At 39.5% G+C, this 144,179-nt stretch overlaps 17 protein-coding genes across 17 annotated transcripts; 13 read left to right on the top strand and 4 right to left on the bottom strand.

Moving 5' to 3' along the window:
• Nucleotides 1–9,954: 9,954 nt before the first annotated feature.
• On the top strand, nt 9,955–12,416 carry LOC129773194 (DNA replication ATP-dependent helicase/nuclease DNA2-like). Its single transcript, XM_055776783.1, is given in 2 exon segments — nt 9,955–11,742; nt 11,744–12,416. Coding segments are annotated over 2 exon segments (2,307 nt in total). The 5' UTR covers nt 9,955–10,108.
• Nucleotides 12,417–26,929: 14,513 nt separating this feature from the next.
• On the top strand, nt 26,930–27,699 carry LOC129778793 (adult cuticle protein 1-like). The gene is made up of 2 exons (XM_055785903.1): nt 26,930–27,071; nt 27,143–27,699. The coding sequence occupies exons 1-2, from the start codon at nt 27,066–27,068 to the stop codon at nt 27,491–27,493; spliced, it is 357 nt and encodes a 118-aa protein (XP_055641878.1). The 5' UTR covers nt 26,930–27,065; the 3' UTR covers nt 27,494–27,699.
• A 10,787-nt stretch (nt 27,700–38,486) lies between these two features.
• LOC129778548 (adult cuticle protein 1-like) lies at nt 38,487–39,272 on the top strand. Its single transcript, XM_055785515.1, has 2 exons — nt 38,487–38,641; nt 38,712–39,272. Exons 1-2 carry the CDS (start codon nt 38,636–38,638, stop codon nt 39,063–39,065), a joined length of 360 nt encoding a protein of 119 aa, XP_055641490.1. The 5' UTR covers nt 38,487–38,635; the 3' UTR covers nt 39,066–39,272.
• A 6,775-nt stretch (nt 39,273–46,047) lies between these two features.
• Nucleotides 46,048–46,826, top strand: LOC129778347 (adult cuticle protein 1-like). The gene is made up of 2 exons (XM_055785210.1): nt 46,048–46,198; nt 46,269–46,826. Exons 1-2 carry the CDS (start codon nt 46,193–46,195, stop codon nt 46,620–46,622), a joined length of 360 nt encoding a protein of 119 aa, XP_055641185.1. The 5' UTR covers nt 46,048–46,192; the 3' UTR covers nt 46,623–46,826.
• A 9,374-nt stretch (nt 46,827–56,200) lies between these two features.
• On the top strand, nt 56,201–56,987 carry LOC129778376 (adult cuticle protein 1-like). Its single transcript, XM_055785246.1, has 2 exons — nt 56,201–56,344; nt 56,414–56,987. Exons 1-2 carry the CDS (start codon nt 56,339–56,341, stop codon nt 56,780–56,782), a joined length of 375 nt encoding a protein of 124 aa, XP_055641221.1. The 5' UTR covers nt 56,201–56,338; the 3' UTR covers nt 56,783–56,987.
• Nucleotides 56,988–67,090: 10,103 nt separating this feature from the next.
• On the top strand, nt 67,091–67,701 carry LOC129779983 (adult cuticle protein 1-like). Its single transcript, XM_055787804.1, has 2 exons — nt 67,091–67,140; nt 67,203–67,701. The coding sequence occupies exons 1-2, from the start codon at nt 67,135–67,137 to the stop codon at nt 67,566–67,568; spliced, it is 372 nt and encodes a 123-aa protein (XP_055643779.1). The 5' UTR covers nt 67,091–67,134; the 3' UTR covers nt 67,569–67,701.
• A 7,227-nt stretch (nt 67,702–74,928) lies between these two features.
• LOC129774803 (adult cuticle protein 1-like) lies at nt 74,929–75,493 on the top strand. The gene is made up of 2 exons (XM_055778767.1): nt 74,929–74,981; nt 75,048–75,493. The coding sequence occupies exons 1-2, from the start codon at nt 74,976–74,978 to the stop codon at nt 75,429–75,431; spliced, it is 390 nt and encodes a 129-aa protein (XP_055634742.1). The 5' UTR covers nt 74,929–74,975; the 3' UTR covers nt 75,432–75,493.
• Nucleotides 75,494–79,209: 3,716 nt separating this feature from the next.
• Nucleotides 79,210–79,774, bottom strand: LOC129774677 (adult cuticle protein 1-like). The gene is made up of 2 exons (XM_055778517.1): nt 79,722–79,774; nt 79,210–79,655 (listed from the first exon to the last, which is right to left on the bottom strand). The coding sequence occupies exons 1-2, from the start codon at nt 79,725–79,727 to the stop codon at nt 79,272–79,274; spliced, it is 390 nt and encodes a 129-aa protein (XP_055634492.1). The 5' UTR covers nt 79,728–79,774; the 3' UTR covers nt 79,210–79,271.
• Nucleotides 79,775–80,157: 383 nt separating this feature from the next.
• On the top strand, nt 80,158–80,676 carry LOC129775126 (uncharacterized). The gene is made up of 2 exons (XM_055779424.1): nt 80,158–80,203; nt 80,269–80,676. The coding sequence occupies exons 1-2, from the start codon at nt 80,198–80,200 to the stop codon at nt 80,659–80,661; spliced, it is 399 nt and encodes a 132-aa protein (XP_055635399.1). The 5' UTR covers nt 80,158–80,197; the 3' UTR covers nt 80,662–80,676.
• A 4,244-nt stretch (nt 80,677–84,920) lies between these two features.
• Nucleotides 84,921–85,408, bottom strand: LOC129773191 (uncharacterized). The gene is made up of 2 exons (XM_055776769.1): nt 85,378–85,408; nt 84,921–85,316 (listed from the first exon to the last, which is right to left on the bottom strand). The coding sequence occupies exons 1-2, from the start codon at nt 85,381–85,383 to the stop codon at nt 84,921–84,923; spliced, it is 402 nt and encodes a 133-aa protein (XP_055632744.1). The 5' UTR covers nt 85,384–85,408.
• Nucleotides 85,409–85,772: 364 nt separating this feature from the next.
• Nucleotides 85,773–86,310, top strand: LOC129772904 (adult cuticle protein 1-like). The gene is made up of 2 exons (XM_055776434.1): nt 85,773–85,827; nt 85,895–86,310. The coding sequence occupies exons 1-2, from the start codon at nt 85,822–85,824 to the stop codon at nt 86,276–86,278; spliced, it is 390 nt and encodes a 129-aa protein (XP_055632409.1). The 5' UTR covers nt 85,773–85,821; the 3' UTR covers nt 86,279–86,310.
• A 5,264-nt stretch (nt 86,311–91,574) lies between these two features.
• Nucleotides 91,575–92,072, top strand: LOC129773190 (uncharacterized). The gene is made up of 2 exons (XM_055776768.1): nt 91,575–91,617; nt 91,680–92,072. Exons 1-2 carry the CDS (start codon nt 91,612–91,614, stop codon nt 92,070–92,072), a joined length of 399 nt encoding a protein of 132 aa, XP_055632743.1. The 5' UTR covers nt 91,575–91,611.
• A 15,713-nt stretch (nt 92,073–107,785) lies between these two features.
• Nucleotides 107,786–108,362, top strand: LOC129774797 (uncharacterized). The gene is made up of 2 exons (XM_055778758.1): nt 107,786–107,850; nt 107,907–108,362. The coding sequence occupies exons 1-2, from the start codon at nt 107,845–107,847 to the stop codon at nt 108,309–108,311; spliced, it is 411 nt and encodes a 136-aa protein (XP_055634733.1). The 5' UTR covers nt 107,786–107,844; the 3' UTR covers nt 108,312–108,362.
• A 7,930-nt stretch (nt 108,363–116,292) lies between these two features.
• On the bottom strand, nt 116,293–117,072 carry LOC129779638 (adult cuticle protein 1-like). The gene is made up of 2 exons (XM_055787223.1): nt 116,931–117,072; nt 116,293–116,859 (listed from the first exon to the last, which is right to left on the bottom strand). Exons 1-2 carry the CDS (start codon nt 116,934–116,936, stop codon nt 116,503–116,505), a joined length of 363 nt encoding a protein of 120 aa, XP_055643198.1. The 5' UTR covers nt 116,937–117,072; the 3' UTR covers nt 116,293–116,502.
• A 6,547-nt stretch (nt 117,073–123,619) lies between these two features.
• LOC129774805 (adult cuticle protein 1-like) lies at nt 123,620–124,102 on the top strand. Its single transcript, XM_055778769.1, has 2 exons — nt 123,620–123,665; nt 123,734–124,102. Exons 1-2 carry the CDS (start codon nt 123,660–123,662, stop codon nt 124,100–124,102), a joined length of 375 nt encoding a protein of 124 aa, XP_055634744.1. The 5' UTR covers nt 123,620–123,659.
• An 11,386-nt stretch (nt 124,103–135,488) lies between these two features.
• Nucleotides 135,489–136,034, bottom strand: LOC129780597 (adult cuticle protein 1-like). Its single transcript, XM_055789031.1, has 2 exons — nt 135,987–136,034; nt 135,489–135,929 (listed from the first exon to the last, which is right to left on the bottom strand). Exons 1-2 carry the CDS (start codon nt 135,990–135,992, stop codon nt 135,564–135,566), a joined length of 372 nt encoding a protein of 123 aa, XP_055645006.1. The 5' UTR covers nt 135,993–136,034; the 3' UTR covers nt 135,489–135,563.
• Nucleotides 136,035–137,045: 1,011 nt separating this feature from the next.
• LOC129780090 (adult cuticle protein 1-like) lies at nt 137,046–137,602 on the top strand. The gene is made up of 2 exons (XM_055788007.1): nt 137,046–137,107; nt 137,164–137,602. Exons 1-2 carry the CDS (start codon nt 137,102–137,104, stop codon nt 137,542–137,544), a joined length of 387 nt encoding a protein of 128 aa, XP_055643982.1. The 5' UTR covers nt 137,046–137,101; the 3' UTR covers nt 137,545–137,602.
• Nucleotides 137,603–144,179: the final 6,577 nt, after the last annotated feature.

Genomic DNA, 144,179 nt, shown 5'->3' with positions numbered 1-144,179 from the left:
GGGGAAGGCCTCCCGGGTCATGGAGGCCTTGCATACCCGCTGTCTCCCGGGCAAAGGAGATACACCCAGAAAATGGAGCTACGTTCACGAAGAATACTTAGAATGCGATCGCCCGAGGAGGGTCCTCGAACTGGAGCTGGTCCTGGAACGGGCGTAAGAGCGAGCGGCCAGCGGCTGGAGGGCGATGTGCAAGAGCGGGCCACCAGCCGGGTTCAACCCGAAGAGCTACCGCCACACGGAAACAGCAGCCATCGACATCACCCAAGAAACGCTGCGCCTACGAGACGTGTTGCGACTGCCAGACGACAGTCGTCCACACTTGTGGGTACAACTAGGCGCCGGATCATGTGGACACACGAAATGAACGAATTCGTGATCCGCGCCTATTACATCTGCACTGCTTTGGAGACGGACATGAGCGGTCGCCCTCGAATACTAACAATGTTCGAGGAAGCGTATCCAGAGTTCGTCGGGAGGCTTGATCAGAACGCGATGAACGCGAGGCGTAGAGCGATAGTACGCAACAACATGCTCTCCCAAACGCAAATCGACGAGATCAAGCAGCAGGTGCAGAGAGAAATAAGCTCCAGGAACAACAGAGCAAGCGATGTGTCGAGACGAAGTTCAGTACGGCTGAGCAATTCATTCGCGAGTGGGGCACGCGAATCAGCACCAGTGGAGGCCACAGTACTACAACCCCCTGAGCCGGAAGACCCACAGCCAGATCAACAACTACTACGCGATCTGGTCTTCCACTACGACGAGGCGATCTCACAGTTCCGCGACACAGACCCATTGTCGCGCCCCAGGATCCCGAAGTTGCAGCATTCCCGCAGGCTGACAAGTGCAGTAAAGCTCATGAACGAGCACGTTCTTCCGCTGCACTTGGTTGATGCTGAGAACATGGAGGAGCTGCAACTGAAAGTTTACTGTGCTGCTGTGGCGACCGCCAAAAGTTTAGGATACCGTATTAGGCCAAGAGGCGGACTGCTCCAACATCTCCGTGAAAGGCGTGAGCCTCCATGGCGAAGGAGATTGGAGCAACGGATCCTAAACAAGCGCGCCGCAATTGGAAGACTGATGGCGTACAAAAGAGGCAGCAGATCGGCGAAATTATGTCGCCAAGTTGCTGTGATCGTGCGGCCTACTGAACTTCGCCAGCTGGGAGCTCACCAGCTGACGGAAAAACTCGACACACTGGTACAGCAATTGAGCGTCCTAACTAAACGGCTGAAACGTTACTCTGACTCTGCAAAGCGCCAGGAACAAAATCGGATGTTCAGAGATAACGAAAAAGCGTTCTACGACCACATTAGCGACGAGAAGCCCGACTACCGCGAAGGTTTGCCAGATATTAGCGATGTGACGAACTTCTGGGCTGGTATTTGGGAGACCCCAGTACAACATCGCGACGGGCAAATGTGGTTAAGACGGGAGGAGGAGAGTTGTGGTGAAATTGGAGAGATGCCAGCTATCATCGTCGAAGAGAACGATGTCCGCGAAGCCTCGCGGTACCTGAGGAACTGGGCAGCACCGGGCCCCGATGGTGTCCAGAACTTTTGGCACAAGAAGCTGACCGTCGCACATCCAAAGATAGCTGAGTGCTTCAACAAGGTGCTACGTGACCCACACAACCTTCCTGAATTCGCCACCCGTGGCGTCACCTTCCTCCTCCCGAAAGACAGCAACACATTGAACCCATCAAAGTACAGACCGATAACGTGCCTATCGAGTCTGTACAAAATACTGAGCAGCATAATTACCGCCAAAGTTTCTGCTCACTGCGAACAGCATCACATCATCGCAGAAGAGCAGAAAGGATGCAGGAAAAATACGCATGGCTGCAAAGACCAGGCCATCATCGACGCAGCCATAGTCGGCCAGGCGGTATATAACCAGCGGAACCTAAGTATGGCCTACATCGATTACAGGAAGGCTTATGACTCCATACCTCACTCGTTTCTCGTCCGGGTATTGGAGCTCTACAAAATTGATCCCGTCGTCGTTAGGTTCCTGCAGCATGCGATGAGGCAGTGGAGCACGTCTCTGCACCTTAGTGATGGGGAAAATGTGTTGCAGTCTAGAACGCTGCAGATAAAGAGGGGGATATTCCAAGGCGACTCTTTCAGCCCGCTTTGGTTTTGTCTGGCACTGAACCCCCTCAGTAGGACGCTCAATAGAAACGGTCATGGCTATAAAATAAGGTATGGCGACGGCGCCCACGAAGAAGTGACCCATACCTTTTACATGGACGATCTCAAGGTCTACGCTGATTCACGTCAGCGTCTAGGTGTAGCTATCCGGGTTGTCGAAGACATAAGCAGGGACATCTGTATGGAGTTCGGCCTCGACAAGTGTCGCTGTGTCCACCTGCTGAAAGGACAACTTACCGAATCCGGAGGCTACGAGGTCTATGACGGCGAGTTTATAAGAGACATGGTTCGTGGCGAATCCTATAAATATCTTGGATTCCGACAGCTCACCGGGATTCGCCACTCCGACATCAAGACGGAGCTGCGAGACAAGTTCTTGAGTCGAGTGAACTGTGTCCTGAGGACTTTCCTCAACGCGGGGAACAAGGTACGCGCGATCAACACATTCGCGGTTCCCCTGCTGACCTTCAGTTTTGGTGTAGTCAAATGGAGCAAAACTGACCTAGAGGACCTTGAGAGGAGGATGAGGAAAGCATTCAAAGAGGCCGGAATGCACCATCCTCAATCGGCACTGGAGAGAGTTTCACTACCACGCAAAGAAGGGGGACTTGGAATCGTCGATATTTCTGCACTGTGTGTTGCCCAGGTACGACAACTGCGCGAATACTTCGCAGAACGCGCCAACCAAAACGCGCTATACCGGGCTGTCTGCGCCGCTGACAGAGGATACAGCGCTCTGCACTTGGCGCAAGCGGAGTACCAACTAAATTGCAATCTGCAGACAGTGGAGGAGAAGATTGCAGCTTGGAAGCAGAAGGCAGTGCATGGTGCCCACCCCCATCAACTGGACCGGCCACACGTCGACAAGGCCGCATCTAATCTGTGGCTAACGCGTGGTGAACTCTCTTCAGTAGTAGAAGCCGACATGATAGCCATCCAGGACAGGATAATGCCGACGAGAAACTGCAGGCGGTACGTCTGGCATCAAGACGTTGATGACATTTGCCGGATGTGCCATCAACCAGGTGAAAACATAGAACACATTATGGGAGGCTGTCCCGTTTTGGCCAACGCAGCCTACACCGAGCGCCACAACAACGTGGCCCGTATTGTTCATCGACAACTGGCGCTCCAATGTGCTCTACTGGAAGACAACGTACCAAACTACCGGTACCTGCCTGCACCTGTCCTGGAAAATGACCGTTTCAAGCTGTACTGGGATCGCACTGTTCTGACCGACCTCTCGATCCACCACAACCGCCCAGATATAATGGTTTACGACAAGAGCGACCGCAAAGTCACCATCATCGATGTCGCTATTCCACTGAACCAGAATCTGGAGGAGACCCACGGTCGCAAAATCTGCAAGTACCGACCATTGGCCGTGGAGCTCAAGGAACTGTGGGGGCTAAGGGAGGTCCCAAGAATTGTTCCAGTCGTTCTCTCTGGAACTGGAATTATCCCGAAGACACTTCTGGAAGCGCTAAAGGTGTTGAACATCGAGAAGGAATTGGCCGGCATCCAAAAGTCGGTCATCCTTAGCACCTGCGCGATTGTCCGACAATTCCTCGGTCAGGACTAAAACAGCACGAGCATGCAGATACGTGCATTCCGCAGAGCCTAGTCCCCCTTTGGCATTCAGAAGCCCGGGGGCAGGTGAAAATTCTGGCTAGGTTCGCCTAGTTAAGAAGTGAGATAAGTCTGCCAAAAAAAAACAAACATACAAACATACAAACATACAAACATACAAACATACAAACATACAAACATACAAACATACAAACATACAAACATACAAACATACAAACATACAAACATACAAACATACAAACATACAAACATACAAACATACAAACATACAAACATACAAACATACAAACATACAAACATACAAACATACAAACATACAAACATACAAACATACAAACATACAAACATACAAACATACAAACATACAAACATACAAACATACAAACATACAAACATACAAACATACAAACATACAAACATACAAACATACAAACATACAAACATACAAACATACAAACATACAAACATACAAACATACAAACATACAAACATACAAACATACAAACATACAAACATACAAACATACAAACATACAAACATACAAACATACAAACATACAAACATACAAACATACAAACATACAAACATACAAACATACAAACATACAAACATACAAACATACAAACATACAAACATACAAACATACAAACATACAAACATACAAACATACAAACATACAAACATACAAACATACAAACATACAAACATACAAACATACAAACATACAAACATACAAACATACAAACATACAAACATACAAACATACAAACATACAAACATACAAACATACAAACATACAAACATACAAACATACAAACATACAAACATACAAACATACAAACATACAAACATACAAACATACAAACATACAAACATACAAACATACAAACATACAAACATACAAACATACAAACATACAAACATACAAACATACAAACATACAAACATACAAACATACAAACATACAAACATACAAACATACAAACATACAAACATACAAACATACAAACATACAAACATACAAACATACAAACATACAAACATACAAACATACAAACATACAAACATACAAACATACAAACATACAAACATACAAACATACAAACTTACAAACTTACAAACATACAAATGCAAGCTAAATAAAACCGTGTAATAAGCTCGTTCTACGGACAATATTGAGAGAAAATATTGCAGTTTAAGCTCAACCCGTTTTAATTTTTTTGTACAAAGGGTACAAAAAAATTAAAACAGGTTGTATGATAAAATTTGGACAAACTTAATTTCGATATTTGTTTTGCACTTGGAAAACCTGGACATTCATCATTTTGTAGATGTGTGTGTGTATGTAGAATAATTTGATGATTTCTCTTTTGTGATTTTGGCATTTGCTCTTTAGTTCTTGATTAATTTTTTATTTTTTATGTATTGAAGTTATTTTCATAAGAATGTTAGGAGTGAGAATTGAACTCGTGACCCTTAGCGTGAAAGGTACGGATATCTCCTAAGTCTAACCGTATGCGGAACGACGCTAACAATGAATTGGAATTCAATCCTATTTAAGGCGTTTTCAATATTTTTTTTATATGTACATCGCTTTGCCCAAATAGTTATGTAATGTAATAGTAATGTATTGAAAGTACATCAATTTTAGGAATGCCATATCTTTATTTTTGTGAGTCCTACACGGCACCATGAAGTTTCGGTAAATTTCAGCAGTATTCTAATACAAACTTTGAAAACATTTTAGGAATCAGAAAAATAATTCTACTAACTATTATCATTAAAGATATAAAAATTTTTAAAAATGAATTTCATTTTTGATCAAGTTATTTTCAACAAAATAATATTGTTTTTCATTATCATTTCGTAATATTGATTTCTCGCTTGTTTGGTAGGATATTTGGGATTCGGGAATTCCTTGAGGAGTGAGTATGAAAAAAAACCCTTTTATACATAAAATGGAAACTCAATCTTTGCAGGATTATCGATCATATACAGTAGGCTGGTTTCATGTAGGGGAACCGCGGGTAAGACGGACAGTGGGGGTATGATGGACAGGTGGTTGATTCGTATAGCTGCATTATGAATTTCAAATTTCTGTTGATGGGAACCCCTTTTACATGCTATTTTAGAATATTTAAACCATTCTATGACCATGAATACTGATCAAAAGTGAATTAGGGAAACAAAAACCGAAAAAATATGATTCTGCGCGTGGATGTGATTTTTGCGGCTTCGATATGTTGAGTTGTTTAATTGCAAAATTGAATTCGCTTATGGTTATATTTCGGTTTGTGAGTTGACAGAGAAGCGATATTAGGTATGTACGTAAAAGTAAATTAATTCGTAAGTGGGAATTTAAAATTATTGAAATAATTGCACTGGTGGGTGAAATGGACTGTGAAATGTTGAGATCACATCCAATGCATGGTAGAAAGTGAAGGAAGTGAAGTAAGAAAGGATTCATTTCCTTCTCAAATTGATATTTTCCGCATCAGCTTACCATCGGGCAGTATGGCATACCCTCGATCGGGGTAATTTGCTCGCTTTCGGCCGTAAACATTCTCACGAGAGAAATAGCTTGTATGTGAGGGATGCCAGATGATTTTTTCGAATATCTTTGCATGGCACGAATAAATGTCTTCGAATGTAATCATAATGAACAAAAATGAGCAAACCATCACGATATTTCTAAATCATGTTCGATAAATCACACAAGCAATTGTTCTCACATACTTTGAAATGACCTCAGTATGTTTTCACAAAATTCAATGTCTTCTAAACGAAAACATGTCTTCACATCTGGCATCTATATTAGGTGCTCAGAGAATGCAGGAAAACAAGAGTGCGGACTGGAGAATTAATGCACGAATACTGGGAGAACACGCTCACCGGAGGAACGGTTTCTTCTCTTCGCCAGTGGGCATGAATGGAATAGATTGATGGAATCTCTCATTCATACAAGCTATTTCTCTCAGCTCTATTGTCTCTGAGAGAAACAACTCATGGGCATATTATACTTCTGCTGGACCATTTAACACCGTATGATTGGACATTTAGAATTTGGGCGCCTTACAAAATAAAATTCGTAGCACTTTTGTTATTTAATATCTAAAATAGAGAACGATTACAGATGACTGAGGGTTAACTAATCTACGTACTGACGTAGTTGTTACCTTAAATTTTAAGAGCACGGTCAAGATAAATCCATTCTCGCTTAGGGGGTGCGTATTACACACTTCTTCTATACTTTCTCTTTTTGTTCTATTTCAGTTACTGGACGCACAAGCACTGAGAGAGAGCAAAATTCATGCCTCTCGCAAGCGATAAACTACTACGCTTCGTATATTATTGACCTGTTTATATTTCCCTCACTACATGTCCATTATACCTCGATAAATATGTTCTACTGTTCGGTTTGTTTTAATTTCAGTGAATAACATAAAAAAACACATTTTTATAAAACATTTGGCCAATTACCATTACCAAACCATTATATTGAACTGTAAGAAACTTTTAAGCTTTGGAAAACATGAGTTTCTAAAGATACAATTGAAGTTTTCCTTAACATGTCCGTCTTACCCCCATCTCCCCTACTACAATAGATCAAATAAATGGTCGCAGTGTTTCAAGGTTTCTACAAAAGAAGAAGGCTATTTTCATCATAAACTCATTCCGACTGAAATACACTACTTAGCACAATTCTGATAATTTAGAATTGAAGGAATCTGGGAAAATGTTCTACTAAATACTGTCCAGTTGGTAGAATGAAGCTAATGATTTTCATATTTCCGAGTAATTTTTTCAGGTGTTTCTTTATTTATCTTCCAAAATCTTATTTTATTATTGTTTTATATATCAACCAAATTATCACCTTAAGTCTTTCAACGATTCATTTTTTAACGTCAAATCGACGTCTCGTTTACTTCACAACAATTGTATCTTATGTTTTATGTTTATTTACATCATGTACAATGTGAACTATAGATGCTCCGTAATCGGGATCTCTCTCTAATTATTGAACAACATAATAACATAATAACGTAATGTTAATCATGTTTTCGCCATCCATACAATTTCCTTTAAACTGATTTGTGAAGACTTATCACGACTTATCGCTCATAGCTTACCAAAATAAAAACCAACTATAATTTAGAAGGAAATTAAAAATTACAATGACAAATTGAAACACATTGCGATACAACGATTAGATGACTACATATCTGGTAGCTACAGTTCACACCTTGTATCGTTCCGGCATGCCACAATATCACAGATAGTAATGTCAAGATATGCCACCGTTTCCTTTTGCTTGACTGTTCAAATATTTAACTGCCATTTCCTCCACTCTTTTTTTATTTTGAATTTTTGTGCGAACCTATTTGCAAATTTATTAGATTCGACGTGTAATTTACACGCGCCAGCAATTCTGCTCCTAATCTCATCCGTCCGTTTTGGTGTTCAATGAAAATAATGTTCCTTTACCGGCCGATCATTCTAAATTTTGTGCTTCTCACGGAAAACGGTTCACTTATTGGGGCCACTCTACATCGCTTTGTGTCAATAAATTTAGGAATATATTATTTTAGGATACCAGCGTTTATTTATACGCATCCGCGGAAATGTTAATTCGCTTTTTAGTTTTTTAGTGGATGAATTATTTCACTATATTAGCAAACATTACTCGCTTCTTGAACTTGACCACAGCCGAGCCTCGATCAAATCGACCATTAGCGCACTAACCTGACTAACTGCGCCCCCCCCCCCCTTACCTACCGAGCACTACCGCGATTTACGCGCTACAACTCAATCATAATAAAATGGTCATAATTTTCAATTCCAATATAGTCTTAGCACGCTGAGCGGAATGAAGGCGTCGAAGTTGAACCCCTTGGATGGAGCAAAACGAGATGGAGAGCAGCAGGAAAAAAAAAGAATCAGAACATTGGCGACTAGAATTCCTTCCAGTCATTCATGATAGTTAGACTGGGGAAAAAGGCGTTCGAGTGAAACAAAAAAGGAAGGGTGGAATGGAATTTAGAACGTATCGGATACCATTAGGCTAGTGAATTGTTTTTGCAGATGGATGCAGAGCGGAGTTCTAATCCAGCATATAGAACGAATAGTGCCGGTTTCGAAGCTTGAGGAGGAATCGACCTGAACGGTGTGGGTGACGGAAGGGGCAATTTCTCAATCAAGTCACAATCTGTGTGATATGGACTTCTGGGGAGATTGAAAAATAGAGCACTTGCGACTATTACAGAAAAAAATGTGTAAAATTGAGTTGAATAAAACTCGGTCTCAACCAAATGCATCGTGTATAAAATCTACTGAAGATTCATTTAGATCTTTGGTTCAAAAGCGACCGAAGCGAGCGAAATCATTCAAATCACAATCACTCGACGATTGAATACTTATTTTTCATACAAATCAAGCAAGTGATCTTCGACTGAGAGTATGTATAATTTGTATAATTTGTATCGAAGAAAAAAAAAACAGAAAAGTAACTAACAAATTTTCTATGCAGCATCACGCACACATAAGAAATTTGAAGAAAGTTCTTTAATACAAATATTTGGTAGTAGGTAGTTGGTAGTTTTGGAGAGTAGAGAGTAGAGAGTAGAGAGTAGAGAGTAGAGAGAAGAGAGTAGAGAGTAGAGAGTAGAGAGTAGAGAGTAGAGAGTAGAGAGTAGAGAGTAGAGAGTAGAGAGTAGAGAGTAGAGAGTAGAGAGTAGAGAGTAGAGAGTAGAGAGTAGAGAGTAGAGAGTAGAGAGTAGAGAGTAGAGAGTAGAGAGTAGAGAGTAGAGAGTAGAGAGTAGAGAGTAGAGAGTAGAGAGTAGAGAGTAGAGAGTAGAGAGTAGAGAGTAGAGAGTCTTCAATTTTGGATGCTCCAGAAGAGCGGTCGCGTTTTTGCTTCGCGGGTGAATTAGTGTCGGAAAAGTTTTTGCTCGAAAAAGGGTTTTTAACCGTTGAGAGTTTTGTCGATCCCTACGCGGGGAAATTATGTAGTGGTGCCGCGATCAGTTTTGGGCAGAGCTACGCGACAGACAGGAGCGTCACGGAGGAGGACGCTGAGTGGATGTCCACGGATTGCCGGCGCTCAAGGTCGGTGGAGCGAGAACCAGGATACGAGGAGGATCGCACCGACGAAACGCCGGAGGATAATCAGCACAGTGGTGGACGTCCACCAAATTCATCCGTCCGGAATTAAACGAGATCCGGCCAGAGGATCCGGTATCTTCAACTGGAAAGGGGATCCACGGAACGGCTCCGTATACTTATTATGCACACCAGTGCGGATTATTTATAACGGTGCTGCGTGTTGATCGTTCGGTACATTTGTACGATTTGCACATTGTAACTCGATGGACGGAAAACGGGCGTTTAAAAGAAATAAGTCGAATGTTTCTAATTCCGATACCGACGAGAATGAATACGATGATGTGGGCAAAATACAACCTTCCGTGAAAAGAAATAAATGTTTGCCGAAGCTGGACGTTACCGGTTATACCACGGAAATAGGTTCGAGAATGAATAAAATTACCAAACAAATCGACCACTTGGAAAATTTTTTTGATGAGGATGACGATTTTTTTGAAAATGCTCTAAACGAAGCTGAGCAATACACCCTCGATCTCAGTACCTGGAAACGATGCAAAATTATTTCCGTTTTGCATGAAGCGCGATGCATGATTCTTACTGTAGAGGAAAAAAGCAGTGGAGCAAAAGCAAAATGTTGCATCGAGCCTCCGTGGACAGCATTACATATCCAGGAAGGAGATGTCGTTTCACTTAGTGGACATTTCGACACATCTAGTAACTTGTATAAAATTACCTCCAATGGTGGAATGTTAGTCACCGATCCGGACCACCTTGTCTCGGGTACATCTGTGGTGTGAGCTCTTTACTGTCAACGAAGAGGCGTCCTGCAGGAACGGTTCAGGGGAATTGATTCTGATAATAAAATCATGACTGTGGGTACGATAATCCACGAGCTGCTACAGAAGATACTCAGAGATCAGCTAACAAGTATCGATGATATCAAAATGCTGGGAAAGAAATACGTCAACTCTAAAGAAATTGCACATATGCTCTATGCTTGTGAAATGAGCCAAGCAGATGCCTCGAAAGAATTGGAGCAGTTTTATCCTAAAATTTTTGACTTCTTAAGAAAACACGTTTCTTACAATCAGACATCATCGAACAGCAAATCAGATCTACAGATCAACACTATAAAAGATATTGAGGAGAATGTCTGGTGTCATCAGTTGGGTTTGAAGGGTAAAATTGACGTGACAGTTAAAGCAAGATGTTCCCCGCAAGAGCAGTTCCAGCTGATGCCTCTAGAATTGAAGACAGGCCGAGCGAGCTTCTCCGCAGAGCACAAAGGACAGATAGTGCTTTACGAAATGATGATGAATCTTGTTGGCCATCACGTGGAGAAGGGTATTTTGCTGTATCTGCGAGAGGGGAAATGTGCCCCAGTGTTAAGTAACCGTAACATGAAACGTGATTTGATTATGTTACGAAACGAAGTTGCTTATTATTTATCGAAAGGACTTCCAAATATTACCAGTGATAGTTTCAACATTTCCAAAGATATATTGCCACTCCCAGAACCGTTGAACAACCGACATGTTTGTTCGCGTTGTCCATATAGTGTCCTCTGTACAGCATACCTCAAACGCGAAGAAAGAAATCTTTCGGATGATCACGCTATTAAACTGATTGCTGATGAATCGTTGAGCCATTTGACGGACAAGCACATAGATTATTTCATTCATTGGGCTGGTCTTATCTTCCTCGAGCACGAAGAATCTAGAAGAAATTTCAAGCTGAAGCATCTATGGACAAAAACCCTAGAGGTTCGTATGGAAATGAAGCGAGCTGTTACAAACCTCAAGCTCACTGGTCGAGTAATTAGAATAGGAGATGAGTATTTTCATACTTTCCAGCAGAACTTTGACCACAGAGATGCTAGTAACCACGATGTAAGTTCGTTATTTTGGTTTGGATGAGTACTTGATATGCAGTACTTCCAAGAGAATTGCAGTAGCGGCCGGTCGGGTCATTGCGATTGGTAAACAAGATGTTACTATGTGTTTGGAACGTGACCTTAGTCATACTTTTTCAATGGACGAACAATTTATTCTGGACAAGTACGAATCACAAACAAGCATGACATTTAATTTGACCAACATCGGAGTGCTATTGGATAATACCGAGCGATCAGACATTCTGAGGCGTATTATTGTTGATAAAGAAAAACCCACCTTCACACGAAGTGTATCTTCGCTTGTGACTGCCACTGCCAAGGATATCCTGAAAGATTTAAACAAACATCAGAAAATCGCTATACTAACAGCGATTGGAACCAAAAGCTATTGTCTCTTCAAGGGTCTCCCGGGAACTGGGAAAACTCAAACTGTGATCGCCCTAATTCGTCTTCTGGTAGCAATGGACAATTCAGTACTAATCACCAGCAACACGCATTCCGCAGTTGATAACATACTGAAGCGATTAATGTTTCATAATGTTAGATTTATTCGACTTGGTAATGTCTCCAGAATCGATCCAGCAATAAAACAATTCTCAGAACAAACACTAACAGAAAACTGCACAACTCCCGAGGAGCTTACGGCCATCTACAACTCGTTTGTACACTTGTTATGAAACTCCAGGAACACTATTACCATAAGGGGCTGTCCACATACCACGTGGACAGACAAAGCACGATTTTAGACTCCCCTCCCCCTCCGTGTACAAGCGTGGACATTGACTATACCCCGTGGAGCCGTGGAGCTGCCGGCCTAGAATAGCACTTCGGGTCTACGTCCCTGTCCCTGTCGTAGAAGGCGACTAATCGGGTGACAACGCGAGTAAGGGCGCGGTAAAGCCTATGGAGAATGCACGGGGGAAATACCGTGTACAGGAGCAACGAGAGGAGTGCCGAGCACATCAGGATCGACGCCAGTAAGATCCTGATTACGACATACAGGTATGACATGGAAAACGGACAAGACACGAAAACGGATAAAATGCGATGCTAAAAGCCGACAGTCGTGCTATTCTGCTCCCTGAGTAAGGAAGGGTGACACCTACCTGAAATGGCGTGTGGGTTAATAGTACGGTTGCCCCCGTCCCGGTAACAACTTGGCAAGTCTTCGGGTACGTTCGATGCTCGTCTAGGCCTTGGCACTAGGTACTAGGCATCAGATGTCACATTCTTGACTTGCGCTGATCCGGCTCTGAACACGGTCCCCATGAAGGACCGTGTCAACCCCTGCATGGCCTCACTGCTTGCATAGATAACCATGGGATCACAAAAAGGCGACTATGTACAACGAGCGGAGATAGCGGCCCGAAGTTGGGACCCAACCAAAATGGAGACAACCTACAAAACCAACGAAGAACGAAGAGAGAGTATGATGGATACAGGTGACCAAGCCAACGCGTTCATTCGTAGTAAAAAGCTTCTGCGATCGCCAATACTCAAACAAGTGGAAACACCAGGCCCTAGCGGCAGTAATGGAGGAATACCTGAGACCCAGCAAAGTCGGGGGATCAATCCCCTGTTCCTGCCAAAGTCCAGCGGTAGTTTAACCCAGGAAGGAGGGCTGACTGGAGATAGCATCCTGAGCACGATCATGTTGAGGGTCAAAGAACTCGACACCTTCGTGCAGGACAAACCCAACGTGCATAAGGAGATCAAGACCAGGATGTCGGGTATAAGATCTCTCTTGGGACGAGCTTTGAAGGAGCACGATGGACTCGTCGAAAGGACGAAAACCGCCGAGAAGGCACTCGCAGAAGCGTTGCAAAGAGTTGCAGCTGGACAGGTGACGCCAAAGATTCGTCGAAACCGTTCGGAAAAAAGAAAAAAGGATTCACCAGCAGAAGAAGAAATGTTCAAAAAACGCAAGGACGATCACGACAACGATGATCAAGACGATAGTGCCGCCCAGAGCGACAGCGAAGAGCTGGGTGACAGCGATGACCAGATCAGCACCGATAGCAAGAGAAACGACTGGAGCACGGTTACGAAAAGAAACAAGAAAAAACAAAGGAACGAAGAAAAAGAGAGGGAGAGAAAAGTGAAAATAGTGGAAAAAAATAAGAAAGAGAATGAAAAGTGGCAGGGGCCAAAAGACAAGAAGCCTAATCCTCGGCGGGCGAGAGACAAAGGCGATGCACTCATCGTCGAAGCGAAGGGCAACGTATCATACGCTGATCTCTTTAAAAAAATGCGAGAGGACCCTGGCCTCAAGAAACTGGAGGAGAGCGTGGTGAAGTCCAGGCGCACCCAGAACGGCGAAATGCTGTTCGAGCTGAAGAGAGACCCAGAAATCAGGAGCTCAGCATTCAAGGATCTTGTAGAAAGGGTTCTCGGCGATGGAGCGAACGTAAGGGCCTTATCCTCCGAGGCATCGATAGAATGCAGAAACCTCAGTCTGTTCACCACCGAGATAGACCTACGTCAGAAGTTGGAGGAGGAAAACATCCTGGGCAAAGTTCCGATGAAAATCCGACTACGAAAGGCGTATCGCGGGACGCAGACCGCAACGATTCGTCTCTCAACGGACGCAGCGAACAAGTTACTGAATGTTTGATGTTTCAAGTGTTTAAACTTCGGCCACCTGGCGAAAGGCTGCTTGGGGCCAGATAGATCCAAACTGTGCAGGAAATGCGGAATAGAGGGACACTTTGCCAGCGACTGCAAGGGAAAACCAAGGTGTATGCTCTGCGAAAAAGAGGACAGTAATGACCATATGACGGGAGGCTTTAATTGCCCTGTGTACAAACAGGCGAGGGCAAGCCAACAGTGATGGAGATAACCCAAATTAATCTCAACCATTGTGACATCGCACAGCAACTGTTGTGGCAGTCAACGACAGAAACAAAATGTGATGTCGCAATTATCGCGGAGCCGTATCGCGTTCCCCCCGGTAACGGTAATTGGGTGACGGATAGAGTAGGAATGGCCGCCATCCAGGTCATGGGCCGATATCCCATTCAGGAGGTAGTTTCGAGGTCTCGCGAGGGTTTCGTGATCACAAAGATCAACGGAATTTTTATCTGCAGTTGCTACGCACCTCCCAGATGGACGATGGACCAGTTCCACTATATGCTGGATGTCCTCACCGAGGAGCTCGCCGAACGAAAACCAGTCGTTATAGGAGGGGATTTCAATGCTTGGGCAGTAGAGTGGGGAAGCAGATGCACCAACGCGAGAGGGACTAGTTTACTAGAAGCTCTAGCCAAGTTGGATGTTACCCTGTGCAACGAGGGCACCACTAGTACCTTCCGCTGAGAGGGTCGAGAGTCCATCATCGACTTGACTTTCTGCAGTCCTTCGTTAATGACGAAAATGAGGTGGAGGGTATGTGAAGGATACATCCACAGTGATCATCAAGCCATCCGTTATACCATTGGCCAACGAAACTCCGTGGCAGTACGGATAAATAGGACATGCCCGCGCAGGTGGAAGACAAAAACCTTTGACAAGGACCTTTTCATCGAAGCACTACGCGTGGAAAGCGACGTCTTGAACATGAACGCGGATGAACTGACGGAAACGCTAGCAACAGCATGTGATATAACAATGCCAAGAAAAAGGGAACCCAGGTATAAGCGACCTCCAGCCTATTGGTGGAGCGAGGCACTTGGCGTGCTTCGGGCCAACTGCCTTAGCGCCAGAAGACGTTTCCAACGGTCAAGCATAGACACCAGAGAAGAGCGGAGAGTGGAATTCAGAGAGGCTAGATCCAGTCTTAAACGGGCGATTAAGCGGAGCAAATCTAATTGCTTCAGGGAGTTATGTCGGGACGTGGACGTCAATCCATGGGGCAATGCTTACCGAATGGTGATGGCGAAGCTCAGGGGCCCAACGACACCTTCCGAAATGTGTCCCGAAAAATTAAAAATTATCGTGGAAGGGTTATTTCCGCAGCACGACCCAACGACCTGGCCACCCACGCCATATGGAGAGGATGAGGATAGCATCGAACGCAGAGATGTAACGAACGATGAGCTAGTTGCAGCTATCAAACGCCTAAAAACGAAGAAAGCGCCTGGCCCAGATGGAATCCCCAACGTAGCTTTGAAAGCGGCAGTCCTAGCATTCCCTGATATGTTCAGGACAGCCATGCAGAAGTGTCTAGACGAATGCTACTTTCCGGATCGATGGAAGGTACAACAGCTAGTACTACTGCCCAAGCCAGGAAAGACGCCGGGTGGTCCAGCATCGTATAGACCCATATGCCTGTTGGATGCCTGTTGGAAACTTTTGGAGAGAATCATCCTTAATAGGCTGACGGAATGCACGGAGGGAGTTCATGGACTGTCCGATAATCAATTCGGATTTCGGAAAGGGAGATCCACGGTAGATGCCATTCGCATAGTGGTCGAAAGAGCCAGCAGAGCATCCAAACAGAAGCTCAGAGGAAATCGATACTGCGCAGTGATAACGATCGACGTTAAGAACGCGTTCAATAGTGCCAGCTGGGAGGCCATCGCGACTGCGCTCCACACGATGAAAGTCCCAGACTACCTGTGTAGAATACTGAGAAGCTACTTCGAGAACCGTGTGCTGGTGTACGAGACAAACACGGGCCAGGCGCAGATTAAAACTACGGCGGGAGTTCCGCAGGGCTCTATCCTGGGCCCATCGCTCTGGAACAGTATGTACGATGGTGTACTAAAACTGAATCTGCCCAGAGGTGTGGAGATCATTGGCTTCGCGGATGACATCGTTATTCTCGCGACAGGGGAATCTTTGGAACGGGTCGAAATGCTCGCGACCGAGTCGATAGACATGATCGGAAGGTGGATGCAAAGTGTGAAACTGCAGATAACCCACCACAAGACGGAAATGCTGATTGTCAGCAACCGCAGGGCGGTGCAACGTGCAGAAATCACAATTGGAGAGCACTCGATAACCTCGAAGCGAGACCTAAAATACCTGGGGGTGCAGATCGACGATCGACTGAACTTCAACAGTCACGTCGACTACGCTTGTAAAAAAGCAACGAAGGCAATCAATGCACTGACACGAATCATGCCCAACAACTTTGGCCCAAGCAGCAGCAAGAGGCACCTCTTGGCTAGTGTCTCCTCATCGACACTACGTTACGGTGGTCCAGCCTGGATCGCGGCGTTAGAAACTCAGCGGAACACGAAGAGGCTGAATAGTACGTACCGGCTCATGGCGATGCGAGTCGCGAGTGCGTACAGAACCGTGTCAACAGAAGCGGTCTACGTCATAGCCAGGTTGGTCCCCATAGACATCATCTTGGCGGAGGACAGCGAGTGCTATAGGAGGAGGGGAACCAGAGGAATCCGGAATCTAATGAGGGCGGAGTCGATGGCTAGGTGGCAGCAAGAGTGGAGTGCCGCGCAAAACGGCAGGTGGACGCACAGGCTCATACCGACACTAATGGGCTGGGTGAACAGGAAACACGGAGAGGTAAATTTCCATCTAACGCAGTTTTTGTCTGGTCATGGCTGCTTCAGGCAGTATCTGCACCGGTTCGGACACGCAAGATCGCCTCTTTGTCCGGAGTGTGGAAATGTGGAGGAAACACCGGAACACATCGTATTCGAATGTCCCAGATTCACCACAGTGCGCGAGGGGCTGCCTACCCTTCATGCTGGGAACATCGTGGAGGAAATGTGTCGTGACGATGGCACCTGGAACGCAGTAAACAGTGCAATCGTACATATCATGTCCGAGCTACAGCGGAAGTGGAGGACCGATCAGCATGCGGATAACGCCTGACCATAAGAGATGAATAATCGAGACGGCTGTAGTACCGGATAGTCCCCCCCCGAGAGCCGCCGTGACGGAGTGCGCGTCATGTTGGAGGGCACTACCTAATCGGCGCTCCGCTGGGAAGAGAAATCCTGCGAGGGTGACTGTGACGGGGCGCGCGTCAAGTTGGAGGGCGCTTCCTAATCGGTGCACGTCTCGACAGGTAACCGGATACTGCCACGGAGAACAGCAAAAATGCCTGCCTGGCAACGCCTGATCGTGGCCTGGATGGAGAAACACCGCGAAGGATGAAGCCGTGATCAAAATGGTGTATACCCCACGAGAGTAGCTGTGACGAAGTGCGCGTCATGTAGGAGGGCACTACCTAATCGGCACTCCGCTGGGAAGAGAACTCCTGCGAGGGTGATTGTGACGGGGCGCGCGTCAAGTTGGAGGGCGCTTCCTAATCGGTGCACGTCTCGACAGGTGAGAAATCCCGCGAGGGTGACTGTGACGGGTTGCGCGTCAAGTTGGAGGGCAATTCCGAATCGGTACACGTCTCGACGGGTAAATGGATGCCTGCGAAGAGGACATAAGCGCAGTGGAATGAAAAGCGAATAGAGAGAAAAAATGTTGAGAAAAAGGGAAGGACAACGCTAGTCAGCGTTGAAAACTCGAAGAGTGCATGAGCACAGCCGCCCCCTGAAGTAGTCGCCTAGATGTGGTCCCAGGGGGAATAAGGCAACGAGTAGAGGGCTTGGTTTTTGTGGGTGCGATCCCCACTCGACGTCTGGGTTAACCCTTCCCAGATAAGGCTGGTAGAGCGTTCCTCACCTCTATAAAAAAAAAAAAAAAACGAAGTTCAGTACGGCTGAGCAATTCATTCGCGAGTGGGGCACGCGAATCAGCATCAGTGGAGGCCACAGTACAACAACCCCCTGAGCCGGAAGACCCACAGCCAGATCAACAACTACTACGCGATCTGGTCTTCCATTACGACGAGGCGATCTCACAGTTCCGCGACACGGACCCTTTGTCGCGCCCCAGGATCCCGAAGTTGCAGCATTCCCGCAGGCTGACAAGTGCAGTAAAGCTCATGAACGAGCACGTTCTTCCGCTGCACTTGGTTGATGCTGAGAACATGGAGGAGCTGCAACTGAAAGTTTACTGTGCTGCTGTGGCGACCGCCAAAAGATTAGGATACCGTATTAGGCCAAGAGGCGGACTGCTCCAACATCTCCGTGAAAGGCGTGAGCCTCCATGGCGAAGGAGATTGGAGCAACGGATCCTAAACAAGCGCGCCGCAATTGGAAGACTGATGGCGTACAAAAGAGGCAGCAGATCGGTGAAATTATGTCGCCAAGTTGCTGTGATCGTGCGGCCTACTGAACTTCGCCAGCTGGGAGCTCACCAGCTGACGGAAAAACTCGACACACTGGTACAGCAATTGAGCGTCCTTACAAAACGGCTGAAACGTTACTCTGACTCTGCAAAGCGCCAGGAACAAAATCGGATGTTCAGAGATAACGAGAAAGCGTTCTACGACCACATTAGCGACGAGAAGCCCGACTACCGCGAAGGTTTGCCAGATATTAGCGATGTGACGAACTTCTGGGCTGGTATTTGGGAGACCCCAGTAGAACATCGCGAAGGGCAAATGTGGTTAAGACGGGAGGAGGACAGTTGTGGTGAAATTGGAGAGATGCCAGCTATCATCGTCGGAGAGAACGATGTCCGTGAAGCCTCGCGGTACCTGAGGAACTGGGCAGCACCGGGCCCCGATGGTGTCCAGAACTTTTGGCACAAGAAGCTGATCGTCGCACATCCAAAGATAGCTGAGTGCTTCAACAAGGTGCTACGTGACCCACACAACCTTCCTGAATTCGCCACCCGTGGCGTCACCTTCCTCCTCCCGAAAGACAGCAACACATTGAACCCATCAAAGTACAGACCGATAACGTGCCTATCGAGTCTGTACAAAATACTGAGCAGCATAATTACCGCCAAAGTTTCACTGCGAACAGCATCACATCATCGCAGAAGAGCAGAAAGGATGCAGGAAAAATACGCATGGCTGCAAAGACCAGGCCATCATCGACGCAGCCATAGTCGGCCAGGCGGTATATAACCAGCGGAACCTAAGTATGGCCTACATCGATTACAGGAAGGCTTATGACTCCATACCTCACTCGTTTCTCGTCCGGGTATTGGAGCTCTACAAAATTGATCCCGTCGTCGTTAGGTTCCTGCAGCATGCGATGAGGCAGTGGAGTACGTCTCTGCACCTCAGTGATGGGGAAAATGTGTTGCAGTCTAGAACGCTGCAGATAAAGAGGGGGATATTCCAAGGCGACTCTTTCAGCCCGCTTTGGTTTTGTCTGGCACTGAACCCCCTCAGTAGGACGCTCAATAGAAACGGTCATGGCTATAAAATAAGGTATGGCGACGGCGCCCACGAAGAAGTGACCCATACCTTCTACATGGATGATCTCAAGGTCTACGCTGATTCACGTCAGCGTCTAGGTGTAGCTATCCGGGTTGTCGAAGACATAAGCAGGGACATCTGCATGGAGTTCGGCCTCGACAAGTGCCGCTGTGTCCATCTGCTGAAAGGGCAGCTTACCGAATCCGGAGGTTACGAGGTCTATGACGGCGAGTTCATAAGAGACATGGTTCGTAGCGAATCCTATAAATATCTTGGATTCCGACAGCTCACCGGGATTCGCCACTCCGACATCAAGACGGAGCTGCGAGACAAGTTCTTGAGTCGAGTGAACTGTGTCCTGAGGACTTTCCTCAACGCGGGGAACAAGGTACGCGCGATCAACACATTCGCGGTTCCCCTGCTGACCTTCAGTTTGGGTGTAGTCAAATGGAGCAAAACTGATCTAGAGGACCTTGAGAGGAGGATGAGGAAAGCATTTAAAGAGGCCGGAATGCACCATCCTCAATCGGCACTGGAGAGAGTTTCACTGCCACGCAAAGAAGGGGGACTTGGAATAGTCGACATATCTGCACTGTGTGTTGCCCAGGTACGACAACTGCGCGAGTACTTCGCAGAACGCGCCAACCAAAACACGCTATACCGGGCTGTCTGCGCCGCCGACAGAGGATACAGCGCTCTGCACTTGGCGCAAGCGGAGTACCAACTCAACTGCAATCTGCAGACAGTGGAGGAGAAGATTGCAGCTTGGAAGCAGAAGGCAGTGCATGGTGCCCACCCCCATCAACTGGACCGGCCACACGTCGACAAGGCCGCATCTAATCTGTGGCTAACGCGTGGTGAACTCTCTTCAGTAGTAGAAGCCGACATGATAGCCATCCAGGACAGGATAATGCCGACGAGAAACTGCAGGCGGTACGTCTGGCATCAAGACGTTGATGACATTTGCCGGATGTGCCATCAAGCAGGTGAAAACATAGAGCACATTATGGGAGGCTGTCCCGTTTTGGCCAACGCAGCCTACACCGAGCGCCACAACAACGTGGCCCGTATTGTTCATCGACAACTGGCGCTCCAATGTGCTCTACTGGAAGACAACGTACCAAACTACCGGTACCTGCCTGCACCTGTCCTGGAAAATGACCGTTTCAAGCTGTACTGGGATCGCACTGTTCTGACCGACCTCTCGATCCACCACAACCGCCCAGATATAATGGTTTACGACAAGAGCGACCGCAAAGTCACCATCATCGATGTCGCTATTCCACTGAACCAGAATCTGGAGGAGACCCACGGTCGCAAAATCTGCAAGTACCGACCATTGGCCGTGGAGCTCAAGGAACTGTGGGGGCTAAGGGAGGTCCCAAGAATTGTTCCAGTCGTTCTCTCTGGAACTGGAATTGTCCCGAAGACACTTCTGGAAGCGCTAAAGGTGTTGAATATGGAGAAGGAATTGGCCGGCATCCAAAAGTCGGTCATCCTTAGCACCTGCGCGATTGTCCGACAATTTCTCGGTCAGGACTGAAACAGCACGAGCATGCAGATACGTGCATTCCGCAGAGCCTAGTCCCCCTTTGGCATTCAGAAGCTCGGGGGCAGGTGAAAAAAAAAAGAGAGTAGAGAGTAGAGAATAGAGAGTAGAGAGTAGAGAGTAGAGAGTAGAGAGTAGAGAGTAGAGAGTTCCTAATCGGTGCACGTCTCGACAGGTAATCGGATACTGCCGGAGATGACTGAAAAATGCCTGCCTGACAACGCCTGATCGTGGCCTGGATGGAAGAACACCGCGAACGCTCGAAGGAGCGAGCATCAAGGATGAAACCATGACCAAAATGATGCATACCCCACGAGAGTAGCTGTGACGGAGTGCACGTCATGGAGGAGGGCATTACCTAATCGGCACTCCGCTGGGAAGAGAAATCCTGCGAGGGTGATTGTGACGGGGCGCGCGTCAAGTTGGAGGGCGCTTCCTAATCGGTACACGTCTCGACGGGTAAATGGATGCCTGCGAAGAGGACATAAGCGCAGTGGAATGAAAAGCGAATAGAGAGAAAAAATGTTGAGAAAAAGGGAAGGACAACGCTAGTCAGCGTTGAAAACTCGAAGAGTGCATGAGCACAGCCGCCCCCTGAAGTAGTCGCCTAGATGTGGTCCCAGGGGGAATAAGGCAACGAGTAGAGGGCTTGGTTTTTGTGGGTGCGATCCCCACTCGACGTCTGGGTTAACCCTTCCCAGATAAGGCTGGTAGAGCGTTCCTCACCTCTATAAAAAAAAAGAGAGTAGAGAGTAGAGAGTAGAGAGTAGAGAGTAGAGAATAGAGAGTAGAAAAGGGAGGTTTGAAAGTAGAGAGTAGAAGATTAAGAGAGTAGAGGCAATTTATACATAAAAATTATACGAATTAGACAGTAATAGCAATTTCTCAAAGAAAACATACACATGTTTTTGTTGGTGAAAATGTTTCCCTGTAAAAATGACCATCTTTTGATGTATGGGTGACTTGTTGGAAATAGTAAGGGCTATTCATATCTATTTTTTCAGAATAAAAAAAAAGTTTTTGAGAAAAATAAATTTTTAATAAAAAAAATCCAATGAAATTTAAAAAAAAAATTTTGAAGCTTTTTTTTATGAAAAACTCAATAATTTCCCGCATTTCATCCTCTCACCATCATTCACCAAAAAATTCCCTAATAGACTATAAGAGCTGTACAGGGAAACTTCGATATAACGTACTCCCGTTATAACGTACCCTCGATATAACTTCACTCGATATAACGTACATTTTACCTCGATATAACGTACACCTTTGCAAAGTGTAAAGGAAAATTTTTTTCAATATTTTTTTTCTGATAGAACAATGAATTATCTGTATTGTGATGCTAAAACAAGTTTTGTACCTTCAATTAATCTCGAAATACAGCTGATTTGGTGATTGCAGATTCTAAATGAAACAAGCTTTAATCAACAGTACGAAGGGAAACATCATGAGAAAGGCTGGCTTCGTCTTCTGATTGAAGTTATTAATTAACTTGACTAAAACAGCAACTCAATAATGTATTATAGACTACGTTTGTGAGTACTTTATTATGCTTCGATATAACGTACAATTCGATACAACGTACAATTTTGAAAGTGAAATGTACGTTATATCGAAGTTTACCTGTATTATAGTTTTTTAATGTTTTTTTTTTAATTTTGAGTATTTTTCAATTTTTTTCGATAAATCTTAACTCAAAAACTATAAGACCTACAAAATGTTGATTAGAGAATGGAATATAGATAATAATTAACATTTTTATTGAAAAATACCAGACATGCTTGAAAAATACTAAAAAAAAAATTTAAAATTTCTTTTTGAAAATTAAAATTCGTTTTTCCCAAAAATATTTTTTTTTATTCTCAGAAAAATATATATGAATAAGGAAAGTTGTTGTTGGGAAAACCTTTTCTCTGTAAAATTTCCCATCCTCCGATGTATGGGGACTTGTTGGAAATTGTAAAGGTCATTCGCATTATTTTTTTCAGAATTGAAAAAAACATATAGTTTAGAGAAAAATGAATTTTAATTTCCAAAATGTTTTTTTTTTGCAATGAACTTCAATTTTATATTCTATATAACTTAAACAATTTCCTACATTTTATCCCTTGACCAAACATTTGTAGGTCTTATATTTTGAGTTTTTATAAAAAAATAAGAATAAAATGTTGGCCCTTTTCAAAAGTAGTCTTATTTTTTTTAAGATTTCAAGTATGCAAAGTTGCCTATATTGCGCTGTGGAAGTCAGCTGTGTTGGTTTTTATTCAGCAGAAAAACAATCATTATGGCCAATGTTCGATTTTCGAACACTTAATTCCCCACTTATTTTTCCTGTAGGATATTCAATCGATTTCGTCTTAATATGTGTTCTTTTTTAGAATTAGTACAATAAAAAGGCTATTTGAACATATTTTATATGGAAAGGTAACAATGTTTTCAATATAAGTTCATTGAGAAATATTCGCAGTTAGTTGTCCCCAGACAATTGAGGGATCTTGGTGCATCCATCGTTCAGAGTGAACCTTGGTTTTTGATGGAAAACCATTGAACGACATGAGCTGTCAAAAATCACTTTAAATTTTTTTTTCGATAATCGACTCGACTGGACTTAAGAAACTACCCGAAAATGGCCAAAGTTTAAAGATAATAGTGTCCAATATACACTTGGTTAAAATTGATTTTCGATGACAAAAAAAAAGTTCAGGAATGGAACAAAAAACCGCGGATACATTTTAAATAACTTGATATTATATTCGATTCTCTAGTATTTCAAATTTGGTTATTCCTTAAATTCATCAAATCCTTATTTTACAATTTTGCAAGATTTCTGGCCTTCGAGTAATGATGTGCGATAAACAAATAGTTAAAATTAAATATGATCAAATGATAATGATGAACACCTTCTCCCGACTCATGTCCAATCACTGTTCTTTAGATGCACTACTCTTTCGTTTCAATCTTGCCAGCAGCAATCTCTGTGTTTGTGGCCAAGGTTATCGCGACATCGAGCACGTTGTTTGGTCGTGCGAGGTGTATCTGGTCGCCAGATCGAATTTAGAAAACTCCCTTCGGGCCCGAGGAAGACAGCCCAATGTGCCGGTGAGAGATGTGTTGGCTCGGTTAAACCTTGATTACATGTCCCATATATATGTTTTTCTTAAAGCTATCGATCTTCGTGTGTGATTGTCCCTATGTCCTTATACCCTCCTTTCCTTCCTTTGCGGGTAATTCGTCCCCTTGCTATAAATAGTAGAATAAGTTGAAATGTAAAAACACTATAGATATACGAACAGATTTAAGAATTGAGTGTTCAACAACATTGTTACAGTTTCCTTATACCCCATCCTTCTCCTAAAAATATGTCACCCTTCTAAACTCGAGTACACCGCGAGTAATCGGTTTTCCACCTTACTAACCATAGATGTAAGAAAATTGTTTATATATATATATATAGTTTTAAAATTATATTTAAAAATTCGGCTTCTTTAAACTTAAGTTACTGAGCCTGCAAAAATAAACGAATTAATAATAAAAAAAAAATGATAATGATGATTGAATAAAAAAATCTAAGAGGGCAGCGGTCTGTTGATTTGACTTGGAATTACTCCATATTGTTCATCGAATCGCCCTTTTGATATACTTTACAGAATCTGTTTATGAATGTAAGTATCAGAAAAAAAGCATACAAGCATTCTTCAACTGAATAAGCGCCAGAATCTTCAACAAGTTGTGCAAAGCAATCAGCAATAAAAAAAAAGAAATTAAATCACCAATTACTGCTTGACTATATTCGCCATGGAACTTAGAAACGAGTAGGTCCCACCGAAAAATAGTGCTTGGGTTTTCTCAAATTAAACGATGCGGACTCTTTGAACGAATAGTGCCAATAATATTTCTACATGTTGTCAAAAAATTATGGAAGTGTTCGGAATATCGAACGTTCTATTCAAAAGTCAGAAATTGTTCATCCACTTATGAACAATTGGTGAAATTTACAAGTGTTTTGAAGCGTTTGTAACCAAGAAGCTGAGAGAGTACATAAATATTAAAAGCTTATGTTGGCTTATTATATTTATTTAATTTTTTTTCTTCTAAATAGTGGTATAGTGGGTGTTTAACACTAAGTTTTCTCGTTTCCTCTATGTTGTAACAGTATTAACCCTATTAACCTCGAGGTATTATTTTATACCTCGAACGGTATAAAAATAATTAAACAATACAAAACTGATTATCTTCCTAGAAAGTTTTAACCTTTCCTGGTTCAATTTCTCTAACATCAGCAGCGTGTTTCCGTTAATCAGCTAATCAACTCTAATTTTGCTCGTTCCTTTATCTTTCAATATACTTTCAGCATTTGACAGAAAGGGTATACAGAAATCGCATTTCTTTATACAATTTAACGAATTTTACGATGAGTCAGCGCACTTATGATGACCGAGTTTAAAAACTCCTTGAAATGGGCAGAAACTCCTTTATTTGTTCTGGGTTTCCACGTTTTCCTGCCAGGTGTAGATACCCTGTTTGAAATCGCTTTCTATTTTCATTTTCATTAGGAAATTGAACTTTATATCTTGTAGATAGCAAATAATGAATGAAATAGTTCCGAAATTTAGAAACTTTTGTCAGGAAGTTTACGCATGTTTTGTAAATTTTCCTTTTTCTATCGAAAATGAAACATATTTGGGAGCATAAAAAATTAACGAAAAATTAATTTGATTAATTATTTTCGTTTTGAAAACAAATTTAATAATCAAATTTTAGAGGAAGAGATATGGCATTCGTTTATTTAATTTAACGATTTACGATTTAGAACATATGTTATAGCAAAAATGATTAAAATTATAGCTGAAAAAATATAGAAACATGCATTTGAAACACCTTTCATTGAATTGCGAACGATATAACATGCTGAGACATTGAAACATCTAATAACATCAAAACGGATCCAAATTCTTTATATGAGCCGTAATTTATAAACGGAGATATCATACTAGTAATTATCTGATAAAACTAGTCTGCGTGTTACCAGCCCGTCATAATCAATTAGGATAAAAATAGCAACCGAACCCATTGAAAGTGTGTTTCATTAGTACTCAAAGGAGCAAGGTCAAACAGTGCGCAAGAAAAACAACCACCCTTTCCGTACGCAGACTATGGATTGTGGCCACTCACCACCCTCACTTCCCAGCACATTTCCCCACCCACTGCAATTTTGATACGCTTAGCCCAGACGAATAGGATCTTCGCTTAGATTACACCCACACAACGACAGGTGGGATCGAGAGAATCGATCGCGTTCGGTTCGATGTCTTGAAGAATGAAGCTAATCCACATTAGCATCAGCAGTAACCGTCAATGGTGTGCGAAATAGGGGGCAATTACCATTATTACGTATAATACTTTCGCGCTTCGACCTGCTGGAAGCTGGTGGTCGTGGATTTTCCATTCAGAACGGCGAGTTGGGCGCACTCCACCTGGAAGAGATCGATTCGGTGTTTTAGTATAAAAGCCACTGCCGGGTTTAGATTTAAAGCATAAGCAGTTCAAGTGTTCGAACAACCTCAATCTCACCCATCTCAAAACAACCACTCTTCTAAGATGAAGGTATTTTGTTCTTATCGGTTATATGTCCTAAGTGTTGATGATAATGGAAAATGTGATTTCTTTACTTCCAGTGCGTCATTGCCGCTGTTGTCATTGCCCTCGCCGTTGCTGCGGAAGCCAGCTGGGGACCATGGGGAACCGTCGTGCAGTCTAATGTTCCAGCGTGGCCAGCAGCTCATTGGGCTGGTGCTTACGGAGCGTGGCCAGCTGCCGCTCACTGGGGAGGAGCCCACTGGGGTGGTGCCTGGCCAGCCGCTGCTCATTGGGGAGTTCCAGCTGCCTCGGTTGCTCACCATGCCGGAGTTGTTCCCGGAGCTGTTTCCGTGAATGCCAACCGTGGATCTGTTCATGTCGCTCCACTTGCAGGTCACGCCATCTCTCAGAAGCAGCTTAACCTCGCTCCAGCTCCAGGAACCATCTAAGATACCAAAAAAGAAACGGATTGAACCCACCCCTTATGTCATAACAGGAAACAACAGGATGCTCAACTGACCCAAACGAAAAAAATACGATAAACTACTGCCATGCTTGTAATACCGATACCGAAGTTCTGTGTTGTACGTTTTACTCATCTTCATTAGAGGATATATTTACCGTTGTAAATAAATATGAACTCTCAAAAATTTAACCTATGATGTGTATTCATTTAATTATAGGATGACCGGAGTATAGATCATTGCCGATTATATGGCCCCGTGGTCAAATGATTAGCGTTACACATAACGCGATGGGTGCTTCGAGTTCGATTTTCGTTCCAGTTGGTGAATTTTTGCTGGAGCAATTTATTTCGATTTGCACTGATACACGTGTATTCTTGAACTCGCTGTGTTCTAAAAAACGAGAGGAATAGAAAATCAACATTTGAAATATTATAAATGCTAATGCGCATTGTGTTAGTAATTTCTTGAACCTTTAGCAATTAAATTTAAATGGTGAACCCGTAGAGTCACTCCACGCTAAATCACGCGAGCCCTGCCTCGGCACTGTCCGTTTTTTGAAACTTTGTAATATGGTGTGCCAGCTGCCTAAAATCACAATTTTCAATATCAGTTTGCCAATTTCACTTACGGGAGATAAAAGATTTTACACGCAATTCTAACTGTTTTCAAGACTAAATAAATTAAATGTTAATCATGTTTAAACAAAATTTACACAACAAGAGCTGTAAGGTACAAACTGACCAGCAACATCAATTTGAAAAGTGTCCTGTTTAAAGCCTGAAATAGGCCACTGTTCAATTTAAGTTAAAACAGCTATTTCATCAGGGAGTATCAAAGATTAACTTTTGAGCTATTTTTCAAAAATAAATAACTAAATTTGTTTTTCCGTTGGGGAATTGACTAAAAGTATTATATGTATCGTTAAGTCGCCATTCACCGTGCATTTTCGAAATATGTTCCAATATTTTTTCGAAATAGTGGGAAAATACCCCACTTTTGCATTTATGTTACCAAAAATAGTATAAAAGCTTTGATTTAGGGCATAGTTGCGATCAAAATCCTTTTAAAGTCTCGTTTTGACGTTTTTGTTTGTCTACATCCGAAGCAATTAACTCTCCATTAGCGTCCCTACGAAGAAAAGTGGCAAAAACGTTTTTGAGATTTTAGTGTTTAAAATACTTGTTGTATGGGGTTTTCTCCTGTTTTACCGTACAATCGTAGCTTCATATATGTTTTTTGAGGCTGCGCATCAAATATAGAAGAAAATCGTGTTTACATTGACTTTTCATCAAAACAAAAATGCACGGTGAATGGATCCTTCATAAAACAGAATTCTCCATTCACCGTGCATTGAAATTTCGCAATACATAAACGACAACTTGTCTAATTTTTTTTTTATAGAATGAGCCAATATAAACTCTAAAAGAAGCACTACTCCACAGATGATTTGAAGAAAGCAATCGATTCTGTTCAACGTGGAGTGTCCCGTAGCCACATTGGTTGCGCGTTCGCTTAGTAAGCGATCGATCGTGAGTTCAAAACTCAGGGCCCTCATTGACCATCTTTGTGTTGTTACAGAATAACTACGTCCACGCAACAATCATCAGCGATGGAGATCGATCCACGGTCGAAATAAGATCGATTCTTCCATACTACTTTTTTTTTTTATTAAATCGTTTATTTTTACAGGCTCAGTTAGATAAGTTTAAAGGAGCCAAACTCCTGACTGTATTGTTACAAGTATATATAAACATTTTTCCTTAATTCTAATGTTAATGGTGTAGAAAATCGATTACTCGCGGTCTACTCGAGTTTAGAAGGGTGACATATTTTCTTCAGGAAAAGGACAGGATAAAAGGATATGTTGACAATGTTCACTCTCACATTCACACTCACATTCATTACACTCAATTCTTAAGCCTATCTTATATCTAATATGTTTTTACATTTCACCTTATTCTATTGTTAATGAGAAGGGATTTGATTTCTCGCGAAGGAAAAGGAAAAGGAGAGTATAAGGATATAAGGACAATCAGACACGAAGATCGATAACTTTTAGGAAGACATATATTTGGGACATGTAATCAAGGTCTAAACCAGCCAACACATCTCTCACCGGCACATTGGGCTGCCTTCCTCTAGCCCGAAGAGAGTTTTCTAAATTCGATCTGGCAACAAGATACTCCTCGCCCGACCAAACAACGTGTTCGACGTCGTGGTAACCTTGGCCGCAGGCACAGATATTGCTGTCGGCAAGATCAAAACGAAAGAGTAGCGCGTTTAACGAACAGTGATTGGACATGAGTCGGGAGAAGGTGCGAATAAAGTCCCGACTCAAGTCCAGACTTTTGAACCATGGTTTGAGGCTAACCTTAGGGATAATTGAGTGGAGCCACCGGCCCAATTCATCTTCGTTCCATTTGCGTTGCCAGTTAACGATGGTATTTTTACGAACTAAAGAATAAAATTCATTGAAGGCGATTTGACGCTGATAAATTTCGCCTTCAATTGCACCTACCTTTGCTAATGAGTCAGCCCTCTCATTACCCGGAATGGAGCAATGTGAAGGGACCCAGATAAAGGTAATGACATAACAGCGTCTGGATAAAGCACTCAAAATTTCTCGTATTCTCTCAAGGAAGTACGGCAAGTGCTTTTCCGGCCTCACTGAACGGATAGCTTCGACAGAGCTAAGACTATCCGTTACAATGTAATAGTGTTCAACAGGTCGTGAGGCGACGCTGTCCAGCGCCCAATGTATTGCTGCCAATTCAGCAATATACACTGAGCTAGAAAATTCGTTGAACACTCCAAATCCTGTGAACTCATTCATAGAGGACCCATCAGTGAAGTACATATTATCACAATTGATACGCCCATACTTTGCATTGAAGATCGTAGGAACGATCCCCGATCGATGATAATCTGGAATTCCATGGATTTTCTCCTTCATGAACAGATAAAAAAATACAGAGGAATTGATGTAGTCAGGAAAACAAACACGGTTGGGAATATACAAAGAAGGATCAACCTGCATGGAGATGAATTCATGATATGAAGTCATGAATCCAGAATGAAAATTTAGTCCGATCAGCTGCTCAAAATTTCCGATCACCAATGGGTTCATAACCTTACACCGGATGAGGAACCGAAGAGATATTAAATTGAAGCGATCTTTTATTGGGAGTACGCCTGCCAAAACCTCGAGGCTCATGGTATGCGTTGAGGGCATACATCCCAACGCAATACGGAGACAAAGATACTGAATTCGCTCGAGTTTAATGAGGTGTGTTTTGGCAGCTGATTGAAAACAGAAACTGCCATACTCCATCACTGAGAGAATAGTTGTTCGATACAACATTATAAGATCTTCGGGATGGGCTCCCCACCATGTGCCGGTAATTGTACGGAGAAAGTTTATTCTTTGTTGGCATTTTTTACTCAGATACCTAATATGGGCCCCCCAAGTACATTTGGAGTCGAACCAGACCCCAAGATACTTGAATGACATAGCATGAGTGATCGGTTTACCCAAAAGTTGAAGTTTTGGTTTTGCTGGTCTATGCTTCCTTGAAAAAACCACCATCTCTGTTTTCTCCGTGGAGAATTCGATCCCTAGCCCAATGGCCCAGGTTGAAAAATTGTTCAAAGTATCTTGTAAGGGTCCTTGCAGGTCGGATTCGTTTGATCCTACGACCGACACCACTCCATCATCTGCAAGTTGTCTTAGGCTGCAATTTTGTGTAAGGCAATTGTCGATGTCGCTTACATAGAAGTTGTACAAAAGGGGGCTTAAACATGAGCCGAATCTCCGTGAGAAAAGTTCAAATGTTTCTCACAAAGCAAGTTATACATATTATTCAATAGAGGCGGCAGACCCATCCATACAACTGCTCTGCAAGAAACATCGGGCTGCTGTTCTATAAATAACTCAACAATGATCAACAACTGTCACCGCTGTCCGGTCTAACTGGATAATGGAAGAACAGATAGAAAACTCTTACGCCTAAATGGCTACTGTGTAAAAGTGTACCATATGCAATTATATAGAAGGGAATACTCTAACGCCGAAAAATGGCAACTGTGAAAAAAAAAGGGAAGTGTCGATGAGATCCGCGAGCCGGGAATTCAACATTCCGGTACAGACGATTTGCAACAAGCTTCAATACAAATATCCTCCCGGGTCAGAACATGTAAACGGAAGATTTTGGAGTGGATTGAAAATTCTGCTCGTTATGGTCTTCCAATTACAATTAAAAGGCTCCGGATCTGTGTGGGATAATGTGGGCGCCTTATGAAGTTGAAAACTCTATTCAACTTCAACCCTGGATCCTTGGGGAAAAATCAAAAGTTCATCGAAAGACATCCTCAAGTCTCCGCCAGTAACAAAGCGTCAACTAAGGAATTGGTTCCAGGGAGTGCATAAGCAATTGCTGGCTCACCAAAGTTTGGATGGATTTCGTATTGAGACAATATTCCACGATTAGTTATAACAGAATTGAATTTGATACTCCTTTAAATAAATGTCATACATTATTTTTTTCACAAATAAATTCTACGACTAAATATAAACTATAAACCATAAACTTCATTTGATGATTTTACCTTTCCTAATGGAACTAGGATAAAAACTCTCAATGTTCGGTGAATGGAGCCCTAGGTGCACGGTTAATGGCGACATAAAACGGTGATAAGCGACAATAAGATGTTCCGGAAAATTGTTCAAAGCAACTTATTTTTGATCAGAATCCTTAAATGTCTTATTTTTCTGATAATTTTTATGCGAGGAGAAAGCATTCTATGGTATCTGTAAGTGCGATTAGCATTTTGTTATTACATCAAAGACTAAAATTACACAAAATTTTAAAATTAAAAGCACGGTGAATGGCGACTTAACGGTATATGGATTGTAATATTGATCGTATGGTTCTAAATAAAAAAGTTACTAATATTATCTCCAAAATTTTTCAAAATTTTTGCTGGGAGATATTAAAAAAAAAATCAGATTTTTGACGGCTTCATAAGATTGGAGATAACATGTTCTGAATCCCGATATGATCTCTTTTTTTTGAAAAAGTGTAATTTAGAAATAGAAATTTGAATACAATGCTGCATAAATAATTGTATTCCAGTTCATTTCCTAAGGCTAGCAGGTCCGGAGATATTAACAATTTGATAGATACAGTAAAACCTGTTTTTATGTGTTTTTTTTTGTGCGGTTTTCTGTTCTTGTGCGGTTTTTTTTTGCGATTTTGTTTTGTGCGGTATATGAAAAGAAGCTTATTTGACGAAGTTATCGTCCAGTTAGTTTTTTTTTTCGATGGTTTATATGCATTTCAGTGCGAAAAAAGCATATTTGCGTCTCAATTTTCCACTTCTGAAATCATTCACCTCCTTCCATCAAATACTCAAATAATAAAAGTTTTTCTAAGTTTCTGCATGACATGATTTCTAACAGCAACACGTTTTGACATGCAGCTTAAAGCTCAAACAGCCACGCGCAACCGAAAAGGCAAACTGTCCCATCGCAAAGCATGGAAACAAAAGGAAATTGAACGGTGAACGGCGTGAATTTGAGTTATTTTCTTGGGGGAAACTTTTTTTATGCGGTCCCTATCTACCGCACAAAAAAAGTTTTTTTTTTCAAAATGAGTACCGAACACGACTTTTTAAAGCTAGTGAAGTTTTGCACGATTTTTTGTGCGGTCCCTATCCCCCGCACAGAAAAAGGTTTGCCTGTATAATACAGATAAAATATTATAGAAAAATCCTAAAAACGAATTTCCAAACATTATGTTTCGTTGGATTATTCTGGATACGCCATCAAAAATAAAAATAGTTTCGACTGAAATTAATCAATAATAGAGCCAAATTGCATTTTGACTAGTCACTATTTACTTTCTATATGTATTTTTTAATAAAATCAGTATCCCTTCAGATTGAACAGTTATTTTCATAACAACTTCAATAATTTAAAACTACGAATAATCAATTGATTAAACTGGATTATGTAACCAAAAAGAATCAATCCTATTATTAGTGATTCTATACCAATACAATTCTACATGGGCTGAAAAATCCAGGGAAGTTTGAACAGATGGTGCCACTAAAAATGAACAAGATTTATTTTGAGAGGTTCATCTGCTTATGTCATTTAGCTTATGTGTGAAGTTTCATGACATTTCGTTTATTTGTTAACAAACTACAGTTGTGTCTTTACCTGAACAATCGTATAGAAAATGGAAAAAGAGGAATCTCGTATTTTGATCAAACATTGTTTTTTGATGGGAAAAAAACCTGAACAATGAATGCAGTGGTTGACGAAATATTATTCCACTTGTGCTCCTTCGAGAACAACAATTTATCGGTGGTTTAGCGAATTGGAAATGGGCGGTATAAGCACCGCAGATGCACCTCGCTCTGGAAGCCCAAAAGAGGCTACGAATCCAGAAATCGTAAAACAAGTGCATCGACTCGTTTTGGTAACTCGCTATACCAAGTGTATTGCCTTCGAAGGAAACAAGGTTGAGGAATAAATACAGCTTTGCCCCAAAAAAACGATTGTTTTCATCAAAGATCCCGGGACTTTTCAGCCCATGTAGTAAGTGATACACGAAGACAGTTCAGACATCGATTTTATCCGGGTTGACGAGGTGATTTGGACTGTCCGTGGAGTGGAGTAAGGGGAAATGGGCATCGATAATGTCTGCGTGGACATGTTAAAAATACTAGGTTGGGGAAAAAGATATCCATTCTTTTTTCGCGAAATTCAAATCGTTATTGAGGGGCTTAGAATGCAAGGGATGCAAGTGACTTGATCGATTTCTCTTCATCAACTTTTTATTTAGTTAATAACTCGACTGCAAAAACGTTCCAAATTAAGTTTGCTATAGAATACGATAGATGAGGTTGTGATCTATCTTCCACATTGTCAAATACAGCTGGGAATGTATTTGCATCGAAGTTATGACCAAAAGAGAGTGTCGATGTAGAGAAATCGATCAAATCACTTACACCTCTTTCATTCGAAGTTCCTCTATTAAAAAGGGTATTCTAGTGTAGAGACACGCATTTCGAACGTTTTTATGAGCTCCGTTAAAATAAAACAAAGAATATTTTTAGTATACATTTTATCATTATATGTTCATCTATCTTTTAACAATAAAACAAAAATCAAACGGAGAAAAAATACTCATAACTAGAATAGTTAAGAGCTGATGAAGTGAGAAGGTTAAAAAAAAAGTTGTGCCATGGCGTACACGATTCTAGCCTTTCTGTTTATCTGAAACTAAAAAAATCAAACAGATTCTGAATCAGTAAAGATGCCGCTATCGCATGAAACTCGGACAAGTCAAAAACATATTTTTTGACAAAATGGCGGCTGTTTGAAAAACAAAATGCGGTTTAAAACGTTTTTTCTTACATTTCCCGATTTTTTAAAAATAGTAAAACTTATAAAATATCGCATTCCAGATGTTTATGCGAAAGAGAGATGCATGCAGATTGTATTCATATGAATTCGACATGAATCGGTTCAGTACAACTTGAGATATCTTGTACGCCAGTTTGAAAAAACTATTTCCGAGAAAGTTTATTGAAGTTTATTGTTATGGTCGCACCCGGTTAGATACCGCATCAATGGTTATAGCTCGGTAAATAATACTATTTTCGATATGTACTTTCTATGGCATATTCCTGAATGAGTAAGCTTCAGAAATATGAAGAAAAAAAAATTTGATTTTTTTCAAATTTCTAGACTAGAATACTCCCTTAATATGTTTCAGATAGTCCCATTTGGATCAAATATACACCTTTTTGTTGTAAATATGGTTGCCATTCTACAGGAAGTTTCATAATACCTTTCTCATAGAAGTATTGGTCTTCATTGGTGAATGATTCTAGCAATAGATTTGATCCCAATTTTTTATCACTCAGGAATTTTGCAATGTGAGAAAAATGCGGTAATCGCTTGGTGCCAGGTCTGGACTATATGGTGGATGCATTAAAACATCCCAATCAAGCTCCCGGAGTTGTGTGACCTTGCGTTGTCCTGATGGAACACAACTTATCTTCTGTTGGCGAATTCTGGACGCTTCTGGTCAATCGCTAGCTTCAAACAGTCCATTTGTTGACAGTAGAGATCTGATCTGATCACCATTCACAATTTCAGCGGTCTGGTTTGTATTTGTCCCTCTATAAAAGAGAAATCGTAAAATGTACCGAATTTTCTCTGTGTTATCTTCCATTGTTAACACCCTGTAACTCAGAACTGAATGGAACAAACAAAAAACAGCGAAAGAAATGTTTCTTTTATAACGAGCCTAAACTTGAAATGGTATGATGGATATTAAGCGAGACATCGATCACTAAAGCCAGCTACAGATAAAGAATGGATTACTTTGTCTTCAACCTAATATATTACATATTAGTGCCCCAACAGTTCGTAAATGATTGAAACAAATCAAATCTTCAAACCTACAAACCTTCTGTTTCAGAAAAGAGTTCACCTCGCCCCAGCCACGTGTTGGATAGTGCTTTGTTAATATGCGCTTGCTCTAAACGATGGGGTGCATCCCATGAAGTTCCTTTTGCTTCCACGACGTTATTTTTTCTTCTGTAGTTTGCAAATTGCAGCTTAGCTCATATTGCTCCTGCGCCAGATGCAGGGCACTGAAACCGTGGTCCGCCTCACAAACAGCGCGATAGATACCGTGACGGGTCTGACTTTCTACGAAGTATCTCCGCAACTGACATCAAAGCGCAAAGCGCTTTGATGTCAATGACACCTCTTCCTCCTTCAACGCGTGGCAAGGTGAATCTCTCTATGGACGACTTTGGATGGTACATGCGGTGCTTAGTGAACGCTCCTCTCATTGCTCTCTCGATTGCCTCTAAATCTGTTTTCGTCCACTGCAGCACCCCGAAACTGTACGTGAGTAAAGGAACGGCAAACGTATTGACGGCTTTGATCTTTTTGCCGCCACAGGTATGTTTTTAAAACCAGGTTTATTCTGATCAAGAATTGTTCCTGGAGATCCTTCTTGATTTGATTTTTGTGTGACAAATCCCTTTCAGTTGCAGAAATCCCAGGTACTCGCCTTCCACCAAATCTTGAATCACTTCACTCTCGTTAATGCGGAATCCTCCAGTCTCCACTAATCGTCCACGCTGGAGCTGTACTGTACTGTACTGCAAACAGTTTCAAGTCGTCCATATAGAAGGTATGGTTTACTTTCGTCGTTCTATTTATATGGCAGCCATGGCTGCTTCGATTGAGTGCTCTGCTCAAGGGGTTCATCGCATGGCAAAATCACAAAGGACTGAATGTGTCACCTTGGAATATTCCCCTGGATCTCAACATAGTTGTTCCGTCGGTGATTCTAAGCGAAGTGCTCCAGTTTCCCATTGCGTGTTCCATAAAACTGTTGAAGCCATCATGTATCTTGAACATTTTCAGTACCTTTATCAAGTACGTATGCGGTACTGAGTCGTATGCTTTTTTATAGTCAATGTACGCCATACTTAGGTTCCTTTTGTTTCGGCTTGCTTGTCCGACGATGATTGCATTGATATCGAATTGATCTTTGCAGCCCCGCGTGTTTTGTTTACAGCCTTTCTGTTCTTATGGTCATATTTCATTCACATCGCAATGGTTTACAAACTTTCTGTTATTTACCGACGTAAGAAGCTTGTACAGGCTCGTTAGACATGTTATTGGTTTGTATTTCGCCGCATTCGCTGTGTCTTGATCCTTCGGCATCAGATGAGGTTTCCCCTGGTCCCGAACTCCGTTGTTGTTTGGGGATTTTCTAGTACCTTATTGAAGCACTCTGCCATTCACCCATGAGTTGAAGAAATTTTTTTTGCACCAGGAATTGTGCACAAAATCTGGTCCTAGCACAGCCCAATTCGTGGCAAATCGAATGGCTTCGTTGATATCATGGCCGGTTACCGCAACGGCAGGCATTGCTTCTAGTTCGTTTCCATATTCCTCTTCCTCTGCTAGCCACATCCTGTTACTTCGGTGTTGAATAGGGCTCTCCCATAAGCTTGACCAAAACTGGGTAACTTCGTCAATCTCAGGAAGACCACCATCGTAATTACTTCGTTTCTTTGTGATGCGGCTGTAGAACTCCCTTTCGTTCATACTGAACATACGATTGTCCGCATGCCTTTTCGTACATTCCGTATAACGTCTCAACCTTTTTGATAGAGCACTCAACCGTTGTACATGGGTGTCGAGGATCTCAATGATGCGGTTTTCATTAAGATCAGAGAGCTCTGCCGGCTTAACAATTTCAGCAACTCCACGAATCAGCTTTCACGATCGACTTCCCCTCTTGTACTGTGTTTGTGTTTCTTTTGTATGGCGGCGCTTGAAGTAATGTAAGATTGGAAAAAACATATTTTTTGAACTTTTGAGTTTTTTGATCGGTAATAATCAAAATTACACAAATGGATTTAGTCAAAAAAAAAATTTGTACAGCTTGTTTGCTAATGGATTAAACAATCAAAACGCGAAAGCATATTATCAGATCGGACAGAAATATGAATTTATATTGACAAAACTATGTCTCTGCTTCGAGAGTGTGGAAATGAATGGAGATAGGAAAAATCAGTCGGAACCATTGAAAATCCGCTCGAAGGAGCAATGTCAAACAATATTCAAGAAAAACAAACACCCTTTCCGTACGCAGAATACGAAATTGTGATCACTCACCGCCTTCGCTCCCCATTCGTCTCCCCACCCTCTGCTTCTAAGCAGTGTTTGGTTCGGGCAAATAGGATTCTCGTTGGAACCCACACCTACATAACCATCGTGAACAGGTGGGATCGAGAGAAACGATCGCGTTCGGTTCAATGTCTTGAAGAATGCAACAAATCCATATAGCAGCAGCGGCAAATGGTGTGCGAAATGGAGGGCATACTTTCGCGCTGCGGACCGCTGGAGGCTGGTTCTCGGAGCTTTCCAATCCAATTGGTTAGATTGTTGCACTTCACTCTGGAAGAGAACGATTCGGTGTTCTAGTATAAAAGCCACTGCCGGGTGCTGAATCAAATCATAACAAGTGTATCAATAGCTTATACCTCATCCCTCCCAACTCAACATATCAATCTTCGAAAATGAAGGTATTTTGTTCTTATCGGAATGGTGAAACGTTCAGGTGATAACGGTGAAATGTGTTTCCTTTACTTTTAGTGCGTCATTGCCGCTGTTGTCATTGCCCTTGCCGTTGCTACGGAAGCCAGCTGGGGACCATGGGGAACCGTCGTGCAGTCTAATGTTCCAGCGTGGCCAGCAGCTCACTGGGCTGGTGCTTACGGAGCATGGCCAGCTGCCGCTCACTGGGACGGAGCCGCCCACTGGGGTGGAGCTTGGCCTGTTGCTGCTCACTGGGGTGTTCCAGCTGCTTCGGTTGCTCACCATGCCGGAGTTGTTCCCGGTGCAGTCTCTGTGAACGCTAACCGTGGCTCTGTCCATGTTGCTCCACTCGCAGGTCATGCCATCTCCCAGAAACAGCTCAACCTTGCTCCAGCTCCAGGAACCATCTAAGTTACCAAAACAAACGGATTGAACCCACCTCTTATGTTACAACAGGAAACAACAGGATACTCAACTGACCCAAACGAAAACAAAATGCGATAAACTACTACAATGCTCGTGATACCGATACCGAAGTTCTGTGTTGGACGTTTAACTCATTATCATTAGAGGATATATTTACCGTTGTAAATAAAAATAAACTCTCGAAAGCTTAAACGTTTGATTAATTTGATGAAGCGATGGCCGAAGAAAAATTATTGATTTATCTAGACTTTTACAGTTCATGACTCGAATACACATGCAATACTTTCAATAGGCTGCCAACGTTTATTTAGTGTCTATTTTGCTCAAGCTGGCGGACTGATCACTATCGATTTTCAATTTAAAACTGACACTATACTCTCAAGCTCAATCTAATCTTATTTGTATAATATATTTTATAAAAGAACATAGGAAGGACAATTTCATGGCGAACATACCATGATAAGTAATTAATGAAATAAATAATTGACATTGTCTAATGCCAGAAATATCCAGAATATGTGGTAAAACCGACACTCCAAGGATTTCCACATATTTCCACGACCTGCCAAGTTTTTTTTGTGTTTTTGATTAAATGAACTGAAGTACGAGTAAGATCGACACCCTGTTGGGGTGAAACCGACAAGATCGGCGCTTTGAGAAAAACATATGAAAAAATGGTTACAACAATTTCTGAGCACAAAGGGTATACGACCATATCCCATGTGGACACTTTGAGAGGGGGAGAAGAATGGTTGCAAATGATAACGCTGTTGGATTGAAAAGATTTTGAATCTGTTACAAAAGGGCATCCGTATCATTGTAAGTAACATGATACCACATCGTACTTTTCTTGCATACACGCATTTTTTTACCGTCAACGGAGTCCGACAAGGAAGGCCTACATGATTCACTTAGTTTTTTGTTGTTTTTCTAAATGTTTTCGGATTAATTTATTTTATTTTTCATTAGCTCACCCGGCAAACTTTGTCCCGCCCAAAATTTATTTTTCGTTATCATGTTCACTTTTTCTTACTAAGCACATGTTCATGGGTTTAATCGCAAAACTGTTCATTGATTGATATTCCAATCTACCATTTAAAATTATTTTTTAGTATAAAATGTTTCTCCGTTACATGGAATAAATGTTTGATACAGAAAATATGATAGAATGAAGATAGCACTAAATCGGACAATTCCTTTCTCGAGTTTTGCTCTTATCAACACATTTGGCGATCCATTTTTATTTATTTAGATAGGAGAAGATATAGGAGTGCGATTTATCACATTAAAATCCATTTCCACGAAGATCAATTTCGTTACCGCAAACATCAAATGGACTAACAACGCTTGTCAATATGTAATTGTAGAACACATGCACATGCGAACACATGTAGAACACACAATTTTTTGAGTTTTACCATTTTACTTCAGAGTTTTTCGAAAATTTTCAATTGTCATGTTTGGTTGGAATATGTGCATTAGTTTTATGGGACCCCCTTTCCTTTTCAGAGGAAGAAGGGTTGTCATACCATCATTCCTTTAGCAAGAGGAGGGGGGGGGGGTGGAGTGTCTAACCACCATAGAAACATGATGAACCATGTCTTTACACCCACAACGTTTCACTGCTATCTGAGATGGTGCTGCCAACTCCTAAGACGAGTTGACATGAAATTCGTCTATAACAACAGAACAAAATTTTCATAAAAAATACAACGATTGCACCCTAAAACCTCTATATGCCTAATTTGCTTTCATTTGCTTGATTAATTCTCGAGTAATGCAGAAATTTGTGTTTCACTTGTATGACAGACCCCCCCCCCCCTGCAGAGGAGGAAGGAGTGTCTAACCGCCATAGAAACATTTATTGCACCCTAAAACCTCGATATGCCTAATTTGGTTGATTTATTCTCTTTTGGTTGATTAATTCTCGAGTAATGATAAAAAGCTTAAAACATGAAAATACAAGAGGTATCGGTGTTACTTATACCTTTCCTCCTACCTGTTTGTTTTTCGAAGAACCCAAAAGTAGACAAACTTATTAGCTTTTCCAATGCTAGATAAACAAAACAGATTGACGATATATTTATTTCAGCTTATTTGTCGTCGTTCTGAAGGACCGTGAGTTCAATGTTGTAGTAATCGATCCTATAAACTATTTTCATAATCCATAACCGAATACTCGCAGTTGACTCTAGGTTGGAACTAAAATATTTTTTTTTGTTCATTTTTTGAAAAAAAAAACGCAATCAAACTTAGTTAACAAGTCGGCATGGGAATAATTTGCTCATGCGTGATTGTTCATTTGCTGTCTCTCTTGTTTTGAAGCCATTGTGATAACTCACTGCAAGCTGACAAAAATAAAAAAATAGAACAAACATTCCGGACTTATACACATTCGAATTAAAAGATATTCATGATTTTCAAAAACACGTTAAGAAAATATAGCAAACTTGAGCCGACCAATTTAAAATCCACCTTTTTCGACTTTTCAGTGAAAAATTAAATGAGATGATACCGTAACTGACTATTTATAGCTACTGTCTGTTTTCTTTATATGGTCGGGGCTCTGCCAAAACGAACCAAGCGTCATTTCTTTTTCAAAGTTGAGTTACTTACATCATTGGATGCAGGAAATTATAATCTATCGACTGTAAAATGAACATCTCATTCGGACAACTGACAACAGCTCCAAAAGGAAAATTCTGTGTAGCAGACTGTAAAAAAAACGAAACTGCATTCAACCAAAGCGAACCATAATCCCACAATATGTCATCGGACGATAGTGATCGCTTTCTCCAAGAAGGCAGATACGAATCTTTGACAGATTTTTCTGTTTCGGACAGCTCCTGGAATCAGATGTCGTTGGGATCTGGTGAGAAAGACAGCCTAAGGGCTGCCATGAAGTATAGAAGCGCAGATCTGCATTTTAAAAAATTGTGTTCAACCTAGGATTGGGCGATTTTTAGAAAAAGATCGATCTTGATGGATCGATTTTCTAAACGGCGCAGGGGTCGATTCACTGCTTGAATCGATACCAAAGAATCGATCTTTGAAAAATCGATTACCTTTTTTTTCAATTTATTTACTTGTTCTACATAAATATTGTCTTTTCTTTAAACATGATATAAAAATTTCACATTTCTATTCAAACATCAAAGGCATTTCATTTTGATTCTCAGAATAAAGGTCACAAAAACTTGAAAGCTCAGAAAAAATGTATTTTCCAGAGCATTCATCTTGAATCGTCATGGAATTATTTAATCAAATAAATTAATTGAAAATTATTATCAGAAATTCAACATCTGATGTTCATCCGGTACTCTGCTGATAATAATCCAGTTGAATCCAATCGTATTACACGCCTGGCATGTAGTAGAAATCGTAGTCCCAGTTCTAGAAAAGAACGCTTCAGCTGGACCTGATGTCACCATTCCATCTCGTCACAATTTTCACTGTCAGCCTAGTGAATGTGATGGTGTAAATATAACTTTTGACCAATTGTTTTATAATGACCAAACTTACAAAATTGCTTCTCCTAAATTTACGACCACTAATTTGACAACCTTGAAAAGGATCCAATGTTTATGAAATTTGTGTATTTTGGTGAGAATCAATGTTCACAAAAAAACAAATTTACAATTTTTTTCTGTGGTCAAAAATATCGGAAAGATAGCAAAAAAAGATCGATTTTCACAATTTCATTTGGAGTAGGAAGAACCGATCCGAAAAATCGTAAATCGGAGAGAAAAAGGTCGATCTTTTAAATATCGATACAAGATAGTTCAATCCTATTCACTATCACTAATTTGACATCCTCGAAAGCTATCCAAATGTTGACATTATGTTTATAAAATTTATCAGGTAGTGAGAGAAAAATCGATGTACATTGAAAAAAAAAACTCTAATATCGAAAAGATCGAAAGATAAAGATTGATCTTTACGATTTTTTCGGGTACAAAGAATCGATCCAAAAAATCCGAAATCGGAATGAAAAGGATCGATCTTCTGAAAATCGATCTAAGGACGCCCAATCCTAGTTCAACCACAACGAACCAAGTGTAATGCATTCCTCAATCAATTTATTTTCATTTATACGGACATTATTTTGTCAAAAACAGAAAAAGTGAGTCAATATACAGGGTTTTCCAACTTTAAATTCCGAAAGTAAATTGAAATAAAACACACTTAGAATTCGAATTTCGATGAAACTTTTATTTCAAATTAAAGTTTGGTTTATGCCATTATGTGTGAAATACAACATCATTCAAATGTCCACCTAGGGCTTCCTCGCACACCTTGATCCGGAACAGGTAATTTTCGATTACTTTTCGGCACATATGGGGCGGTATCTCGGTCATAACTTCACGAATGTTGTCTTTCAAATGTTCAAGAGTTTGCGGAGAGTTAGCATAGTCACGGTCTTTCGCATAACCCCACAAAAAAAAGTCTAGCGGGTTCAAATCGCATGATCTGGACGACCAATTGCATCACCAAAACGCGAAATTATGCGTCCCTCAAATTTCGTTCGCAATATGGCCATGTTCGGTCGTGTTGTGTGGCACGTGGCGCCGTCCTGCTGAAACCACATTTCATCCGTATCCATATCTTCAATTTGTGGCAAAAAAAATCGGTTAACATGCGGCCATAGCGCTCACCATTCACAGTTACCGTCTCGCCGTCCTCATTTTCAAAGAAACCATAATGCGCACTAAACAGTGACTTTTGGCGGATGCAATGGCCTCCCAACAATCACGTGTGGATTTTCTGAGCCCCATTTACGGAAATTTTGGGTGTTCACATAGCCACCGAGCTCGAAATGTGCCTCATCGCTGAAGAAAATTTGATGCGATAATTCAGCATTTTGCTGCTGTTGTTCGTTCACCCAATCGACTTATGGCCGACGCATTCCATGGTCACCACGCTCTAATTTTTGTACCAGTTGGGCTTTATATGGATGTAGATGCAAGTCCAAATGCAAAATTCGCCACAATGATGTGTTTGACAGGCCCAATTGCTGAGCACGCCGTGGAATCGAAACATTCGGGTCATCCTTCACACTGACAGCAACAGCAGCAATATTTTCGGCCGAACGCACATTACGATGATGCACAGGTATCGCGATATCCGCTACGGATCCAGTTTGTTCGAATTTACGCACTACATTAGCGATTGTGTGCTCTGTAGGCCGTCAATGACGACCAAAATCCGTCCGTAATGCTCGAAAAACATTTGCCTGTTTTTCATCACTCATAGTAAAATAGTATCATAGTATCATAGTATAATTCAACAAAATTAATACGTTGTGCGATGCTAAAACGATCCATATTATAAAATGGCAGACATTCAACTAACGATATGACGCTATGATTGACAGCTATGTCAAACGGTTGTCAGCGCAGGGCTGTATACTTTCGGAAGCCCGAAATGGAAAACCCTGTATATACCATTCATGAAATTAGTAAAGAGCCGTTACAAATGCTACTGTGTTGTGTAATGATATCATGTTAATAGCTAGCATGCACTTGGTTCGCTCTGGCTGCAGAGAGAACAGAGTTTTGCGTGTTTAGTAACAACATAATTTTGCTTTTTCCATGTTCCTTACGGTTCTGAATCAGAAATTGACGAAGATGTATGCTTACCGCATAAAAGGGAGTATTATGTTTGACATCCTGTTTGTAACACGTGAGCGGTAAAATGATAGATTTGGTCCGACACAGTCAATTAGTGGGAGCTCAAACTTCAAATTGAAATATCTCAAAACAATGTTTTTGGCGCTTGGTTCGTTTTGGCAGAACCCCGACCATATGGTAGCATAGCGACTCAGTTCCTGATTCAAATGTGATATCAGATGATTTATCGTCATCCATCGATTAGCATCTACCCAGGTTGTGCGCATCCTGGGAGCTAATACTCGAACCCTGCCACAAATGAAGAATCTCAATAAGTATTTGGTGTGCATCCTCAATTTTACTGCGTTGGAAATGTCGAGTTTTTTTTTTGCAAATAAGCACCATTTGTGACAAGTTATGGTGTATCTGTACCATCGGATAGATTTTGTTGGGAATTGTATGGACGTTTCAAAAGGGGTAAAGAAAAGACAAAAAGTATCCGCGTGAACCGAAAAAGACGAACAATTAGAGACACTATTCGATCAAGATTCGTGTCAAATTCAAACAGAGCTTGCAGAATCATTGGGAGTAACTCGACAAGATATTTCTAAACGACTCAAAGCCGCAGGATACATACAAAAGCAAACAAATATCATCAATATCTCCATTGGGTTGAAAATCAGCGAAACTTCGCTTTTGCACGTGAAATAATCGATTCCACCTCATTTAATTAGTTCGCTCAAATTATAATTAATCAGCGTTATCAGGAGCAGTTTCGGAATATGCCACACCTCGTGTCATTCATAAGAGTGAAAACTTATTTGTACTTCAAATACACTAGATTAAAAACTACATTAGAGAAACAATCGTATCAAAGTGAATACGAATTAGTTATATCATCATAATAGTTTGAACACAAACATCAATTAATACTGAAACTACTTTTCCTTTTTTGGGACCGTAGAATTATAATCAGGATAAAAATCAACCGGAACCATTGAAAATGTACTCCATTTAAGGAGCAAGGTCACACAGTGTGCAAGTAAAACAGCCACCCTTTCCGTACACAGATGATAGATTGGCACTGCTCACCACTCCCATTTCCCACTCAACTCCTCATCCACTGTTGTCGCAGAACCGCGCTCAGCTTAGAACCGTAGGATTCCCGCTAAGCCCACACCCACACAATGATAGGGATCGTCGGCAGGTAGGATCTAGAGAACCGATCACATTCGGGTTGATGTGCGAAAGAATGCAACGAATTCACACAACAGCAACAGCAAATGGTGTGCGAAATGGGGGGCATACCTTCGCGCTTCGGTCCGCTGGAGGCTGGTTCTCGCAGCTTTCCAATCCGATTCGTGAGCTCGGCGCACTTCTCCTTAAAGAGATCGATACGGTGTTTTAGTATAAAAGTCCCTGCCGGGTTCAGAAACAAATCATAACAAGTGTTCCAACAGCTTAAACCTCAACCCTTCCAAATCAACAAATCAATCTCCGAAGATGAAGGTATATTTGTTCTTATCGGTAGCGTGAAAAGTCCTGGTGATAACGGAAAATGCGTTTCATTTACTTCTAGTGCGTCATTGCCGCTGTTGTCATTGCCCTTGCCGTTGCTGCCGAAGCCAGCTGGGGACCATGGGGAACCGTCGTGCAGTCTAATGTTCCAGCTTGGCCAGCAGCTCACTGGGTTGGTGCTTACGGAGCGTGGCCAGCTGCTGCTCACTGGGACGGAGCCGCCCACTGGGGTGGAGCTTGGCCAGCTGCTGCCCACTGGGGTGTCCCAGCTGCCTCGGTTGCTCATCATGCCGGAGTTGTTCCCGGTGCAGTCTCTGTGAACGCTAACCGTGGCTCTGTCCATGTTGCTCCACTCGCAGGTCACGCCATCTCCCAGAAACAGCTTAACCTTGCTCCAGCTCCAGGAACTATCTAAGATAACACAATACGGATTGAACCCACCCCTTATGTCACAACAGGAAACAACAGGATGTTCAATTGACCCAAACATAAACAAAATGCGATAAACTACTGCCATGCTCGTGATACCGATACCGAAGTTCTGTGTTGGACGTTGAACTCATTATCATTAGAGGATATATTTACCGTTGTAAATAAAAATGAACTCTCAAAAATCGAATCTGTAGTATCAATTCATTTGATGATGTAATGATCAAATATTCATGAACAACACAACACATGTTGTTTCGCCAGAATTTCGGGAATCTTCGGTCGTTCGGTCACAGGATATCAGCGTAAATAAGGGTAGATCATTGGAAAAGATTCTTCAAATTCATTCGAATTTGTTGATTTTTTCATAGCTTTTTAGATTGGCGTGGCGTTTTTGCTTATTATTAACAAAGTTGCATATACTATTCAAGTTATTATCTTCGAACTGAACATATTTCATTATCCTAAATCGATTTAAATATATATCACAAATTATTTGCTTTTTATTCGTGATTGTATTATTTTTAAAACTCATATTTGATACAGGTAAACTTCGATATAACGTACCCTCGTTATAACGTACCCTCGATATAACGTACATTTTACCTCGATATAACGTACAAATGATCGCAGTCCAAAAAAAAATATTTTTTTAATTTTTTTTTCTGAAAGAACAATAAATTATCTGTATTTTGATACTAAAGCTTGTGTTGTAACATTAATCAATCCCGAAATACTACTGTTTTGTGATTCCGGATTCTAAATGAATCAAACTTCAATCAACTGAACAAAGGGAAACATCATGAGAAAAGTTGGCTTCGTTTTCTTATTGATTTTATTCATCAACCATACTCAAACAGCAACACAATGAAGTAATATAAGCTACGTTTCAGAGTTCTTTATTATGCTTCGATATAACGTACATTTCGATACAACGTACAATTTTGAAAGCAAAATGTACGTTATATCGAAGTTACCCTGTATATGAAAAAAAATCACCTTTTTTGAGAAAATTGAATGTGTTATTTTCGAAATAAAATAAATATAAAACATTTGTTCACAGTGCATATTTTCTTCATATAGCCCCAATAATAACTTTAAACATTGTGGAAGATACCAAATCAATCGGACCAACCGTTTCTGAGTTATTTTTCGATAATTTTCAAGCGATTTTTATTTGAGTCCTTCTCACAAATAAGGCTAGACTCAAAATGGAAAATCAAAGTTGTAAATTGTCCTTTTTGGTCATAAAGAATGCGTCTGCAAAATTTGAGCCACATAAAAAAATCGACCATTGAATTCAAATTGAATCCTTTTTCGAACGCAATCAGTTAAATATCCCTTTCCTTTTGTCGTGATTATTTGTTAATATTTTTATATTGATCTCAAAGAAACATATTATTAGTGAGAGCAGATATTCGTGTCAGTTCCTGTTTTATTTTTTTTTCATTCATTTTGTTAGTTATTATATTTTTAGACATTCGGTTGTTCGACCATAACTTGATAAAAAAAATATCACTAGAAACAATTTCAACGATTGTGTCACATTTACCCGAAACCCACTAACTCGAATGACAGTTACCCGAAAGACATACACCCGAATTCCACTAACCCGAATGTAACAAATACCCGATAGCGATAGCTACCCGAATGTAACATCTACCCGAATTGACACTTACCCGAATGCGACATTTACCCGACTGCAACAATTACCCGAATGTAACATTTACCCGAATGTAACATTTACCCGAATGCGACAGTTACCTTAATATAACAATTACCCGAATGTAACATCCACCCGAAAGCGACACTTACCCAAAAGAAGGATATATTCAAATAATACACAAATTTCAATATATTTGTATTTGTATTTGTATTTTTAATTCTGATCAGTTTTATATAAAGATCATATTTGTCTCATACTTTCAATGCCATTCAAAAAGTATTTTTCGTGGGAAGTACAATTCGAGAAATACCGTGAATAAAATCCTTTTCAAAATAATGAAAAGTGAAAGAATGCAGTTTTATAACGTATTATTAAGTCCATCCATTCTTATGAATGACGCAGCCCGTTTACGAGCGTCGGACGCCATACGTTTATCTGGTGCATCACGTTTGCAACCAGGCAATCAAAATGACATGCATAATTAACCGGGCAAACGTAATGCACCAGGTAAACGTATACAGTCCGACTCTCGCTAACGCTCGGTCGGACCTGACTAAAGGATCGTCTCCTATGTTTCAAACAAACCGGGCAATCGGTGGAATACAGGTTTGCTTGCGAGAGGCCGCCACTTCCGACGGCGGGTCGGCGGCCTGCTCGGATTGCGTGACCTCGGCGGCTTGGTGCCGCCTCGATTCCTTATCCTCGTTAAATGCGGACTTCGCCCCCATTACATTGATCTCAAAATAAATTTCATCACGAAATAATAAACTCATGATAAAAACTGCACTGCGGCGGCAAATACGTAAGTACCATTTTTCTTATCTATTCTTTTCACATTTTCATCAAAAAAATTTATGTTAAAGTTACCTGTTTAATTTTCGGAATATTTCATAACCCATGCTCATTTCTGAATGATCTCTTGGTCTTAAAAAGCAATACGGAAAGGAAAGAAGACAGCATGTCAATTGTGCCTACACTAATTTCTCAAAATGACACAGCAAAGTCTTCAGCATCTTTTTCGAATTTCCTCATTACAATTTCTCAGTTTACTTCGTAACTTCCTAACAGCAGATTCGACAAAACTCATAAACTGATTTGTCGGAATTTTTCCTTCTTCATTCGGGTAAACATCCCATTCGGGTAAACGTTGCATTCGGGTAAACGTTGCATTCGGGTAAACGTTGCATTCGGGTAAACGTTGCATTCGGGTAAACGTTGCATTCGGGTAAATGATCATTCTGGTAAATGTCCATTCGGGTATTTGTTACATTCGGGTAAATGTGCTTCGGGTAAACGTGTTTCGGGTGAATGGAATTCGGGTGAATGGGACACAACCAGTTCCAACAATGTTTTCTTCAGGCATATATGTAATTTCCAAAAAGACAATTTGAGAATGCTAAAAACAATCATACATACGGTATAAAAAAATAGTTTTTTTTTAATAAATTAAATTGCACGTATTTTATTGTTGCAGTATCGGCACCATAAACACCATTCACAATATCATCTGCCTGGTTTGCATTTTCGTATTTATAAAAGAAAATGTGTAAAATGTATCGAATTATCTCTCTGTTGACCTCCGTTGTTAACACCCTATAACTCAAAACTGAATGGAACAAACAGAAAACAGCAAAGAAATTTATTTTCGTGTGAAATGTCACCTTTACAACGAACATAAACTTGAAATTGTATGATCGATATTACGCGAGATATTGACTATTAAAGTCAGTTATCGAGAAAAAAATGGATAACTTTTTTCCCAACTTAATATGTCTTCGGTTCAGTTTCTTATCGAAAATGAATGCTTAATGAATATACCAACATACATTCTCCAATATTTAAAATCCAGACTTTAAAAAAAATAATGTTTCACCAATTATTAATCAACCGATAATTGTTTTCTTTTATAGAATGTTTTATAATTGAAAATGATTATTTTCTATGTTTTTTCTTTTTTGACGTAGGATTACGTCTTTCGGGAACATATTGGGGTACAAATTGAAAGTCGACAATCGAGCACATCGTGAAAATTGTCCAATTTCAAACGCTTATTGCTCAGTCATTACATGATGGATTGATGAAATTTTCGCGTCAATCGATTTCGGCACTCCATAACAATTTTTTATATTGAAGAAAAAAATATATGTCATGAAACTAACTATCGAACAATTGAAAAATCTCAACCCCTATCCTAACGGAAATACCCACTTCTGATTGGTCGAAATTGACGACACATGCGACGGGTCCCTAACAGAGACATCAAAACCAAGCTGCCTGGGGGAAATTGTCATTGCAAATACATGAAAGTAGGGGGAACTATTGTTCCTACCGAAATGTATTCCATAACAGAGACATTAAAACAAATCTGCCTGGGGGAAATCGACAATGCAAGTATATGCAAGTAGGGGGCATTTTTATATTGCAAGTAAGGTGAGTGATACGATTAATTCTAGCAAATAAAATTTAAATTTGGAACTTTAATGTTGGTCGCTTCGTGAAATTTCATATCAATGACCGATTGTGTACTGTGAAAAATTTAGCACAAGTGTAAGCGTAAAATTGTATATGGTAGCAGTTGTGTTAAAAATGACTTGATATATGAAACGATTTATTTAAATTCTTATAAGTAAAAACCAAGTCGTTTGGTTTGAGCCGTCTGTTTTGTTGTGTTCATTTTCACCCAAGGAAAGTTTATACGGCGAGAAATAATTGAAAAGTGAAGAAAATTAGAGGAGGGTGGTGATTTCCCATATACTCTACATATAGTATTAAGTGTTGTTAGTCCCATTAAAATTCGCATTGAGTTGAATAAACACTCAGAAAGTTAAAATTATAAAATAAAATTACCTTTTCTATTTCAATTTTTTTTTCTTTATATTAAAGTATTATGTTTTTAATGATGAGAAAAAATGATTATTGTGTTCGGTATTGGTGATTATTTGATATTACATTGGTGAGTTTTTTTTTCTTTATTTCATCCATACATAACACAGGAGGCATCTCGTCTAGGATCACAGAGGGCGATTTTCATCATATCTCGTTCCACTTCGGTATCTTTCATCTGATACCCGACATTCAACGACTATTTACCATCCTTCTGTCATCATCACTCGGTAAACACTAGTAGAGTGAACAAACAATACCCAACTACCAAACAAAAAGGCTCTTTTCAGGACCACCAAATCATTATCAAAGGGTTTAACGATGAAATTCTTCAAACATATCCAAAACCAACAGATAGCCTAACGGAATCCTACGTCAACTATGCGGTCGTGTCTCGGACACAACCCTCCTGTGACTTTTTTAACCTATTTTAGTACTACACTTTATTATTTATACAGTTATCATTGATAGACCAAAGCCTGATAGCAAAGCCTATTAGTCGCCCGCAATGACCAAAAGTATGGCCATCCCCGCTGTATATAATCGAGTCAAATATTGTATTTAATCGAATCATGTATAATAGAGGGTTGTATAAATGTATCGTTTATCCAAATGAAGAAGAAAAAAAAACTGACAAATCAGGTTATGAATTTAGTGCAATATGCATTTTTTTTCTTCTTCACACATGAACTGTTCTTTCTCGTTTTTTTCCGTTCTAAATATATAAGTGAAATTTACCAAAAGTTAAAATCTAAATTCAATAATTTTTGGAAATTATTCCAATTATCAAAGAAAGCGAGGTTCTATTTTACGTGTTATTCATCAAATTTTAATTTATTATCAGGATTATTAACAAAATTGAAATATTGGTCTGAATATTCCTTTCTTTCTCATTTGGGATTTTTTATCATTTGGGCAAATACTCTATTCGAATAGATTATATTCGAGGAAGCTTTGATGTAAATACTCCAGTATCTCACTGTGTTATAATACTGTTCATTTATCTCCGATTGATTGAGTTCAATATTTTTTAACACCTTTTCACTTGTTATAGTTCAATATCTAGGTTACAGAAGTATTAGTTTATCACATTAGGTTACAGCAGTATTAGTTTTAGTTGCGTGATTTGCGGATTACTATGAACTTCCGCTAATGTGACTTCATTCAGAAAATCAATATGACTTTTTTTTACTATTATTTTTTTTTTGTCCCATTTATTTATTTCAGGCTCATTGGCATTTTAGCTGTAACAGAGCCGAATTTTAATCGTGTACATGTCACATATCTATCATATCTATAATTAGCACATTACACAGTTGCCATTTTTCGGCGTTAGAGTATTCCCTTCTATACCATTCCATATGGTGTACACACATTTACACAGTAGCAGCCATTTAGGCGTAAGAGTTTTCTATCTGTTTTTCCATTATCCAGTTAGACCGGACAGCGGAGACAGTTGATTGATCATTGTTGAGTTATTTATAGAACAGCAGCCCGATGTGTCTTGCAGAGCAGAGCAGTTGTATGAATGAATCGATCATATTTCGACCGTGGATCGATCTCCATCGCTGATGATTGTTGCGTGGACGTAGTTATTCTGTAACAACACAAAGATGGTCAATGAGGGCCCTGAGTTTCGAACTCACGATCGATCGCTTACTAAGCGAACGCGCAACCAATGTGGCTACGGAGGCCCCCTAATTTTACTATTATGATCGTGTCAGAAAATTTTCGTAGAGTGTATCGTTCAAATAATAACCTTTCTAGTGCATGTTCTGTTTTTCAGGATGTATGTTTACCGACTTTTAATATCTTATTCTGTGAGATTTGTGCCGCCTGTTTGAAATTGACAGCTTTCTTCTAGTTTATAGCCTTTATACGTGATCCAAATGACTGGATAAGGTTCATAGTCGAATTCTAAAGTCCATTATTCATATAAGATTCCTAGCTGACAAACGTTGTTCTGCCATACTAATTATTTCTAGTGAAAAAAATAACTAATTTATTGTAAGTGTGTTTAAATGTTTTAACGATCTATAAAATTAATCGATTGTGATGGATGAAGGACAGATTCCACTTACCGAACCCATGTTTGCTATGGAGATAGAGATGAGATCTATGACATGCAGAGAAAGGCAGCGTTTTAGACGATGACCGCCAACAAAAATTGAACAAAAAAAAACATTTTTTTTAATTCCTAAATTTGAAAAAAATGCATTACTCGATGTTGTTTAAATACTTAGCAGACAGCCCTAACTTGACGATTCTTCTATAAATCTGATTGCGTTTCCGCCAAACTTTATCCATAATATAAAATTATTATCAGAAGCAATATTTTTCTCCACTTGCAGAGAATGTGTTATCATGTTACACAGAACACATATTAGAGACTATTTTCATTTTCTCCCCGTAGAGTTCTTTGTTCATGTATAATTTAGGTTCTAAAAGCGTGTTCATTCCACCTGAAAATTCATTACCATTCTCGCTTCACAGATATAGTTCTATGTCGAACTACATGGCAAGGCTGTCACATTTGCACAACTCGATTGTACTTGAGTTGCGATCCGTTAGGGTAATTCTAATTCGATCGAATTTCAGAATACAGGAGAACAGTTGATCAGTAGGTGGATCTGGAATTTTCGAAGAAATTACTCTATGCTTTTGCTCAGAGCGTATTTTGTTGCCTAACCAAACTAAAAATGTGCATATAACGTAATCCTCGTTTTTGTCATTCAACCGAATTCATCCACCAACATGTTGAACGGAATACGTGTAATTTTGTAATGGAGCTCATTAAAGACTTCAGTCCGAGCATGTGTGTGATTAGAATGATTTAAATAATTCATTGTACTCATCCACAAAAAAAAATTCACAATTCATAATAATATAATTTGTTTGATAGAAACAATCGAGTTTTTCATGCATTTTTTGTAGAAAGTTTATAAAATTGCCTACAAAAAAATAACGTTCAAGCTTTTTACTTATAAAATGTTTCATAATTCATCTTACTTTTCTCATATTTCATTTGAAAAAGATGAACATAACTAAAGTGACCAGATGGTCAAAGGTCAAACGCGGGGCACAAAAAACAAAAAGTTATGAATATACGTTTTGTGAAAATAAACCATAGTTTAGCGAGTCTCATTTATTCGTGAAACACTTAACATGTGTCCTTGCAATTAAACCTGATCTGTATTATTTCTTTCTAAGTATCATCATTCAGTTGTGATTTTTCGGTGGTTTAGATTTTGTTTACGCCTGAAAATCACTCGCTCAGTTAGAGCATTAAAGCCTGGCAAGCACGATTCAAATTCAACAATTTTCATCAAATTACCGAATGGAATGCTCGAAAATTTCAATCCATTTTTCATCCAATTTAGCGTTAACGTATGCATTAAAAAAATGAACTATTTTCGGATGGCGATGAAAAAATAAACCACAAAAAATAATTTAATGGAACAAATTTTCCTTAAATATTACGTTTATTAAGCCAACAATAAAATTAATCAAGGCTGTTGGTAAGCAGCAGCAGCACTGTCAAGCAACTTTATGATTTTCATACTATCAGCTTCACCTCACAGCAAAGGAGTTGGACATCCTGAGACACTTTGTGTCCGCCAGACATAGCCGGTCTAGTATTTACAACATTCTACAACATTCTCTCCCTGTCGCTCCTTAAGCCGGGAGATCGAAACAACCGGCCAAACTGTGAAGGAGAATCTGGCCAAAATGGACATTTTTATGCGGAGACCGGCAATATCTGAGCAGCAGGCAATAACCCAGAAGGAATAGTGTCAGGTGCTGGTAAAAAACTTCTTTCCGGCGAAAAAAGTGAAAAACTTCTTTTCGTGCTCATAATGGAAGACGAGACGTGCTTGATGCTAGAACTCAACGAATGGCCAGGGACCGGGTACTTTACGGTCCCCAGGTAAGCGATGACGTCGAATATATCATTCACATCAAGTTCTCGAAGAAGGTCCTTCTCTGACAGACGAGAAGGGAATGTCCAATCCGCTCTTCTTTTGAGTCATATGGTGAACGGGGAACGAGTACGATGTGCTTGCCTAAACGGGGATCAGCCCATTATGCCAAAAGATCACTGGAGAATGGATAATGGATCGGCTCGAGATAAACAGTGTCGCGTAGACCGCTAACATACCCCAGCTGCAGCCTATAGAAAACTTTTAAGCGAATGGCCAGAATGGAGAGATAGCTGACTACCAAAGCCACGGAAAGGTAAAAGAACATGTCGACATACATCTTTTCATCAGCCATGATTGAGGTTCCGGCCAACATTTGCTTTATTTGCGATACTCCATCAAAAAACCCTGCCTCTTCCTGTCCAGCATACACTAGTTCTTCCGGCTTATTTAACACGTTAAGCCCTGACCGAGCTAGAGGACCAAAGATGAACTTTTCGTTTGACTCACGTTGGTCCCTGCGGATCAATAAGGGACTTTTATAAAAATCATTATAAATCTTTATAAAAATCTTAAAAATAAATCTCGGAAAATTGATTTTTATCCTAATGAACCCTTTCTCATTATTGATGAACTAGAACAAATCGTGAACAATCGTAGAACTATTTCCATGCTACAAGATCGTTGATACAGAATATGATAGAACAAGATCGAAAGCCATTGAAAATGTGCTCGAAGGAACAAGGTCAAACAGTGTGCAAGAAAAACAGCCACCCTTTCCGTACGCAGATGATGGATTGCAGCCACTCACCACTCCCACTTCGCAGCACTCACCCCATCCATTGCCGTCACCGAAGCGCAGCACTCAGCTTGAACCAGTAGGATTCTCGCTAAGCCCACACCCACACAGCGGCGGACGTCGTCAACAGGTGGGACCGAGAGAACCGATCGCGTTCGGTTCGATGTCTTGAAGAATGCAGCGGAGGCAAATGGTGTGCGAAATAAGTAATTATCATTATTACGGGCATTGCTTTCGCTCTTCGGTCTGTGGGGAGGCCGGTGCTCGTGGCTTTCCAAACCAATCGGTAAGTTGGGCGCACTCTATCTGGAAGAGATCGATTCGGTGTTTTAGTATAAAAGCCACTGCCGGGTTCTGAATCAAATCATAAGTACTTCAAGTGTTCAAACCACTAAAACCTTACCCTTTCTAAGCAAATCTAACAATCTTCTAAGATGAAGGTATTTTGTTCTTATCAGAAGTGTTCTAAGTGTTGTAGATAACGCAAAATGTGATTCCTTCACTTCTAGTGCGTCATTGCCGCTGTTGTAATTGCCCTCGCCGTTGCTGCGGAAGCCAGCTGGGGACCATGGGGAACCGTCGTGCAGTCTAATGTTCCGGCGTGGCCAGCAGCTCATTGGGCTGGTGCTTACGGAGCGTGGCCAGCTGCTGCCGGTCATTGGGACGGAGCTTGGACCGGTGCCGGACATTGGGGTGGAGCCTGGCCTGCAGCCGCCCACTGGGGTGTCCCAGCTGCTTCGGTTGCCCATCATGCTGGAGTTGTTCCCGGAGCTGTCTCTGTGAACGCCAACCGTGGCTCTGTCCATGTTGCACCACTCGCAGGACATGCCGTCTCTCAGAAGCAACTTAATCTCGCCCCAGCCCCAGGAACTATCTAAGATAACACAATAAGGATTAAACTCACCCCCTTATGTCACAACAGGAAACAACAGGATGCTCAATTGACCCAAACATAAACAAAATGCGATCAACTACTGCCATGCTCGTGACACTGATGCCGAAGTTCTGTGTTGTACGTTTTACTCATCATCATTAGAGGATATATTTACCGTTGTAAATAAAAATGAACTCTCAAAAACTTAATCTTTTGATTCATTTGACGATGCAATGACCATAGTTTGGATGAAAGTTTGAAATTTTAGAATCTTTTTGATACACACTGCATAGGCTACAATTTATTATTTTGACGTCTTTGATTGTGATATAGGAAATAGGGCATGGCATGACAAGATGAAATGATCTCAAATGCCCATTACGCAAAATCGCATGTTTTTCTATAATTTTTCGGTTAAAACACAGATAGTGGAGATAGTTAAACAAGTGAACAATTTAACGAATAAGAGGAGTATGTTCTACGAGCGAATGCAAGGATAAATTCTGTATTATGCCAGTTTCTTTCAACTTTAGTTTCCATGAAAATTATATGCAATACGAACTGTTTATTGCACACAATTGTTATTAAAAACAATTCGTCATACATTATTAATTGGACATCAAGTTAGTGTGATACAAAAAAGGGTGATTTGGAAGGTGAAGTGGGTGGGTGGGATCACTGCAAATGTTGTTTTCAGTGAGTTTTCTTACATGGTAATGGTAGTGAGCAGCGAATACTTGTGGAATCACGTCGGGGAAAACGAGCAAATCGATTATGATCCACCTACGGCAATGTTTTGGACAAAGTAATCTTACCGACTTGTGCACCCGTGGCCGAGTGGTTAGCGTCTCACATTATCATGCCGGGTGTTCGGGTTCGATTCCCGTTCTGGCCGGGGGATTTTTTCGTCAAAGAAATTTCCTTCGACTTTTTTGGCTTAGAAAATCTCAACTAAGTATTAATAAATGACGCTAGTTAATGCATACGTTGAGACGGCAAAAGTTCCACAGGGAACGTTAACGCCATTCAAGAAGAAGAAGAATCTTACCGACTTTAGCGACGGGGCAACGAAGGAAAAAAAATCTTTTTAAATATTTTTCCATATTTCAGCCGATATGCCCGAAAAAGTTACTAAAAATTGAACTTCACAAGCAAGGATTATTTTTACCCTCAATAACATTTTTATTTTTTATTTTTTTTACAATTATCCTGTGTTTTTCCTGTAAATTATAAATTAACACTTCAAAATCACCCTTCATAACTAACCCTTCAGGACAACAATTTGGAGTATTAAAACATTCTTATCCTCAAGCAATTATTCTCAACAAACACAATACTACGTCAAGCTTCCGTCCGTGCCATCAGGAACTTTTTTTTTCCAGTTTGTATTTATCAACCTCCAGTTCAATTTAATGATATCTTGTCATGAAACTCTTTGTTCGTAAATAAAGTCATTTTTAAAAAACTCGTATCACCGAGTTAAAAAATAAGACGGCTTCCACAATAAAGCGAGTGATTTTGTTTATTCACGCAACTCGCGGCGCAGAATAAGGCACTATACATTATCCTTCGAAGCAATGAGTGCTTAAAAAAAACATTGAAAAGTTTAACATTTAAGGAGTCCTGTTGGCGCGTTCCTAAGCGCCAAGGCAGTGGACTGTAAAGCGGAAAGAACGTTTCAACTGTGTGGAAATAAACTCTTTCTTCCGCCTTGAGAAAGGCAGGTATTGGTTTCCACAGCAGTCTACTAGCCAGATATCGATGGTGCGAAGGTTTCTCCTGGAAGACAAGAGGGCACTTGGAAGTCAAACACTTTGGTACTTTTCCTCCTACTGATTTATTCGAACGATGTTGCACATATAGCGTGTGAAAAAATTATAACTCCAATCCTGTTCTGTTCTGTTCTTGTTTTTGAAGGGACTTTAACCCAAAGGTCATTCGTCCCTAATAACTCCAATCCGCGAATGGCATCCCTTTTTATATGTATGGGAACGTGTGACACTAACGATGGCTCGTTGGTGCAAGGTGCTGTCGGTGATGCGTAAAAACTGTCCCGCGCATGCGCTCAATGTGTGCATCAATGACGTCATGCCGGAGCGGTCGAGTCGGGCGCGAACAAGTCCCATATTTAACCCTCCTGTACTCGCGTGCAAAATCATAACACGTATACTCGCGCACGGTGTCACAGACCGAAAATTGAACATCTCGGTAATGTTGCCATTGTGTATTCTTCAGAATTTCAACTTAAATCTATGTTTAGTAGGTTTCGACCGATTACTCGCGGTTTACTCGAGGTTAGAGGGGCAACAATTTTTGTGGGATGGATCAAGTTAGGGATATGGATATGAGGTATCGTTGTCTCAACCGAGAGTTGCCGCACGCACTGTAGCATTGTGCATAAAGACCAGGGATAGCATCTGGTGTTCGACTATCTGTCGAGGGGGGGCGACGGTGAGATGAGGGGACAAGACAAACAAACTAATAACGAAAAAGAAAAAAAAAACACACAAAAGCATTAAATTCTTATGCTAGTCCGTTTCACAAACATATAGATCAACTGCATATAGCAGGTGTCGCGAGTTCCCAACACGTCTCTAACAGGAACATAGGGTTGTCTTCTTTGGGCCCTAAGGGCATTCAAAAGGTACTCTCTGGCTGCGTAATTATCCGTACATTGCCAAACTGCGTGATCGATGTCATCGTAACCGTTTCCACACCGACAGACGTTGCTTTGAACAAGATTTAATCTGTGCAGATGCACATCTAGCGAGTAGTGGTTGGACATAAGTCTACTCATTACACGAATGAAGTCACGACTTACGTCCAAACCTTTGAACCACGCTCTCGAAGAAACATTTGGAATAATTGAATATAACCACCGCCCAAGACTTCCAGTGTCCCAATCGGTTTGCCAACTCAAGAGGGAACTCTGACGCAGTAATTGGAAAAATTCATCGTATGAAATCTGTCTATCAAACAATTCGCCTTCCTGGGCACCCACCTTTGCTAGAGTGTCCGCTTTCTCATTGCCAGGAATTGAGCAATGAGAGGGGACCCATACAAAGGTTAACTTATAAGATCTTTCGATCAGTGCACTCATCTGCTGCCTCACTTTTGCGAGGAAATAAGATGGGTGCCTACTAGTTTTCATCGACTGGAGAGCCTCAAGCGAACTGAGACTATCCGAGAAAATGAAGTAATGGTCTGCAGGCTTGTTGGAGATCATCCCCAATGCGAAGTCGATTGCTGCCAGCTCAGCAACATAAACGGAACAAGGTTCCTGCAGTTTACGGAAGGCGCTCGAATTTTCATTGAAAACACCGAAGCCAGTGGATCCATTGAGGCGAGACCCATCAGTGAAGTATCTTTTCATGCAATTGACTTTTTGGTACTTTCGGTTAAAAATACGGGGAATGAAAGTTGGTCGAAGCTGATCTGAAATCCCAAGTATTGCTTGTTTCATCGACAGATCGTATTCAATTGAGGAACTGCTGATGGTGAAGTGAGCACGATCTGGAGTAAACGATGGAAGACAAATATCTGACGAAATATAGTGGTAATAAATTCTCATAAACCGAGATTGTATATTTAGATGAAGAATTTTTTCAAAGTTTTCAATCACAAGTGTGTTCGTGACACCGCATTTCACCAGTATTCTGAGAGAAAGTTCCCAGAATCGGTTCTGTAGAGGAGTTACTCCTGCCAGAACCTCGAGACTCATGTTATGCGTTGAGTGCATACAGCCGAGAGCTATACGCAGACAATGATATTGAATTCGTTCCAATTTTAGAAGGTGACTTTTAGCTGCTGAGAGAAAGCAGAAAGAGCCATACTCCAGAATAGATAGAATAGTTGTTTTATAAAGCGTTATGAGATCTCCCGGATTAGCTCCCCACCACGTGCCGCAAATCGAACGGAGAAAATTGACCCTCTTTTGACATTTTTGCTTCAAATACGTAATGTGGGTATTCCAAGTGCATTTTGAATCAAACCAGACACCAAGGTACTTGAAGGTCAATGATTGGGTAATGCTTCTGCCCAAAAGCTTGAGTTGCAGTTGGGCTGGGAACCGCTTTCGAGTAAACACTACCAGTTCTGTTTTCTGCGGCGAGAATTCGATCCCTAAGTTCCTTGCCCAGGAAGACAAGTTACCTAGGGAATTTTGCAATGGTCTTTGCAAGTTTTCGGCATGGGAACCTCTGACGGAAACCACACCATCATCTGCAAGTTGTCTTAGCGTGCATTGTTCTGCCAAACAACTGTCAATATCTTTCACATAAAAATTATAAAGAAGGGGGCTGAGACATGAGCCTTGGGGTAGACCCATATAACTATTTCTGGAAGTTGTCAGTTGTCCAAGGGTAAAGTTCATTCGCTTTTCTGACAACAAATTGTACAAGAAGTTATTCAAAATTCCAGGAAGTCCACATCTGTCCAGATTGTCTGACAGAATTTCTATGGAAACCGAATCAAAAATTTCCCTTAATATCCAAGAATACTGAAGCCAGTTGCTCCTTGTGCGCAAAGGCCAGTTGAATATCCGTAGAAAGCAACGCTAGACAATCGTTTGTTCCTTTGCTCTTACGAAACCCAAATTGTGTACTTGATAGCAAATTATTTGTCTCGATCCATTGATCGAGTCTTCGAAGGATCATTTTCTCCAGCAATTTTCTAATGCACGAGAGCATAGTAATCGGACGGTATGAGTTATGGTCAGACGCTGGTTTGCCAGGTTTTTGAATTGCTATTACTTTGACCTGTCTCCATTCGGGTGGCACAATGTTGTTTTCTAGTAGGGTATTGAATAAGTCTAGCAAGCGTCTTTTCGCGATATCGGGAAGATTTTTTAGAAGAACGAATTTAATCATATCGCTTCCGGGTGAAGAGTTGTTCGATGAAAGAAGAGCCATAGAAAATTCCAGCATTGAGAATGGTCTGTCCAGAGGTCCACCGCTTAGAGACGTTTCTCGAAGAATATGTTGGGCTGGAACTGAGTCTGGACAAACCTTTTTAGCGAAATCGAATATCCATCGGTTGGAGTATTCCTCACTCTCGTTAGTAGATGAGCGGTTACGCATGTTGCGAGCTACCCTCCACAAGGTACGTATTGAGGTTTCACGAGAAAGACCTTCAATGAAATTGCGCCAATAACCGCGTTTTTTTGCTTTAATTAATTGTTTCAGCTGTATTTCAAGCTTTGAATATTCCTCGAAGTGTGTGGATGTTCCATGTCTACGAAAAGCTTTGAATGCATCCGATTTTTTCAAATACAATTTTGTGCATTCGTCGTCCCAGCCAGGAGTAGCTGGTTTTCTTTTAAACGGAGCACTTGGAACTTTTCTTCTTTGTGCTTCCAATGAGTTTTTATACATCAAATCTACGAAAAATCGATATTCTTCCAATGGTGGAAGTATATCTATTGATTCGACACCAATTGTTACCGCCGTTGCAAATTTTTGCCAGTCGATGGTCCTTGTTAGATCAAATGGAACTCGAGATGGTTCAGTGGATTGCGGGCTACACTTGATTGATATATTGATTGGCAAGTGATCGCTACCATGGGGATCATTGATGACCTTCCACTGACAATCTAATGATAGCGAGCTTGAGCAAAAAGATAGGTCGAGTCGACTTTCTCGAGCCGGAGGTTTTGGAATTCGTGTCGCTTCACCAGTGTTCAAGATAGTTAAATTGAAATCGTCACATAAATCGTAAAAAATAGCCGCTCTAGCGTCATCATAAGGATCACCCCACCCAGTACCATGGGAGTTCATGTCACCCAGTATTAGAACTGGGGATGAGAGAACCGAGACTAGATTCCAAAGTTGACTACGGCTAATGTTAGTATTTGGAGGAACGTATACTGAAGCTATGCAAAGTTCTTTATTATTTGCCGTTATTTGACACGCGACAATTTCGACGTCTGATAGAGCTGGGAGAGGAATTTTATAGAAAGAGTAGCACTTTTTGATCCCCAAAAGTACTCCTCCATAAGAATCATTTCTATCCAGGCGAATAATGTTAAAATCGTGGAAGTTGAGTTCTGTATCAGAAGAAAGCCATGTTTCAGAAAGGGCGAATATATCACAGTCATAATTTTGAAGTAGAAATTTGAACGAGTCTAGTTTAGGCACTAGACTACGGCAGTTCCATTGTAGCACATTGATCATATCTCCTACTACGTTAGGTGAATTATCCATCGAAAGATATGATTGATGCAAGGAGGGGCCATGAAACAGTCAATTGCTTAAGATAAGACTTCAGAGATGGAAGCAAGGCAGAAATAAGGCTTCTACGGGGGTCTTGAATATTGAGGGTGTTTAATATAAAGTCCACAATGTCCGAAAAAGCTATCAATCCTCGATTGGACGCGAATTTTCTATGAGAAGATCGAGGGGCAGCGTTTTTGTTTCTCTCTCTTCTGGGTAACGGCGTATAATCCTTACTGCAACCAGGAATTGGCTGAGAAGGAGTCTTCGGATTAGTTTTTTTTACCATTATCCTTGGAATTAGACAGTCTTCTGAGGATCATTTTAGCTTTCTTACGGTGCATCATTGGTGAAGAGAGTTTTCTTTTTTGAGAATCATCCTTTGTCGAAGATTCTGGTGCAGCCGTAGTGTGATCCTCATCAGAATCAGAGTCCAATTCTTGAGTTGACAAAACCGAAAATTGGTTTTCATCATGAGCGGCTGATGCGGCCTTGAGCATTTCAGCGTAAGTCCGCTTGGAGCGTCTCCAGCGATAGAACGCTTCACTTTATCGGAGTGCTGTTTGTACTTTGGGCACTCCTGTAGTGCGTGAGGATTCTCGCCACAGTGGATACATTTTTCCAATGTTTGTGTACAAGAATCCTCACTGTGTTTTTCACCACATTTACCGCAGCGGAACTTGTTGCCGCAATGGCTGGAAGAATGTCCCAAAATTTTACAGATGGTGCAATTATAGACCCGCGGTACAAACAAGCGCACCGGAAAAAAAACACTATCTACTTTCACATAGTTCGGGAGAACACAACCAGCGAAAGTCACCCGAAACGAGTGTGAAGGCTTATAGACTTTTTGGTTGTCTTCCAAAGATGCTACATGTAGTTGCCTAACATCCAGAATCTTCACAAGCTCACCAATTATGGAGTTTTTAAAACAACCCGATGCTTTTTTCAATCCTTCAACACTCAGACTCGCATCGGAGACTACGCCTTCTATCTCCACATCTCGAGAAGGGATGTAAATGTGGTACTCCCTGTTAAAAATCTCGTGGTCAACAATCTTGTTCGCCACATCAAAAGTCGGTGCTTCTACACGCAGTTTGTCCGGTCTCTCTTTACGTATCAAGACATCCGGATACTTACGCAGCAAATTCTTGAAATGTCAAGAGTTCTCAACGATTTCTCCTTGGGCCGAAAGAAAACAACCCATGGTGCCTTTGAGGACTGTTGGTAATAGCGCGTCCGCGCAACAATAGCATCAGCAGACGCCATAACGGTTGCGCAAACGGTGCGCAACCGTCTATGAAAAACAAAAAAAAACTTTCTCACACACACGCACACACACACACACGCGCGCGCAAAAACTCAACTTAAAACTAACTTAGACTTAAAATTAACGTAAACTAAAAAAATATTTCAAAACTAAAATTGCTTTCCAAAAAAAAATTCTTCAAAAAAAAAAATATTAATTATAAGTGTCCGAACAACCTTGAACACCCCTATTTAGAGAGCGATACAAAGCCGCGCGCTACAAGGTAAACACTATAGCGCGACGGCAAAATCTATTGTTGTACTTCTCTGTTTTGTTGACGGCGTTCAGTGGAACGAATGAACAGGCCACCGATCCGGGCTTCCCAGAGAGGCGCGTCCTGTTGCTTTTGGTGCAGTTCACTTGCGACGAAAGCAGAAAAAAACCAACTAAAAACCACTTTAGAAGAAGGAAAAAAAACAGCTTCGATTTATTACTAACAGAGCACGAACAATAGACGTCCGGCTCTTACAATTGATCGATGAGGAATGGGGTATGATTGAATGAAAAAACTCCAAAAAATACGTTTCCTTCGTCTTTATTATGTTTTAATAGTAATCTAATCCAGCCTTCTTTAAAGTAGAGTATTTTTTGACACTCCAACACAAATAACGAAATTTGAATTTCTTACTGTTATTAATTAAAAGTAAGCAGCTGAATATAATTCATGGAAGTATAAAGAGCTGTTTTCTGTTTTCTTGTTAAACTAAGAATTAATGCCTTTTTCTAGATGGGGCATAAAAAGATGATATAAAAGGATTTCTAGGAACTTCCTTTTCTTGTTTTCTTGTCGATATTGTCCATTATAAAAAAGTGTTCCTGAAACTGTAACTGTTAAAATTACCATAAGCTACCGACTAGTTTATAGTTTACTGTTTACAATTCTTCCACAAGTGAAATTCTTTCAGAAGTGTGTATATGTATGACCATTATATTTAGCGAATAACTATACGAAAGTCAAACATTTATGTTTTGCTTTTGAACGTATGAATCTAACGACGAATATATCGACGAATAGTTAATATATGGATCCGTTCAATCCGGTTACAAAAGGGACTGAAATCAAATAAGAATATTCCGGTAATGATCTTATGCATTATATTCAATAAATATTCCATGCCACTAAAATTAATTTATACATTTCATCCAACAATATTCTAGAATATGAAAAAATGCACTTGCCCAAAAAAGTTACTCCTATACTCGCGTCGGTGTGTCAGACCGAAAGTGTAAAAAAAGTGACACATGCCCCCTTCTTACCAACACATGCGATACGTTAAACGATGACGAACGACGAATAACGAAGCTAGAGAGAATCGCAAAGTCGTAGTGTTGATATTTTCTGAGAAATGAACGAATGATTGATTTCTCGGTCTGACAGACCAATGCGCGAGTATAGGAGTGTTAATCATGATACGAAACGAAATTGTAATGACGTTTAGTTCACAAGTGACGGTGATTTGAGCGCCGCTTTTTTACAAATTTTCAAAACAGTGTAGTTATTGTGTTTTTTTTAATGAATTCTTAGGGAAAAAACAGAATAAATTAGTCAATGTTATATTCATTTGAACAGAATGATATTGTGATGATAACAATATTGATAAAATCAATGTTTTATCAATATTGACACACATTAGTAGAATAAGTGAATGCTATTAAAAATGTAATTTATATTTTAAAGTCCTCATACTGGTAATCTTTCTTCCGTCGAATATGAAATATAAATATAACATTCAACTTTTGTGAATATTTTTTGAATGACGTGTTTGAAATGGTATTTTTCCTAGAATGATAATTGGTTGTCCAACAACTTTGACAAACACCATATTTTAATTAAACAGTTTGTTTTTTATAAAGAAACACACAATTTTTCACAATTAAATGTGGTCATATTTTAACACTAAACCTACCTCGACGGGGTCAATGATCCCTTCTAAAATTTTGTCAGAATTGCTCTACAAAAAACATTATCACATTGTCATATGCCCTTACTACTTTTCCTGGAAAATACATCAATGTATTTTTCACATTTACTCCTTGCCAAATTGTGCTAAATAATATATTTTTCGCTACACATAGTAATATATATACAATTTGGTAGGAATAGGTATACATCAAATATCGGTAGGTTTAGTGCTAATGAAAGTTGTAATTTCGGATTGTTGGGCATAAAGTTAAAAAAAATCGGAGAGCACCTGGGCAGTGGCTATTCAATTCGGCATGGCTCCGATGATTGTAAATCGACTCATGGTGGACATTGAGCCGGTATTTTTCCTTATCTATTCATTTAACCGATCAAATGTCAATTTAAGCTGGATTATACAATCAATACTAGAATTTCTGTATGAGTTTTCATGCACCTGAATTGGTGAGCTATGTACACACGGAACTCTGCTGATTGAATTTGCCGATAATATGCAGATGGGCAAATTATAGACGAAACGAGCTGGACTATTGTCAAGAAATCATTATACGCTATGCTACCTTTTCCGCATAAATACTTTTGAGGATATCCCCAAAGTTCGTACGATTATAGTTGCATATACATTCAAGCTGCTTATTAAATTGTTCTTGGGATACTAGATTTTTCCAGTTACGGATAAAATATACTTAATACGTTACGCATGGACGCGATTCTAGCTCAATACTTTTGCTTTTACTTTCCCGCCTATGTCAATAATATGATTGGATACATCCATCCGGAGATTGTGGTAACCATTCATGGTTCACCAGCGAAGAATTCTGTGCTGGTATAAAAGCAACAGCCAGGATCTTGATTACAGCATAAACAGTTATTGTGTTCCAGTGTTCAGAGCCTCAGTCTCCCAAACAAAATTCAAAATGAAGGTAAATTGTTTTTATCATAACTGAGCAATGTGATAACCAGAAATGTATTATTTCGATTCTAGTCCATTATTGCTGCTGTTGTCATCGCTTTCGCCGTTGCCGCAGAAGCCAGCTGGGGACCATGGGGAACCGTTGTCCAGGCTAATGTTCCATCGTGGCCAGCAGCCCATTGGGATGGCGCTTGGTCGAATGCCGGTGCTTACGGTGCGTGGCCAGCTGCTGCTCATTGGGACGGACATTGGGGAGGAGCTTGGCCAGCCGCTGCCCACCGGGGAGCACCGGTAGCCTCGGTTGCTCATCATGCTGGAATTGTTCCCGGAGCTGTTTCCGTAAACGCAAACCGTGGTGCTGTTCATATTGCTCCACTTGCCGGCCATGCTATCTCCCAGAAGCAGCTCAATCTTGCGCCAGCCCCAGGAACTATTTGAACTGATTTGTCGTTGAATAACTGCCACGTTGGAAATACTTTTGTCGCAAATTTGAGATTAATCGAGGACTATAAATAAAAATTGAATGGCATTAAAATATTTTTTGTATTTATTTATTTTTGTAACTTTGTATATCCGCTAGAAGCCACCCAATTTCAAATTCGGAATGTTCAGCAGCAGTATGGATTTTCTAATTTAATGAACATGATTTTCATTCTATAAATTTGAGAACTTTTTTTATTCGAATTCATCGTTTAATATAATTTGTGATGCATAATTGCTTAAGTATTCTTGTTACTTTATATTCATTTAATAATTATTATTCCTCAAAGTATTGATATTCAAAAAAAAAAAACTAGAAAGAGCCATTAAACTTTGTTAAATTAAACATTTTTTGTAATAAATGTACATTGTTGAAACAGAGTGTTAATTGCCAAATTAATGTTTTGAGTATGTCACGTTTTTATGAAATAAAGTTAATGTTATTTTTGCTGTGGATAGATGGATTGAAAGAATTTGAATTTTCCTATACATACGTTCTAGTCATTTGTCACCTGTATCCTTAATAAGAAGCGACTCATGCAGCCGCGAAAATATAAGTAACGATAGGAATTTTTGCCCTAGGGTATAAATAGTGGACTCCGCTGGAGAAACTCTTCAACGGGGGTCTCCGTAGGCAAAACCACTGCGCATCAGCTTATCAAGCGAACAATTATGGGCTCAATCACAGGATCCTTCATTGATTTATTGCTCGTTTTGAAGGCTAAAGGCGACTGAACTTTGTAGTTTGAAGCCACTATAATAAAAAAGTTGTCTAAACCAAGGTTGACATATTTGATAATTTGGAGCATAATAAAGAAATGCCACAGTTTTCGAAGCCAATAATATTTACCGGAAAAAATAAATTGAAGAATAGTGCAAAATGGCGAATAGTGTATATTTTTCAGTTGCTACAAACCACCAGTGAATGGCTCTGTGTGCGAGCAATTTTAGACTATGCTTGTTTGGTGCTGGTTGGTTTACGTTGCACGAACAATGTCTAGAGGTGCGATTCCAGTGAGACAATACTTAAATAACTATAACTTTTTTAAGTGATTTTAATTCATATGCAATTCTTGCACGAAAAAGGATCGTATGGAAAATGAAAACAGGTTTCCCTGTAACCGCATTTAGTCGAACCAGCTTGTATATTGTTCTCGCGAGGGCAAGAATGAATCATAAATCGACCATCCTCAACGGCTTCTACAAAAACCCTTTGCAGGGCGACCAAAACATTCTACTAAAGTATTATTTCTAATATTTCGTAGCATTCTAAAATTATATCCGAAATGATCAACAAGCGAATTAATAAAAATTATTGCATAGTCCCACAACAACAATGCAATTATCTCTTGAACACAACTTTCTATATTCTGCAGTTTTCCGGAGCATGCTATCAAACGAATCTATATATATCTATATATATAAAAATATCGTGTCACGGTGTTTGTTACCGAACTCCTCCGAAACGGCTCGACCGATTTTGATGAAATTATACTCAAAATACTTGGTAGGTATGAGAATAGGTTGTAAACTATATATGATACCGGTAGGATACCGATAACCATACATTTAATACCGAATATGGTGGCTCTATGTAGAAAAAAAGATCTGGATATTTTTTTTCAAGAATTTGACTTCATACCATACATATAACCTTAAATGTTGACCCCAATTCCCTATTTTTAATTGCAATTTTATTATTTTTGTGTCAGAAATATTCTAATAATTTAACCGTTGTTCGTTTTTTCAACAGAACGAATTTATTTAAGTTGTTCAATGACTGATGGTGTAACGCCCGCTTCATTGAACATCCATCTACAAATACACAAGTAACATCAATTCATCTTGTTCACGCGCATCACTTGCAGCGCGCGATTCTAGTAATACTCCTTCCGAGTACCCCCCGTAAAAGCTACTTTGTGTAGCGAGCTTTTAACCAATAGAATCAATATCCAATAGGTCAGTCACAATTATATCGCCAACCACGTCGGCCGCCATAGATCTTTGTCGCGTTAAAAATAAAATCGGAAATAAAGTTTGTGCGTTCTGGATTCATCTCTTGTGCGTTTATCTCTCCGTCCACGGAAGAAACCGTTTCATGCGCTGCTGTTCCTCCTTGTGGTTCCCTACTGGAAGTGGTGGTGATCATCGTCATTTATCCATTCATATCCGATGGGTAGAATCGGATAACGGACTAGTGAAGATTAGCTTGCTGTTTGCCGCTTTTGAATCTTGTTCACCAGGAGGAAGGGGAAAAAGGTCAGGTGAGCCCAAACCCGATGACCACATTCTAAGACGGGTCCGAACATTGGTGCCGTGACCAGGATTTTTCCTGAGGTCAAAGGGTCATCGGACATGCCATTTTGATCGCCGTCAGTCGCTGTTCTACGGCATTACAATACGGCATTCTTCACGGCGGTACGCCATTCTTCATGAACGTTCAAAGCAGCTATTGTGCTTTCTATTGTGAACAAGAACAATCAGTCAGCTATAGGATAATGGACCTTACCATCAGTCATTGAAGTGGACTAGCAATTGGAACATAAAACATCAGCATACAAGGCCTATTGTACAGGCTCAAACGGTGAGTACCTGTTCAATAATTTATGCTGATTTTGGTAGATCTACCGGATCTTTCTTTTTTTGGTTCCTGCTGCGCATTTCAACTCGAAATTTCCATGTACGGCGGGATTATACACGACGGAAACTACTGTGACTTGGAGATTTGATTTGTTTCACGCCGGTTTGAGACGATTATTTGGATCAGTGGATATACCATCCGGTACTAGCTTGCTTGAATGAACTACACGCGAACACGAAAGGACTGGTTAATTGTTGCACCGTGAATTTTACTACTCTGCGTTTGCTGGATTGCTGATTCACAATATATCGCTGGGATTGTGACTTCATCGGCTCCCATCATCGGTGTCGCGTACACCTGGAAAGCATTGGTCGGGCAACGCTTCTGGATTATTGTTCCTGTAAGGATATTTGGAAATATACAAGGCCTATTTTCATAGGCTCGCAGTTGTTGTTCTTCGTCCGACATCCATCAACATCGGCATCATGGGGAAGAAGGCAAAGGCGAAGCTGCAACTCCGGGAGTCCGTCATCGGATTTATACACCGAACCGAAAAGTTCGTTGAAAACTACAACGCTGACACCGATTTCCACCAACTGCAAGCGCGGATAGAAAAACTGGATGAGAAGTGGAGCGAGTTTGAAAGCGTACATAGTGAAAACGAGGAAATGGAGGAGGATGGAACCAACATGGAGGCGCACGAGGAGGTTCAGCAGGGAGCATCTCCGACGAGCTGGAAGCCTTTTTGAATGAGCACAATGAGTTATCGAAATTCTTCAAATCACATTTGCTCGGATTACAAAATGACAATCACGCTATTGCCATCAACCCTGATAAAACAACAGCTGGAGAGCACGTGTGTAGATCCAAAGCACAAGTGCTGCTGGAATCATGATAGCACGGTGACACGAGAAATTTAATACGAAGAAAAAACAATAATCTGGAATTCATCGTTGACACACACCGTTCATACGACCCTCGCTATGTTCTTCTTCAATGGCACTAACGTTCCCAAGGTTTGCCTTCTCAACGTAGTACTACTTGCGTCATTTTTATTAGTAAATAGTTGAGATTTCTATGACGAACAATACGCCTTGAATGTATTCTGGAGTGGAATACGTCTGACTACAGTGTAAGTTATATATTTTAAGGGTTTCTTTAACGAAAAATCTCTTGCATAAACATTAGACCAACGAGACCCCGTCACAGATACTTAATTCATTATGAACATCATTTCTCATTTTGATTTAATATTTATGAACATGCGACGAAACAAACAGAGGGCGCGCTCGAAGGATTTTTATTTTTATCATATGATTTGACATGGTCAAGAAACGCCAATTCAAGATATCGTAAGCTGTGCCAACAATTTATGGTCGACATATACGCGAAGGTAGAGATTGATCGACTGCAATTCTTACTACAAAATCAACAAAAGTGGTGCGAGGAATAATACATTCACTTGCGAGACACTATCATGAGCAACGCCGAAACAGCTTTAGTTATAGTCAGGCCAAAGCGCAATGCATTGTCATGACATTGCGCGTGTGTTCAAACACAAAACGAAGTTCGATCGTATTCGTCCCCACATATTGTTGGTTGTATTCTGTTGAATGGAAAAAGCGCAATTTTGCATTCTGTTCAAGCTCAAGTCCAATCGAGTTGAGCAAATGTGACAACCTTGCCACGCAATTCGACGCAAACAACATTGGTCTCCATGTTCCATTTCTATCAAGCAAAAATAGTAATGGTTTTTCGGGAGGAATAAACACGCAAAATTTAGCATTCAAACACATTCAAAACAAATTTAGGATCCAAACGAAATCGAATAATAATTTTCATTCAAATTTCAACAATTTAGAATTATTTCCGGAATTATGCCGATCAGATAGAAAGTAAATTGACTTATTTTGACCATTGTTTCGCGACAAGGCGAACGAATTTAAGAGTGTAAAAGCCGATTTCGATCAAATTGTAAAATCCGATCACTCATATGCATATATGAATATTGAGTTCTACAAATCGGTGAAGAGTAATAAAAACATCCATGAATAAAGGAAGCAATATGGCTGTGTTTCAAACTTAGATTACCGATGTGAATACTCCTCGATTGAATGACAACGATAAAATAACGCGATTCCAAACAGGCCGATTAATCAGCTCCATTGAAGTTAGCGGGCGTATCGCTGTTTTCCAATTTATGAACGAGACCAAGCTGTTATAAACTAAGCCATGTTGAAAATCACATGCACGTATTTTCTAACAAGGAGACAGCAATAAATATTGATTTTCTATATTCCATTTTTTCTACTTTACGACAAACTTATATTACTTTTTTTTATTGACGTTTAACTTTTAAGAGATCAAACATGTCAGTTACGTTAATGAAATACACCAAGAAACATCATATAACCTTTCGTTCAAATCATTTAATTGGTTTTTTTTATCGGTCACATTCGATTTATTCAAACACACTTACAATACAATAGTGTTTTTTATTCAACACCCCAAATATTCACTAGAAATAATTTATTTGGCAGAACAACGTTTGCCTAGTCAGCTAGTATATATATATATATATATATATATATATATATATATATATATATATATATATATATATATATATATATATATATATATATATAAGGTTCCTATCGTAGATAGACACTCCGCCCCTCTCTTCAAAAAAATCCTATTTATGTTTAACTCGTCAAGAACATGTCAAACGCGAGAATTAACACACAAAAATGTTTCGAGTAAAGCAATATTTTTTCAGGATTTTTCAGCAAAATTTTTTATGTAAATTTAAGCAATTTTTCACATTTCATCCTTAGACCACTATTTTGTAGGTATTACAGTTTTTGTGTTATATATTTTTCTAAAATATTAAGAAAAAAATTGGCCTTTTTCGTGAAGTTGTCTTATACTTTTTTGAATATTTTTCAAGTATGCAAAGTTCTTAAATGACCCATATCTTTATATCCACAATGTTTCACAGCTATTTGAGATGGTGCGGCCAAATCCTTAGACGTGTTGGCTTTAAATTTGTCTTTTATGTTTCAGAGATTATTCCATCTATCTGAGTGATAGGATCTCCAGGTCTCCTCATCAAAAACAACAATGTCGAAATGCCAATCGATCAAAGTTTTGAATAAATTAGATTGGTAATGTTAGGATACAAGAAATTTTAAAATGCTATATTTCAATAATATTTTTGTTTTAAATACAGTAGAACCCCGATTATCCGCGAGTTACCTAGTAAATTTATAGACCTTCCCGAAATTTGTCAGTGAGTCATACTGATCTTGCTATTTTGTTTTGGTCATGGTTTTCACACTATCTGATCATTGGTGCGCACGACCTTACAGATGAATAGTTGAATGATTTCTGTATTGATGATACTTAGTTTTCATGCTAAAAAATATTTTTTTCGTATTTGCAATGTTTAGCCCTTTATTTGGCGATTTTCGTTATACGCGATGACCTTACCCGACTATTTCGCGGGTAAACGGGGTTCTACTGTATATGAAAAAATTTCTCTGTCTATACGTTTAGTCATTTAGTCATTGAAATTATGTACTAATTTACAAATAAAACCTGAAGGATATTTTTGTCCAACCCTTTGGATGATGCTGACCCAAATTTCAAATTTCATACACTTATCTCGCCATTTTAAACACAACTTGATTTGCAAAACAAAATATTAAGAATCGCATTTCAATTGTTATTTCATTCGTGATGAAATAAATAAAGAAAGGTACACGCAATTACTTAATCATGCAAATATCTGTATTTGTCACATCCATTTCAATACAATTTAAGTCCATACAATTTCTCTTATCATCCTCAATGCAAAACAGCTTTCACTCCATCGAGTGGCACTGGGGCAACGTGGAGCGATCCTGGTGTGGAAGCAATCTGCTTCGATACTGGCACAACAGTATGAGCGAGTCCATGACTTCCCCATCCGTAGGCACCAGCACCATAACCTGCCCATGGAAGTCCCCAGGAGTTCAACTTGTTCACACCACCATAATATCCGTTCCATCCATTATTCCATTGGGAGGCAACTGGCCACGCAGGAGACCACGATTTGGCGACTAGACCATGGTTATCCCATGTGTTCAAACCATTCCATCCATTCAAAGCATTCCATGCACCGTGTTGGGGCCAAACGGTTGGCAAATATGATCCTTGTGCGGCAACCGCCAGAGTAGCAACCAGGAGGGCGATGAAAACCTAATTTGTAATAGATTATACTGGGTTGAGCTTTACAATAGAATGATTGTTCTATACTATGTTACCTTCATTTTGAGAAATTTGATTCACTGTTCAAAGAAGAGCTGAAGACGAACTATGATCGATGACAAATCGATCGACCTATTTTATACTCCTCACTGTCTACTTGAAGCCGAACGAGCGTGAGGATATTCGAGTATGAGTTCAAGGTCTATTTTCGCGGACTTGCGTTGCGCGGATACTGATGCAATCACTGTTCATATTTTCGATGGCACGAATAAAATTAGAATTTTCAATCATGAATATTTTGGATCGTTTCGGCTCATTAAATTTAGAATGTTACACATCGGATGCGGTAGAAATGGTTCCCTTCTGGTGCGGAATTTTGAACATCCATTCCATTCTAAATAAAATTGTTATAACATGTGTGAGGACCAATCGAGCAACTATAAAAGTCTCAGCTGAGGTCTGATACAAATCACAAACAAGATCAGAACCAAGAGTTAAGTGCCTAAAATCCACCAAACCAAACAATAACCAAAATGAAGGTGCTTTGTTTTATCAAATTTTATTAATAAACAAAACAAAATACAAATACACTATTTTGTTTCCAGTGCATCATTGCCGCTGTCGTCATCGCGTTTGCAGTTGCTGCGGAAGCCAGCTGGGGACCATGGGGAACCGTTGTCCAGGCTAATGTTCCATCGTGGCCAGCAGCCCATTGGGATGGTGCTTGGTCGAATGCTGGTGCTTACGGTGCGTGGCCAGCTGCTGGACACTGGGACGGAGCATGGTCTGGTGCCGGGCATTGGGGAGGAGCTTTGCCAGCCGCTGCCAACTGGGGTGTTCCAGCTGCTTCGGTTGCCCATCATGCTGGAGTTGTCCCCGGAGCGGTTTCCGTGAACGCCAACCGTGGGGCTGTCCACATTGCTCCACTCGCGGGGCATGCTATTTCTCAGAAGCAACTGAACCTCGCTCCAGCCCCGGGAACTATCTAAGATATAAAACATCAACAGAATGTTGATAAACGGACTTTTCTACAAACCGATGAACTGCCAAATCTGATGACAAGTATTGTAAATTTAACTCTAATTTATGAACCAAAGCATTGCTAATATGAATAAAGTTTAATTCTCATAGGAGGTATTTCAGGGAGCAATTTATTCAAAAATATGCACATCAACACAAATTAACTTAGTAAGAATTTTCATGTTTGTTGTATTATCCACAATCTCCGCCCCCAGTTCAAGGTTCTTTCTTTGCGTTAATGAAATGGTTTGAATAGTTAATTAGATGAACAATGAGGGAAGAAGGATTTTTTGTCTAACAAACGCCAATGAAGCATGAATTATCCTCTCAAATACAGTATGTAAAAAGTTTTAACAACCCCTGCTTTCAATATGCAATATTTTTGTGGATATATTTGAATTTTCTTGTTTCTATGAACTATGGGATTTTATCTTTTTCTTATTAGATTGACCTGAAATTATAATCAAAAATATTTTGAGCACCAGGAGAGGGAAGTTAACCCTAATATGCTTAAATAGATATTCTATCGTATGTTATTACTTACAATTTTCAATTCGTAGATTTTATTTCGGAATCTTTATTATCTAACACAATCGATCCGACGCACCCACAACTAGCAAGATAAAAGTGGCTGCAGAATTTCGACGATATAAACGAAATTTCGTATATTTAAACTTGACGCATTGTAATCGTTTATTTTGAAAGTGAATGCCTCTCATTTTATAGTCACTTGTCACCATTTTGCGCTATTCTCAAAATATTTTTTTTGTTAATATTATTGACCTCGAAAAGTGTTGCATTCCTTTGTGGAATAATTTGACATTTACTTTTCAGTTATCACAATGACGTCCAAACAAAAGGAGCAACGTGTCAAATTTTGCATCCACATCGTGAAAATTCGAATTACTTGCATGTTGAGTTAGCGAAATAGGATCAAGTGACCAAATCAAGCATCACCAATGTAAGAAAAGTATTTAGAGAATGTATGTCAAAGGCCTTATCGAGAGCGAATGGAAAATCGAAACCGCGCGAAATACAGGAAATTTACCTGTATTTTATGTAAATTAAACTTCAAGAAGAAAAATAATTTTATTTCTTCAAAAACAAATTTAACCAACTTACTCGCATTTTTGTACAAATTTCAATCATGCATTCATGCGCTAATTAATTGGATGAACTGTTAATTTGTCCTATATCCACGGTATTTGATTCCCTCGAATGATTTGGGGATTGCCTGACCATTGACAGGGGGTTCTGATGTGACAGAAAAGCACAGATAGCTGAACATAACTCCCATTCGAATGTGGCGGCTCATTTCAAACAGAATCTGAAGTTGTCATCGAGAGATGCGGGTATGGATTTGAGAAATTTCAAGGCGCAGCTTTACCGAACCGTAACACAAATCTGGAGCAAAGAAAGCAAAGAAAACGACGAAAATTTACTTAGGAAATACGGTTGTGGCGTTATGGATGATGGAATGAACTGCAACGGCATTTCAGGACAAATTCTTGGACATGCATTTTATGCATCACTAGCTAACCCGGCAACTTCGTTCCGCCCAAAATTAATTTTTCGTTATCACATTCACGTTGAAAATCTCGTTGAGTTTTGCTCTTATAAACACATTGGGTGATCCATTTTTATTTATAAAGATAGAAGAAGGTATAGGAGTGCGTTTTATCACATTAAAAAAAATCAATTGTCATGTTTGGTTGAAATATGTGTAGTATTGTGTATTATGTGTATGTGTATTATTTATCCCCTCTCCATTTCAGAGAAGGGAGGGGTGCCAAAACATCATAGAAGCATTTCTCATATTCAAAAATCTTCACATGCCAAATTTGGCTCCATTTGATTGATTAGTTTTCGAGTTATGCAGAAAATTGTGTTTCATTTGTATGGTAGCCTCCCCTTAGAGAGGAGGCAGGAGTGTCGAACCACCATATATATATATATATATATATATATATATATATATATATATATATATATATATATATATATATATATATATATATATATATATATATATATATATATATATATATATATATATATATATATATATATATATATATATATATATATATATATATATATATATATATATATATATATATATAAGGTTCCTATCGTAGATAGACACTCCGCCCCTCTCTCTGGAGGAGAGGGGGTTGCAAATAAAGGATATATTTCTGCATAACTCTAGAACTAATCGAGCCAAATTTCGCATGTGGTGGTTTTAGGGGGTAAGACAAATTTCTAAGGTGGTTCATCACTTCTCTTATCTCTCTAAGGGAGGGGAGGGGGGTTTTGCCATAGAAATGAACCATAAATTTCTACATAATTGGATAACAAATCGACCAAATGGAACCGAATTTGGCATATGGAGGTTTTAGGGAGCAATTAATGTATTTATGGTGGTTTGACACTCTTTTCTCCTCTCTAAAGAGGAGGAGGGAAGGGTGCTGAAAAACTCTAAAAAAAACTAAACTAAAAAACTAAACTTAGCATATAGAGGTTTTAGGGATCGATAAACGTTTTTATGGTGGTTCGACACTCCTGCCTCCTCTCTAAGGGGAGGCTACCATACAAATGAAACACAATTTTCTGCATAACTCGAAAACTAATCAATCAAATGGAGCCAAATATGGCATGTGAAGATTTTTGAATATGAGAAATGCTTCTATGATGTTATGGCACCCCTCCCTTAATTTGCATAAAATACAGGTAAATTTCCTGTATTTCGCGCGGTTTCGATTTTCCATTCGCTCTCGATAAGGCCTTTGACATACATTCTCTAAATACTTTTCTTACATTGGTGATGCTTGATTTGGTCACTTGATCCTATTTCGCTAACTCAACATGCAAGTAATTCGAATTTTCACGATGTGGATGCAAAATTTGACACGTTGCTCCTTTTGTTTGGACGTCATTGTGATAACTGAAAAGTAAATGTCAAATTATTCCACAAAGGAATGCAACACTTTTCGAGGCCAATAATATTAACAAAAAAAATATTTTGAGAATAGCGCAAAATGGTGACAAGTGACTATAAAATGAGAGGCATTCACTTTCAAAATAAACGATTACAATGCGTCAAGTTTAAATAGACGAAATTTCGTTTATATCGTCGAAATTCTGCAGCCACTTTTATCTTGCTAGTTGTGGGTGCGTCGGATCGATTGTGTTAGATAATAAAGATTCCGAAATAAAATCTACGAATTGAAAATTGTAAGTAATAACATACGATAGAATATCTATTTAAGCATATTAGGGTTAACTTCCCTCTCCTGGTGCTCAAAATATTTTTGATTATAATTTCAGGTCAATCTAATAAGAAAAAGATAAAATCCCATAGTTCATAGAAACAAGAAAATTCAAATATATCCACAAAAATATTGCATATTGAAAGCAGGGGTTGTTAAAACTTTTTACATACTGTATTTGAGAGGATAATTCATGCTTCATTGGCGTTTGTTAGACAAAAAATCCTTCTTCCCTCATTGTTCATCTAATTAACTATTCAAACCATTTCATTAACGCAAAGAAAGAACCTTGAACTGGGGGCGGAGATTGTGGATAATACAACAAACATGAAAATTCTTACTAAGTTAATTTGTGTTGATGTGTATATTTTTGAATAAATTGCTCCCTGAAATACCTCCTATGAGAATTAAACTTTATTCATATTAGCAATGCTTTGGTTCATAAATTAGAGTTAAATTTACAATACTTGTCATCAGATTTGGCAGTTCATCGGTTTGTAGAAAAGTCCGTTTATCAACATTCTGTTGATGTTTTATATCTTAGATAGTTCCCGGGGCTGGAGCGAGGTTCAGTTGCTTCTGAGAAATAGCATGCCCCGCGAGTGGAGCAATGTGGACAGCCCCACGGTTGGCGTTCACGGAAACCGCTCCGGGGACAACTCCAGCATGATGGGCAACCGAAGCAGCTGGAACACCCCAGTGGGCAGCGGCTGGCCAAGCTCCTCCCCAATGCCCGGCACCAGACCATGCTCCGTCCCAGTGTCCAGCAGCTGGCCACGCACCGTAAGCACCAGCATTCGACCAAGCACCATCCCAATGGGCTGCTGGCCACGATGGAACATTAGCCTGGACAACGGTTCCCCATGGTCCCCAGCTGGCTTCCGCAGCAACTGCAAACGCGATGACGACAGCGGCAATGATGCACTGGAAACAAAATAGTGTATTTGTATTTTGTTTTGTTTATTAATAAAATTTGATAAAACAAAGCACCTTCATTTTGGTTATTGTTTGGTTTGGTGGATTTTAGGCACTTAACTCTTGGTTCTGATCTTGTTTGTGATTTGTATCAGACCTCAGCTGAGACTTTTATAGTTGCTCGATTGGTCCTCACACATGTTATAACAATTTTATTTAGAATGGAATGGATGTTCAAAATTCCGCACCAGAAGGGAACCATTTCTACCGCATCCGATGTGTAACATTCTAAATTTAATGAGCCGAAACGATCCAAAATATTCATGATTGAAAATTCTAATTTTATTCGTGCCATCGAAAATATGAACAGTGATTGCATCAGTATCCGCGCAACGCAAGTCCGTGAAAATAGACCTTGAACTCATACTCGAATATCCTCACGCTCGTTCGGCTTCAAGTAGACAGTGAGGAGTATAAAATAGGTCGATCATTTGTCATCGATCATAGTTCGTCTTCAGCTCTTCTTTGAACAGTGAATCAAATTTCTCAAAATGAAGGTAACATAGTATAGAACAATCATTCTATTGTAAAGCTCAACCCAGTATAATCTATTACAAATTAGGTTTTCATCGCCCTCCTGGTTGCTACTCTGGCGGTTGCCGCACAAGGATCATATTTGCCAACCGTTTGGCCCCAACACGGTGCATGGAATGCTTGGAATGGATGGAATGGTTTGAACACATGGGATAACCATGGTCTAGTCGCCAAATCGTGGTCTCCTGCGTGGCCAGTTGCCTCCCAATGGAATAATGGATGGAACGGATATTATGGTGGTGTGAACAAGTTGAACTCCTGGGGACTTCCATGGGCAGGTTATGGTGCTGGTGCCTACGGATGGGGAAGTCATGGACTCGCTCATACTGTTGTGCCAGTATCGAAGCAGATTGCTTCCACACCAGGATCGCTCCACGTTGCCCCAGTGCCACTCGATGGAGTGAAAGCTGTTTTGCATTGAGGATGATAAGAGAAATTGTATGGACTTAAATTGTATTGAAATGGATGTGACAAATACAGATATTTGCATGATTAAGTAATTGCGTGTACCTTTCTTTATTTATTTCATCACGAATGAAATAACAATTGAAATGCGATTCTTAATATTTTGTGTTGCAAATCAAGTTGTGTTTAAAATGGCGAGATAAGTGTATGAAATTTGAAATTTGGGTCAGCATCATCCAAAGGGTTGGATAAAAATATCCTTCAGGTTTTATTTGTAAATTAGTACATAATTTCAATGACTAAATGACTAAACGTATAGACAGAAGAATTTTTTTCATATACAGTAGAACCCCGATTACCCGCGAAATAGTCGGGCAAGGTCATCGCGTATAACGAAAATCGCCAAATAAAGGGCTAAACATAAGTTGCAAATACGAAAAAAATATTTTTTAGCATGAAAACTATGTCTCATCAATACAGAAATCATTAAACTATTCATCTGTAAGGTCGTGCGCACCAATGATCAGATAGTGTGAAAACCATGACCAAAACAAAATAGCAAGATCAGTATGACTCACTGACAAATTTCGGGAAGGTCTATAAATTTACTAGGTAACTCGCTTTCGCGGATAATCGGGGTTCTTCTTCTTCAATGGCACTAACGTTCCTAGAGGAACTTCGCCGTCTCAACGTAGTATTACTTGCGTCATTTTTATTAGTACTTAGTTGAGATTTCTATGCCAAATAACACGCCTTGAATGCATTCTGAGTGGCAAGCTCTAGAATACGCGTGATCACAGTGCAAGTCGGAGGAAATTTCTTTGACGAAAAATTCCCCCGACCAGAACGGGAATCGAACCCGAACACCCGGCATGTTAGTTATGACGCTAACCACTCGGCCACGGGAGCACTTGAATCGGGGTTCTACTGTATTTAAAACAAAAATATTATTGAAGTATAGCATTTTAAAATTTCTTGTATCCTAACATTACCAATCTAATTTATTCAAAACCTTGATCGATTGGCATTTCGACATTGTTGTTTTTGATTAGGAGACCTGGAGATCCTATCACTCAGATAGATGGAATAATCTCTGAAACAAAAAAGACGAATTTCAAGCCAACACGTCTAAGGATTTGGCCGCACCATCTCAAATAGCTGTGAAACATTGTGGATAAAAAGATATGGGTCATTTAAGAACTTTGCATACTTGAAAAATATTCAAAAAAGTATAAGACAACTTTACGAAAAAGGCCAATTTTTTTCTTAATATTTTAGAAAAATATATAACACAAAAACTGTAATACCTACAAAATAGTGGTCTAAGGATGAAATGTGAAAAATTGCTTAAATTTACATAAAACATTTTGCTGAAAAATCCTGAAAAAATATTGCTTTACTCGTAACATTTTTGTGTGTTAATTCTCGCGTTTGACATGTTCTTGACGAGTTAAACATAAATAGGATTTTTTTGAAAAAAAACATGAAAAAGTTGTTTTTCCCTGTAAAAGCGTCCATCTTTCATTATATGAGTTACTTGTTGGAAATTGTAAAGGCTTTTTATATTTATTTTATGTACATTTTAAAAACACATGTTTTCGGAAAAAATAATTTTAATTTTTTTTTCAATAATTTTTTTTTCAAAACATTGTTCGATATTTTTTCATGAAAACCCTAATAAATTCTCAAATTCTTTTCTTTAACCAACATTTTGTAAATCTAATAGATTTTAAATTTAGATTTTTTGAAAAAAAAAACGTTGAAAAAAGTTTCAATTTAAAATCAGATTCACAAGATTTTAGTTAAAAAATGAAATGTTGGAAATTATTTGTTTTCATTTTGGAATATCAAACAAATTTTTGAAAAAATATTCATTGAAAAAAAAATTGCAAATTAAAATTCATTTTTCTCGAAAACAAAAACGAAACTAAAATTCTGAAAAAATAGATATGATTACCCCATAGAATTCCAACAAGTCACTCATATATAGTAAGATGGGCACCTTTACAGGGGAAAATTTTTTTTCATGTTAATTTAAATTATTTAATTTCAAAAAAAATTATTATAAAAACAATTAAATATTATAAAATAATTAATTAATTTAAAAAAAAAATACGTTTTGCAGATATTTGAGGGAAAAGAATTTTATTTTAAAAAATATTTTTTATCGTTTTTTTTTCAATGTTGGTAATTTTTCTTAGGTATTGTAAAAAAATTTTGTAAAAAAAATAAGAAAAATTTTTTTGGCCCTTTTCAAAACACAATCTAATTCTTTTTTGAATATTTGTACAATTTGTACAAGAATGTACAATTTATCATTTTATCATTTTATCATTTTATCATTTTATCATTTTATCATTTTATCATTTTATCATTTTATCATTTTATCATTTTATCATTTTATCATTTTATCATTTTATCATTTTACCATTTTATCATTTTATCATTTTATCATTTTATCATTTTATCATTTTATCATTTTATCATTTTATCATTTTATCATTTTATCATTTTATCATTTTATCATTTTATCATTTTATCATTTTATCATTTTATCATTTTATCATTTTATCATTTTATCATTTTATCATTTTATCATTTTATCATTTTATCATTTTATCATTTTATCATTTTATCATTTTATCATTTTATCATTTTATCATTTTATCATTTTATCATTTTATCATTTTATCATTTTATCATTTTATCATTTTATCATTTTATCATTTTATCATTTTATCATTTTATCATTTTATCATTTTATCATTTTATCATTTTATCATTTTATCATTTTATCATTTTATCATTTTATCATTTTATCATTTTATCATTTTATCATTTTATCATTTTATCATTTTATCATTTTATCATTTTATCATTTTATCATTTTATCATTTTATCATTTTATCATTTTATCATTTTATCATTTTATCATTTTATCATTTTATCATTTTATCATTTTATCATTTTATCATTTTATCATTTTATCATTTTATCATTTTATCATTTTATCATTTTATCATTTTATCATTTTATCATTTTATCATTTTATCATTTTATCATTTTATCATTTTATCATTTTATCATTTTATCATTTTATCATTTTATCATTTTATCATTTTATCATTTTATCATTTTATCATTTTATCATTTTATCATTTTATCATTTTATCATTTTATCATTTTATCATTTTATCATTTTATCATTTTATCATTTTATCATTTTATCATTTTATCATTTTATCATTTTATCATTTTATCATTTTATCATTTTATCATTTTATCATTTTATCATTTTATCATTTTATCATTTTATCATTTTATCATTTTATCATTTTATCATTTTATCATTTTATCATTTTATCATTTTATCATTTTATCATTTTATCATTTTATCATTTTATCATTTTATCATTTTATCATTTTATCATTTTATCATTTTATCATTTTATCATTTTATCATTTTATCATTTTATCATTTTATCATTTTATCATTTTATCATTTTATCATTTTATCATTTTATCATTTTATCATTTTATCATTTTATCATTTTATCATTTTATCATTTTATCATTTTATCATTTTATCATTTTATCATTTTATCATTTTATCATTTTATCATTTTATCATTTTATCATTTTATCATTTTATCATTTTATCATTTTATCATTTTATCATTTTATCATTTTATCATTTTATCATTTTATCATTTTATCATTTTATCATTTTATCATTTTATCATTTTATCATTTTATCATTTTATCATTTTATCATTTTATCATTTTATCATTTTATCATTTTATCATTTTATCATTTTATCATTTTATCATTTTATCATTTTATCATTTTATCATTTTATCATTTTATCATTTTATCATTTTATCATTTTATCATTTTATCATTTTATCATTTTATCATTTTATCATTTTATCATTTTATCATTTTATCATTTTATCATTTTATCATTTTATCATTTTATCATTTTATCATTTTATCATTTTATCATTTTATCATTTTATCATTTTATCATTTTATCATTTTATCATTTTATCATTTTATCATTTCATCATTTTATCATTTTATCATTTTATAAGTTATTTTCATTTTGCTTCTTAGCGGAAACATCAAAATAATCACAATCCAATTTTTATTTGTATTTAACGTGAAATAAATAAAAAAAAAAGGTACACACCAATTACTTTATCATGTAAATATCTATATTTCTTAAATTCATTTTCATACCATTTGATTCCATACAATTTTTTCAATCAATCTCAATGCAAAACAACCTTCACTCCATCGAGTGGCACCGGGGCAACGTGTAGCGATCCTGGTGTGGCACCGATCTGCTTCGCTACCGGCACAACAGTCTTGGCGAGTCCATGATGTCCCCAACCGTAGGCTCCAGCACCATATCCTGCCCATGGAAGACCCCAGGAGTTCAGTTTGGCCACACCACCATAATATCCGTTCCATCCATTGTTGTTCCATTGGGAGGCAACTGGCCACGCAGGAGACCACGATTTGGCAACCAAACCATGATTATCCCAGCTGTTTAAACCATTCCATCTATTCCAGTTGTTCCATGCACCGTGTTGGGGCCAAACGGTTGGTATGTATGATGCTTGGGTGGCAACGGCCAGAGTGGCAACCAGGAGGGCGATGGCAACCTTAAGTTTGGTTTTTTTTAATAATTAGTTTGTGTAGATTTTTGGTGGAATTAAATTTTACTTTCATTTTGTTAGTGTCACGATCAGAGGAGTTGCGATGATGAACTGTGATTAGAGTCGCGATGAACTATCAATTATATACTCGTGTCGATTGACATGTGAGGATGTTTCCAAGGTCATTTGTTGTGGATTTAATTGTAAGTTATCATTTCTCCGTTGACCAATGATACCTTTTGAAGCAATATTTAGATCCAAGAATGAAGAATATAGCAAAACAGAATAGAAGTATTATGTTTTCAAAAGTTGCGCATCAAAATGTAAACGTTTCGTCCTTTCGTTTTTTGTTACGGCTAATTAATCTAATTGAATAATCAATACAACTTTACTGAATGATACCGTTTCAGTTTTTGGTATAAAAGCCACCTCTGTGTTCTAGTAAGAACATAAACTGATCAAGTGTTCAAACAATTGGAACTAACCAAATCCAAACCAATCATTCTTCAAAATGAAGGTAATCAAATCTACAATTGTGGTGAGAATCGTATATTATAATTACATTCTGCTCTTCCGGATTTCAGTGCATCATTGCCGCTGTTGTCATCGCCTTCGCCGTTGCCGCCGAAGCCAGCTGGGGACCATGGGGAACCGTTGTTCAGGCTAATGTTCCATCGTGGCCAGCCGCTCATTGGGATGGTGCTTGGTCGAATGCTGGTGCTTACGGCGCGTGGCCAGCGGCCGGTCACTGGGACGGAGCTTGGTCTGGTGCTGGACATTGGGGAGGAGCTTGGCCAGCCGCTGCTCACTGGAGTGCACCAGTGGCCTCGGTTGCTCATCATGCCGGAGTTGTCCCCGGAGCCGTCTCTGTGAATGCCAACCGTGGCGCTGTTCATGTGGCTCCACTCGCCGGCCATGCTATTTCGCAGAAGCAGCTGAACCTCGCTCCAGCTCCAGGAACCCTTTAAGTTGCCAAAAACTGTTCGATTAGACCGATTTCCTCCGCAACTGGGAGATGCATTTATCGAGTCGAAGAATGATAGATTGCTACCATGTTTGGGGAACCTTTGATGCAAAAACGTTTGTGAAGCGATTGGGGATTGAAAGAATGTAAATATATATTTTTTTAAATTAAATTTATTAACGTGTTTTCGATTGAAAAACTGTTGTGTCAACTTTGATATCCAAAACTTGAAGATATCTGCAATGTCAACTTGAGTAGCCAATCAAATTATCAGAATTTCGACAATATTTGATATATTAGGCGTAAGAAACATTCGAGGCATTTTCATTAACCCTCTCCAGCCCAACCCCGCCTATTAGACGGGCTTCATTGATTTTCTATTCAAATTATTCAGACATTATTTTCAACTAGAACATCTTTAGAATATTTTCATCTGTCACACATATTCATCGGTTTTGTGCTGGCAGCTTTCTGTTAGGAGTATTTTATGTTGAAAGTCGGAAATTCCAGATAAAAGTGGGTCTTAGAGGGTTAAGCGTAGTTTGAAATCCGAATAGCACAGGCGATGCTTCCAAAAATATGCTTTCGAAAAATATATACTTATCGATGTCACAGTATATATATTTTTTTTTTTATTATTATTTTTTTGTAGATTTATTGGAAACTAGCTGACCTGGCGAACTTTGTCCCACCAACAATTGGTATTTTCACTTAAATAATTTCAAACACTCAAGCCACCACAGAAAATATTTTTCTGTACGTTATAGATCACGTGATATATAATTACTTTTTAGGCATATAAACCTGATGCAGACTAAGATGCATCAAACCTGATACTGACTGTTAAGTCCGTGGCTCCGTTCTTGAGTTAAATTGTGGGAACGAACACCAAATCGTTTTTATTTATATCGATAAATAACACGCTTGTAATGCTTTTTATATATGTGCGTTAAGTATAAGAAGACAGTTTTGAAACTGAATATACGACGTTTATGAGTAGAATAATTGCTTTCTTATTCTGACTTTTTAATGGAAGCTATGTTCAATTTTTGTCATTCATCAATGGCATTATTCATTATTTTTATTGAGTTCAGAAGTATACTAAATTTCTTGGATTATACCGATTGCATCCTAGGTTGAATGGGGGTCCTGAAGTATCGGCTCGAATTTGGCTGAGGTTTGCTCATCGGTCTGAAATCGAAAACGACCGTATTTAAATCAGTTGTAGGGTATCTAGTGAAACGAGTTCCATTGTAAATTCATTGTTAAAGGCTAATACTGGCATAAATATTGTGTTCAGTTGCTGATCAATCAGGGTGATTTCCCGGGTTGGAAGTTCTCTCGTATCTAGCGTTCAAATTATGTCTTCACTTGTTCTTCTGATTAAGAACATATGCCGCTGCACTATGGTCCAGGAGATGCATTAAAGTGGAAATAAGTATTTAGAGCTCGACAGTTATTCTCTAGACAAAAACTGTCTTCGACATAGTTGATACATATGATAGAGCGCTCACTTTCAAGCTATCAAAAATAGGGTGATAAAAATTTTCGATGAAATAAAAAATATAACTTTCTTATCTTTATAGATAGAGGTAAACATAGTTCGACAATGTTGTAGTCCCAATTATTTGAGACATCTTTGTAGAACAAAGTTTTTTTGTATCTCTTGAAATAACCGATATAGCTTTTTTTTTCTAAGTTGCGTTAGGAGCACCAATATATTTTGGTAGATATTTATTCTTTAGACAAAGTTGTTACATATGATAGAGCGCTCATTTATATGTTATCAAAAATAGGGTGACCAAAATTGTCGATGAAATAAAAAATCTAACTTTCTTATCTTTATAGATAGAGATAAACATCGCACATCGCACAGTCTGCATCGCAAAATGTTTGTATCAGCAAACTCTAAAAGTCTTCTGGAGACAGTTTGTATGTAGAATTTGAAATATGATTAGAACAGAAAAACAGTTTTGGTGGCGATCCTAACGCAACATAGAAAAAAGGCGATTGTTTCAAGAGATACAAAACAACTTTGTACTACAAAGATGTCTCAAATAACAGGGACTACAACATTGGCGAACTATGTTTACCTCTATCTATGAAGATAAGAAAGTTATATTTTTATTGGGGTTGACAACTACAATTTTCAAAAATCCGGAAGAATGAAAATAAAAATCAGGAAGAAATCAGGATAGCTCTTATTGGCTTGTCTGGAAAGCTCGAGCCTATTTATTAGGGGAAACAAAAGCACCATTTCTATTGGTAGCATATAGTCTTGAATCACAATCTTTCGTCATCTTACACGCAGCTTCAAAATTCTATCCTCCCAGAAAACAGAAACTGTTCATAGAGTCGAAATTCTTGCTCTTATGTGATTTTGTAGAAACCTGAACCTGTAATAATCTTTAGGTGTAATATCCAGTTAGTTTAGCTGATGGGATAACACATCCCAGCCAAACAGCTAGAATTTCTCGTTGCGAATATGAAGCGAGGACAATACAACCCAATACAACCCGGTTTTTCGGTCGAATTGTTTGACCCTTTTTCCCGTATCGAATGTGTATTCTACTTATTAGAGGAACACGTTTTTTGGGATATGGCGACAAATTTGACACAAAAACTGTATCAAAAAATAATGTTATATTGTACAGATGAGTTTTTATGAAAAAACAGAAAATGTATAGACAAGTGGTTAACTAAGAATTTAAACTACGTGTTTCGAACACTAAAAAAACATCAAGTTTAATTCAAAATATTAGGCTGTCAAAAAAGTCCTGCGGTAATTCCGCGAGGTGTCGTTGTAAGCGCGTAGTTCTAGTTGTATTCATTGTATCGAGTCATACTATAGCTTGTTGGAAAGGTATTTTTGCTATAATATAGTCCTTGACAGTGTTTTGTTTGGTTAAGTCGTTCGTGAGTTATAGTGTTGCAAATATGGAGCAAAATAAAGAGAAAATCCGACATATTTTACAGTACTACTAAATATGACAAAGGCAAAAATGCATCTCAAGCTGCCAATAAAATTTGTGCAGTTTATGGACCCGATACAGTTTCCATTTCCACCGCACAACGTTGGTTTCAACGTTTTCGTTCTGGTGTAGAGGTCGTCGAAGATGCGCCACGCTCCGGAAGGATTGTCGTCGAAAATTGCAACAAAATCGTTGAATTAGCCGAGAAAGACCGTCATAGTAGCAGCCGTAGAATCGGCCAAGAGCTGGGGATAAGTCATTAAACCGTTATTAACCATTTGAAGAAGCTTGGATTCACAAAGAAGCTCGATGTATGGGTGCCACACACGTTGACGCAAAAAAACATCTTTGACCGTATCGACGGATGTGAATCGCTGCTGAATCGCAACAAAATCGACCCGTTTCTGAAGCGGATGGTGACTGGCGATGAAAAGTGGGTCACTTACGACAACGTGAAGCGCAAACGGTCGTGTTCGAAGCCCGCTGAAGCGGCTCAGATGGTGGCCAAGCCCTCATTAACGGCCAGGAAGGTTCTACTGTGTGTTTGGTGGGATTGTCAAGGAATAATCTATTATGAGCTGCTTCCCTATGGCCAAACGCTCAATTCGGACCTGTACTGCCAACAACTGGACCGCTTGAAGGTAGCACTCATGAAGAAGAGGCCATCTTTTATAAACAGAGGCCGCATTGTCTTCCATCAGGACAACGCCAGGCCACACACTTCTTTGGTGACGCGCCAGAGGCTCCGGGAGCTCGGATGGGAGGTTCTTTTGTATCCGCCGTATAGTCCGCTATCCGAGTTTTTTGCCAATAAGGAAGCGAGCTTCTATAACAGGGGTATTATGAAGTTGGCATCTCGTTGGGAACAAGTCATCGAACAAAACGGCGCATATTTGACTTAAAACAGATGATTGTAACTAACTTTATGAACAAATGAAAATTCAGAAAAAATACCGCAGGACTTTTTTGACAGACTAATATAACGATTGAAAATTGCCTTCTTCGCTATAGATAGATAAGAAGTGAAAGAAAGATTAAATATTATTCAAGTGCGGACCGGACAGTTTTTCTCATGAGGGCCTAAAAGTCTGGGAATCCTGAAAAATCAGGAAGTTTGGCAATCTTTGTGCAATTTCGCTGGTTCAGGTCAATCACGGAGAGCAACTACGAATAGTACAGTCTACTCAAGCTGAAGCTCAAGCTCCACTTTCTTACTAATTTAATTCGATGTATAGAATATAGTTATATAATTATGCACCAGACAACTCGTCCAGCTCACACCTTTGTAGGGGAATGAGGAGGAACGATTATAACGTTTCTATCAGCTGTCCTTTCAACAATGGTTTAATATGGAGCAGATCCACATCAAATCGACAAATGTCAAAATAAGAGTCTATATTTTCTCCACGTTTAAAAACCGATTCTCGTCAGCTATTTTTAAGACATTATTTCTTTTCGACTCATAGTTTTTGAGGTACAAATGTTGAAAGAATTTTCCTGCCCAAATCATTACACCCAGTTATTCTTGAGTCAAGAGAGTCTCAATTCATGTGGAAAACTCATTTTTTCTCTAGTCCAAAACAAATACAAACTTTCATCCATATCAAAAATGTTTGCATCTAAACTATGCGTTTCCAGGACGATTTCATTTGAATCTGCTGTATGTCAGTATATTACTACTACTAATTTATATATTCATCATATCAATATATCAATTGCGATAAGCTGAATTCCCCATTGACTGAAAACTTATCCTCTGACAACAAAAAGTTCATAACATTAAGAGGAAAATGCAGCCTCAATAGAAATAAAAATGTTTCAAATCACATTTTTATTGCTACAAAAATGTACTATTACTATAATGTACTGGAAGTAAATGTATTCTCTTACCATTAATGATCCATGTTTAAAAAAGCAAAATTTTTGAAACGAAATCTTAAAATCGAAATAAATCTGAGATCATGTTCACATAAGTAGATAAAATCAACACGAAATTCACGGAGTTATTTTTATGAATAATAAAAATCAAATTTTTTTTAGTGTGTAATGATTACCGATTATCGTAGTCAATATGTACCACCAAGGCATTCAAAGCTATTATGGACTAAAAAATAAGTGAATCAGCTTCCGCTTTTCATTACTATTCTTGTGCGGAATTCTATTTGCAGTCATTTATTCGTACATGAACGAAATCGAACACGCTTCGCATCAAAAGGCAGCACCGTATCCTTCAAATTGAATCCTTTACACTGTGAAATCGAAAGGAAAATAATGTGTATAAATAGGCACGAATCGATTCCAACCGATACAGTTTTCAGTTAGCTTTTTCAAGCCAAAGACAAGCCCAAACATCATCACTGCCACAATGAAGGTAAATATCCATAATAACATCAAAAATCGCCTAACATTTACTCATTGAATGTGTCGCAATAGGTCTTTGTCGTTCTACTGGTTGCCACTTTGGCCGTTGTTGCTCAAGGATCATATTTGCCAACAGTATTGTCACAGTCCGGTGCATGGAATAGCTGGAATGGATGGAACGGTTTGAACACCTGGGATAACCATGGTCTGGTTGCCAAATCGTGGTCCTCTGCGTGGCCAGTTGCCTCCCAATGGAACAAAGGATGGAACGGATATTATGGTGGCGTGGACAAGCTGAATTCCTGGGGACTCCCATGGGCTGGTTATGGTGCTGGTGCCTACGGATGGGGACACCATGGACTCGTTAAGACTGTTGTTCCAGTATCGAAGCAGATCGCTTCCACTCCGGGATCGCTCCACGTTGCCACGGTGCCACTCGATGTTCAAAAGGTTATTGGTTATTAAACATTCAAATGAAACGGTAACATAGATTGAAATAAGATAAAAATGTAAACTGAAGCAAAAAACTCAAATAAATGATAAAATAAAAAATAAAAAATAATAAAAATAATAAAATAAGAGGGCGATGTGCAAGAGCGGGCCACCAGCCGGGTTCAACCCGAAGAGCTACCGCCACACGGAAACAGCAGCCATCGACATCACCAACGAAACGCTGCGCCTACGAGGCGTGTTGCGACTGTCAGACGACAGTCGTCCACACTTGTGGGTACTACTAGGCGACGGATCATGTGGACACATGAAATGAATGAATTCGTGATCCGCGCCTATTACATCTGCACTGCTTTGGAGACGGACATGAGCGGTCGCCCTCGAATACTCGCAATGTTCGAGGAAGCGTATCCAGAGTTCGTCGGGAGGCTTGACCAAAACGCGATGAACGCGAGGCGTAGAGCGATTGTACGCAACAATATGCTCTCCCAAACGCAAGTCGACGAGATCAAGCAGCAGGTGCAGAGAGAACTAAGCTCCAGAACAAGCAGAGCAAGCGATGTGTCGAGACGAAGTTCAGTACGGCTGAGCAATTCATTCGCGAGTGGGGCACGCGAATCAGCACCAGTGGAGGCCACAGTACAACAACCCCCTGAGCCGGAAGATCCACAGCCAGATCAACAACTACTACGCGATCTGGTCTTCCATTACGACGAGGCGATCTCACAGTTCCGCGACACGGACCCTTTGTCGCGCCCCAGGATCCCGAAGTTGCAGCATTCCCGCAGGCTGACAAGTGTAGTAAAGCTCATGAACGAGCACGTTCTTCCGCTGCACTTGGTTGATGCTGAGAACATGGAGGAGCTGCAACTGAAAGTTTACTGTGCTGCTGTGGCGACCGCCAAAAGTTTAGGATACCGTATTAGGCCAAGAGGCGGACTGCTCCAACATCTCCGTGAAAGGCGTGAGCCTCCATGGCGAAGGAGATTGGAGCAACGGATCCTAAACAAGCGCGCCGCAATTGGAAGACTGATGGCGTACAAAAGAGGCAGCAGATCGGCGAAATTATGTCGCCAAGTTGCTGTGATCGTGCGGCCTACTGAACTTCGCCAGCTGGGAGCTCACCAGCTGACGGAAAAACTCGACACACTGGTACAGCAATTGAGCGTCCTAACTAAACGGCTGAAACGTTACTCTGACTCTGCAAAGCGCCAGGAACAAAATCGGATGTTCAGAGATAACGAAAAAGCGTTCTACGACCACATTAGCGACGAGAAGCCCGACTACCGCGAAGGTTTGCCAGATATTAGCGATGTGACGAACTTCTGGGCTGGTATTTGGGAGACCCCAGTAGAACATCGCGACGGGCAAATGTGGTTAAGACGGGAGGAGGAGAGTTGTGGTGAAATTGGAGAGATGCCAGCTATCATCGTCGGAGAGAACGATGTCCGCGAAGCCTCGCGGTACCTGAGGAACTGGGCAGCACCGGGCCCCGATGGTGTCCAGAACTTTTGGCACAAGAAGCTGACCGTCGCACATCCAAAGATAGCTGAGTGCTTCAACAAGGTGCTACGTGACCCACACAACCTTCCTGAATTCGCCACCCGTGGCGTCACCTTCCTCCTCCCGAAAGACAGCAACACATTGAACCCATCAAAGTACAGACCGATAACGTGCCTATCGAGTCTGTACAAAATACTGAGCAGCATAATTACCGCCAAAGTTTCTGCTCACTGCGAACAGCATCACATCATCGCAGAAGAGCAGAAAGGATGCAGGAAAAATACGCATGGCTGCAAAGACCAGGCCATCATCGACGCAGCCATAGTCGGCCAGGCGGTATATAACCAGCGGAACCTAAGTATGGCCTACATCGATTACAGGAAGGCTTATGACTCCATACCTCACTCGTTTCTCGTCCGGGTATTGGAGCTCTACAAAATTGATCCCGTCGTCGTTAGGTTCCTGCAGCATGCGATGAGGCAGTGGAGTACGTCTCTGCACCTCAGTGATGGGGAAAATGTGTTGCAGTCTAGAACGCTGCAGATAAAGAGGGGGATATTCCAAGGCGACTCTTTCAGCCCGCTTTGGTTTTGTCTGGCACTGAACCCCCTCAGTAGGACGCTCAATAGAAACGGTCATGGCTATAAAATAAGGTATGGCGACGGCGCCCACGAAGAAGTGACCCATACCTTTTACATGGACGATCTCAAGGTCTACGCTGATTCACGTCAGCGTCTAGGTGTAGCTATCCGGGTTGTCGAAGACATAAGCAGGGACATCTGTATGGAGTTCGGCCTCGACAAGTGTCGCTGTGTCCACCTGCTGAAAGGACAACTTACCGAATCCGGAGGCTACGAGGTCTATGACGGCGAGTTTATAAGAGACATGGTTCGTGGCGAATCCTATAAATATCTTGGATTCCGACAGCTCACCGGGATTCGCCACTCCGACATCAAGACGGAGCTGCGAGACAAGTTCTTGAGTCGAGTGAACTGTGTCCTGAGGACTTTCCTCAACGCGGGGAACAAGGTACGCGCGATCAACACATTCGCGGTTCCCCTGCTGACCTTCAGTTTTGGTGTAGTCAAATGGAGCAAAACTAACCTAGAGGACCTTGAGAGGAGGATGAGGAAAGCATTCAAAGAGGCCGGAATGCACCATCCTCAATCGGCACTGGAGAGAGTTTCACTACCACGCAAAGAAGGGGGACTTGGAATCGTCGACATTTCTGCACTGTGTGTTGCCCAGGTACGACAACTGCGCGAGTACTTCGCAGAACGCGCCAACCAAAACGCGCTATACCGGGCTGTCTGCGCCGCCGACAGAGGATACAGCGCTCTGCACTTGGCGCAAGCGGAGTACCAACTCAACTGCAATCTGCAGACAGTGGAGGAGAAGATTGCAGCTTGGAAGCAGAAGGCAGTGCATGGTGCCCACCCCCATCAACTGGACCGGCCACACGTCGACAAGGCCGCATCTAATCTGTGGCTAACGCGTGGTGAACTCTCTTCAGTAGTAGAAGCCGACATGATAGCCATCCAGGACAGGATAATGCCGACGAGAAACTGCAGGCGGTACGTCTGGCATCAAGACGTTGATGACATTTGCCGGATGTGCCATCAACCAGGTGAAAACATAGAGCACATTATGGGAGGCTGTCCCGTTTTGGCCAACGCAGCCTACACCGAGCGCCACAACAACGTGGCCCGTATTGTTCATCGACAACTGGCGCTCCAATGTGCTCTACTGGAAGACAACGTACCAAACTACCGGTACCTGCCTGCACCTGTCCTGGAAAATGACCGTTTCAAGCTGTACTGGGATCGCACTGTTCTGACCGACCTCTCGATCCACCACAACCGCCCAGATATAATGGTTTACGACAAGAGCGACCGCAAAGTCACCATCATCGATGTCGCTATTCCACTGAACCAGAATCTGGAGGAGACCCACGGTCGCAAAATCTGCAAGTACCGACCATTGGCCGTGGAGCTCAAGGAACTGTGGGGGCTAAGGGAGGTCCCAAGAATTGTTCCAGTCGTTCTCTCTGGAACTGGAATTATCCCGAAGACACTTCTGGAAGCGCTAAAGGTGTTGAACATCGAGAAGGAATTGGCCGGCATCCAAAAGTCGGTCATCCTTAGCACCTGCGCGATTGTCCGACAATTCCTCGGTCAGGACTAAAACAGCACGAGCATGCAGATACGTGCATTCCGCAGAGCCTAGTCCCCCTTTGGCATTCAGAAGCCCGGGGGCAGGTGAAAATTCTGGCTAGGTTCGCCTAGTTAAGAAGTGAGATAAGTCTGCCAAAAAAAAAAATAATTTATATTTCAAGTACTGGAAAATATATGGAATTATGTATTTCAAAAAATGGATTCTCCAATCCAATCCAATGAACTCTCTTCTTCTTTCTTTTTTGAATGGCACTAACGTTCGCACTAATGGCACTAACGTATTACTTGCGTCATTTTCATTAGTACTTAGTTGAGATTTCTATGCCAAATATCACATCTCGAATGCATTCTGAGTGGCGATCTCTAGAACAGGGGTTCTCAAAGTGGTCGATATTGTTTTCTCAGGGGTCGACATAAAGGAAAATTGATTTTGGGGGTCGACAAAGTCTAAAAATTGACCCCCATTAATTAACATAGTTCTTGTTTGAAACCTTCAGGATATAGTAAAAGACTGATTTTAAAAAATATCATTATCGTGCGATTTTTATATTTTTATTCAAAAATTAATTACCTACTCCAGTATTTGTGAGTAATTTAACATTTTCACAATCAAATTTGTATTTATATAATTTTACATCTATTTGTCATTGCTTCGACAACTCGCAAGCAGATCGGTCGAACCTATATTTGGTCCGATACAGGTGTTTTTTTTTACATCCGTTTCTAGTGTGTAATTTTTCATCTGGTGCGTTGCGAGCGAGTAAAGCTCACAAAAAGTGGTGCGCTATCGAGACAATCCGGCAGCAAGTCACATCATCTCACACGCTACACAGCAGCTGGGCAAGTAGAAGTTTATTTTCCTCTTACCTCTTCCATCATTCTGTATAACTTCTGTCGATGCATACCATTGTTTAACTTTGTGTTTATCATATCGGCAAGCGTTGGCATTAGGGGTGTTCATTTCTTACATCACCGTTGAACTTTTATTGGAACTTTTTTCATTTTCAAATTACACATAATAACAAAAAAAAACATTTTCAACAATAACTAATATAATTTCTTTTACTAATTTATATTTTCCAAATTATCATATTCTGTTCATATCGAACAGTTGTCTACTTATTCGTTTTTATTAATATGGCAGAGGGCGGGGAGGATCCCCCATCCAGTCCAAAGAATATATCAGATAATGAACCTCCTCCTGAAGAGCAGGAGGATTAAACAGAAGATGAGGAGGAAAATTCTGTATACGAGATAGAAAGCTCTGAAGATGAGGAAAAAGACGAGAAGCAGGATTTTCGTCTAAAAAAATACCCTGATGGCGCCAAAGGCCCATTTATCGTATACTTTAGACGAAAATCCAAACCTCTTAACGTCATTCGCATCTCAAAAGAGTTGACACAGAAATTTTCCGAAGTTACCGAGATTACTCGGATGGGTAATGACTCGGATGGGCCAGACAAATTACGAGTTGTCGCCTCCAGCAGAACCCAAGCGAATGAAATAACGCGCTGTGATCTCTTTGCGATCGAGTATCGCGTATACGTACCCTGTTGCAACGTTGAAATAGACGGTGTAATAAACGAAAGAGATACTCGATGGTGTCGGTCGCTTCAAGAACTCTTCACTTAAAAGTGTGAAGATTCTCGCATGCGATCGACTGAAATCTGTGTCACTTAAAAATGACAAAAGAGTCCTCAATCGGACAAACTCTTTTCGTGTGACATTTGAGGGTTCCGCCCTTCCTAACTACGTTGCAATACGTGCACTTCGTTTACCTGTTCGGTTGTTTGTACCCCGGGTAATGAAATGCAACAAATGTATGCAACTCGGTCACACGGCCGCCTATTGTTGCAATAAAAAACGTTGCGCAGATTGTGGAGAGAGCCATGATGAGAATCCTTGCCCGAAAGAGCGCAAGTGTCTTCATTGCGGCGGGACTCCTCATGATCTTACTCAATGCCCGGTGTACATACAACGAGGGGAAAAAATCAAGTGTTCCTTAAAAGAACGTTCCAAGCGGACTTATGCTGGAATGCTTAGGAGTCCCGTTCCAACGACTCAGGACAATCCCTACTCCATTCTGCAGAACGACGAGCCTGTTGCTGACGCTCCCAATGCAGGAAGTTCCGGTACATCGCACGGTGCCATCAAGAAAAGAAAAATTACTTCTTTTCCATCACTCCCCAGAAAGAATACCGAAACTTCCCAAGTTGGAATGAAGCCTCGAACTGAACGTGCTGAGAATAGGCCGAAGCAAGTACCTCCCGGTTTACGTGGTCATGCTACCAACCAGGGGTCCTCAGCACTTCCCGGAACAACAACGAACACGTCTGTTCCATTTTCGCGGTCGAAGCAACAGCCACTACCTGGCCTGCTTGCGCTTTCAGACCTTGTGGATAACATTTTAAATGCTTTAAATATAAATGACCCTCTTAAAAGCATAGTATTATGTTTGCTTCCGATTGTGAGAACATTTTTGAAAGAAAAATGTGGTTTTTTTGGCAGCGTTCATTTCCCTCGATGCCTGATTCAGTGCAAGAGGTCAAGGATTTGACCACTGTAATACAGTGGAATTGCATAAGCATCATTCCTAAACTAGATCAGTTTAAATTTTTAGTTCACAGCTCTAACTGTGATGTATTTTCTCTCTGTGAAACATGGCTTTCTTCAGCCGATGAGCTGAATTTCCACGATTTCAACATTATTCGCCTCGATCGAAATGACTCGTTTGGTGGCGTACTATTGGGGATTAAAAAATGTCACTCCTTCTATAGAGTCACTCTCCCATCGATGACAGACATTGAAGTTGTTGCTTGCCAGACACAAATCAATGGTAAAGACCTCTGCATTGCTTCGATATATATCCCTCCCAGAACTACGGTAGGCCGCCATCAGTTCTTTGATACTATCGAGGCAATGCCGGAGCCGCGGTTAATCTTAGGTGATTTCAACTCCCATGGAACAGCATGGGGATCACTCTACGATGACAACCGTGCCACTTTGATTTATGATCTGTGCGACAACTTCAAATTGACAGTTATAGTATTGAATACTGGGGAAGCAACCAGAATAGCCAACCCTCCTACACGGGCAAGCATGCTAGACATATCTCTATGCTCTTCTTCGTTATCCCTAGATTGATCACCTACCAATAATTTTATCGATCGCTAATGAATCAAGCTCTCGTGAGTCAGTCAATAATCCAAGATCCCCACGGTAGTGACCACCTGCAATTATTTTATCGATCGCCAATAAATCAGGTTCTCGTGAGTCAGTCGATATTGCGTATGACCTCACGAAAAATATTGACTGGAGAACATTAGCGGAAATAATATCTGAAGCAATTGTTTCAATGCATGAACTTCCTCCACTCGAAGAGTATTACTTTATATCGAGTTTGATTTACGAAAGCGCACTTCAAGCTCAAAAGAAACGTGTTCCTGCTACCACTTTCCGACGTCGTCCTCCATTACTTTGGTGGGACAAGGAGTGTTCAAAGGTCTACCTTGAAAAATCATCCGCTTTAAAAAAATTCAGGAAAACTGGATTAGTGGAATGGTTTCTAAAGTACCAAGCTCTAGAAGCCAAACTAAAAGGTTTGATTAAAGCAAAAAAGCTTGGATATTGGCGGAAGTTCGTCAATGGTTTGTCAAGGGAGACCGCTATGAGCACTCTTTGGAATACGGCTAGGAAAATGCGTGGCTGGAACCATACAAACGAAAGTGAGGAATACTCTGACCGTTGGATTTTTAACTTTGCAAGGAAGGTTTGCCCCGACACCGTTCCTGCACAAAACGTCGTACGCGACATTCCACTTCAAAGCGATTATGAGAATTTTTCGATGGTGGAATTCTCAATTGCTCTTCTCTCATGTAACAATTCAGCTCCGGGGTCGGACAAGATTAAATTCAACTTGTTGAAGAATCTTCCCGACTTGGCAAAACAGCGTTTGCTGAACTTGTTCAGCAAGTTTCTGGAGCTGAATATTGTCCCGCATGACTGGAGACAAGTGAGAGTGATAGCCATACGAAAACCCAACAAGCCGGCTTGCGATCACAACTCGTATAGACCGATTGCAATGTTATCCTGTATTCGTAAATTGCTAGAGAAAATGATTCTACTTCATTTGGACAAGTGGGTTGAAGCGAACAATTTGCTGTCAAATACGCAGTTTGGCTTCCGCCGAGGTAAAGGGACAAATGATTGTCTCGCGCTGTTATCTTCTAAAATCCAAATCGCATTTGCTCGCAAAGAACAAATGGCTTCCGTTTTTCTCGATATCAAAGGGGCATTTGATTCAGTTTCCATGGAAATTCTCTCAGAGAAGCTTCATAATCGTGGACTTTCACCAATTCTCAATAATTTCATGTACAATTTACTGTCAGAAAAGCACATGATTTTCTCTTATGGCAGCTCGAAATCTTCTCGTTACAGTTTTATGGGCCTACCACAAGGCTCCTGCCTAAGCCCCCTCTTGTACAGTTTTTACGTCAATGATATGGATGATTGTCTAACTAGAGACTGCACGCTGAGATAACTTGCAGACGATGGAGTTATTTCCATCACGGGTACTAATCCCGTCGTTCTGCAAAAGTCGTTGCAAGATACCCTGAACAATCTGTTCACGTGGGCCCTCAAGCTGGGTATTGAATTCTCTACGGAGAAAACTGAAATGGTCGTTTTTTCTAGGAAGCACGAACCCGCCCAATTCCAGCTTCACCTATCCGGCAAAACGATCCAACACTCTATGTTTTTCAAATACCTGGGTGTATATTTTGATTCTAAGTGTACCTGGGGGAGACACATTGCGAAACAGAAATGCCAGCAAAGAATCAATTTTCTCCAAACAATTACCGGAACATGGTGGGGTGCCCATCCAGGAGACCTCATTCAGTTGTACAAAACAACGATATTGTCAGTGTTAGAATATGGCACTTTTTGCTTCCGATCTGCTGCCAGGATTCATATTCTCAAGCTGGAGAGGATACAATATCGTTGCTTGCGTATAGCCATGGGGTGTTTGCATTCGACACATACGATGAGTCTCGAAGTTTTGGCAGGAGTACCCCCGCTTACTCTTCGGTTCACAGAATTATCCTACAGATTTCTCATCCGTTGCAAGATCATGAATCCATTGGTGATTGATAACTTCGAAAATCTACTACAACTGTCTCCTCAGTCAAGTTTTATGTCTTTATACCATGAGTACCTTACCCACGACGTGCACCCTTCACCAGGCATCTCCAACCAAGTTTGCTTCCCATACTTTTGCAATTCCTCTGTCATTTTTGATCTGTCCATGCGACAAAAAATCCATGGAATCCCAGATCACCTACGCTCCGATTGTATTCCGCCGATATTTTCGGAACAATATGGGAAAGTAAGATCTGATAAAATGTTCTTTACTGACGGTTCATTCATAAACGGATCCACTGGCTTCGGCATCTTCAATGAAAATTCCAGTGCCTCTTTCAAACTCAAAGATCCTTGTTCCGTGTATGTCGCTGAACTGGGTGCGATATATTACGCATTAGGGATCACTGAAACATTGCCCATCGACCACTATTTTATTTTTTCAGACAGTCTCAGCTCAATAGAGGCAATCCGCTCAATGAAAGTTGATAAACGCTCATCTTATTTCCTAACAAGAATAAGACAACTATTGAGTGTTTTGGTCGAAAAATTATTCAAGATTACCTTAGCATGGGTTCCCTCTCATTGCTCGATTCCGGGGAATGAGAAAGCGGACTCGCTAGCTAAGGTGGGCGCTTTAGAAGGCACACTTTTTGAAAGGCAAATTGCTTATAATTAATTTTTCCACATTCCTCGTCAGTATACGCTCGTAAGTTGGCAGCGCATGTGGAGTGGTGATGAGTTCGGTCGTTGGTTACACACGATTATCCCTAAGGTCTCGACGAGTGCATGGTTCAAGGGATTGAATGTAGGTCGTGATTTCATTCGCGTGATATCTCGGCTTATGTCCAATCACTACAACCTAAACGCGCATCTCTATCGCATTGGGCTCGCAGCAAACAATCTTTGTGATTGTGGCGATGGCTACCACGACATCGAGCATGTTGTCTGGTCGTGTATCCGGTTCCATGCTGCTCGCTCTCAGCTCTCTAGAGCACTGAGAGCACAAGGCAGACAATCGGATATCCCCGTCCGGGATATCTTAGGTAGCCGGGATCCTGATCTTCTGCTTCATCTATACCTGTTCCTCAGAAACGCCGATGTCAACGTTTAATGATGTTTCCTTCGTTGTGTCCCCGTTTCATATCCCTCCTATCCAAACGATAAACTTTTACTTAGTCGCGGCAATACATACACACACTCTTTACAGATACACGGGCCAAAGGTTGTGCAGTCCACTGATCATTCAACAAGAGCCAAAGGTTGTACCGCTCATGACAACTCTACACGATCTGATGATTGCGCCGGCTAGTGATCATTCTATCCTGGATTCCTCGAGTCGAGAAAGACGCACCACGCTAGATATGGGGTACAGACTAGGGGGGCGTTGCTGATTAATGGTCAGCTGCATCCCAATAGGAAGTATCCCGTGTCGGGCACACGTACAGAGCATTGGAGACAGCAACATCCCAATTACGAGAACACTTGTAATACTAACCTCGAGCCGACCGCGAGTAATCGGTTACATATTACTAACATAGATAATAAGAAAAACTGTCAAAATATTGAACTCCGGCCCCGTCAGGCTAACGCCATATGAGCCTTGATAAAAATATATATTTTGGAAAAAAAATCTATTTGTTTTGTTGAATTTTGATGAGAAAATCTCACTTTTTAATGGATAAAGTATGGTTTGAAATTTATACAAACTCTATTTTGTTTGCCACCCTTAAATTATCAACAGTGGTAAACAATGTCAAACACCGAACATGGAAAAACCCGACTGAAATATTTAAGGTAACCTAATCATGTACCAACAGGTTCGAAGAACGGACCAAAAAAATATTTTGGTCATTTAATATTTGGCTTGTCGTATTTTGTGTCGAAAATATTTGATTAGTACACGTTGATCAAATTTTATCTGTCAAAGAGAGTCAAATGTTTGGCTTCGGCCATACAGTGTATGAGAACCCTTAGTAGCCAGCACTTGCTATTGGAAGGATGGTATAATATTCGTGAATGATTGATTTTTTGACCTTATACAGGTTACCGAAACGGATTCTATTTAGAACGTTGTATGACGAGATAAATTCGTTGTTCAAGAGGGACAAAATTTCACACCAAATTTATTTGATTGGCTATGGAGTTGAGGACATGACTTCACCAGGCAACACACTTGTCGCTTTACTTAAAAGAGATTGTCCATCGCTTTTCATTATGAAGTGTATTTGCTATAGTTCTGCCTTATGCTCTTCGTATACGTGTAAGCATATTCCAGATTAAATTGAGCAAACAAATAGCTGTCTCAGCTGCAGTCTCTTGCGGACTAGTAAATATGTTGATGAGATTCCTCCGATCTCCTTTCCTTTCTTCGTTGTTGTCGTCCCTTTCTTCGGTACCGGAAGCCACTGCCGCGTCTGTTGCTTTTGCCTTTTTTTTTTGTATTCTTTTTTCTCAATTTTTTCTTTTCACTGCCGTGTACCTCTTGCGGCCGATTCTTTTCACCATTAATCACACTGGCGGACGCTCACGTGACGACACTCGAATCGCGTGGTTCAGGAACTCGACCGAATGTACTGCACCACATGAGGCGATCTAGCTACCATCACCAATAAGGGAACGAAACACCGCGAAAATTTCTTCACGGACGGGACACTTTCACATCCACGAGGCACATTCCGGAACCTTCGCCATTTGACTTTTGCGACAAATTATTTCCGTTACGGAAGCGTTTTTTTTCCACGACCGAAAATTGCACTCAAACAATGTGCTAACACATGAGCAACAGCGACATTAAAACCGCGACCGACCTCGACACTGGCCAATTCCACCCTTTTACATTCCTTCATGGAACCCAAATCTCTTTCGCCGCGGAACCACTACTTTTCGCACCACCAAAATTTTCTGGAAAATGTGCTCGACGCAATGGCCGCACAAGAAGCGCCGCGAGCAAGAACACTTTTGACCTCAACAGTGGCTCATGGGATTTTTCCTTCTTTCTCGAGCGAAGATCCTTTTCTGCCGCGGAACCAAAACTTTCGCACTACTAAAATTTTACACCACCAATGTGCTCTGCGATATAGTAGCAGCACCCGAAACTTTTCTAAAAATGTGCTTCGGCACCATGGCCGCACCAGAAGCGTCGTGTACCCAAAAAAATACGACCGTCTTCAGCCGTGGTTAATTCGATTCTTTTCTTCAATTATTTTGTGCGTATGATTCCGCTCCCGAGTGTGTTGTGTTGATGAGCATGTTCCGTCACCCATATTATCATATGATGTCGTTGTATAATTATAGTGCGAATGTTGCAAGAGAGTGTGATGTTGCGTTGCGTGTTGGCATTTTTATAGCGATTGTCAATATCATAGACAAAGAGACTAATAACGTTACAAGAAATAACTGGTCAACCATGTTCAACACATCAGACGTAAAAATGTTGGTTGATTGATTGTGTTGAATTAAAGAGACTTTAAACTTTTGCAGTTCTAGTCATGAGAAGGGCCCTTGTGGACAAACTCAATCCAAACTCCTTCTTCACCTGCCTTGAAAAAGACACTTCAATGTCATTGCTCATCAGCCAACCGTATCCAGCACTTCCACAAACATCAAACGACGTTCTCGGGAAAATGTTCAATAAAATCCTCAATTAAATAAAAAATGTCGACAAAAATCCAGACTTTTGATTTTCCAACATCCATATTTCTGTTCAATACACTTGGCAACCCTGGCTTAACCCTTTATGAGGCCGTGGAAACTAGCCAAGGAATCGACTCAAACTACAGAGAACATAATACTTACATGAGGAAGAACACATTATCTTTGATAAAAAATAAACTATTAAAACAGTTGAAAAAATTTGTTGCCATATAGTTGCCACTGGCCGTTAACCCTGAAAACACTACTTGCCGCTGCCTTGTAGATTAATTTTATTGTGCCTTTGGTTATACAAAAATAAAAACAATATCTATACTGCCGTTCTACGTATAGATGTCCCATTTTCCAAAATTAGCAACTGAGAAAAATGCAATCAAAGTTTTCTGGAACTTGATGTTGTTTTTTTAGAATACTGGGAACAAACAATAAGTTTTTTTTTATGTTTTTCCGAAAGGTTATGCATAAAAACATCGTTTTATGAAGAAGGGAGTGACCTGCAACACTTTTGCAGAATATAAATTTCTTTGTTATTAGGCATTCGCTAACAAGGTGTACACGTATTCTGTTAAACTATTTCTATATCTATTTTTTATTATTAAACTATATCTTTATTTGTTTGAGAATTAGCTCTTTCTTCCAAACCAGAAATGAGTGTATTAGGCCTGCTTCCAGACATAAAATTCTTATTCTTGAACCGATGCATTTATTATGGATCTACTAAAAATACATGGTGGGACAGAAATTGCTTGGAATATCAATATGAGACAGTTGAGCTTGATGTTGTTTTTTTTAATATCTAGGAAAAAATAATAACTTTTTTTTGTGAACCCCTGCACTAGAATATGCGTGACCACAGTGCATGACGGAGTAAATTTCTTTCACGAAAAATTCCCCCGACCAGAACGGGAATCGAACCCGAACCCCCGGTATGCTAGATTTGACGCTAACCAATCGGCCACGGGAGCACAGAATGAACTCTCACAATCTTCGAAAAATAGTTTCTTAATGAATTACTGTCTCGATAGTGTTCCATTCTCATCTAATGCAGAGATCATGAAACTTTAGGTAAAGTGAAACTTAAGGTAAAAGAGCGTATAAACTATCACTGAGCTTATTTAAAAAAAAAGGATGGTTTGTATGTGGATAAAACATATGGACTTAAAAGGTGAGTGACTTCTGAAACGTCCTTATAAGAAAACATGACAATTGTAATTGGTGGAATGAACATAAAAGTAGTGGTTTTAAGTAGTTACTATCTTATTCACTAAATTCAAAACAAAAAGTCCTCGATAGCAACGCATTTAGCCTTATTACATTTTTTCCCGCGGAAATCGTATTTTGATTATTTGTTATATTATATTATGTGTTATATTAATCGCTCAAATGAGTCCAAATTCTACATTTTTTTCTGTATTTACTGATGTATCATTATGCAATTTTATCAGAAACTAGCTGACCCGGCAAACTTCGTCCCGCCCAAAATTTGTTTTTGTTATCAATAACTTCAAACATTCACGTTATCTTACTAAGCGCAAGTTCATGAGTCCAATTGCAGAACTGTTCATTGATTGATCTTCTAATCGACCCCGTTGAATTTACCTTTTACTAAAAAATTGCTAGTACTTCTACCAAAACTCATCATTATAATATCAGACTATTTTCAGACACAATTCTCGTTCAAGATTTTTCAACCACTTGCAAATAACGTATTTCTCCGTTATATAGAATAATCTCAATATACCTAATTTGGTTTCATTTACTGGATTAGTTCTCGAGAAATACAAAAATTGGTGTTCCATTTGCATGGCAGCCCCCCCTAAGAGAGAGGGAAGGAATATCTTACTACCATAAAACATTAATTGCACCCTAAAACCTCCAGATGTCTAATTTGGTTTCATTTGTTTGATTAATTCTCGAGTAATGCAGAAATTTGTGTTTAATTTGTATGGCAGCTCCCCATAGAGAGGGGAGAGGGAATGTCTAACCATCATAGAAACATTCATTGTACCCTAAAACCTCCAATTGCCTAATTTGATTGCATTTGCTTGATCAATTCTTGAGTAATACAGAAATTTGTGTTTCATTTGTATGGCAGCTCTCCCTTATAGAGAGGGGAGGAGTGTCTAACCACCATAGAAACATTTATTGCACCCTAAAACCTCCATATGCTCAATTTGGTTTCATTTGCTTGAGTAATTCTCGAGTAATGCAGAAATTTGTGTTTCATTTGTATGGCAGCCCCCCCCCCTAAGAGAAGGGGAGGAGTATCTAACCACCATAGAAACATTTATTGCACCCTAAAACCTCTAGATACCTAATTTGGTTTGATTTGCTTGAGTAATTCTCGAGTAATGCAGAAATTTGTGTTTCATTTGTATGGCAGACCCCCCCCCCTAAGAGAATGGGGAGGGGTATCTAACCACCATAGAAACATTTATTGCACCCTAAAACCTCTAGATGCCTAATTTGGTTGCATTTGCTTGATTAGATCTCGAGTAATGTAGAAATTTGTGTTTCATTTGTATGACAGCCGCCCATAGGGGAGGGGGGTGGAGTGTGTAACCACTATAGAAACATTTGTTGACCCTAAAACCTCTAGATGCCTAATTTTATAGCATTCGCTTGAATAATTCTCGAGTAATGTAAAATTTTGTGTTTCATTTGTATGGTAGCCCCCCCTTAGAGAGGGGGGGGGGGCTCAAACTATCACGAAAACCTTCCCCGGCCCCAAAAACCCCAACGTACCAATTTTCATGTCGATCGGTTCAGTCCATAAGAATCAGACAGACAGACAGACAGAAATCCATTTATATATATATATATATATATATATATATATATATATATATATATATATATATATATATATATATATATATATATATATATATATATATATATATATATATATATATATATATATATACATATACTATAATGTCACGAAGAATACATCATACATCAGTACAAGAACTCATTTGCGAAAATGAATAACGATCACCGGAGTTAGTGCTACCAACGCAATAAAAACTATTGTGGATTCAAAACAAATTGAAAAACAGCATCCGCTTTTCAAGGAAGTGCTTGTGGTGCTAACATGTTTGTTCGGAATTGTAGTTGCGACAGTTTGATTATTCATTAATAAAATCGAACACGTTAAACATCAATGAGCTGCACAGTTTCCTGCAAATTAAATCCTGTGCCTTGTGGAATCGAAAGGAAAACAATGTGTATAAAAAGATGCGAATCGGCCGCAATCGATACAGTTTGCAGTTGACTTCTTCAAGCTAAAGATAAACCCAAACATCATCACTGCCACAATGAAGGTAAATAGCTATGATATTACCGAAACTTTACTGATTGAATGTTCAAATATAAATAGATCTACATCGCTCTCTTGGTCGCCACTTTGGCTGTTGCCGCTCAAGGATCATATTTGCCAACAGTTTGGCCACAGTCCGGTGCGTGGAATGGCTGGCATGGATGGAACGGATTGAACACCTGGGATAACCATGGTCTCGCTGCTTACCCATATGCCAAATCGTGGTCCTCTGCATGGCCCGTAGCCTCTCAATGGAACAACGAATGGAACGGATATTATGGTGGCGTGGACAAGCTTAATTCGTGGGGACTTCCATGGGCCGGTTATGGTGCTGGAGCCTACGGATGGGGACATCATGGACTCGTTAAGACTGTGGTGCCAGTATCGAAGCAGATCGCTTCCACTCCAGGATCGCTTCACGTTGCCCCGGTGCCACTCGATGGGGAGAAGGTTATCGGTTATTAACAACGCATACGAAAAAGAAATCCAGATGGGATATAGCAAAAATGTGAACTGAAGCCAAAAACTTAAATAAATGAACAAAAAAAATATGTTTCAAATATTGTTGTTAGTTCCATGTACCATGTACCATGTACCAATCCCTGAATTACAAAGGATTGACGCGCCACATACAATCGTAGGTCACCTACATAATGATTTCCCGCCTCAATTCTGTTTCAATCTAATTCTGATGAAGGACTCATCTCAAATTTTTCAAACGCCGTTTTCGCTTCACAAGTCGTAACATTATTTTCAACTTGACTGTGTTTTGGGTAGAGACAGATGATGTAAATATTAACCAAAAAATAGATCCGTTCACCGTAGATGAATGTTGAAATGCAATGATTAGATAAATCTTCAAAATATATATGATTTTTAATAAAACTTTTAATAAAAAAAAATGCAGAATCTTATGGTACATTATCATTATCATTCTGGTACACTTTAAATGATCGTTCAGAACATCATGGGATGAATTAGAATTTCAAAGACCTTGAGTGGTTCTATCCTAGCTCCATTAATAACCGCATAACCGCATATCGTAGTTCATCCGAGCTCCATTATTAACCGCATAATATAATTCCACGCCAAATCAGCTAGCTGCTGCCCCGACACTATCCAATCTTTTTTAAACTTAGTACATATTGTGTAAGTTACCCAAAATCGCAATATTCATTATCAGACGACCAATTTTAATTACGACTGATTTTTATTAGAGCGTATCCATAATAATTGATCTTATTTTGCAAAAAAAAAAACCTTATAATACAGATGTCTGATTAAAATATTATGCATATAAAAGTTGTTGGAAAATCAATTAAGTCTTCAGAAAAAATTACATTTTAAATACAACGTTAGAAAATCTTACTGAGAAAAAGGTTTTATTATTAAAAATGTTTATAACTCAAATCATGTATCCTTTGATAATTGTTTTGAAAATATTTTCACTAGAAAACCGCTTCAATTTAACAAAGTTTTACATATAGCGGTGTCGTGTCGGACTTACCAAAATGATGAAAAAAAAAACAATTTGGATAATTGATTAAATTTTATTACCTCGCAAAATTGTAACCATTTGAGAAACGTAAAGCATAGTTCATCTTAAATCTGGACGCATTAAAACGGGTCTATCTCAGCGATATGTGAACGAAATAAAAATGTTATGTACTCAACATGTAGGTCTTTTATTGCACTTTAAATGAAAAATTACAAAAAAAAATATTCCGATGTGGTTTGGATGAAATCTCGAACTTTTCGGCGAATATCACTCATTAGAGTTTGGACACCCTGTTCGCTGACCTCAGCGGCCATTTTGTTCCATTATCTCTGCATCTCTGTTGCATCCCGAGTCGTCCTACCATTCTTCTTCATCTTCTGCTTGACAATTGCCCAATATTGACGAGGGACTACGTCTAACCGGAATATATAGGGGGTAAAATGAAAACCTAAACACAGAACATGCAGGAAAAAATGCAAGATTTCGAATGCTTATAACTCAAACATTTCTTACTGGATCGGAAAGATGTTTGAATCAATCGATAGGGAATATTTCTACGCATCTATCGCAATTAATAAAATGCTATTATTCATTAGATAAACAATTGAATAATTGTAAAATGTTCAAAACCAAGCAGCCATCAAAACCAAGCAGGCTTGGGGAAATCGGCATTGTAAATACATGGAAGTAGGGGGACTTTAGTTCTCACCGATATATATTCCCTAACACAGACTTCAAAACCAAGCAGCGTTGGAGAAATCGGCATTGCAAATACACGAAAGTAGGGGGTATTTTTGCTCCGACTGAAATGTGTTTCCCAAACACAGACTTCAAATCCATGGAGCATGTGGAAATTGTCGTTGCAAATTCATGCAGGTCGGGGGTATTTTTGTTCCGTTTGAAATGTGTTTCCCTAACACAGACTTCAAATCCATGGAGCGTGTGGAAATTGACAAGGTGTCTGAGGAAATTGGCTTTGCAAATAAATGAAAAATGCGAGCACTTTCATACTCGCTTGCCTTTGTACAGTCTAGAATATGTTTCCTTAACACGGTGTTCTAGACTTAAGAACCTGGGAAAATCGTGCAGATACTAGAGGCGGATGAACATTCAAGTTTGAAGCATATGTAATATAAAAAGTAGAAATTGAAGTTGTTGATTCATGCAAGCCGGGGATACTTCTGCACCCGCATGTTTTGTTTTGCACTCCAAAAAGCGTTCTCCTAACATGGATTACAAAAGCGGCTACGAACACAAAGCTTTGGCTCGGTTATTCAAGGTTGCATTGAAGGATATGCCTTCATATCCTCTACTCACTGAATTTCTACGCACACCATTTGATGATTAGGTAAAATGTTGATAACCGTTTGTTGGGATAACGCCTATTGATTTAACAATATGCGTTCGACGTACATGTCAAAATCGAAACTGAGTGCCTGAAGCTCATCAAATCCAGCAAATTCGCGGTTCGAGAAGTACGTAAACTTGGGAGATGCAAACTTCAGAGGGAAATGTAAAATAAAATAATCGTTTGATAATTCTTCCGTTCATATTTTTTGTCCTAGGAATCATACCAAATCTGGCCAAAACTTTACTGGTCCTTTGTGAGATCTAATGTACGGAAGAATACGTTTTCTCAGGCACTCCTCCTTGTACATTTTGGAGTCCATGGTCTTGTTTGTCACAAAAACCGGGGTTTTTCGTTCGCAGCTGCAAATACCTTGCCAGATCAAACACTTTCTTGCAAACTTATCGGCGAAAACGAATTTGAACTTGCCGGGGACATCACCCCGACCAGTGGCTTTATAAAATTTTTGGCCTGGAAGCTGCCCAAAATCCATCTTCACGTACGTTTCGTCATCCATGAGGATGCATTCGTCGTACTTCGTTAGAACCTTGTTGTACAACTTCCGGGTACGTCCTTTGGCTACTACATTCTGCTTCAATGTCCGGTTTGGTTGCTTACTGGTCCGATAAGATCGTATTCCTTCGCGCAGACGAATCCTTCTGACGGTGCACCGGTCGGCATTGAATTTCTTGGCGATGTCATAGTCCGACTACCCTGGGTTTGCCTTGATCGTTCTCAACACCTTCAAATGCAGTTTCCGATCTTTAGTTCCACTATGACGCTTGGTATGAACCTGCCGATCGATAGTATGCATCTCACGGAAACGTTTGAGAACGCTACACACGGTCGATTTGTCCATTTTCAACTGACCCCGTCGGGTTTTTGACGTGGGTGTCCAAAATTAATTTTCGTTCCGCGGCTTCCATCACATGTATTTTTTTTAAACAAAACGAATCGTAATGGAATTTTCAGCACTGATAGAGGACAAAACAAAGTGCTGTCAAAACATTCTAGATCCGACCACTAGGAGCACTGTGGTTTAATATACAGTGCGTCCAGATTTAAGATGAACTATGCTTTAATACAAAAAAAATCAAGCTGAATTTCGATACCCTACATCAGATAATTAATAAAAACGAGGCAGTGAGGCAAATGCATTCTTTAAAATACAGGGACACATTTTTTTTGCACATAAAACAAAAAAAACTATTATCATTTCTCGTTTTCATTACATTTATTTTATTTTTTGGCATCAGTTCACATTTTTGCTTTGTTCAATCTTAATTCTCGTTCCATATCCATTTTAATAACTAATAACCTTCACCCCGTCGAGTGGCACTGAAGCAGCGTGAAGCGATCCCGGAGTGGAAGCGATCTGCTTCGATACTGGAACAGCAGTCTTAACGAGTCCATGGTGTCCCCATCCGTAGGCACCAGTACCATAACCTGCCCATGGAAGTCCCCAGGAGTTCAGCTTGGCAACACCACCATAATATCCGTTCCATCCATTGCTCCATTGGGAGGCAACTGGCCACGCAGGAGACCACGATTTGGCAACCAGACCATGGTTATCCCAGGTGTTCAAACCGTTCCATCCATTCCAACCATTCCATGCACCGAACTGTGGCCATACGGTTGGCAAATATGATCCTTGGGCGGCAACGGCCAAAGTGGCAACCAGGAGGGCGACGAAGATATGTTTATATTTGAAAACTCAATCAGTTAACTTGAGGCAAATAATATTACAGTTATTTACCTTCATTGTGGCAGTGATGATGGGTTTATCTTTGGATGAAGGTAGCTAACTGCAAACTGTATCGATTGGAATCGATTCGCGCCTATTTATACACATTATTTTCCTTTCGACTCCTCAATGCAAAAGATTTAACTTGAAGGATACAGTGCAATTTATCGATGCGTAACGTGTCCGATTTTACGTATGAATGATGAAATGACCGTAACTGTAATTATGCGCAAAAAAAAAATAGCGTCAAAGCGCGAATTCACAGCGGAAGCTATTTTCCCAATAATTTTTTTTTATATCGGTACCATTGACTTCGGTAAACGATATTCACTGTTCACTCTGAAAAAGAAACAAAATCGTGATTTCGCTTCAAAGAAATATGAGAAAAAGCAATGATTTATAATATATGATATTATAAGATGCAATTTTAGCTGCAAAATGTCCACCGATTCGCTGCAGAGATTCGCGGCCACTCAGAGATTATTCTTTCTTAGCGGATATGGAGGCATTATTTAAATTAGTCTAGTCTAATTAAATTTGCTCCTGGAAAAAGTGAAACTTTCATCGCATTTTTCAAATTTGATTGATATACTTTTTGTAGAATTGGTTATTTTACAGTAATTTTTGTTCTTTAGTTTAGTTGAAATATAAATGATCAAAAACCTTTTATTTTTAATGTGTTCATATTATGATGTATCTAAATTTCCCTTCATGAATTCTGCCGTTTCTGAAGTAACGATTTCAAGAAAATCGATTTTTTCGTTTTTAAGATGCCTTTTTGTGGTGTAGAGCTTAACAATTTTTTTCATTATTTGTTGAGAAATTTAAAACACCATCCAAAAAATAACTCATAGGATATGTTTTTGTAGGAGTTGGGTAAGTATAATTTTCGAGTTTTACTAATTTATTGAAAACACAAATTTTTGGAATAATTAATATGCAAAAATGCCGAATTACCTAATATATCGACATCGACAAAGATTAATTGAATCCGAAAGAAAATTTCCGTGACATTAATTTCTAATGAAATTTCAAAATCACATATGAATTAAAGTCAGTGCACAGATGTATAGACGGACAGTATGCAAAAAAATATAGAAGGTTGTGTCCAATATACGAGCGCATTGTTGACGTAGAACTACGCTGTTATTTTATATATGTCGCATGTTTATAAATTCGGATACTTTTTTATAATACTGTGAAATTTTAGAAATAACTGTTTGGTAGAATGTCATGTCATTATGCTACATGTTATTTTGTATTGCCTCAGTGGAATCGCAGCGTAACCAACTTGGTTTACAACGTAAACCAAGCGCCAAACAAGCGTTCGCCATAGCATGCATACAGTGCCATACATTGATGGCTTGAAGTTACTAAGACTATAAACATTTCCCATCATTCAACACTTCTGTCAATATTACTGGTCTCGAAGAAAGTTGCATTACTTTCTAATGCTCAGGATAAACGCAGTTGTCATCCTTGGTGGAGAAAGTTCTGCTAATGGCAAGCGAAACCAAATCACATACAAAATTGCAGAACGAAATTTACTTTCTTGGTGACTAAACAAACGAAATAAACTCTTTCTGTTAATCTCAACAACCTCGAAAAGAGTAGCATTGCTTCATTATGATCAAGATTAGCGCAAATGCAATCCTAGTTGGAGGCAGTTTTGCGACTGACCCGCGAACCCGAATAACTTTTAGCATTCCAGTACGACATTCAAGACATTTGGTATTCCGCAAATATTATTTCGTGGCAGGGACAATACACACGGGAGCAGATACAAATGGGGTTTCAGCGTAGCGAAGATGCACTATTTTTACGTACGGGTTATGAAGAACGCATGTACGCACACGAATATCCATACATCGATGGCTTGAAGCAACTGAATATACACACTCTTATCTCCGTTTTGCGCTCTTCTCAACAGAAGCCTTTCTTGTTAATATTGCCGGTCTAGATTAGCTTAGCTCTCATCCTTTGTGGAGAGAGTTTGCGAAAACAAAATTCCAGAACATTTAATTTCTTGATGGGCCGACGATAGCCTAGCTTGATAAATCCCCGCACAATTGTGTAGCTCAAAACAATGCAACGACGTCAGTTTGATGTAATGATTTCAATGCCAGAGACATCAGCGCGTGAGTAATTTGGTCGCGTCCTCAGCTCAATCCGAAACGAAGGCATGTGATGACGCAAAACAAGGAAGAACAAGCGATGTTCATTGCCTTGAATACAGAACGTAACTGAAAGTTTGTCTCAGCGAGATCCACTGTTTATAATCTAGGCAAGTATTCCCCTTCATTCTTTGTCTTCCCTTCGTTGCTCGACGATAAGTTGCCCGTTACTGACAGCTCTGTTCGGGAAAGCACACAAATGGACAGAACAAATGTATGGGGAAATGGAAACGCTCGTAGTTTTCATGAATTTTAACCATTTACACACCAGGGGATCGTAATGTATAGCATATCAAACAAATCATAGGGAATTTTCGATTCGTTTGGTATGTAAATCGTCAAAATCCGTTCGTGGCAAAAATAGTTAATAACATTAACTTTATTTCATAAAAACGTGACCGGTTTTCTGATTTGGCACCCTTAATGTAATACGTAGTTCTACATAAAAAAAAAACAATCACTCAAAAACTATAAGACCTAAAAGATGCTGGTTGGAAGAATGAAATGTAGTAATTATCCATGTTTTAATTGAAAAATATCAAACAAATTTGAAAAAAATCATTTAAAAAAATATTTTGAAAACTAAAGAGAACATGACAAACGCGAGAATTTACACACAAATATGTTACGAGTAGAACATTATTTTTCAGGAGTCCCCATACAAAAATGCCTTGTATTCCAGAAATTATAAAAGATAGAAAGTTGATGTCTTCGATATTTTTTAAATAACTTCCTACATTTCATTCTTCGAACATTATTTTATAGATATTATATTTTTCAAAAAGTAGTCTAATTCGGTTTTGAAGATTTCAAGTATGCAATTTCGCTTAAATGATCAATGTCTTTACAACCACAGCATTTCACTACTATCTGAAATGGTGCTGTCAACTCCTCAGACGAGTTTGCATGAAATCCGTCATATATTTGAAAAATGTGAGCAACATCATCCTGTTCGTGAGAGATTTCTGTCTGAATCTGAGTCTGGTCTGGTGAGTTCTGTTCGTTTTCGATTGTTCAATTTCATTACAATCGGTGTATATGCTGTGGATCAAACAATTCAATCTTGAATCGAAAATACGATTATCCTGAAGTAAAGCGAGAATTTCCGAGCATTGGATCCTAAATTCGGTCTAGTGTCAGCATTCCTGATTGGAATAATCTTAAGTCATAAAGTCATCTATATGAAGCAGTCGCGGTAGGTAGGCCCGATATAGAACAAAACACCATATGAGCATTACTAGGGCTGTTCTAGGAGTTGGTCCAGCCGGGCAATAAGATATTAGATGCAGTAAATAGATTTGCTGCCCCAACAGAAGCAAATCAAAGTGCTGTTCCCTTCTAATTAACTTAAACATGCTCTGAATTGGCTGGCCTTAGGCATGAAATTAGTTCAATGGAAAGCAATTTACAATATGTGCAACACGATATTGTGTTTATCAACACAAATACTTGCCTTTAAAAATAGACATGTTAGATCCCATATCATTGACTTATTCTGATGATCTTGTTGTAACAGTATTCAATGAAAATTATATCAATCAAACCCAGAAAAGAATTTCAGTCGATAAAACGATAATTTACCGCATACATGAAGTTTGACTGAAGAATGAACGAGCATTATTATTTATATGTTTATTTTTTCCTTAATTTTGGCGGAACAGCAGGTTATTCTAGATTTTTTTTATCATCATATCATTAAATTAATCAACATTCAGTTTCACGTTTTGGGAATTCATTTTTATTTACATCGTTGAATATATATACTCTAATGATAATGAGTAAAACGTACAACGTAGAACTTCGGCGTCAGTATCACGAGAATGGCAGTGGTTTATCGCATTTTGTTTCTATTTAGTCAATTGATGGATGGGTTCAATCTATTTTTTGGTATCCTAGATGGTTCCTGGAGCTGGAGCGAGGTTCAGTTGCTTCTGGGACACGGCATGACCTGCGAGTGGGGCAACATGAACAGAGCCACGGTTAGCGTTCACGGAGACTGCTCCGGGAACAACTCCAGCATGGTGGGCAACCGAGGCGGCTGGGACACCCCAATGAGCAGCTGCTGGCCAGGCACCACCCCAGTGGGCGGCTCCGCCCCAATGATCGGCAGCCGCTGGCCACGCTCCGTAAGCACCAGTCCAATGGGCTGCTGGCCACGCTGGAACGTTAGACTGCACGACGGTTCCCCACGGTCCCCAGCTGGCTTCCGTAGCAACGGCGAGAGCAATGACAACAGCGGCAATGACGCACTAGAAGTAAATAGAAAAACATTTTACCGTTTTCACCAGCACTTTTCACACTACCGATGAGAACAAAATACCTTCATCTTGTAAGATTTTTTTTTATTTGGGATGGGTGAGCTTCGAGCAGTTCGTATACTTGTTATGATTCGACTCAGAACCCGGCAGTGGTTTTTATACTGAAACACAGAATCACTCCTTTCTAGGTAAAGTGTGCACCATACTCACCAATCGAATTGAAAAGCTGTGCGAACCAGCCCCCAGTGAATCGGAGCGCGAAAGTATGTCCTCCATTCCGCACACCATTTGTTGTTGCTGTCGTATGAATTTGTTGCATTCTTCAAGACACCGAACCGAACGCAATCGATTCTTTAGGTCCCCGCTGTCGACGATGTCTATCGTTGTGTAGGTGTGGTCTTACCGAGAGTTATTCGGGTCCAAACTGAGCGTCGTTCAATGACAGTAATCGGCGGGGTGACGATTGGGAAGTGGGAGTGGTGAATTGCTCCAATTTTGACACCTGTATGCACAAAGAGCGGTTATTTTCTTGCAAATTGTGTGATCTTGCTCCTTCAGTAGAGTACTTTTTCAGTGGTTCTGATTGATTTGTTATCCTAATTTGTTTTGAAAGGTCTCCAAGCATGGTAAAAATTCTATCACTTTTTTGACGTAGGACTACGTCTTTCATTTCTATACCGGGGTGTAAAACCAAAGTTTCGAAAATGAAAGCGTTACGTCGGAGACCGAGATTTTGAGCGTTAATAGCTCTTAAACAACTGAACGAAATGGTATGATAAACACTTCATTCGAAAGATAAAAGGTCTACGCGTCATATACTTGTTACTTTTTCATCCAAAAACTTGTTTCAATAGTCTTAAAATTGCTTTCAAAACAGGCTATTGAAATCACCAATCGGTATATAAGCGAGCGCCGCTCGTAAACCCCCTCAGTTATGATTGAACAGCGATTGGAGCATGTTGTCGCTGTGTTGTGAAGCTATTTTCGTTTATCATGAAAGCGCTAATGAACGGTGTCACCAAGATCCTGTATGTGCACCTAAGGCCAGAAGGGAATCCATCAGGAGGAGAGTGATGCCACGGTTCCGCTTGAAACATCGGCCGCCACACACACATATACACGCGCGGAATTCTCGTTGCTGAAAAATAATCTGCCAGTTCCCCTGGGAATTGAAAAATACATTAATGCGAAAGAGTTTATTTTAATGTTTTCTATCCATATAACACTGCAACCAAATACATTTGGTTTTGTGATTTTTCAATCAATCGCAATTAATAGGAAAGCTTCTGAATATTTTTTTTCCATCAGTGGAAAACTTTCGTATCCAATATTGGATGCGTAACATGAAAAACGTGAAACATCATCGCTAAAATCAAGTCATTTTCGAGCGATTATTTGCTTTCTACTCATATAATGCTGCGACCAAATACATTTCGTTTTGGATTTTTTCAATCAAGTGCGATCAACCTAAGACCACGTCTTTCGGCAATTTATTAGAGGTGCAATGGTAAGGCACATGAAAGCAGCTCGGATAAGCGCACCAGCAGCAGGATAGGTGAAGAAGCCACATCGCTATCGACCGGGAACTTTGCGTGAAATTCGTCGCTATCAGAAGTCGACCGAATTGGTGATCCGCAGCTACCTTTGCAGCATTTGGATCGTGGAATTGCTCAGGACTTCAAAACCGATTTGCGCTTCCAAAGTTCCGCAGTTATGACGCTGCAGGAGGCTTATTCGAAGATACCAATTTGTGTGCTATCCATGCAAAACGCGTCACATCATGCCCAAGGACATCCAGCTGGCCCATCGTATCCGAGGAGAGCGTGTTATATTAGCTTAGCATATAATCAACGGCCCTTTTCAGGGATCCCAATTTGATGGATTAGAGCTCAGAAAAGTTTTTTACAGGCCGAACTGAAAGGAGCATTTAGCGAAAATCGTGGTGTCGATGATAATTCGATACCGATAGGTGCCATGGATATGGATTTCATAATGAAAAATATGAAATATATGACATGATGTAGTGAATATATCCCCATATCGAAGAAATCATTTTGATGAAACTGTTTACCGTTTGTCGTTTTTAATTGTTGGGAAAGGGCATTATTTTTGCTGAGTAAATTCCAAGAAAAAATCCATTCCTTCTTTAAGCGTGATTCATTCTGCTTGGGATCAACGGAATAGTATGATAATAATTTCATACAAAAGATAAAATGTCCAAGAGTTATATGATTGCTATTTATTGAGTCGAAAAATTGTTTCAATAGCTTAATGATAGCTTCGAAAACAGGTTATTGAAATCATTCGTATCCGTATGTGAGATGGGGAAGCTCATACTTACGTCTATGCATTATGCTGTACACTTCAATTAGAGCCCCCGCACACTACAGACTTTTCTTCAGCCGACAGTTTGGTCGGAACGGCTACTGGTGCAAACACCGACCCAACGGAATCGGTGTAATGTGCGCACATGCATACCTCTCCGTACTGATTAAGAAGCCGACCGAACTATCGGTCGACAAGTCAGTCTGCAGTCTGCGGGGGCTCTTAATTTCGTTTTTGCAGGCCGAACCGAAAAATTTTCAGTCGAGTTAACTCTTTTTTACAGTAATGCTTTTGAATCCGGACACTTTGCATTACATTCAATATCATACCACAGCCATAACATTTTTTTCATGTTGAATTTATTTTAGCTACTAATATAGTTACTGATAGTTTCTTGATAGTTACTAATCAATCGCATTAATTCAACATGCAGAAAATGTTGTGGCTGCGGTATGGTATTAAATGTAACGCAAAGTGTCCGGATTCAAATACATTACTGTATACTTACTTCGATGTTATTCGTTTCTCTCTCAGGGTAAGCAACGAATATAATAAGGGTGGGGTTTAGATTCTATACTTTTATGGTTTATAAAATGACGCTTCCTTTGCTTTTGTTCATTTCTTACTCTACTCTCGCACCGTGAGGACTCGTTTGTTTGGGACAAAGCAGACAGCTCGTTAGTCTTTCGGTGGTAAGGCACCACGAAAGCAGCTCGGATAAGCGCACCAGCCGCAGGAAGTGTGGAGAAGCCACATCGCTATCGACCGGGAACTTTGCGTAAAATTCGTCGCTATCAGAAGTCACTGATCCGCAAGCTACCTTTGCAGCATTTGGTTCGTTGAACTGCTCAGGATTTCAAAACCGACTTGCGCTTCCAAAGTTCCGCGGTTATGACGCTGCAGGAGGCTTATTCGAAGATACAAATTTGTGTGCTATCCACGCAAAACGCGTCACATCATGCCCAAGGACATCCAGCTGGCCCATCGTATCCGAGGAGAGCGTGCTATATTAGCTTAGCATATAATCAACGGCCCTTTTCAGGGCTCCAAATTTGATGGATTAGAGTTCAGAAAAGTTTTTTGCAGGCCAAACTGAAACGAGAATTTTCGTTTGGATGCCATACAGCATCGAGAAAATTCCGGAAAGATCTAATCGTTGCTGAAAAACAATCTGCCAGTTCCCTGGGAATTGAAAAATATATTCATGCGAAAGAGTTTATTTTAATGTTTTCTAACCATATAACACAGCTACCAAATACATTTGATTTCGTAATTTTTCAATCAAGTGTAATTAGCTGGAAAGCTTCGGAAGATTATTCTTTCCCATCAGTAGGATATTTTCGTATCTAATATTGTATGCGCGCGCAACGGAAATTGTTTCGTATCGCGAAAATTATATAATTTTCAATCGATATTGCTCAGTCGCCGAAATTTTCATACTCAGAGAGTTTATTCTCCTCTAGTTTGCCTTCCAAATTGCCATCGTAAACCACACCTTCTCTCGATTCAATCACGCACGAAAAGCATACTTAAATGATATTCTGGTGGTGAAACCCATTCATTTTTCGTGAGGCGTCGTGCACAAATTACGTAACGCGATAAGGGGGGAGGGGGTAGATGTTGCGTTACTTTCTGTTTATTAGAGATAGGAAATTGCGTTACGTAAGGGGGGGGGGGAGGGGTTTCAAGATCCGGATTTTTAGCGTTACGTAATTTGTGCACGACGCCTGAGGACATCGACAAGACAACATCGTTACTGAACGAGTTGAACGGCGAGGGATCGAGGGATTCATTACCTGGCCTGACCTGACCTGAAATGCAATCAGTTTGTTTTAACTGAGAGGGAGCGCAGAAAAGCCGATCGATCAGAAGGAGAAGAGAAGGTGACCAAGAGAGCATCAAAATACGGTTCCTCGGGAAGACATTGAAGCAGCCGCCACACACACACACACATACACGCGCGCAACTCTTTTCGTTTGCTGGTTATCGAGAAGAAACCTGGAAAGAAATGATCGTTGCTGAAAAATAATCTGGCAGTTCCCCTTGGAATTGAAAATTACATTCAAGCGAGTTTATTTTAATTTTTTTCTATCCATATAATACTGCGACCACATACATTTGGTTTTGTGGTTTGTCAATCAAGTGCAGTTAACAGGAAAGCTTCTGAAGATTATTCTTCAGAACAAGGTTTTTTGAATCCAATATTGAATGCATATAACCTTGAGCCTCCAACGTAATGCTCTCGTTTTTGAAGCCACCCAAATATTTATTTATTCATTCGTTCAGGATGGATTTAGATTCAACTTCAAACAAATGATCCCTAAATCAACGATAGTCCTACGTCACCCTTGCGGTTATACCATAGATATAACCCACTTCCTGTTTTTTTCGTTTTCGTTTGAACTGTAATGATGATATGACGCGTTCGCCTAGATGTGATTTCTTCCATCACATATTATTCTTAACCTGATCTAAATTATCAATTTTGTTACATTAAAATTCACTGCCATTTATTAACGTTGTTTGTAATTTTGTTGTTTGATAATTTTGTAATAATTAATAATTATCAGTATCAAAAATCATTATGGCCCATTCAAAGCAGTTCACCTCAGAAATAATCAATCAACCAATATTCGAAGCACTGATCTGGCTTACAATTCCATTTTTTTGAAACAATCATTTCAATAACACGGATTTTGAAAATATTTTATACCCATGTTCTTTATAAATTTTAAAACCATTGTAATCGAATAAAGGGTGTGTCACATCAAATTGCATCACGGAAAAAACGCTGTAGAAATTCGCCCAGTAGACCGATCCTTTTGAAAATTTTAGACAGTAAAATAAAAACTATTAAACAACTTTTGGCATTTTCTTTTTATTCATACTTCGAGCTTAAGCCCGTATGCTCGCACCTTTCTCTTTACCCCGTCCATAAGGTTCTGAACAGCGTCAGGTTGTAGTTTTTTTGAACAGAAATCCATTTTCTCTTGAAGTCCGCCTCCGATTTGACAACTTTTGGGTTCTTCCGGAGGGCCTGCTTCATAATCGCCCAATATTTCTCTATTGGGCGAAGCTCCGGCGCGTTGGGCGGGTTCATTTCCTTTGGCACGAAGGTGACCCCGTTGGCTTCGTACCACTCCAACACGTCCTTTGAATAGTGGCACGAAGCGAGATCCGGCCAGAAGATGGTCGGGCCCTCGTGCTGCTTCAATAGTGGTAGTAAGCGCTTCTGTAGGCACTCCTTAAGGTAAACCTGCCCGTTTACCGTGCCGGTCATCACGAAGAGGGCGCTCCGCTTTCCGCAAGAGCAGATCGCTTGCCACACCATGTACTTTTTGGCAAACTTGGATAGTTTCTGCTTGCGAATCTCCTCCGGAACGCTGAATTTGTCCTCTGCGGAGAAGAACAACAGGCCCGGCAGCTGACGAAAGTCCGCTTTGACGTAGGTTTCGTCGTCCATTACCAGGCAATGCGGCTTCGTCAGCATTTCGGTGTACAGCTTCCGGGCTCGCGTCTTCCCCACCATGTTTTGCCTTTCGTCGCGGTTAGGAGCCTTCTGAACCTTGTATGTACGCAGGCCCTCCCGCTGCTTGGTCCGCTGGACGAATGAACTTGACAAATGCAGCTTATTGGCGACATCCCGGACCGAACTTCTCGGATCACGTCTAAACTGCTTAACTACGCGTTTGTGATCTTTTTCACTGACGGAACATTCATTTTTGCCGTTCTTCACCTTCCGGTCGATGGTTAGGTTCTCGAAGTATCGTTTTAGTACTCTGCTGACCGTGGATTGGACGATTCCCAGCATCTTACCGATGTCCCGATGTGACAACTCCGGATTCTCGAAATGAGTGCGCAGGATTAATTCACGACGCTCTTTTTCGTTCGACTACATTTTTCCAAATTTACGAAAAATTGACAGTGAAGCATGGCCAACGTGATCTACACTCTCTTATCTGATTATAAGCGAAAGCTGAAGATATAATTCCTAAAAATTAAATTTCTACAGCGATTTTTCCGTGATGCAATTTGATGTGACACACCCTTTATATGACATATTACAATAATTGTTGCTCTATTTTTCAAAGCTAATTCAGACAAAAAATATTAGTAACCCTTGGGGATATCTTCAATGTTGATTACAGGTAGCTTATAGAGAATATGCATTAAACCAACTCACGGATCATAATTGTATAAAATTAAGCTATCGATTTTTTTTGGTTAAAAATATAAACTCGTCGTTAAACATTAGACGCGGTTTCCTGTCTTTTTTCTTTCACTTTTTCGCATATGTCAATAATTCGCTCGAATACTCCCATCTGGGGCTTCATGAGTATCATTTGCTGCTCACTTGTGAATATTGTTGTTATGGTATAAAAGCTACAGCTGGGTCCTTGATAAACAGCATAAACAGTTCTAGTGTTCCAACGTTCAGAGCCTCAGTCTCACAAACAATATTCAAAATGAAGGTAAATTTTCTATATTGTAAACTCGAAGTGAAATTTTGATATCGGGAAATACATTATTTTAATTTTAGTGCATCATTGCCGTTGCTCTTGTCGCCTTCGCCGTTGCTGCGGAAGCCAGTTGGGAACCATGGGGAACCGTTGTCCAGGCTAATGTTCCATCGTGGCCAGCTGCCCATTGGGATAGTGCTTGGTCGAATGCCGGTGCTTACGGTGCGTGGCCAGCTGCTGCTCACTGGGACGGAGCTTGGTCAGATGCTGGACATTGGGGCGCTGCTCACTGGGGTGTTCCAGCTGCTTCGGTTGCTCATCATGCTGGAGTTGTTCCCGGAGCTGTTTCCGTAAACGCCAACCGTGGTGCCGTTCACGTTGCGCCACTCGCTGGCCATGCCATCTCCCAGAAGCAGCTCAATCTCGCTCCAGCACCAGGAACTATCTAGACTGCTTTATCGTTGAATATATGTCACATCGAGAATAATTTTGTCGGAATCTTGAGAGTCACTAAGGATAATGTAAATAAATATTAAAGATTTAACATACTCTGAGTTTTACTTTTTGAAATTTATAAATTTACACTATACAAGAACATGCATGGTTTATAAAGGGCGATTGTTGAGGGGTCCATTTTTCTTTTTGAAAAAAGCACACACAAATTGCAGGAAAGTGAAGGGCATTTCCATTTGAACCGTCTCTGTCTCTGTTATTTAATTTTTGAAAATAATTTCTTGCACACACTGACCGCGATTATGCTTGAGGTGGTCCATGCTGAAGAACCGTAATAATCATGGCAACCATCTTCATCTTAGAAAACATACGGGCCAACGATTCCGTCGGTCTATCAAACGGTACATTTTTCTGGTAGGGGTAGTGGGGGCAAAGTGGTCACCTGATTGTTTGGTAGTGTAACTATTGACTATTGAAACCGTATTGATAGTCACCTTATGTTTGAAGAGTTTAATGACTTTTGAGTCACCCTGTACTTCTGTAGAGCTGTCAAAATGTTAAAATATAAATAAAAACAGAAATTGTTCTCTCGATAGCCATTGGGCCGTAGTTCTGTGCGCATGGTATCTAAGGAATTTCTCGTGAAATTTAGTTTATTCACTCTGATATGTTGGACAAATCATCAGATTGGACGATTGTTCACGTATTCTAGGAGAGGTGAACAGATATTTTGTTTAATCTCAGCGATTAATGTTTGGGGGCAAAGTGGTCATAGGTGAATAAAGACTTACAATGTTCTGTTTACTAAAGCTGATATACCTCATCACGTTCTGCTCTTGAAGAAGTTTCTTTTGTGGCTTTGACCCTGGAAATATATGCCACTCCAACTAAAACAAGCCTCATTATGGGCTGTCCACATACCACGTGGACAACTTTAGGGGGGTAGGGGGTAAGTCCATGGAGAGGGGGCAGGGGGTACAAAATATATCTTTGATATACAATCATCTATACATTCAAAATTAAATAAAATCTGTTACATTTATAGAATTTCAAAACTGTCCATATTTATAAATAAACGAATTGAGCCGTCTGAGAGTGCAGCTCAGGCGAACGTTCATATTTTTTTCTCATATCATTGAAATTTTCAGTGGAATCTATATTTTAAAAATATCTCATGTAAACTTCCTTTGATCAAACTTTCATAGTTACGGAGTATGCATAGACGCCCATAACCCAAAACTATAACTTTAAACGATTGAGATTGAAATTTCATGGTATACGTAAATGGTTTTTCATGAGATATAACTTCCTATACATATTGTTTTATATCGAGAATAGTTAGTCTTAGGATAATAATGTCTTAAAATTACTACTTTATCTTTTCTTTCCTTGAAATTATTTATTATTTATTATGTTTTATTATAATTTATGTATGAAATTTTTGACGTAGAACTTAAAAAATTCATGAAAACTTTAAGGGTTTCCATTTTCCCATACATTTATTCCGTTCATTTGTGTGCTTTCCCGAACAGAGCTGTCAATAACGAGCAACGAAGGGGAAATCGTAGGATTTAAAGTCTCTGTGAACAAAGGAAAAGAAGAAGAATGAAGGGGAACACTTGCCTAGAGTATAAACAGTGGATTTCGCTGAGGCAAACTTTCATTCGGCATCGGACTGTTGAGCAATCCAGATCACTTTGCTTTCGCTGCGCTTCGATCTAAGATTGGACCCCACCAGTGGTAATCCAACTTGGATATCGTCGTGTGGTTTTCTCAGCGTTATTCGTACGAGGGTCACTATTTATATTTCGGGAATAGGAACAAAAACAAATAGTTAAGCTGCGAATATATTTTTATTGTTTTTCAAAGTACTCGCCACGATGATCGATACACTTTTGCATGCGCTTAAACCAATTTTCAAAGCATTTATTCCAATCGACACGAGCCTTTTTTTGAGCGATTGTCAAATTATGTGGGATCCAACGTGAACATAATTTTCGCACAACTAAGTGTTCATGTAAAATCGCATATATGCTGGTGGAACTAATGCTTAGGGATGCCTCAATCTCACAATAGGTTACATGACGATCTTGCTTAATCATTTCGTACACAGCATTGATGTTTTCTGGCACTACAGTCGATTTTGGACGACCTTCACGAAACTCGTCGGACAGCGAACTACGACCACGATTGAATTCACTATACCAGCGATACACAGTGGTTTTTGATGGAGCTTCATCGCCGAAAGTCAAATTAAGTTGATTGACGCACACTTGTTGTGATAATTCACGTCGAAAGTCGCAAAAAATCATCGTACGAAAATGTTCACGATTCAGTTCTATTTTTTTGCCGAGACCAAACTTTCAACTAAATATAAAATAAACAAATAGCGTCCGTATGACAAAATGTTCTGAGTACGTATATCGTCAAAAATGTCAAACTTTACGATGGAACCGTCAGATGGACTCACATGACATCAGTGTTGCCAATTCCCGAAATATAGATAGTGACCCTCGTATCGTGTGTTTTTCTTTCCGCGTCATAAATTAGACGCTTCGCGTGATGTGTGATGTGCAAGAAGAAGTGGAAGGGAGGCTTCCTCCAGGCCCTGCAAAAAAAACGAACGCATTGCCAGGGGCAATAAAATTTCGAGGCAAGCGTCATCTAATGATGCACACGATGTTGGTGCAGTGAAAAGCGCTCGCACTGAACCGAGCCTTCGCGAGTGTGACACCGCATCGAACAACAGCGAAGTAGCGATTTCGGCGCGTCGATCGAAAATGTAAACGCCGTTACCCAGGCAGCAACCAAAATCAAGCTCTCCCCGCTGGTAGTGAAGGCGGTCGCTCTTGACAAACTCATCAGTGAATTCGATGGGTGTTACAGCAGAGTACAAGCTGTGTGGCATAATTCAGTCTTTTTCCAAGCAGGGCTTCGTTGGTGCCTTTGACATTGCATCAATGCATTAAACTGACGTTATGGCGAATCAGGCGTTAAGGTTGTGCGCCAAAAAAATATTTGGGGAATACCAGATATCTTGAGTGTCGTACTGGAATGTTATAAGTTATTTGGGTTCGCGTGCCTGTCGCAAAACTGCCTTCAACTAGGTGTAGCGGACCGGGTTTCAAAAGACAACCCGGAACCTACGGCCAGCTCGAAGAAGGCTAAGATATTAGCGTTCCCACCCGTCCTCTCTTAAGCGATTGGCTTAAGCGCCACCTCTTTCGAGGACCAATCGCCGTGTTCGATTGCCCAGCTAGAGACCTGACACGCAGGCCTAAATTGTGTCCTTTTATAAGGATCGGAGAACGGTCGAGCTGTATCAATTCCAGTCAGCGAAGGCTGACAGAAGAAAGCTCCAAGAAAATTACCAAACACCTGAGAATCACCCTAAGATCGACGGAAAACCTCTACAGGGTTTTCTCATCATAGGCAATGTTCAACAACAATCCACCAGACTGGAACGGCCATCTGGGAAACAAAAATGTTGACGACAAGAATTCCAGACATTAACCTCGATACACGGATAACGTGAAATTTTTATGAAATAAAAATTAACAATCACAGGCTCACATTTATACTAACGACTTTTATTCCTAACAAACGACATGACGAAAAACTTTCTAAATGGACTACCGATTTACATTTATATAATTTATTTGTACATTTAACTTTTGCTTAAACTATGGGGACATCACATGTGCACATGGACAAAACAGGGTACCTGGGGAGTGCGGTGAGGACACAAATTTCCTCACCGACTCCTTCTGCTTCTTTGCGGCGGATTCTCCACCGGTTGATAGCTTCCAGCGGGTCTGTTGAAGGCGCGATGGTAACGGCGCAGCCTTTTCTCCGACGCGTTTTGGTTTGTCGGGTCTAGCCAAGAGGAATTTCCCTGTTGTAGTCGCTTTTTTTGCTCGTTAAATTTTATTGAGCGTTTGTTTGCTAACTAGGAACAAATGATGGCAAATTAGCGATCACGAACAAAACACACAATGGTTCCGCGATGTCGGACAGTTCTTGGCAAAATGGTCGAAGAACATTGTAGTCCTCAGATAAACCGCAGGGTATCTCGCGATTCAGAGCTCAAGCTCAGCCGAAGACAATTTCCCCAAAGCGTCCCCTTGTGTGCATCTTGCTTCAACTAACCGTCCTTGAATACGACCTTCTCATTCCCCTCCCCAAACTCAAGGCCACGAAAGTAAGCGCTGCGCGAACAGACACTCATTGGCCGAACAACTTTTGCGATTGAGCTTTCGCCCAGCTCCAGGGAGGTGGGATGGGAAATCTAAGCTCTTAAGTATACTTTCTGGAATATCTTTTAGTTTACTTTCGGTTGTGACTTAGTACAGGTACACTGTAAATGTTTCAGTGTGAATTTTTGAATTTAAATTTTGATATTTGAATAATAATTAACTATCCTACTATCCTAATCAATAAATAAATAAATAAGTATATAAATAAATGAATAAATAAATAAATAAATAAATAACTATATATATATAAATAAATAAATAATTATAAATACACAAAAATATTGTAAATAAATTAATTTTGAAATAAATAAACAACACTCAATAAATATGCACACCAATAATAAATAAGTAATATGATGAAAACAGTTGTGGCAACTGATACATAGGATTGCATTTGCGCTAATCTTGATCGTGATGAAGCAATGTTACTGTTTTCGACGTTGTTTTTTTTATCCCTTTTGTTTATTTTAGGCTCATTAGCATTTTAGCTGTAACAGAGCCGAATTTTAATCGTGTACATGTCACATATTTATCATATCTATAATTAGCACATTACACAGTTGCCATTTTTCGGCGTTAGAATATTCCCTTCTATACCATTGCAAATGGTACATATTTACACAGAAGCCATTTAGGCGAAAGAGTTTTCTATCTGTTCTTCCATTATCCACAGTTAAGACTGGACAGCGGAGACAGTCGTTGATCCAGCAGCCCGATATTTCTGCAGAGCAGAGCAGTTGTATGGATGAATCGATCTTATTTCGACCGTGGATCGATCTCCATCGCTGATGATTGTTGCGTGGACGTAGTTATTCTGTAACAATACAAAGATGGTCAATGGGGGCCCTGAGTTTTGAACTCACGATCGATCGCTTACTAAGCGAACGCGCAACCAATGTGGCTACGGAGACCCCCTTCGACGTTGTTGATATTAACAAAAAGAGTTTATTTTGCTTGTTTAGTCACCAAGAAGAATGTAAATGTCGTTCTGGAATATTGTATGTGATTATAGCACAAAGTGATGAGAAGTGTTTATATTCCTAGTAGTTTCAAGCCACCAATGTATGACTCTGTATGCATGCTATGGCGAACGCTTGTTCGGCGCTTGGTATACGTTATACGAACGATGCCTAGAGGTGCGATTCCACTGAGGCAATACTAAATAACATGTAGCATGATATTTGATACTTGCAAGTGTTGTCATTGTTGTTATTTCCATGCGGTGCCATAGATATATTGATGTAGTTATGAGATGTGGAATAATGGTACTGGTGCAACATGTATATAATCGACTGTAGCCGAACGCTATTCCGGTGGCCTTTGAGGTAAATTTTCAATGCATTCACATGGAATAAACTGCGACATAAGATCAGCTAGTGTATTGTTCTGCGAGGGCAAGAATTATACAATGAGAAAACCATTTCAGAGATTATTCTACTATGCAGTAGTTTCTACAATTTCACAGCAGTATAGAATAATATCCGAAGGTATAAACAAGCGACTTATAGAAAATAACAGCGTAGTTCTACGTCAACAATGCGGTCGTATCTTGGACACAACCTCCTATAATTTTTTTCTGTTCGTTTGTGTGCGCTCGAAAAGTTCGGTACTGATGACAAAATATACAACACACTTCAAGGATTATTTTTGCTACTGCCAACACCTCAAGAAGCTTTATGATGGAATGTGTGGTTTAAATTCGGATGTGGATTGTTCAACTGTATTTTGCACGTTACCGTGTTGGGAAACCAGATAGACTTTATATCTTATCGCAGATAATACAAAAACAAAGTATTTCAAGTATCTAAAATTGAAATCATACGAAATATATGCTTTGTTTTGCTAATCGTTTCTTTGCCATAAAACCTCAATGTACCACAGTAACACGTGACAGGGTACAGCTAGTAAAATTTGAACAAATAAACTTGAATGGAATTAAAACATAATTTATGCGCATTTCAGTTATTTCATCAATTATTCTAGTAAAACAAGGAAAAATGTTCACGTGGACAACAGGGGGAGGGGTATGAAAATGTCCACGCTTGACCACGGTGGGGGAGGAGGGAGTCTAAAATGGTACTTTTTCTGTCCACGTGGTATGTGGACAGCTCCTTATGCGAAACGTTATGTGTTTCTTACTACGTTTTTGTATGCATGAGAAAATTTAAATTGAGACACTAGGTGAATAGACCAAGCTTATTTCATACATGTACCTACCTATATCAAATATGATTTGAACGAATTTGAACGAGAATACGAATAAATATATCCCATTTAGCTTTATATGTGCGGGTGACCACATTGCCCCCACTATGTGATCACTTTACCTCCAAGCAAAAAAAAAAGTTAGATTTTTCACCTTTTTTTCTAATGATGAAAAATGTACGATTTTGAAATTTTTATAGTAAAATCCGTTTACGATCTTGAAAATGAGTTGAACTGTAATATTCTTCGAAAAACGGGAATTGAAGCGGTATGTGGACGCTGATAACTTTGTAACTTTGTAACTTTGTAACTTTGTAACTTTGTAACTTTGTAACTTTGTAACTTTGTAACTTTGTAACTTTGTAACTTTGTAACTTTGTAACTTTGTAACTTTGTAACTTTGTAACTTTGTAACTTTGTAACTTTGTAACTTTGTAACTTTGTAACTTTGTAACTTTGTAACTTTGTAACTTTGTAACTTTGTAACTTTGTAACTTTGTATTTTGTGATACATCTGATTCTGATGATGAATTTCTGAAAATCTCTGATATGCAGTGCTTGGATATTGAATGAACTGAATATGAACCAATGCCATTCATTCGTTTATTCATTCATGAACAATACTCCTTTTGAACCATCCAACACCGTGATGCCGGGCGAACTGCCTTGATTCACTACCACCAACGTCGGTGAACCATCAACATTCGAAGTTTGAATGCTAAACATGGAGGGGGAACATTCAATGCTCATTCTCTCTTCTCTTCGTGTAATACCTTTTAGTGGACGTCATCCACTCTCAGCTGTAAACAGAATGTAGTCGCATGTGCTCTTTTAGCGGGCATCGGGTGAGCTGTGGTGCATGAAAGCATGATGTGTGGTGCACGGATAGATAATTGAACGGAAGCATTTTTCTCTTATCGCGGAAAGCAAGTTTACTTGTGCTCTGTCAGCAGATTATATTGCTTGAGTTACTTTCTTATTCTTCTATATTAAAATTCAACGTTGGACGTTTGGACTATGCGTTTAGTGGAATTTGATAAAAATGGCAACTAAAAGAAAAATTCAATACTCAGAGGAACCAACCCGTGGTCGAGTGGTTAGCGTCACACCTAACAAGCCGGGGGTTCGGGCTGAATTCCCGTTCTGGTCGGAGAAATTTTTCGTCAAAGAAATTTCCTTCGATTTGCACTGTGGTCATGCGTGTTCTAGAGCTTACCACTCAGAATGCTTTCAAGGCATGTTATTTGGCATAGAAATTTCAAGTATTGATAAAAAAATTACGCAAGTAACACTACGTTGAGACGGCGAAATTTCTATAGGAATGTTTAAGAATGAGGGACCAACCATGTAGCGTTTTGGGACGTGGACCGCATTAGCGCTCCTCTCGTTTTATGTTAACATTTTAGACTTGGCACTTTTTAACACGTTGAGCCCCGAATTGTTCTTGCTGAGCATTCCATTCAGCCTGTATCAAGAGCATTTTCACAATATCAGTGTCGGTCCCAGCTCCCAAAGATACTTATTGTATAAATAGAAATTAGTCAGGGATTCGACTAGAAAGTAGTCACATTTTGTAAAACATCCGAAAACAAACCAGATGTATTTTTATTTTCTTATTTTGTAACTGTCAATCCCCCAGGGACCGACGCTGGGCTCAACGTGTTTACATTGGGTGTACAAATTGAACAAATCTTGATTCTAACGCTTATTACTCATACATTTTTCGGTGGATTTAAGAATTTTTCTGCATCAATCCTTCAATTCATATAAATATAACCAAGCTCATCTGCATGCTCAAAAAAATGGCTCCGTACTCAAACGGTTAAACAAAAAGTGATAAACACTACAAAGGAAAAAAAGTGGGAGCATCATATTACCTTTATGTAAATTCACAGCCTATGATGAAACACCTTTTGAACATGTTTAAAAAAAAAGTCGATACAATACTCGTTCGCTAACTAGGCTGGAAATTCAATCCAATTAGCGAATTCCACTCGCTTAGTGAGCTGCAGAACAGCGAAATCAAAAGAACGAATTGAATATGACGCCTATTATTGATATACAAATAGGCTGCAGCCTAGTCAACGCACGCCCTGTTTAAGAGTCATTTAAAATAGGCACATTTAGCGAACGCACAACTTAAAGAAACGACCCACGGGTTGCATGTAGTTCTAACATATTAGTTCTAGCTGGCTCAAATGGAATGCGCTTTATAGGACAGAGAAAAATATCTGCATTCAGACTCAGTAACCATCTCTGAATCTGAATGATTCAACGGCAAACCGGCCCGTGAATCTCATATGCTACCGAACCAATTATACAGCTTACAGGCTACGTTCAGAGGACAAGAGAGTATTGCTAGACTCTCTCCGAAAATTCTCACAGCTGTTTAACGTTATGAGTACAAGTTCTTCAGCACATACGCATGGAAACATTCGTTCTCGCTCTTTTCCCTCGCGTGGCATCTTCAGCGCAAACATCAGTTGCTCGGTGTGTTAGTGTGAGAGTTTCAGAGCAGCTGAACTGTTTTACTGTTCGTTCATTCAAATTTGAATGAATGTTGAAAGCACTGCTGATATGACCTTTATCCAGAGATTGAGAGATTACAGCTGCAAGATATGTATTTAGTCAATCAATTTAGTTTTCAATGAGTTGTGCAATGTTGAAATTTTCAAGGAAGAGATGAAATTCCGATAATTTTTTTCAGAGAGAAAGTGATCTCTCTCTCTCTTTTTTTCTCTCTGAAGTTCAACGAGAATGTATTTACGTCTCTCATTTGGTACTGAAAATATGAAACGAAAAGTTAAAGCTAACTTTATTAACGTTAACCTGTTTAGACAGCCTTCAAGCGTCCTGTATTTGAACAACGTCTGAATTGTACAAATATTTACTCATCTCATGTTCACTTCAAGATGAAATACAATATTACCGCATGTTTTCATGTAATGTTTTCAGCTGTTCTGTGAATACCCATTATCGGCATCAAGAATTCAAGTCACTGAATTCGGCTAATCATGACTCACCGAAAAATAAAAATTGGCATTGCGTTTCTCGCGAAAATCGCCTTTCATTATCTCAACTATTTTTCCCTGTTTCACCCACATATACAATGGATGTTTTTCTCTCAAATCGGTGAGCATTTCGATCTCTGCTGTGAGCAATCAGTAGCAAAACGTCATTAGATGTGAAAAGCCCGAATTTCTAATTAGATTACTTCAACGAAATCCGCAATGGTCCCAACAAACAATCGCCAATAAAGCTAACGTGAACCAAAGTACTGTTTCACGAGTGATTTAAACGTTCAATCTTGGTAACAGGATAGCTGGTTCGGGTCGTAAGAATGGATTTAAATATCTAGATACTGTAAAGAAGGTAGAAGCTTGCTTACAGAGAAGTCCTGAACTCGCTAATCGTGAAATAGCGGTAAAACAGAATTGTAGTGAGATAATAGTTCGGCGAATAAAAGCCAGCGCAGGCCTGAAGACATTCAAAGTCAAAATCGAAACGCAAAACAAAATATATTCAAAAAAAAAACAAAGTCAAAGTACCCAAAGAAGTTTCTGATTTAGTAGACGATTTGTAGTTGTGATGCCAAAAGCAAATCATTTGTGACCATTTGTGTTATATTAAGCGTCTATTGCCATCCATGAGCAAACCCAATGTGAAACACATTCTTTCGGGCAGATTTGGCTTCATAATGACATGACAACTTTGAAATGGTATGAAGACAAATGTGATTTTGGTTCCTAGAGACGCCAATTCGTCTTACTCTCCTGAGCTTCGTCCGATTGAAAGATATTGGGCTTTAGTTGAAAGTAGCTTGAAGTCAATGTAGAGATAAACCAAAAACATTGCAGAATATCGTAGTTAACGGAACATCGCAGTCGAGGAGGTATCCAACACTCCAGTAAAGTCCCTAATGGAAAGCATACCTTTGAAGAAAGAAGAGTGCTGCAAAAAATCAAATGTGTAAATTGCATTAATATCAATTTAATCAGAAATTCAGAAATTCTCTTCTCAATTTCGTTTAGCCTTTTATAATAGCGTCATTGGTTAGGGAGTTACAGCTGTTTAAAGTTATGCATTTTTTCTGCCTCAGTCCCTAATGAATGCCAAAATGATACTTATTCAGACTGGTTCGAATGCTATAAGAATAAAATTAGTGAGATTGGGAAAATATTGGAACATTGGAAAGTTATTTTCAAAAATCTGTAAATCTGTATGAAACACGAAAAAAATCTGTGAGCTGTAACTACAGATTCTTGATTTCCAAAAGTCTGAAAAAGCTGTATAAATACAGATTATTCTGAAGATATGATAAACCTGGTGATCACAGTGCTGGTCGGAAGAATATCGAGATTTTTTGTGATTTTTGGAAAGTTGAAATTTCGTGTCAAATGAGCAACTGGAATTGAAATGTATGTCATTTTGAAGACACTCGCACATATGCATTCTCATCTTGCTTGAATGCTATTTCGAGAAATTCCGAGGTGTTTGGGTTCTCTAAATACAACATGAAAAAACATCAAATTAAAGTTGGCCAAATTGTGAACGCCTTTCAGTAGATTCCAAAACTGGAAACTTGTAAAATCAGGTACATTTCATCTCCAGATGCTCATTTGACACGAAGTTACAACCTTTCAAATGACCTTGAATTCTCGATATTGCTCCCTGTCCATTTTTTTTTTTTGAGTGTATGATTCATTATTTAAAACGACAATGGCTTTTTCCGCTTACGCCTATTCTATTTTCATGAAATCAGTAATAAATTGTCGAAACATTCAATGTTCAATGTTTCGATTTTCGAATGAAACTTCGCATTTAAATTTTATTTTGGAGAGGTGAAATTATTCATAACGAAAAATACCTCGAAGCTTCACGTATTGCAATTCTTTTATTTACATTATATATCCACAAATGACTTACAGTTGACTTAGTACATAATCATCGCCTTGTTGTTTGGAAGGGGAGCAGGCAAAATGAGTTTTTTGGCATTTCACAGGGTTCCTGGAGCTGGGGCAAGGTTGAGCTGCTTCTGAGAGATGGCATGACCTGGGAGTGGAGCAACGTGAACAGCACCACGGTTGGCGTTCACAGAGACCGCTCCAGGGACAACGCCAGCATGATGGGCAACCGAGGCAGCTGGAACACCCCAGTGACCAGCGACTGGCCAAGCACCACCCCAATGTCCAGCACCAGACCAAGCAGCTGGCCACGCACCGTAAGCACCAGCGTTTGACCAAGCACCATCCCAATGCGCAGCTGGCCATGATGGAACATTAGCCTGGACAACGGTTCCCCATGATCCCCAGCTGGCTTCGGCGGCAACAGCGAAAGCGATGACAACTGCGGCAATGATGCACTGGAAGATGAATATGTGCTAAGATAAATTGATCTAGTGAATTATTCATAGAATTACCTTCATTTCAGATAATTGCTTTGTGGTGACCGAGACTCTGGACGATGAAACGCGAGAACAGCTTATGGTTTGACCAAAAACTTGCTATTGCTTTTATACTAAAGAGTATGATTTTTTACGAACACAGGAAAAAAAATAATGACTTAAAATACTGCATATTAATCGATTATTGATGCGTAAAATCGTGAATTTCGATCCCGTCACCGAACAATCACCAATTAATTCTAAATGTTCGAAAAAGGAATTGAGAGGCTCGGCTGATGTATGCCGGTTCTCGGTTCTACTTCATTCGCATTTTAGAAATTGAAATTTTTGATGAGATATGCCACTGGTATTGAGATTTAATTCCTAGTGTAGATTGCACATACTCTCGTTTGACATCTATGTAAATTTATCCTATGTATGAGAAGCTTTGAACCAATAACGGGCAATTCTAACCATTTTTGAGCTTCAGAATACGATTGATTGACGGTACATCAGTCAGGAAAGCGAAAATACATTATAAGCAAAGAAGAGTTCGACAAATGCTCCGATGGGTGGAATAAAGTTATATGATCGGTAGCTTCCAGAGGAGTGGAAGGAAAAAGAATGTGTTGTACAAAATCAATTTCACGCCGATTTGGCAGAAAAACGTCCAAATTAGACCCTTCCCTCCTTATCGATTATTTACTCGTTTATACTTTGTACATTCGGTGGCAGCTACCCAAAATAACAATTTGTATTATCGCATAATCGTATATAAGATGAATTTTTAGAATCCCCTCTCCAAAGTCAGTGAGATTATTTCTAATGTTCCCTACAAACCGTAATTTTATATGCATGTTTATTGCGATTGTTGTTAATTAATTACAACAATTCACTACATTCCACATTCGAAAAATTTTAACTAATAGGTGACTGCTTGACTGTTCAGCATTATATTACAATTTCGCGCATCAATGATCAATTAACATGTAGTGTTCTGGTACATTCGTTTTTTCCATCGCTCGTCAGTATATCACACATTCTAACCAGTATAAAAGCATCAACTGAGTTATTTGTCAAATCATAAGCAGTTCTTGTGCTTCATCGTTAAGAGTCTCAGTCTCACAGATTCAGCAAATATTCTATTCAAAATGAAGGTAATCTCATCAAACTGTTTAAGGTTACACCATATTAAGCTCCATTCATCTTCCAGTGCATCGTTGCCGCTGTTGTCATCGCTTTCGCCGTTGCCGCCGAAGCAAGCTGGGGACCATGGGGAACCATTGTGCAGGCTAATGTACCATCGTGGCCTGCCGCACATTGGAATGGTGCGTGGTCAAACGCTGGTGCTTATGGTGCCTGGCCAGCTGACGGTCACTGGGATGGAGCATGGTCTGCTGGACATTGGGGAGGAGCTTGGCCAACTGCTACTCACTGGGGTGTACCAGCTGCTTCGATTGCCCATCATGCCGGAGTTGTTCCCGGAGCAGTTTCTGTGAACGCCAACCGTGGTGCTGTTCATGTTGCTCCACTCCCAGGACATGCGATCTCCCAGAAGCAGCTGAACCTTGCCCCAGCTCCAGGAACTCTTTAAGATGTCAACTGACAATTGTAGTGGGTTGAACGAAAATTAATTGAAGCCATGTCCGAAGTGCCGATGATATGTAAATAAACTTAGATTGTCGAAAATTGAATGCATGGTGTGTTTTCTTTAACAATAAGTCATCTGACACTGTCATATTCAAACGATTGATTGTTCACTTCGATTCAAACAATCAAAAAACATTACAAATATAATTTGCTTGATAGGACCTCGAGTAAAACTTAAATCGTTCCCTTGGCAATACATTGATAAACTAAATGATTGATTAGCATCAACAACACATGATGTGAACCAATTCGACTGGCATTTTTAATATCGCGCAAATTGTTATCACGTGCATTATGATTGTTTGCACTTATTGACTCACTTTGGAATGAAGACAATAATAACTGTTCATTTCATTATAACTCAATACGTCCATATCAAGAGAAATATGACAATGTGGAAAAAGGGAATAAATATAAAATATGATAAGAAACTATGTGTTCAACTCATAAGTAGACTGCCGTTCTACGCATAGTTGTCCCATGATATGTTTTGGCAATACTTTTTTTTTATCCCTTTTGTTTATTTTAGGCTCATTAGCATTTTAGCTGTAACAGAGCCAAATTTTAATCGTGTACATGTCACATGTTTATCATATCTAAATTAGCACATTACACAGTTGCCATTTTTCGGCGTTAGAATATTCCCTTCTATACCATTTGCATATGGTACACATTTTTACACAGTAGCCATTTAGGCGTAAGAGTTTTCTATCTATTCTTTCATTATCCAGTTAGACCGGACAACGGAGACAGTTGATTGATCATTGTTGAGTTATTTATAGAACAGCAGCCCGATGTTTCTTGCAGAGCAGAGCAGTTGTATGGATGAATCGATCTTATTTCGACCGTGGATCGATCTCCATCGCTGATGATTGTTGCGTGGCCGTAGTTATTCTGTAACAACATAAAGATGGTCAATGAGGGCCCTGAGTTTTGAACTCACGATCGATCGCTTACTAAGCGAACGCGCAACCAATGTGGCTACGGAGACCCCCTAAATAAACAATACTTTACTGCTTATAAAAAACCCTGTGTATTGCTATACTGAAATGCTTGAAGCTTCTGGTCAGGGTTCTGCATAGTCATAGTCAACTGGGAATATTCAGCTGACTATCGGACTGACTATATCCGAATTCAGTTATTAATGACTTTTGGCTTCTTCACGCAGTTTCTCCGCCAAAACGACGGGCGTTTAGTCGCTATCTCGCTCTACTAACTCGACTACAGTAAAACCTGTTTTTGCGTGGTTTTTTTTTGTGCGTATTTTTTTCTGTACGATTTCCTGTTTTTGTGCGGTTTTTTTGTGCGATATTTTTTTGTGCGGTGTATGAAAAGAAGCATATAGACGAAGTTATCGTCCATTTAGTTTTTTTCGATGATTTATATGCATTTCATTGCGAAAAAAGCATATTTGCGTCTCAATTATCTACTTCTGAAATCATTCCCATCCTCTCATCAAATACTCTAAGTTTTTCTAAATTTTTGATTGATTTCTAACAGCAACACGTTTCGACATGCAACTAAAAGCACAAAACAGTCACGTGCAACCGAAAAGGCAAAGTGTCCCATCGCAAAGCAGGGAAACAAAAGGAAATTGAACGGTGAACGGCGTAGATTCGAGTTATTTTCTTGGGGGAAACTTTTTTTATGCGGTCCCTATCTACCGCACAAAAACAGGTTTGCCTGTATATCATTTCGATTTTTCCCAGTCAAATTGTCCTCATTGCGTTTTGAAGTGACTTCCCCCAAAACGAATTAGTTCCTCTCTTTCTCTCTCTAATGTACGTGTGCATGCATCGATGTTTGAGTTCAACGTGGTTCGACATACGCTACAGGTGAGCTAGATTCTTTTGTATCGTCCATGAAAATTACTCACACATATAAAATAGAGTGCTGTGTGTGCGCTATTTTGCACGCTATTTACTAATACTAACGCAAGGACCTTTATAGCATACTTGATAAATGTCTATGTCGTGTCGTGCACCCGTGGCCGAGTGGTTAGCGTCGCACATTATCATGCCGGGTGTTCGGGTTCGATTTCCGTTCTGGCCGTTCTGGCCTTTTCGTCAAAGAAATTTCCTTCGACTTGCACTGTTGCACTGTGGCCCCTCGGAATACATTCAAGGCGTGTTATTTGACTGAAGAAATCCCAACTATGTATTAATAAATGACGCTAGTTAATGCATACGTTGAGATGGCAAAAGTTCCAAGGGAACGTTAACGCCATTCAAGTGTTCAAGATAAATGTCTAAGTTCGTTGGTAACTACTTTTTTGCATCAGAAATCATGTTTTCGATCCTCTTTATATGGACGTAAAAATAAGATTGCGTACGCGGGTATAAAATTAGTGTCCGGAGGAAATGGAAGTGTGGATTGAAGTCAGTTGAATGAAGAGGCAAATTTGTATTCATTAGTCGAGTCACAACCCCTGACTGAACTAGTTCACCAGTCTTCCTCGCTAGTCGACGCTAGTCAATTCATTTTCTAGTCAAGTCACTTTTTGTTAACGGCGACTGCCGAAGCAGTTCTAGTCGAAGCGAAGCTACTGAGAGTAGAAACGGGCTTCATTTTTCACCTTCGAAGATTTCGGGCCCTGTTTCTGGTAGACAAATATTGTAGAAAACTTTGATAGCGTTTTTCCCAGTTGCTGATTTTGGACATGGGACAACTATGCGTAGAATGGCAGTAGGGGTCTTGAAAAATGTCCTATTGAGGATCTTAAAATTGAACTCAAATTAAATCAGTAACGAAATGGTACTGATACGAATGGTAATGGTACAATTAAGTACGAATTGAGATTCACAAAAATTTTAACGACAACGATATCGGACGGCCTCTAGAGATTTGAGTCGATATTATAAAATAATGTACATTGACTATCTTCACTCGTAATATTAGCTTTATAACGTTCATTGTTTTGGTCAGGCGCGAAACATTCAAAGAAAATCAATATTCCGGTGTTTCATAATTGTAGTATCAGATATTACTCCTCCTTTAACATTATAACTCCTTTACAAAATTAACGTCAAAAACAGTTACAGTGATAGTCATGAAAAAGCCCGCCTAGCATATTTAAAAACAATTTCATCATAAACTACTACCGTAATTTTATGGAATTGTATATTAACTATTTATAACAACACCTTTCATGTAATTAACAAGTTTTGCCATTTTGTCAGATTATGTTTACCTTATGTTATTGAATTATTAAACACTTGCAAATATGCGATGACAAAAAAAAGACCACCCCCAAAAAATAATATCAAAACGATTTAATACCTTTCAGTAACCCCTCGTTTCCACATGTTCTGACAACTAGGGCTCTACGATATTATTTGCTACCTTCCAGTGATTAATTTGAGACGCATTTGACGGAGAGCATGCCGTAAAATTGTGCACAAGGCCGAAGTTTACGGTTCGCGGCCGTCGTAGGAAGACCAATTGCCGGACGAATCAACAATCATCAGGGAAGTGAAGAAATCTCCAAAAGTATCGGTCAAAGTCATTCAGGAATACATTTCGTTGCCAGTATCGGCCAAAATCGTTGCCTACTGGCCGGCCGGTATCGGCTTGGTCGATCGTATACCCAAACGTCTTCAACAGATCATTGAAGCTTAACCCTTTCGTTACGAGCGTGGCTATAGACGACATCCGCGCGACGAGCTGTGTGTACGAGCGTCGTCTTTAGACGACATGAAATTCATACTGCTCCTCGATTACACCAGCGCGTTGTGCATACTTTTCGGCGCAGTGCTCCGTACAGGGGTAGCACTTCGGCGGAACAGACTGCCGTAATGAAGGGTTAAGGAAGACACACTAAATATTGATGCTTTTGACTTTTTTGCTTTTATTGTGTGATTTGTTATTTTTCGAACTCGGGTTTTAAAATTGTTTTCTATTTTTATTTCACGTCCCATTGAAATAAAATGTTTGGTTTGAGTTTTATGAATTGAATCCAGCTAAATATGATGAAAATTCAATGAAAAATGTTGATTTTATAATAAAGACTCTTTTTTGTTTTTATCTTCGCTTATTTTTTGATCCTACCTATCAGACTCAACAACTCATGACCCGGGCCAACTTCTTTTACTTCCCATCCGAAGGAAGACGTAATCAGAAATTTTTCGCCTCTAAAAATCCTAACGACGCCAGCTGGGATTGAACCTAGGCCGATCGGATTGTGAGGCTGTTACGCTAACCACACAACCACTGACACCGTCTGATTAATAAAGACACATGAATTGCTGTTTTTCTTAACGAATTGTTTTTATTCAAACAAAATTGAGAAAACCGTTATCTAATGCTTTTATAATACAATGTAAACAACACTCTGTTCATATAGCTCTAATAGTCATAATATTGGGTTGGGAAAAAAGAAATGTCGTATATTGTCAATATATGGCAACACTTAAACATATCTTGTGTTGTACTTATCGTATCGGGTCATACTATATGGCTATTTAAAGACATCGACAAGTGTCGTTTTGACAGTGTTGTGATTGTCCTTTTCAGTCTCAAGTTATAGCGCGTCAATGATGGAGTCCACCAAGCAAGAAATTCGCCATATTTTACGTTTTACCTGCGAGGTAAAACTGCAACGAAGACGGCCGAAAAAATTTGTGTAGTTTATGGACCCGATACTGTAACGATTCGCACAGCACAGCCGTTGGTTTGATCGATTTCGTTCTGGTGTAGTGGCTGTCGAAGATACACCCCGTACTGGTAGGCCAATCGTCGTGGAAACCGATAAAATCGTTGAAATCCTCCAAGTAGACCGTTGTTGAATGAATGAATCAAGTTGCCTTCTAAATGGCAACAAGTTTGCGAACAAAACGGCGCATATTTGACTTAAATTGGATAATTTTAAGTATGTTAAATAGAGCGTCAAATTTCGATCAGAAATACGACATTTCTTTTTCCCCAACCCTATATGAAGAAACGAGGGGTTACTCAAAGGGTTTGAGTAATTTTAATACTATTTTTTGGGAGCGGGCTTTTATTTTTGGCAACGCATATTTCCACACAGCTCTTTTTTTCCTACCACTGTATGCCAATCAGGTATAGTGGATCTCAGATTTTCGTGAAAATTTGTAATTTTATTTCTCATCGCAAAATGTTAGACCCATATTTATAAAAAAAATATTCATTAGGGTGCCCACTTCCATTTTTGGGTGGTCCGAAAAATCTTTTTTTTCCCCAAAATGTCTTTTTTCATAAAAGTCATAGCTTGAAACTACTGAAACTTTAAAAAATCATAACTTTTAAACGAAAAAAATTCCTCTCTGGTTCTTCAATTTGATATGTAAGACCTCAGATTTCTAGAAAAAAAACGTAAAATGACGAATTTCATGCCAACTCATCTTAGAAGCACCTTGGCAGCACCACCTCAGATAGTAGCGAAACGTGGTGTGTGTAAAAACGTGGGCGAAAAAGCAACTTTGCACACTTGAAATTTTCGAAAAAAAATTAGACTACTTTTTGGAAAAAGCCGATTTTTTTTCTTATTTTTTACAAAAAAAAAATATAACTAAAAATCTATGATACCTACAAAATTCTTGTCACAGGATGAAATGTACGAAATAATTTAAATTTCCACAAAAAAATACAAAAAAAAAATTTGGAAAAAATTTCGCTGACAAAAAAGTTATTTTGAAAACTAAAATTAATTTTTCTCAAAAACTTATTTTTTAAAAATTCTCAAAAATATATATATGAATAGCCCTTACAATTTTCAACAAGTCGTCCATACATCGTAAGATGGGTACTTTCACAGGGGAAAAGTTTTTCGAACAACAACTTTTTCATGTTTTCTCTGAAAAAAATATAACTTATCCTATTTTTACTTAAAGTCAAGATAGCAATATAGTGTGTTCGACAAAGTTTTGGATCTAGTTAAAATATAAACTATTGTCGAAGACGTCAACTTTCTATCTTTTATAGATTTTGTCATTTTTGTATGAAGACTCCTGAAAAAAATAATGTTTTGCTCGTAACATTTTTGTGTGTAAATTATCACGTTTGAAATGTTCTTGTCATGTTTCTAAATAGAGAATATTTAGAAAAGCATTTAAAATGGGATAATAAATACATAAAAATGAAATAAATTGAACCCTAATAAAAATTTTTCAAAGAAAAACATGAAAAAGTTGTTGTTCGAAAAACCTTTCCAATGTAAATGTGCCCATCGTCCCATGTATGGAAAACTTGTTGGAAATTTTAAGTGCTTTTTATATCTATTTTTTTAAAGAATTTTCAAAGCATATGTTTTCAAGAAAAATGAAATTTAATTTTCAAAATTTTTTTTATTCGATTAAATTTTTTTCTGAAAAATTCTTCGATGATTTTCAACGAAAAGCAAAATAATTTCCTACATTCCATTTTTTGACTAAAATTTTGTAGGTCTGATATATTTTTTTAAATTTTTTTTTGTGTTGTGAGTTTTTTCAACTTTTTTTTCTAAAAATCTTAATTTAAAAACTATAAGATCTACAAAAAGTTGGTCAGAGAATAAAATGTAGGAAATTACTTAGGTTTTCATTAAAAATTATGAAAGCATTTTTTGAAAAAAATTTTCATTGA

The sequence above is a fragment of the Toxorhynchites rutilus genome, chromosome 3 (genome assembly GCF_029784135.1).
Source record: "Toxorhynchites rutilus septentrionalis strain SRP chromosome 3, ASM2978413v1, whole genome shotgun sequence".
NCBI classification, from domain to species: Eukaryota; Metazoa; Arthropoda; class Insecta; order Diptera; family Culicidae; genus Toxorhynchites; species Toxorhynchites rutilus.
The sequence above is the reverse complement of the archived record's forward strand: the minus strand, read 5'-3'. Positions and strand labels throughout refer to the sequence as shown.